This window comes from Schistocerca serialis, chromosome 9 (assembly GCF_023864345.2).
Source record: "Schistocerca serialis cubense isolate TAMUIC-IGC-003099 chromosome 9, iqSchSeri2.2, whole genome shotgun sequence".
NCBI lineage: Eukaryota > Metazoa > Arthropoda > Insecta > Orthoptera > Acrididae > Schistocerca > Schistocerca serialis.
The window spans coordinates 73,018,535-73,162,713 of record NC_064646.1 but is presented as its reverse complement, the minus strand read 5'-3'; the positions used below and the strand labels follow the sequence as shown (position 1 = coordinate 73,162,713).

The 144,179-nt window shown below is 43.1% G+C and overlaps 1 protein-coding gene across 1 annotated transcript; it reads right to left on the bottom strand.

Annotated features, from left to right (window-relative positions):
- Positions 1 to 65,579: 65,579 nt before the first annotated feature.
- LOC126419377 (uncharacterized) lies at positions 65,580 to 132,089 on the bottom strand. Its single transcript, XM_050086564.1, has 3 exons — positions 132,004 to 132,089; positions 65,991 to 66,231; positions 65,580 to 65,828 (listed from the first exon to the last, which is right to left on the bottom strand). Exons 1-3 carry the CDS (start codon positions 132,087 to 132,089, stop codon positions 65,580 to 65,582), a joined length of 576 nt encoding a protein of 191 aa, XP_049942521.1.
- Between the last annotated feature and the right edge of the window lie 12,090 nt (positions 132,090 to 144,179).

The following is a 144,179-nucleotide window of genomic DNA, read 5'->3' as shown; positions in this document are numbered from 1 at the left end:
GCTGCAAATAATTGTGTAGGCAGTGAAACAATTAGTGAACAGGGAAGCATTATCGATCGATTGGTCAGCAACAGCTTGCCTCAGGAATCCGAAATGACAGGACACAATCTTGCAAATACTGTAGATTCAGGTTTTGCGCCCTCGCCGTATTCTCAAATAAGTCAAGACACATTTTCTGCTTTTCAAAATGCGAATATTGCCGGTTCAAATGCATTGCCGAATAACACTGAGGAACACGTTTCAGACACCAGTGCATTGTTATTACAATTAATGCAACAAATGGGACAAAAGCTTTAAAAGTTAGACACAATGGAACAAAATCTTCAAAAGTTACACATATTGGAACAACACCAGAGACAAACACAGCAACAGTTAGACACAATGGAACAAAATCAGAGACAAACACAGCAACAGTTAGACACAATGGAACAAAATCAGAGACAAACACAGCAAAAGCTTCAAAAGTTAGACAGCACACTTGAACAAACACGTGAAGATTTAACTACTGAGTTACATAACATTGAATCGAAATGTCAAAAAGTCTGTAATGACGTAAAAACACAAATTTGTGAGCATTTTCAACCTATTTTTTCGCGGCATGAAAATGCATTGTAGAATCACGAAGCAGCCATAAAAGAACTGCAAACCATTGTTCATGAAAACCATGAGACCTTGTGGGCTAAAATTGACTCAGTTGCATCTACCAATTCGGTTACACTACTTGCAAAAACTCAGGAAAACTTAAAGGACACAGTAGATACGATTTCAACACAAATGGACACTCTGAAACTTGGTTCAGAAAAACACACTGAGGAAACAAGTACACTATTGGAGAAAGTAGCCGAACTTTCGGATCCGTTCACTAACTTATCTGCAAAGGTAGATGATGATCTGAATGACACAAGACCTGTAGCCATCACTGACACAGAAGAGTATGAACAAGTTAAGAAATTCAAACAAAATCAGAATCAAATTAATACGCAACACAAAAGAGAAATCCGGGAAATACAAGATCAGTTGGCACAAGTAATACAAAAATTACATATTTCAGAGGACACTCGCGCTCCAACACGGGAAGAGGGACTCAGAAATATGGAAAAGCCACAAAATAATAACACAGGGCATTTCGGAAATTATGAAAGAAATTGGCAAGGTGCACCGAATTTTGAGATGGAACCGCCAACACGACGTAACAATGACCGATATGCTACTCACCGACACGATGATTTTGACTATAAGCTGTTCATTACTACACGTAAATTCAAAAGATTTAAGAATTCTGGCAACGACATTCATCCACAAGCGTGGCTCCATCAATTCTCCCATTGTTTTCCTCCCAACTGGCCATTAGAGCACAGATTAGAATTTATGTGTGGCTACTTAGAGAATGAACCAGCTGAAAGAATGCAATCGGTCATTCACGATTTTCACAGTGAAGGAGAATTATATCATGCCTTCCTATCGGCATATTGGTCTCAAGCTACACAAGACCGAGTAAAACATAGCATCATAATGATGAAACATTTCGAACAATCTGAATTTTCCAGTCTTGTGAAATATTTTGAAGATATTTTGCACAAGAATCAGTACCTGTCAAACCCATACAGCCCCTCAGAACTCATCCGCATTTGCTTAATCAAACTGCCTGAACATTTACGACATATTATTTTGGCAGGACGTTGCAAAGATGACATTGAAGCTTTTCAGGAACTGTTACAAGAATTGGAAATTGACACTGACAATCGCGGAACGCGAAAACAGGAACACAGCAATTACAGGTCACATCCGTCACAATTCTGCGATGAAAGAAATAATAACTGGACACGACAAGGCTATTCTCACAACACAAATCGTGACCAAAACAGACACCACCCGTATGACAACCGTTGGCAGAGTAGTAATAATTACAGGGAAAGATCTTCCTCTCCGTGGTAGTGACTATCACAGAGACAATCAGAGAAACAGACTGAATGGAACCAAAATAATTATTATCAAGGGAGACAGAATAACTTTAGACGCAATGGTCCAGTGCGCAGTTACGATTCAGGGAGAAATTCTCCACCACGTGACGGACAAGAAAGAAACTATGGAATCTACCGACATGACGACAGACGATATGATCGTAACGACAGACCTGAAATGCATCAGAACTTGCGGGATTCAAACAGGGTGGGGCCCTCTCGACAAGGTGAATTTGTAGAAGTTAGGTCTCCAAATCCCAATAACGACGCACGCCAACAAAGAGACAATAGGAAATGACTCATACCGCTGGCAGCCACAAAACGTACTTCTGAAACTGACGACGCAGCTGCCGTAGCTAGTAATTACGTAAAAATGGAAGACATTAGGGACATCTTACTGCAGGAACACGACGTAAAACATAACAACATTGCATATCCTGTGATTCACATTACAGTAAATGACGTAAAATTTACGGCAGTACTTGACTCTGACAGTCCCATTTCAGTAATTAGTGAAACAGCTTTTAGCAAATGCAACAAATCGAACGATTGCCCCACACTTCCGTTACGTAAGATTAAATTACAAGGTTCAACCGTTGGAAAAAGTGTAGATGTACGCCAACAAACCAACTTAGAATTCTTTTGTAAAAGCCACAGCTTCTCTATGAACTTTCTTATTGTTCCATTATTGTCGACGGAAATTATATTGTGAGTAGACAATTTGAATGAATACAAAGCAATCTTAAACTTTCACGATGCTGAAATAAGTTTAGAGAAAGAAGGTAAGTCAATAGCTTTGAAATTTGAAGATTGGCTCTCAAACCATGACGAAGAAATTAATCGGCTTTACCTCCTATTAGACAACAGTTCGGAATTTTCGACGGAAGTTGACACTAACAATCACTCTGCAAGTACTGACAGGGATGATATCGACGGCGCATTTGATACTAATGAGTTAATTCAGAATAAAATTCAAACGATTGAGAATTGTAATGACACTGATAGGCAAGACCTTTTTGAGATTTTACAAGCACATTCCACAGTTTTTACTCACAAAACAGGAACAATCAAGGGATTTCAATACCAATTTCGTGTTCGTGAGCATACTAAATTTTGTGTTAGACCATACGTAATTCCGGAGCATTATAGGGACCGTGTTAGAACAGAAATACAATCTATGCTTGACGAGGGCATTATTGAGCTTGCAGTAAGCTCATACAACAATTCATTACATGTTGTTGAGAAGAAAAATGGATCGATCAGGCTTGTCTTAGCTTCGAGACAAATCAATACTATCATCATTCCTGAAACAGACAGGCCGCAAACGTTAGAAGAACTTCTTAAAAATTTTAGTGGTGTAAAAGTGTTTTCTTCCATTGATCTCAGATCCAGCTTTTATCAGATCGAACTTCATCCAGAATGTAGAAAATACACGTATTTCCTTTGTTTCGGCCTTTGTTATCAGTTTCGGAAACTTCCTTTTGGTTTGAACATTTCTTCGGCAGCATTCATTCGCGGGATAAATTCTATATTACCTGAGTTCTTAAAACGTCACATCACCTTATATGTGGACGGTATTCTGATAGCAGAAACCTCATGGGAACAACACAATCGCATCCTCAACAGCGTGTTACATATTTTTGCAGAATCTGGAATTACAGTCAACTTGGAAAAGTCTGAATTCGATAGGACACAGGTGAAGTTTTTGGGACATATTATTTCTTCTGAAGGCATTCAGCCGGATCCTGAAAAGTTAGAAGCAATCAGAGCCATTCCAGTTCCATCCACAAAAAAACAAGTCCGCAGTTTTCTAGGAATCGTAAATTTTTACTGTCGTTTTCTGAATATGCAAATTCTAGTTACACCAAAACTTTGTTCTCTCACTAGAAAAAACATTATTTGGAACTGGGACGAACAAGCACAGTTGGAATTCAATTCTTTGAAAGAATCGCTACTTGACACGCCAATACTAGCTCATCCAGATCTGTCACAAGATTTCTGCCTTAGCACGGATTCTTCTAAAGTCGGTCTTGGTGCCCATTTATTTCAAGAAGCCACAGAAAATGACACTACTGTTCAGAAAACCATTGCTTGTGCTAGCCGAGTGCTAACAAAATCTGAAAAAAATTATTCCGTTACTGAATTAGAAGCTTTAGCTATCGTTTGGGTATTTAACAAATTCTGTTTCTTTCTTTCTGGTAAGCACGCAAAAGTATACAGCGATCATCGTGCATTACAATTTCTTATGTCTTCAAAATTAAATCATGACAGGTTAAAACGTTGGGCATTGTTTCTGCAAGAATTCCACTTCACAATAGTCCACATTCCCGACAAGGAGAACATTGTTGCGGACGCACTGTCACGCGCACCGGCTGGGCTTGAGAAAGGTAACACAGAAGGCAACCTCGAGAAAAATTTCAGTATTCATTACATTCAGAAAGTCGCCTTTGAAAACTTCATCTCCACATCTTTAAAGGACATTGCTCATGAGCAAGATAAAGATCCGATTTGGAAAGGCATCAAAGGCAAATGGCATGAAAAGTCACACACACAGATTCGGCATTATTATCTGCTTAGAAACAACATACTGTTCAAACGCTGCACTGTTGATGACAAGCTATGGGTACTTTGCATTCCTGACGATTTTGTTAATAAGCTCATTTGGTACATTCATTTCAGCTACGCACATTTTGGTCCACGAAAATGTTATCATATTCTTCGAACGACTTGTTATTTTAACAATATGGAAAAAGGAATTCGAAGAGTCTTGTCTATTTGTAAACTTTGTCAAAAGGCGAAACCATCTACTGTCTCACATCGTGCTCCGTTGTTTCCTATTATTCCTTCTAAATTAAAAGAATTTGCTGCTGTTGATCTCTTGGGACCCCTCGTCAGAACATCCAATGGATTTTCGTACGTTCTAGTCGCTGTTGAACTTACTTCAAAATTTGTTTCTTTCACTCCGTTACGTAAAGCCACTGGACGATCTGTATCCAACGCCTTTGTTAAAAATTTCTTGCGTAAGTTGGCCACGTTGCTAAAGTCATTTCAGATAACGGACCGCAATTTAGATCTGCTGTTTGGTCACGCACGCTTCGGAATCATAAAATCAAACCTGTTTTTATTTCATTGCACTCACCACATTGTAACCCCTCCAAACGGATTATGAAATAAATCAATAAGCTTTGCAGACTTTATTGTCACAGAAAGCATCAGCATTAGGACAGATATTTACACTTATTTCTAAACGTGCTGAATGAAATGCCTCATGACTCCACTGCTTTACCACCTACTCTTTTACTGAAGAGTGAAGAACCACCGAATAGAATCAGAGAGCTTGTACCTTTTCCGAATACACGTAAACTTCGACACAAAGATATAACTGATTTGGCTATTAAAAATATGAAATCTGCTGCAGACAAAAGGAGAAAACTGCACGGTAAAGCAAATGCAAAGAAATTATATATTGGTCAGAAAGTTCTCATTAAAGCTCATTCATTGCACATAAGAAGAAACACTTGAGTCACAAATTCTTTCTAGTTTACAATGGACCTTACAGAATCCGACGTATACCACATGATAATTGCGTTGAAGTTGAAACTCTGCGTACTAGGAAGAGTAAATGTTTACACCACATTTCACATGTCAAACCGTTTATTGAAAGATAATCTCCTTTTTAACTTTGTCTTTGCCATGTAACTTTTAACTTTACATTACTAGTATGCTTTGTCAGACTTAGAATCTGTTAACATGCAACAATGTTTGAAGTTAAATATCCAGTCAGGAACCAAGAGAACTTACTTAAACAGAAATTACGAATGCATTATTATTGTGAACAAACGACACAGTGTTATTGTGTGTGTACATTCTTGCTTGTTAGTTGCACGATTACATAACGACTGTAAGGCTGACATACTTAGAACATGTACCAGTACTGCTAATGAGATTTTAAGGCAACATTTTGGTTTACTTGAAAATACATTCTGGATTTAAAGTACTTTCTGTGAGATACCAGATGACACAGTGGTTAGTTCATGTGACAGCTACACGATTTTATCACGACGCTACTAATGAGTGACAATTTACAATGTTGCTTTTGCGGTGTTTCTGTTTTATATCTGCACAGTTTTTCTGAATTATTCTGGAAAGTAAGACATGTTTTAGTAGTAACTTTTGTGGTATAGCTACCGTGAGACAGCCTTTTCCGCAGCACAACAATACGTTACAGCACAGTACTTTCTTCATCACGGCAGTAAGCGTAACAACTAAGATATCTATACGCAAAGCATTTCACTTTTGTTTATTATGAGGTAAGTACATTGACTTCTGCAGAACTTAGCTTTCGGAGGACGATAACTATGACAATTCCACAGAGATTATCTTACAACAAGACGCACAGTTTGGCGCTACAGTACATGTATTTGAGTGATTAATTTTGTACTTAAAACATTTATTTTTAAAGATATTTGAAGTACAATGATACAAAGGTCTTCCGTGATACATTTCATTCCATTGCTGTAATCTGTACGCCTGAGGATATAATTACATTAATCCTCAGGGGGTACACGCATACTTTGTGTACCATGTGTTTGGCAAGCACAAGGAGCCCTAGCTAATGTGGTATTTGCTTATACAACTTTACACGTCGGTACCATATTTCCCTAACACAGAATTACACAGCTATCTGATTATTTAACAGAGAAACAAAATTTTTTTTACTATGTCAGTGACACATGTTTACGCAATTACACAGTTGGATAATTTCACACTTATGAAATTGTATGTTGTCTGTCCTTTGTGAAATGTTCATATTTTTTCAGAACCATTGTGATACTATGAGAGCTTTGAATGATGTATTTGGTATGTGATCATGATTTTTAAAATACGTTTGAGGTAGATGACACTATTTAAATGAGCAGAGAATTTTTTTAGGTTTGGAAATTATTGCAGAAAGCTACGACGTTTTTGAGATTTGGCTGAGTTTTTATGATGTTATTATTATGTTGACAATGTGTATTGTGCCCTTGAGGTATGTTTATGATCAATAAGCTGATGCTATATGAGGAATTTGATTATGCTATGTATTTATTATGATGAAATATTGAAGAAGTGTCGATGAATAAGTATATGTATAATAAGGTAAGGAATAAGGAGTAGTGGTTAGGGACTCTGGCTTGTGAAAAAGGATGTTGGAAACCAAGAATTGTACTTTAAGAGTTATGAAATGTGTGTAAATGCATGAATGTATCACAATGCCGGCGAAAATTTTTTGGACACTGTTATACTTATAGGATTTTGATTCTACACATTTGTAACGCAAATTCTCGACCTGTGAAATTTTTTATATGAGACTGCCACTGTAGCACAAACTGCTGTCGTAAATATTTCGGTAGGAAAGTTAAGTGACCTTCACGTAATGCGTGGTGGGCACCCAGCTGCACGATAGTCGCCTGGGGGAAAGCCATTAGTGTGCGCCTTTCAGACGCACAGGTGGAGAAAAAAAGAGACCATTAACCTCGCTATTGACATTCCTTTCTAGAAAGCATCGCAAATATGACACGCTCATTACGTGAAAACATAAGATTACTCGTACTTTGTGCTACTTTCTGAAATGCTTCTGAATTGATGGGAAATCTGTACACCTGATTATGACAAGTGTCTTTCTACGAGAATTGAGAGAATTTCTACTAACTTATGAAATGCCTCATGACTACTGAATGATTATTTTATGCTTTACTTTGTACATGGCTGCTTATTTTATTTGATATATGTTTTACAGGTGTGTTGCATCATTGCTTTTATAAAATAAAATAAAATGCAATTGCTGATGTGAACACTTTCTGTCAAACAGATCTGTTAGATAATAGTTTTATGATCCACATTCTTCAAAAAAAAAGAAAAGAAAAGAAAAGAAAAGGGAGCACTTGGAAAGGAAATAACAGTAAGAATGGACTAATAACAGTAACTGCATACGTAATTTACTTTTGAAGTACTTGGTAATTTTTATGGTAGAATAAGTTGTGGTGCACCACTTTGATTACATAGACATTAAGATGTGAATAGACATTTCCCTTATCTGCATTGTTGTTTCAGTGTACTATTTTTTCTGCTTGAGCTTTGTCATGTTTAGGTATAAGTTATTGCATTTACTGCTGCTGTGTACCAGGCATAGTGCTACTGAATTTCACTTTGTATTACTCTGTTAAGCCAGTTTTACTACTGATTTATTTTTCTTGTTGCTGCACATTGGCTCATATTAGTTGTAACGTTGTATTTTCTCTGTTAATTTAGATTTACTGCTGCTTACTTTGGCAATTTGCATTTTTTGTCATTGCTGTTTGTGTTAATTGTTTTGTGCTGCTGAATTGCCTCGTCCCTTAGTTTAGCATCTGAGCTCAGTAGATTTAAGTTAGCTCAAGATGGGGTAGGTCGTATAAGAGAACAAGTTGTGATGAATTGGAAGAAATGCATTGAGAAGCTATAAGAAAATGGTTTGGCCAAAAAAGTATTTTGAAAGAGGATATGAACAAAAAAAAGTAGGGTTTGGGGACAACAGGCTTAGGTAGGATTTTCATGGAAATAAATGATGAGGTAAGATAATGGAAAATAAATAATGGGGTAAGAAATGTGTGAACATATAAATACAGAAAGCATACTTGGATAGAATTTTTTTGGTGGAAACAAATGTTGAAATAAGAGGAAAGATATATGGAATGAAGTTTTGGGGTGGACTGCAGTACCAAATGTCACACTGAAAACAAACCCTGTCCTGTATTTTTGTGTTATTACACTATGTGAATTTGTGTTTTTCCTGTCTGTATGTGTTTAGCTAATAAGATTTATGTTGTCGAATTTTTCTGATAATATGTTATTTACCTTGTAAAGATGCTTAGACATTATTTATTCTGTTTTGTTTTAATGCTCATGCGTGAAGTTGATGTTTCAAAAGTTATTCTGATCTTTTATGTATTTACTTATGTCATAATTCCTGTAACACTGATGTATATGTTTATTTCTATTGTTTTGTAAAGCCTGTATTACTACAAATGTTATCTGTGTTATTATGTTTTTAATGATGTATTTTGTACCTTTGTTATTGTATTCTTATGTTATAAAATTGTAATTGACACCAGTTCAGCAAATTAAGTAACTTGTAAGTTACATTTCACTGCACACGTTTCTGTTGGTCATAGTATATGGACAATACGTGAGAAGTAGGGACTGTTAGTGTTTGGACGTGTGTTCATAAGTCAGCAAGGGACTGATTAACAGCATTGCTGGTTCTAAGGACATTTCAAAAAAAAGTGCACAAGTGGTGGTTCATGGACTTGCTATATTGTCCGCAAGACTCTTCGATGGTGATTGTGCACCTGCACAGTCGCAACAGATGGCTGCTGGACGTCTCTACAAACACTACAGTGGGTCTGAATCTTTGATGGCCCACCAGTACCATTATCTCTACAAGGACTGCAGTGGGTCTGCACCTCTGGTGGCCCACCAATACCGTAATCTCTACCAGGACTACAGTGGGTCTATTCTGTGATGACCTACCTACCAATATTCTTCAAAACTTCGACTGACTCTGCAGTGGGTTTGCTCTGTTGTGGCCCATTACCTGTCTGCATGTCGAGAGTCATCACTGCCTTTCCGTTGGAAGGACAACACTACTTCTTCAACACTGCATGGAAATCCACTACTTCTGTGTGCATTTTCTTTTACTGCTAAGATTTTGAGAAAAACACTGCTATTTTACTGTGATGAACGATCAGGACTGTCTTTATGGACTGTGAGGAAATTTTATCTTTTGACTAACATTGTATCAATACGTGTGTGCATTTGATTTCTTTGTTATTGTAATTGTAAAAAAATTTTAACAAATATGTATTGGCCAATGCCCAAACCAATTTGTAAAATTTTTTGCAAGGAGCGTGGGGGCTATGTAAGTAGGTTGTTTAGGTTTTTATATTGGTAACGCCACGTAGCGGTCTGTATGAAAATCACTGGCTGTGCTGCGTGCAGTCTGTGGCTGGTTTGCATTGTTTTTGGCTATTGTAGTGTCGGGCAGTTGGCTGTTAACAGCGCGTAGCGTTTCGCAGTTGGAGGTGAGCCGCCAGCAGTGGTGGATGTGGGGAGAGAGATGGCGGAATTTTGAGAGCGGACGATCTGGACATGTGTCCATCAGAAGGAGTAAATTTGTAATATTGGATATCATGGACTGATATATATATATATATATATATATATATATATATATATATATATATATATATATATATATATATAAAGGTAAATACATTGTTTGTTCTCTATCAAAATCTTTCATTTGCTGACTATGCCTATCAGTAGTTAGTGCCTTCAGTAGTTTGAATCTTTTATTTGGCTGGCAGTAGTGGCGCTCGCTGTATTGCAGTAGCCCGCATCTCGTGGTCGTGCGGTGGCGTTCTCGCTTCCCACGCCCGGGTTCCCGGGTTCGATTCCCGGCGGGGTCAGGGATTTTCTCTGCCTCGTGATGGCTGGGTGTTGTGTGCTGTCCTTAGGTTAGTTAGGTTTAAGTAGTTCTAAGTTCTAGGGGACTGATGACCATAGTGCTCAGAGCCATTTGGACCATTTGTATTGCAGTAGTTCGAGTAACGAAGATTTTTGTGAGGTAAGTGTTTTTTGAAAGGCGTAGGTTAATGTTAGTCAGGGTCATTCTTTTGTAGGGATTTGTGAAAGTCAGATTGGGTTGCGCTAAAAATATTGTGTGTCAGTTTAGTGTTGATCAGAATAAGTAAAGAGAGTATTGTCTGAATACATTCAGTTTCGCTCAGCTGTTTGAAAATCAAATAATGTAAGAGGTTTAGCAACACAGTAATTGATTAATTTTTCGAAGGGGACGTTTCATAACCTCTGCGTTTGTGGACTGCTGCCAGCGCCACCGTGCGACGACCGCAGGTCAAATACACTGCGTGGTCATGCCCCGAGGTGATTTAAACCCGCAAACCGGCCACCACAGGTTTGTTTCACCATGTATCAGCATTATCCTTAATTTATGAGCATGAGTGTAAGTTGCAGGAGCATTGGACTAGTAGCACAGGTAGCTGCAGCTTGATGTTGGCGCTGTCGACAAAATCGTGTAGTAGCTTATAAGTTTCTACATCGTTGGATGCTAACAAGGTTTCGAGGCTGCTTTGAAACATATGACTGAAAGCCAGAGGATTACTGCCAAGGAAATGTATGTGATACGTGTTCCGAGAACATTATAGAAGTAGTGGTTTGGATATTCTTCGTCTCAGCAAACACATGCAGGGGTGGCCTTTAGGATGAGGCGATAGAGGTGTTGGTCGAACTTTCAACTATTACATTTCAGCCGTGGTATAATTTTCGTGAAACTCCTTGACGTTTGTTTCTCTTTATACCATCATGTGCTTGGAATCGTAGGATGAGCCAGAGCGCCTGACGTTGCAGTCGTTATGTTTCCGTAGTATCATTGACCCCGCTCAGTATCAAACGTTCTCTGTGGCCTTTAAGACATGAACATTTCATTCCAAGTGAAATCAAAACCGGACTGGATAGCGCAGTGGTTAGCATACTGCCCTCACATTCGGCAGAACGACGATTCAAACCCGCCTACGGCCATACTCAGTTAGGTTTTCCACGATTACCCTAAACCACTTAAGGAAAATGCCGGGATAGTTCCACCGAAAGGGCAAGGCCACTGTCCTTCTCCATCATTTAATAATCCGAGCTTGTGTTCTGTCTATAATGACCTCGTTGTTGACGGGACGTTAAACACTAAGTTCCGCATGTCCATCGTTTTGGAAATACTTGCGGGATTCGGCTGTTCGGTAGAGGACGTAAAGGCAAACACAGTCCAGCCTCGTAATTTCTAAACTTATTTTATTTGGCTACCAGTTTCTGCGATTTACTACGCCATCTTCAGGCCCGGTTCCGCTCAAAATAGGGGCCAGCATTCAATTACTGGTATCAGTAGATATCTGATTGATACAGCGATCACTTAAACCGTCATCTGCTGCCAGATGATGGTTGAAGTGCTCTTAATAAAATTAATAAAACTGGGGGGTAGCGTCTTTGATTCATAATCAAAACGTCTTCGGTGCTGGGTTCGATCCCCGCCACTGCCTAATTTTTGATAAATAATAAGAATTGGCGGCCAAAGACTTCCGGCGTAAGAAGTCAGCCTCATTCTGCCAACGGCCTTGTCAAAGAGGGCGGAGGAGCGGATAGAGGTTCAGGGCACTCTCTTGTCCTAGGGGTGGGAAATTGCCCCTAAAGGCGGAAGAATCAGCAATGATCAACGACATGAGGATGCAGAAGGCAATGGAAACCACTGCATTAAAGACACGTAACGTGTATCCACAGGACATGTGGCCTGCATTTGAAGAAGTGTCATGATGATCTCTCCATTGGCAAATGATTCCGGAATAGTCCCCCATTCGGATCTCCGGGACTGCGAAGGGAGAGGTTACCATGAGAAAAAGATTGAATAATCAACGAAAGAATAACGTTCTACGAGTCGGGGCGTGGAATGTCAGAAGCTTGAACGTGGTAGGGAAACTAGAAAATCTGAAAAGGGAAATGCAAAGGCTCAATCTAGATGTAGTAGGGGTCAGTGAAGTGAAGTGGAAGCAAGACAAGGATTTCTGGTCAGATGAGTATTGGGTAATATCAACAGCAGCAGAAAATGGTATAACAGGTGTAGGATTCGTTATGAATAGGAAGGTAGGGCAGAGGGTGTGTTACTGTAAACAGTTCAGTGACCGGGTTGTTCTAATCAGAATCGACAGCAGACCAACACCGACAACGATAGTTCAGGTATACATGCCGACGTCGCAAGCTGAAGATGAACAGATAGAGAAAACGTATGAGAATATTGAAAGGGTAATGCAGTATGTAAATGGGGACGAAAATCTAATAGTCATGGGCGACTGGAATGCAGTTGTAGGGGAAGGAGTAGAAGAAAAGGTTACAGGAGAATATGGGCTTGGGACAAGGAATGAAAGAGGAGAAAGACTAATTGAGTTCTATAAAAGTTTCAGCTAGTAATAGCGAATACCCTGTTCAAGAATCACAAGAGGAGGAGGTATACTTGGAAAAGGCCGGGAGATACGGGAAGATTTCAATTAGATACATCAAGTTCAGACAGAGATTCCGAAATCAGATACTGGATTGTAAGGCGTACCCAGGAGCAGATATAGACTCAGATCACAATATAGTAGTGACGAAGAGTAGGCTGAAGTTCGAGGCATTAGTCAAGAAGAATCAATATGCAAAGAAGTGGGATACGGAAGTACTAAGGAATGACGAGAAACGTTTGAACTTCTCTAACGCTATAGATACAGAAATAAGGAATAGCGCAGTAGGCAGTACAGTTGAAGAGGAATGGACATCTCTAAAAAGGGCCATCACAGAAGTTGGGAAGGAAAACATAGCTACAAAGAAGGTAGCTGCAAAGAAATCATGGGTAACAGAAGAAATACTTCAGTTGATTGATCAAAGGTGGAAGTACAAACATGTTCCGGGAAAATCAGGAATACAGAAATACAAGTCGCTGAGGAACGACATAAATAGGAAGTGCAGGGAAGCTAAGACGAAATGGCTGCAGGAAAAATGTGAAGACATCGAAAAAGATATGATTGTCGGAAGGACAGACTCAGCATACAGGAAAGTCAAAACAACATTTGGTGACATTAAAAGCAACGATGGTAACATTACAAGTGCAACGGGAATTCCACTGTTAAATGCAGAGGAGAGAGCAGATAGGTGGAAAGAATACATTGAAAACTTCTATGAGAGTGAAGATTTGTCTGATGTGATAGAAGAAGAAACAGGAGTCGATTTAGAAGAGATAGGGGATCCAGTATTAGAATTGGAATTTAAAAGAGCTTTGGAAGACTTACGGTCGAATAAGGCAGAAGGGATAGATAACATTCCATCAGAATTTCTAAAATCATTGGGGGAAGTGGCAACAAAACGACTATTCACGTTGGTGTGTAGAATATATGAGTCTGGCGATATACCATCTGACTTTCGGAAAAGCATCATCCACATAGTTCCGAAGACGGCGAGAGCTGATAAGTGCGAGAATTATCGCACAATCAGCTTAACAGCTCATGCATCGAAGCTGCTTACAAGAATAATATACAGAAGAATGTAAAAGAAAATTGAGAATGCGCTAGGTGACGATCAGTTTGGCTTTAGGAAAGCTTTAGGGAGAGACAGGTCATATACAATATGTACAACAACCAAGAGGGAATAATAAGAGTGGACGATCAAGAACGAAGTGCTCGTATTAAGAAGGGTGTAAGACAAGGCTGTAGCCTTTCGCCCCTACTCTTCAATCTGTACATCGAGGAAGCGATGATGGAAATAAAATAAAGGTTCAGGAGTGGAATTAAAATACAAGTTGAAAGGATATCAATGATACAATTCGCTGATGACATTGCTATCCTGAGTGAAAGTGAAGAAGAATTAAATGATCTGCTGAACGGAATGAACAGTCTAATGAGTACACAGTATGGTTTGAGAGTAAATCGGAGAAAGACGAAGGTAATGAGAAGTAGTAGAAAGGAGAACAGCGAGAAACTTAACATCAGGATTGATGGTCACGAAGTCAATGAAGTTAAGGAATTCTGCTACCTAGGCAGTAAAATAACCAATGACGGACGGAGCAAGGAGGACATCAAAAGCAGACTCGCTATGGCAGAAAAGGCATTTCTGGCCAAGAGAAGTCTACTAATATCAAATACCGGCCTTAATTTGAGGAAGAAATTTCTGAGGATGTACGTCAGGTGTACAGCATTGTATGGTAGTGAAACGTGGACTGTGGGAAAACCGGAACAGAAGAGAATCGAACCATTTGAGATGTGGTGCTATAGACGAATGTTGAAAATTAGGTGGACTGATAAGGTAAGGAATGAGGAGGTTCTACGCAGAATCGGAGAGGAAAGGAATATGTGGAAAACACTGATAAGGAGAAGGGACAGGATGATAGGACATCTGCTAAGACATGAGGGAATGACTTCCATGGTACTAGAGGGAGCTGTAGAGGGCAAAAACTGTAGAGGAAGACAGAGATTGTAATATGTCAAGCAAATAATTGACGACGTAGGTTGCAAGTGCTACTCTGAGATGAAGATGTTAGCACAGGAAAGGAATTCGTGGCGGGCCGCATCAAACCAGTCAGTAGACTGATGACCAAAAAAAACTTAATTAAATCCCGATATGTTCCGGAAAGGCTAACGGCTACCCTCTCAAGGGTTGAGTGCAGCCTGCTTGCCAACAGTGCTCGGCACACTCGGACGGCCACTCATCCAGGTGCTAGCCAAGCCCGACGGTGCTTAACTTCAAGGGTCTGACGGGAACCGTGTTACCACAGTGGCAAGGCCACTGCCTTGATAAAAATAGTCAGCTAAATTAAAGCTGCAATAACAACTTTAATAACAAATTATAAAACATAACTTAGCTGGTAACAGTAATATAATTTATAAAATACCCAAAGCAGACTTGGCCACTGTTAACAAATATTAAAAGCAATGCAAAGAAAACTCATCGAACGCTCTTCAAGTAAAATAATGATTAGTCAGAATGGTATGCTGATGAGTGGGGTAATTAATGATGGAATGGATTCATTTAGAGTGTGCGATTATTGAAACTGCACCAAAAAAATTGTCATAAGAACCCAAATGGTAATACAAAGCCTCCAACGTGTGCTGAGGCACGAAAGATCACATGACAGTAGTTAAGAAAGGGATAAACTCATGTGTAGAGACTTGCATGGTCAGCAGTCTTGAGCAGTTCCAAGATTGCTGGTTATCGTTGTAACGGAATGGGGATGGAAGATACTGTGCTGACGGGTTTTTCTTTCACTTACCTTCACCATTCTTACTTTCTTCCACTTCTAGTTCATAAAGCTGTAAATATCACCGTATGATGTTTAAATCTTTATAGAGTGTTTGCCACTAATCTCAGAGAGTGAGATATCCCATCATGGGAAATAACTTTTGTTAGAGACTAAATATTTACTGATGCTCCCCAGCGAAATTGTGCGCCGCCTACCACTTGTTACGCCCCTGCGAGCTGGCAGGATGAAGACACTGTACACCGCTCATACGCAGTGTGTGTTGCTAATCATCCAGTCATCTGCTCTGTGTGAAAGTTTGGAGCTGGGCGCAATTTAAGTACCTGATTGGCTTCTAAAATATTTTTCTGCTCTTAGAGACACACATTGTTATGGTTTTCTTTTTAGAAAATCGCTCTAGCAATTTTTTAGGGTAGGTAGTAACCTGCGCAACTGGTTAATGGGCAATGTTGCTCCAGTGAAATCTCACTTTCCCGGGGCTGGTGGATACCAAAGGACACATAGTATCCCTGGATAGGTTCAGTGAACATGTCTGTATCAAGAGTTCTTCCCTGTGACGTGATCTATCACCCTTGACCTAGGTCACAAAGAGCTTAAAACTGCTGAAATTTGGTGTTATCCTGATAGAAACATAGGCTATATAGAGTGTAAGAACTCGATTTAGAATCAAAAGACGGCGGAGTCAGCTTAACAGCAAACTACTAGTAAATTAAAAAATAAATAAAAAATTGTGAATGTTTCTGCGTTTAAAATCTTGAATCTCCAAAAGTTCTTCCCCCATTGCTTTTATGTATTAATATAAGAGTGCTTTCAAATATACGTGTGTTTTTATATTCCGACAGGAGCGTCACATATAATATATAAATAATTACACTATGTGATAAAAAGTATCCGGACACCTCCAACAATATACGTTTTTCATATTATGTGCATTGTGCTGCCACGTACTGCCAGGTACTCCATATCAGCGACTTCAGTAGTCATTATACATCGTGAGAGAGCAGAATGGGGCGCTCCGCGGAACTCACGGACTTACAACGTGATCAGGTGATTGGATGTCACTTGTGTCATACGTCTGTACGCGAGATTTTCACACTCCTAAACGTCCCTAGGTCCATTGTTTCCGATGTGATAGTGAAGTGGAAACGTGAAACAGCACAAAAGCGTACAGGCCGACCTCGTATGCTGACTGACTCAGGCCGCCAGTAGTTGAAGAGGGTCGTAATGTGTAATAGGCGAACATCTATCCAGACCATCACATAGAAATTCCAAACTGCATCAGGATCTACTGCAAGTACTATGACAGTTAGGCGGGAGTTGACAAAACTTGTATTTCATGGTCGAGCGGCCACACCTGACGCCTGTACATGCCAAACGACGTCTCGCTTGGTGTAAGGAGCGTAAACATTGGACGCCTGAACAGTGGAAAAACGATGTGTGGAGTAACGAATCACGGTACACAATGTGGCGATCCGATGGCAGGATGTGGGTATGGCGAATGCCCGGTCAACGTCATCTGCCAGCTTGTGTAGTGCTAACAGTAAAATTCGAAGGCGGTGGCGTTATGGTGTGGCCGTGTCTTTGATGGAGGGGGCTTGCACCCCTTGTTGTTTTGCCTGACACTATCACAGCACAGCCATACATTGATGTTTTAAGCACCTTCTTGCTTCCCACTGCTGAAGAGCAATTCGGGGATGGCGATTGCATCTTTCAACACGATCGAGCACCTGTTAATAATTGACGGCCTGTGGTGGAGTGGTTACACGACAATAACATCTCTGTAACGGACTGCCCTGCACAGCGTCCTGACCTGAATTCCATAGAACACCTTTGGCATGTTTGGAACGCCGATTTCGTGCCATGCCTCGCCGACCGATATCGATACCTCTCCTCAGTGCAGCGCTCCGTGGAGAATGGGCTGCCATTCCCCAAGAAACCTTCCAGCACCTGACTGAACGTATGCCTGCGAGAGTGGAAGCTGTCATTAAGGCTAAGGGTGGGCCAATGCCATATTGAATCCCTGCGTTACCGATGGAAGACAGGACGAACTTGTAAGTCATTTTCAGCCAGGTGCCTGGATGCTTTTGATCACATAGTATGTGTAAGAATTATAGGCAAAATCTATACAAAAAATTGAAATGTTCGTTTGTTGCAAACCTTAAATCTTCGAAAGTTCTTACAGAACAGTTGTATTTATCGCTTATCGGATTGTGATTAGAATTCTAGTATGGGAACTGAATTTGCAATAACAACAAACAATGTTAAAGATCAAACAGATGCGGTAGTGAAGATGGACAGATGTTGTTGTGGTCTTCAGTCCAGAGACTGGTTTGATGCAACTCTCCATGCTACTCTATCCTGTGCAAGCTTCTTCATCTCCCAATACCTACTGCAACCTACATCCTTCTGAATATGTTTAGTATATTCATCTCTTGGTTTCCCTCTACGATTTTTACCATCCTCGCTGCCCTCCAGTACTAAATTGGTGATCCCTTGATGCCTCAGAATGTGTCCTACCAATCATTCCCTTCTTCTAGTCAAGTTTTGCCCTAAATTTCTTTTCTCTCCAATTCTATTCATTACTTCATCATTAGTTATGTGCTCTACCCATCTAATCTTCAGCATCCTTCTGTAGCACCCCATTTCGAAAGCTTTTATTCTCTTTTTGTCTAAACTATTTATCGTCCACGTTTCACTTCCGTACATGGCTACACTCCATACAAATACCTTCAGAAACGGCACTTAAATCTATACTCGATATTAACAAATTTCTCTTCTTCAGAAACGCTTTCCTTGCCATTGCTAGTCTACATTTTATATCCTCTCTACTTCGACCATCATCAGTTATTTTGCTCCCCAAATAGCAAAACTCCTTTACTGCTTTAAGTGTCTCATTTCGTAATCTAATTCCCTCAGCATTACCCGACTTAATTCGACTACATTCCATTATCCTCGTTTTGCTTTTGTTGATGTTCATATTATATCCTACTTTCAAGACATTGTACATTCCGTTCAGCTGCTCTTCCAAAACAGATGGGTGGGCGAAAATGGACAAAAAAATGGATAGGAGGAGAAGGAGAGAATGGAGAAGATGGACATGGAAAGTGATAGAGAGAGGGGGAAAGAGAGAAGACAGGAGGCGATGGGGAGAGAGAAGTGGGTGGAAGAGATTGATAGAGAAATGGGTAGGAGGTGATTGACAGAAGGAGGGGTAGGTAGAGGGCTCAGATTTGGATAGAGAAAGAAGGGGAGGAGAAGATGGACAGAGGGAGGGAGGAAAGGAGGTTACAGAAGGAAGAGGAAATGGAAGAATAGAGGGAAGGAGGAGATGGAGAGAGACAGGGAGAGAAGAAGATTAGGACGTATATTCAATTTCCGAACGTATTAAAAATTATTAGAGACGTGTTCTTTCTCTTTTCTTTCTTTTTCATTTAACCAGACTGTCACAGTGTGATCGGGAGCAGCTTGTAAATAAACGAATAAAAATGCGTGAAGAAGCTGGTGGACTACGTTGCTCGCCGAACTGAAGGCAATATCAAGCCTACAGACAGCGACACTGTTGTAACGCCTTGTCCCACGTTGTTTACTAATTACAGGGTGGCGCGCGAAATGTGTTACCATTTTGTTTTTGAATATAAACTTTATTGTCAATACAGTCTGAAAGAAACATGTACTACAATGAAGAGCCGTCCATGGAGATTTGTTCTAACTCAGCACATGCTCAATATGTCCACCATTTCGTTTCCTAACTTCCTTCGAACGAACACTGAAGTTAGTGAAACTTCCTGGCAGATTAAAACTGTGTGCCCGACCGAGACTCGAACTCGGGACCTTTGCCTTTCGCGGGCAAGTGCTCTACCAACTGAGCTACCGAAGCACGACTCTCGCCCGGTACTCACAGCTTTACTTCTGCCAGTACCTCGTCTCCTACCTTAGAGCACTTGCCCGCGAAAGGCAAAGGTCCCGAGTTCGAGTCTCGGTCGGGCACACAGTTTTAATCTGCCAGGAAGTTTCATATCAGCGCACACTCCGCTGCAGAGTGAAAATCTCATACTGAAGTTAGTGTTAACCCTACGGCACATGTCTTCCGTAGTTTCACTGCAAGCTTGAAGAATAAGTCTTCTGAGCTCCATTAAATCACGTGGACGTTTCGGGAAAATTTTTTCCTTTATGTACCCCCAAAGAAAAAAGTCACATGGATTGAGGTCTGGACTACTGGGGAGCCAATTTTGTCCGTCATTGAAGCGACCTGGAAACCTGAGTGAAATGATCCGCATGTCTAAATGCTCGTGTAAAGACTCCAACACAGTGCTGTAATGTGGCCTTGCTTCATCTTTCATGAACCACTGTGTGTTGAAGGGCAAGGCAGCAGCAAGAAGCTGTGGAATGAAGCTATTGCGAAGCATGCTCAAATAACGCTCGCTGTTCACAGTTTCTTCAAAGAAAAAGGGTCCAATAAGTCCGTGACTGGAACTTCCTGCCCACGCTGTAATCCTCGCAGCATAATGTTGTCGTTCATGAAGCACTTGTGGGTTTTCAGTGGCCCAAAAGCGTACATTTTGTTTGTTAACCACACCGACTAAATGAAAATGCGCCTCGTCTGAAAACCAAACGTTGTTGAGAGTTTCTTCCCTATCCTCCGCCCACTGAGCAAACAGTAGTTTTTGCTGCTTGTGTTCTTCAGTGAGCTTTTGTGCACAGGTCATCTTGTATGGGTACATATGGAGGTCACTTTTAAGAATGCGTTGAACGGAGCGTCTGGATATTCCCAGTTGCACTGCTGCCTTTCTACACGATTTCCCGGGACTGCTCTGTACAGCAACTCGTACCGCTTCAATATTCTCCGGCGAACAAACGGTATTAGGCCGAGGTCGCTTCGCTTCCAATACTGTTTCTTTCTGTACAAATTTATCGTACAAGCTGTGGATGGTCTTCTTGCAAGGGACCCATCGTGTGTTAAACTGTTGTCGGAAACGCCTCTGAGTCACAACAAGGCTTTTCGTTTCATGATAAAGTAACACAATTGCCGATCGTTGCTGTGTCGTCAGTCTTCCATTGTCAGCCATTGCTGCTTACTAGTCTCCTAGCGGCAGTATCGTGAATTACACGTCATTTCGTAACTCATTTGTTATTCCAAGCTCTGCTGGTACTGCTGTAGAGATCGCAGCGGGATATCTGACGTGCGTCGTAAATTGTGAAAGAAACAATTGGTAACACATTTCGTGCGCCACCCTGTATTTGGTCTATGTGTTTATTATCCGTCTCAGTGCTTCGGAGTACAACTTTCCAGAAGAAAAAGAAACATTACAGTGGAAATTGTGTTGTGAAATTCAAGATGAATAGCAGTGGCTGCGGTTTCCACAAAACAGCTGTAAGAAAAGGACAGGAAAAACAACTGACAGGGCAAATTTCCTTCCTTTGAAAGGCAGAAAAAAAAGAAATGTGAATGGATAAAGCAGAGAGCGGGTCGCGTAGGAATGCCGATTCGGTGGGGATCAGAAGACGGGACAGCACAGGACGGGGCGGGACGAGATAAGCCCTGCAGTCTCGGCTGCTCTCCGCCTCCTCCACTGGGAGGGAGAGGAGGGAGGAGGGGGTGGTTCGGTGTTCCACACAGCGCGGTCCGACGCGACCCACAGCGGCTCATCTCGCTCCTTTCCCTACCAAACCACCCCCCACGTCCCCCAACCCCGGCCACCCACCACCACAGCCCACGGCTCCACTCAGTCCGTACCGGCCGTTCTCTTTCTCCTGTCCCTTTCATTCTCTTTCTCTCTCTCTCTCTACCGGCCCTGTCAAAATGTCAGCCGGGCTAACGTATAAATAATGTCAGTCGCATCGCCCGGCTGCCGCGAAAGCCGTGGTTGCTCCTCCCAGCGAACTCAGTCGAGTCGCGTCGGCCTGGCCTCGGGAAAACCTCTGATCCGATAGAGGAACGTGACTCGTTGCGAATAAATAAATAAAGGAAAATATACGCGACGGCAACGCGGCCTCTAACGTGGCTGCCGCCGTACTGCCGCCCCGGGATAAACCTTGGGCGACAGACGCCACCCCCTCTTCCCCGCCCCCCCCCAAACCCTCCAATCTGCCGGCGGCTTCCAGAACACCGCAGGAGGCCTGATACAGGTTGCCCTTTCCTTCCCACCCCCTACGCAGCTCTGTCGCTCATATATTCGGACAGAAATAAAACACATCTTCGTACAGTGACGTCCTGTCTCATAAGGGAATGGCTAAAAGCTACCAAATGCGCCTTCACCGTTCGCCACGAGACACAGAAAGCAGAAGACACCAGAGTCTAGATGGATGCTGTTTTCCTTAACTTCGAGAAGGCGTTTTACATAGTTCCGCATTGCTGTCAAATGAACTAAACACGAAAACGCGAGTTTACGGAATATCGGACCAACTGTGTGAATGGACTAAAGAGATCCTAGCGAAAAGAACACAACACACAGCACGCCATTCTTAACGGGGAACATTCTTCAGTTGGTTTGTTAGTTACATGTTCCATAGTAAATTTGAAAGATTTTGTATTGGAGTGATGTGGGATGTGAACACTAACGAATATATTTTTTTAGCCCTATGCAACTCTTATATATATATATATATATATATATATATATATATATATATATATATATATATATATATATATAGGGTGATTATAATTAAACTTAAACATTCGAAATTGTGCAGAAATAACACCACTGGTCAGAATGGCGTCAAATTGAAACGGAATATTATCGGAGAAGGGAGAAAACGTATGGCAGAAGAAAAAAAGTAGTGTGGAAATTGGTCAATAGATGGTGCTGTATGTGTCAGAATACGTAAATGAGGCGGCCGGAGTGACCGAGCGGTTCTAGGCGCTACAGTCTGCAAACCTACGACCGCTACGGTCGCAGGTTCGAATAATGCCTCGGGCATGGATGTGTGTGATGTCCTTAGATTAGTTAGGTTTAAGTACTTCTGCGTTCTAGGGGACTGATGACCTCAGAAGTTAAATCCCATAGTGCTCACAGCCATTTGAACCATACGTAAATGGAAACACCTGTCATGCGCACAACCCATTGAAGATGGTATAAACACGCCGGGTACACAGCTTTTCCTCCTTTCGCGTCTGCGACGTTCGCCATGATTGTCTCGATGCAGGATCGCGCTTTGCGTGTAAAGCTGTATTACAAGAGTGATGGCTGTGCACGAGTCGCTCTGCAGAAGTTCCGGACACTGAAGGGTTTAAAAAAAAACGCGTTGGTCCGATGACTGGGGTGTGTCTGGAGGAAATGATTCGGAAATTCGAAAAGATGGCTTCTTTTGGTGTGAAATCAGATAGAGGGGTGAAACGAATTGATTCGACGTCAATGAAAGCAGTGGCCACAACAATGCAGGAGGAGACGTGTGGTGGTGTGCAAACGTGTAGTGCACAGGGATTGCCCGAACACTGGACATAGCCGTGAGCACGGTGAGTAAAATCCTACGAAACATCCTTCTTTGCTATCCATTCAAAATTGCCCATGTGCACGGGTTGCTTCCTGTTGCCCTGCCAGCAAGAGAGACCTTTGCTTTAGAATTTCTTGCTGACATGGAAGTGGACAATGATTGGCCGCGGAAGATTTTGTGGACAGACGAAGCCCACTTCCATCTGACACGATACGTCAATACACAGAATCGTCGCAACGGAAAATTCACACGCAAATCAAGCAGTACCACTTCACCCTGAAAAGGTTACTGTATGGTGCGGGTTTACAGCATCATTTATCATAGGGCCATATTTTTTCGAAGAGATAGGTGCTTCTGGCCCTGTTATCTGTACCGTCACTGGTAAGCGCTATGAGCAATTATGTCATTCCAGCTCTCCAACAGCGTAGATGTGCGGATGGGATCATTTTTATGCAAGATGGCGCACCTCCTCACATTTCAAATCCAGTTAAGTAGCTGCTGAAGCGCCATTTCGGAAATGCTAGAATTATCGGCCGCCATTTCCCTACAATCTGGCAGTACCAATCTCCTGATCTTAATGCGTGTAACTTCTGAAAAGGCTCTGAGCACTATGGGACTTTACATCTATGGTCATCAGTCCCCTAGAACTTAGAACTACTTAAACCTAACTAACCTAAGGACATCACACAACACCCAGCCATCACGAGGCAGAGAAAATCCCTGACCTCGCCGGGAATCGAACCCGGGAACCCGGGCGTGGGAAGCGAGAACGCTACCGCACGACCACGAGATGCGGGCGTGTAACTTCTGACTGTGGGGCTATCTGAAAGATGTTGTGTTCAGTGTTCCAATTGCAAACTTAGCTGCATTGAAGGCACACATTGCGCAACACATTCTGAACGCGATCCCGGAAACAATTCGATGAGTTGTGGAACATGCTGTTTCTCGATTCCAGCTGTTTTCAGAAAACGGTGGACAGTATATTGAATATGTTTTGCGCCAGTCACACGGAAATTAATAATGCCATCTGATTTTGATTGATGCTATGCGGTTTTTGGCCTCAGATCGATTAAAAACCGATCTGCTTGTTGCTTTTTATGCTGTTTTCGGCCTCAGGACAGTTAAAAATCGATGTAACTGGTGATTTTTGTGTTTTTTGGTCTCAGGACAATTAAAAACCGATTTGTTACATCCGATGTGATATGATATTGCCGTGGTGCATGGGCTTACGTAACTAATAGTATCACACCTATATCCCCACGCATATTGAGTTTGCTTAACGTGAAACGTACACCTTAGGCATTGTTGTATGATTCCTTCGTCATGTGTAATGGACCACTATTAAATTATGATTCTTACGGCGCCATCTATTGCTACATTTTATAACTAATTTTCTTCTGCCATATGTTTTCCCACTTCTCCGATAGTATTCCGTTACAATTTGACGTCATTCTGACCAGTGGTGTTATTTCTACAGCGGTTTGAAAGTTTAACTTTAATTATAATCACCCTGTATATCGGGTCAGTAACGTAATTCGTAACACTCCTTTTACTTTCACATATCGAAACGAGGTTTTCGCCAAATGCTAGGGCGTCGAAGAGTATGTATATTTTTGTTTGGTTAATGTTTTTAATGCTGGTATTGAAGCAAATAGGTCTTTTTTGTTTTTTCAAATGGAAAGACATATTTTTTTAATATAATTGCATTCGATAGGGCTTGAGAAGACAATTATAGTGATATACGTTTGTTAATGTTGACGTTGAAACCAGACGTAAAAAAAATTAGAAGAATGTCCTACAACGTGAGAGCACAGTGGCCGCAAACGGCATTTGCGGTGCAATCACTGCCCAGTAGGCGTCTCGGACTATGCTGCGTAGTTGTACACTGTAAGGAGCCCTACCCTAAGAGAATAAAGCTTTATTTTCCCTTGATTCAACTTACGATCTAGATAAAGGTTTTACTTCGAATGCTGTGTATAAAAATATGATATAGGCTAGAATTAGCGTATCACAGAGAGCCTATGAAAACTCAGACTGATGTATCCGCCCAGATTTAGTGTTGTAGAGTGTATAGGATCGACTGCAGTAACTGTGGCAAATATTATATAGGTCAAACAGGTCGCTCTTCTAAATTAAGGTTCAAAGAACACTCACAGCCACGAAACAAAACGGCTTTGGGACAACATTTGTCTGATACCGGTCAATCCATAGGGAGCCTTGTGAACTGTATGCGTATTCTTCACAGGGTGGAAAAGGGCCATGCTCTTAATTTGCTAGAGAAGCTTGAAATTTATAAAGCAAAAAATAGAGAGCCAAATAAACTGCTTAACTGGCAGAACCATTTTGTGCCCAATGCCAACGTTGCTTTATTTGACAGTGTTTTAACTTAGTCACTCCACGCCTCTATTATTTACAGTGTGCTCGCAAGTTCTCCTAGTATTGAGTATATTACATATTTACTTCGTTTTCATCCGTTTTACGCATGACTCTAGTAGGTTCTTGTTCCTTCTTTATTCATTTCATAGACTGCATTAATCAGATAATGTAGATCATCCACTGTTATGGAATTTTGTCATTCTTTGCTTGCAACAAAGTACCGCAGGGTAGGAGGGGCCCTCTACCGGTCACGTTCCTCCAACCACTTCCCGCCTGTGCGGAACTCTAGAGTCAGCGCTAACAGAGGGCGCTGATTATGTGCAGCACTATATTTCCTTTTTATTTGTGGCTCCTTTAGCGATTTGTTTTATGTTGTTTATATCACCCGGTGCAATATCAACGGTGTTCAATATTTATGTTACTGCCTAGAATATTGGCACTAGAGCACATATCAACCACTGTTTTTTAACTCTTCGTCTTTTCAACAATATTACTTTTGTCGTGTTCTTCTTTTTATTGCTTTTTACTACTGCAACACTTTTTATACTTTATAAGCTTATTACAGACTTTAACTATTGTATCCCCCCTTTTATTTTCACTGTTTCAATTAATTATTGAAAATTAGTGATGCTGACATTAGCGACATCTGGTCAACTTACTACACAAACATCTTGTGGCCACTGTACAGCAGCTTGTTTTAAACAGTAGTTTTACTGTCAACATGACTCGTTCATGTGATGTGATTTTTATGTGTTTGACAATGCTGGTGCTGATTCCACATTTAACAGTTGACTATGCCACTATGGCTGCAGTGCATTAGGACTTTGATTTTATGAGACAGGTATGCCTCTTCACATTTAAAGCGCACAAATATAAGTTTTATCAGTACTACTTCTCAATATGCTCTATGTATTGTTCTTAAGCTGTATACAGTTTGCGAGTGTATTTATATTTTTCCCATTTTTGCTGCAGATCTGATGATGGTCATTAAAGACCGAAACCGGTAATCTGTTAAACAGAAAATATTGTGACCATAGACGTAAATTAAAGGAAACTTATGAAACAGTGAAATCAACTGTTCATTCTGCAAAAATAAATAGGTATTATACGCTGCAAAAATTAACAATGTATTAAATATATAAATGCTAAAAGGAAGATTTGACCTATCTATACCTGTACGTGGCTGTGAACTTCTTAAAGACGAAAACGTGTCGTAGGATAACTGTCTCTACCTACACTGCACATGGGATTCATTCGTTGAATATTTTATTGCAAATACTTTGGTGACCACCTGTACACCACAAAATAAATCTTTTTCTTAAGAAAACATCGATTCATGCGAAACATAATCCGTTATGACAGTGTTACCAGCGCTGTTGATTTATTTGACATTGCAATGCAATTTCATACAGACGTAAATGAAATAAACAATTTACTAGCAATGATTTGGCAATCACCCAAATCACATAACATGAATTTTGTCTTCCAAAAAAAAAAAAAAATTATCGTTTAATTAAGTATGTGGCTAACCGTTGACCACGGACTGAAAGGGAACAAGGGTGAGTGAGCTGGACAACCGTAGTGTTGTAGCCACATACGCTGTCCAATATTCGGTGGTACTTTTTCTAGAAGAACCAGCACAATGTTGAGCCGGAAGAATGCACGTCAGTAAGTGTGCGTACAAATGTCTATTTAGAACGCCTGAGATGAAGTAAGGTCCCAAACTACAATTTCCTATGATGCCCCACCACATGTTTACGCTCCACGGCCGTTGATGTTGCACCTGACAAAGCCAGAGTGGATTTTCGGCTGCCCAATAACGCATATTATACAAATTTACATTAGCTTGGTTAGTAAACGTCGATTCATCGGTAAAGAGCACACGATGGAAAAACGTAGGATTGTCTCTCAATTGCTGAAGGGCAAAGCGACAAAATTCAGTACGATGTTAGAAATCACGGTCATCGAGTGCTTGATGCAGTGGCAGATGATAGGAAGGAGATATCCGGGATGTGAATGACACTTGTCTCGCTGATTCCACGTTCCATGGCAACACGTCTCGTCTCGTACCAATGTGCAGGGACCGAGCGAGGTGTCGCAGTGGTTAGCAAACTGGACTCGCACTCGGGACGACGACGGTTCAATCCCGCATCCGTGATTTCCGCATTCCGTGATTACCCTAAATCACATACGGCAAATGCCGGTATGGTTCCTTTGACAGGGCACGGCCGACTTCATTCCCCATCCTTACCGGCCGGCCGAGGTTGGCCGAGCGGTTCTGGGCGCTACAGTCTGGAGCCGCGCGACCCCTACGGTCGCAGGTTCGAATCCTGCCTCGGGCATGGATGTGTGTGATGTCCTTAGGTTAGTTAGGTTTAAGTAGTTCTAAGTCCTAGGGGACTGATGACCTCAGAAGTTAAGTCCCAAAGTGCTCAGAGCAATTTGAACCCATTCTTCCTAAATGCGATGACACCGATGACCTCACTGTTTGGTTTCTTTCCCCCAAATCAACCCAACCCACTGAGCGGATTCATCAGCGTCGCAGTCAGAACAGCTTCTTCGTGTTTTCTATCTGTTGCAGTCTTCTTTCTTGTCCTCTTTTTGACTTTCAAGCAGCCTGTCGGTACTAGCGTCTTAATACTTCGTGTAACTGCCTGTTGCGTCGGACGTCGGCAATCCATATATATAACCCTATCGTGCTGTGTTGTTTTTAAGGCAGTTCTTTTACATTCACGATACAAAAGTAGTATATCCTACTTCTCCTCATTAGTGTACATGTCCGCACGCAACGAACGTTGAAGCAGAAATGAGCGGCCTACAGTGCAGACAAGAAAACAAGCACATGTGTTGACATCCTGATAAAACGTAGCACGACAGCTCTGCTGGGCGGTGTTTGCACCGATAATGCCGATTACGGACATCGTGCTCTCACTTTCTTCGACATTTCTCGAATTTTCTTAAGACAGGTTGCAACGACAACATTAACAACGGTATATCACTGTTCCGAATGTTCCTCGTTTGTATATTATATATACAATCTCCAAGTAAAGGTGGCAAGAGCAAGCCATTAGTGCTGTTTTCCCCTGGGCAGCGGGCAATGTGTTGAAGTGTAGACACATGGACGCAAAATGGTTAGTCTCTACTGAGAGGAGTAATGCACTTAGTGGTCCAGTTACTTTTATGCAGGAAACCCGGGCAGTACATTGTTTGATGTGCTTGTTGTAGTAAGGATGGCCAGTTTTTTGAATAGCTCTGTACAGTGCCCCCGACTGCTGCTCCTAATTACTGTTCTTATGACACATTTCTGCAGTTTAAAAATCTGTGTCCATGATTTGCGCCTTCGATCGCCAGAAAAGGATCCCATAGCTAAGGACAGAGTGTATGCAGGAACAATGTGTCACCACAACACATGGTCTGTCGGAAACTAATCATATTGAAACATCCCCTTTGAACAATTATACATGACTGTCCTTAAACTGACACACAATATTTTTAGCGCAACGCAGTCTGACTTTCTAAAATCCCTATAAAAGAATGTCCATGACTAACATTAACCTATACGTTTCACAAATCACTTACCTCACAAAAATCTTTGTTACTCGAATTACCGCAATACAGCGAGCGCCACTGTTGTTATTGTTGTTGTGGTCTTCAGTCCTGAGACTGGTTTGATGCACCTCTCCATGCTACTCTATCCTGTGCAAACTTCTTCATCTCCCAGTACTTACTGCAACCTACATCCTGCTGAATCTGCTTAGTGTATTCATCTCTTGGCCTCCCTCTACGATTTTTACCCTCCAAGCTGCCCTCCAATGCTAAATTTGTGATCCCTTGATTCCTCAAAACATGTCCTATCAACCGATCCCTTCTTGTAGTCAAGTTGTGCCACAAATTTCTCTTCTCCCCAATCCTATTCAATACCTCCTCATTAGTTATGTGATCTACCCATCTAATCTTCAGCATTCTTCTCTAGCACCACGTTTCGAAAGCTTCTATTCTCTTCTTGTCCAAACTAGTTATCGTCCATGTTTCACTTCCATACATGGCTACGCTCCATACAAATACTTTCAGAAACGACTTCCTGACACTTAAATCTATACTCGATGTTAACAAATTTCTCTTCTTCAGAAACGATTTCCTTGCCATTGCCAGTCTACATTTTATATCCTCTCTACTTCGACCATCATCAGTTATTTTACTCCCTAAATAGCAAAACTCCTTTACTACTTTTAGTGTCTCATTTCCTAATCTAATTCCCTCAGCATCACCCGATTTGATTTGACAACATTCCATTATCCTCATTTTGCATTTGTTGATGTTCATCTTATATCCTCCTTTCAAGACACTGTCCATTCCGTTCAACTGCTCTTCCAAGTCCTTTGCTGTCTCTGACAGAATTACAATGTCATCGGCGAACCTCAAAATTTTTACTTCTTGTCCATGAATTTTAATACCTACTCCGAAATTTTCTTTTGTTTCCTTTACTGCTTGCTCAATATACAGATCGAATAACATCAGGGAGAGGCTACAACCCTGTCTCACTCCTTTCCCAACCACTGCTTCCCTTTCATGCCCCTCGACTCTTATAACTACCATCTAGTTTCTGTACAAATTGTAAATAGCCTTTCGCTCCCTGTATTTTACCCCTGCCACCTTCAGAATTTGAAAGAGAGTATTCCAGTTAACATTGTCAAAAGCTTTCTCTAAGACTACAAACCGAGTGAGGTGGCGCAGTCGTTAGACACTGGACTCGCATTCGGAAGGACGACGGTTCAATCCCGCGTCCGGCCATCCTGATTTAGGTTTTCCGTGATTTCCCTAAATCACTCCAGGTAAATGCCGGGATGGTTCCTCTGAAAGGGCACGGCCGACTTCCTTCCCCATCCTTCCCTATTCCGATAAGACCGATGACCACGCTATCTGGTCTCCTTCCCCAAACCAACCAACCAATCTAAGTCTACAAATGCTAGAAACGTAGGTTTGCCTTTTCTAAATCTAGCTTCTAAGATAAGTCGTAGGGTCAGTATTGCCTCACGTGTTCCAACATTTCTACGGAATCCAAACTGATCTTCCCCGAGGTCGGCTTCTATCAGTTTTTCCATTCGTCTGTAAAGAATTCGCGTTAGTATTTTGCAGCTGTGACTTATTAATCTGATATTTCGTTAATTTTCACATCTCTCAACACCTGCTTTCTTTGGGATTGGAATTATTATATTCTTCTTGAAGTCTGAGGGTATTTCGCCTGTCTCATACATCTTGCTCACCAGATGGTAGAGTTTTGTCAAGACTGGCTCTCCAAGGCCATCAGTAGTTCTAATGGAATGTTGTCTACTCCCGGGGCCTTGTTTCGACTCAGGTCTTTCAGTGCTCTGTCAAACTCTTCACGCAGTATCTTATCTCCCATTTCGTCTTCATCTACATCCTCTTCCATTTCCATAATATTGTCCTCAAGTACATTGCCCTTGTATAAACGCTCTATATACTCCTTCCACCTTTCTGCCTTCCCTTCTTTGCTTAGAACTGGGTTGCCATTTTAGCTCTTGATATTCATACAAGTGGTTCTCTTCTCTCCAAAGGTCTCTTTAATTTTCCTGTAGGCAGTATCTATCTTACCCCTAGTGAGACAAGCCTCTACTTCCTTACATTTGTCCTCTAGCCATCCCTGCTTAGCCATTTTGCACTTCCTGTCGATCTCATTTTTGAGACGTTTGTATTTCTTTTTGCCTGTTTCATTTACTGCATTTTTATATTTTCTCCTTTCATCAATTAAATTCAATATTTCTTCTGTTACCCAAGGATTTCTATTAGCCCTCGTCTTTTTACCTACTTGATCGTCTGCTGCCTTCACTACTTCATCCCTCAGAGCTACCCATTCTACTTCTACTGTATTTCCTTCCCCGATTCCTGTCAATTGTTCCCTTACGCTCTCCCTGAAACTCTCTACAACCTCTGGTTCTTTCAGTTTATCCAGGTCCCATCTCCTTAAATTCCCACCTTTTTGCAGTTTCTTCAGTTTCAATCTGCAGTTCATAACCAATAGATTGTGGTCAGAATCCACATCTGCCCCTGGAAATGTCTTACAATTTAAAACCTGATTCCTAAATCTCTGTCTTACCATTATACAATCTATCTGATACCTTTTAGTATCTCCACGATTCTTCCAGGTATACAACCTTCTTTTATGATTCTTGGACCAAGTGTTAGCTATGATTAAGTTATGCTCTGTGCAAAATTCTACTAGGCGGTTTCCTCTTTCATTTCTTCCCCCCCAATCCATATTCACCTACTATGTTTCCTTCTTTCCCTTTTCCTACTGACGAATTCCAGTCACCCATGACTATTAAATTTTCGTCTCCCTTCACTACCTGAATAATTTCTTTTATCTCGTCATACATTGCATCTATTTCTTCATTATCTGCAGAGCTTGTTGGCATATAAACTTTTACTACTGTAGTAGGCATGGGCTTTGTGTCTATCTTGGCCACAATAATGCGTTCATTATGCTGATTGTAGCGCCACTACTGCCAGCTAACTAAAAGATTCAAACTACTGAAGGCACTAAATACTGATAGGCATAGTTAGGAAATGAAAGATTTTAATAGAGAACAAACAATGTATTTACCTTAATAGTGTTGAAAAATCATAATATACATAGCAGTTCATGACATCCAGTCTTACAAATTTCAAAACTCCGCCATTTCTCTCCCCACATCCACCACTGCTGGTGGCTCACCTCCAACTGCGCAACGCTACGCGCTGTGCGCATCCAGCTGCCCAACACTACAATGGCGGACAACAATGCAAACTAGCCACAGACTGCACACAGCACAGCCAGTGATTTTCATACAGAGCGCTACGTAACGTTGCCAATATAGAAACCTAAACAGCTTACTTACAATATAATCCGAACAGTACAACTTTATGATGATATTATTTTTGTGGGTATCTGTGTGTGTTCGTTTTATGTTAGTTGACAATCAACATTCATCACTAAAACTTTCTGGGTGTTCTATCTTTGTTGCGACGAAAGTCATAGGATTCCTCCTAATATCGTGTCGGACTATCCTTGTCGCGAGGCAGTGCAACAACTCGACGTCTCCACGCGGTATGGACTGAGCAAGCCGTTGGAAGTCCCCTGCTGAAGCACTGAGTAATGCTGCCTCTATAGCCGTCATTATTTCCGAAAGTTTTGCCAGTGCAGCATTTTGTGTTCGAACTGGCCTCTCGAATATGTCCCATGAATGTTCGTTGGGACTGATGTCTGGCTGTCTGGGTGATCAAATCATTGTTTCGACTTGTCCAGAATGTTCTTCAAACTAATCGTAAAGAATTGTGGCCTGGTGACATGTTCGGCGACGTCAAGTCCACGAATGGATGCAAATAGTATCCAGGTAGCCGAACATGACTATTTTCAGTTAGTGATCGACTTAGGTGGACCACAAAACCCTGATACATTATATGTAAACACATTCCACACCGTTTGGGGCCACAAGGAGCTTGCATATTGGCTTGTTGACAACTTGGGTTCGTGGCTTCGTAGAGTCTCCTCCGCACTCAAACCATACCATCAGCTTTCACCAGCTGAAATTTGGACTCATCTGACCAGGCCACGGTTTTCCTGTCGTGTAGGGTCCAAATGATACTGTGACGAGCCCAGGAGAAGCCTTGCAGACGATGTCGTGCAAAGGCACTCGCGTCGGTCGTCTGCTGCCATAGCCCATTAACTACAAGTTTCGCCGCACTATCCTAACGGATACATTAGTCGTACGTCCGACATCGATTTCTGATGTTATTTCACACAGTGTTGCTTGCCTGCTAGCACTGACAATTCTTCGCAACGGCTGTCAGCTGTTAAGTGAAGGGAGACGGTCACTAAACTGTCCATGGTGAGAGGTAATGTCTGAAATTTGCCATTGTCGGTACACACTTAACGATTTCCGAGATGGGATGTTCTACGCTTCTAGCTCCAACTACCATTCCGCGTTCAAGTACAGGGCTATTACAAATGATTGAAGCGATTTCATAAATTCACTGTAGCTCCATTCATTGACATATGGTCACGACACACTACAGATGCGTAGAAAAACTCATAAAGTTTTGTTCGGCTGAAGCCGCACTTCAGGTTTCTGCCGCCAGAGCGCTCGAGAGCGCAGTGAGACAAAATGGCGACAGGAGCCGAGAAAGCGTATGTCGTGGTTGAAATGCACTCACATCAGTCAGTCATAACAGTGCTACGACACTTCAGGACGAAGTTCAATAAAGATCCACCAACTGCTAACTCCATTCGGCGATGGTATGCGCAGTTTCAAGCTTCTGGATGCCTCTGTAAGGGGAAATCAACGGGTCGGCCTGCAGTGAGCGAAGAAACGGTTGAACGCGTGCGGGCAAGTTTCACGCGTAGCCCGCGGAAGTCGACGAATAAAGCAAGCAGGGAGCTAAACGTACCACAGCCGACGGTTTGGAAAATCTTACGCAAAAGGCTAAAGCAGAAGCCTTACCGTTTACAATTGCTACAAGCGCTGACACCCAATGACAAAGTCAAACGCTTTGAATTTTCGGCACGGTTGCAACAGCTCATGGAAGAGGATTCGTTCAGGGCGAAACTTGTTTTCAGTGATGAAGCAACATTTTTTCTTAAAGATGAAGTGAACAGACACAGTGTGCGAATCTGGGCGGTAGAGAAGTTAACGTGTTTTGTGCAATCTCACGGTTTAAAGTTTACGGCCCCTTTTTCTTCTGCGAAAAAAACGTTACAGGACACGTCATCTGGACATACTGGAAAATTGGCTCATGCCACAACTGGAGACCGACAGCGCCGACTTCATCTTTCAACAGGATGGTGCTTCACCGCACTTCCATCATGATGTTCGGCATTTCTTAAACAGGTGATTGGAAAACCGTTGGATCGGTCGTGGTGGAGATCATGATCAGCAACTCATGTCATGGCCTCCACGCTCTCCCGAGATAACCCCATGCGATTTCTTTCTGTGGGATTATGTGAAAGATTCAGTGTCTAAACCTCCTCTACCAAGAAACGTGCCAGAACTGCGAGCTCGCATCAACGATGCTTTCGAACTCATTGATGGGGACATGCTGCGCCGAGTGTGGGAGGAACTTGATTATCGGCTTGATGTCTGCCGAATCACTAAAGGGGCACATATCGAATATTTGTGAATGCCTAAAAAAACTTTTTGAGTTTTTGTATGTGTGTGCAAAGCATTGTGAAAACATCTCAAATAACAAAGTTATTGTAGAGCTGTGAAATCGCTTCAATCATTTGTAATAACCCTGTATACTAATTGCCAAAGTGCGGCTAAAATCACGTCGGGAACCTTTTCATATGAATCACGGGAAACATTTTCACATGAATTACCCGTATAAAAATTACAGCTCCGCCAATACACTGCCCTTTGATACCTTGTGCACAGGATACTACCGCCATCTCTTTACGTGCATATCGCTGTCCCATGACGTTTGTCACCTCATTTTACATTTACAGTCTATAGGTTTATCATTTATGCTTAATTCTGTTGTCCATACTGATTGTTTTCCTTATGTTCATTGTTAATTTATTACGTAGTAACGAATCGTAAACTTCCTTGTGAATTTCATTTGCTTTCCCCAATACGAGCTCTGGTATTTTAACAGTGACTGTGATTTTGTCGTCACTAGCTAACAGAAAGTTTTGTACATCTCATATACTGTCCAGAAAGCCGTTCTTCAGCTGCCGGCAGCAGTAAACTTTTGCTTGATTCCTCTCACAGGATCGCTCTCTGACTACACACAACGAATGCAGAAGGAGCAGATTGTCAGCAGTCACGTTCCACAGGAAAGAAAAATCAATGCAGAAACAACGTAGTCTACAATAAACTATGCTTCCATTACTAGGAAAATAGATGTTAAGGAAAAATTGCAGCTAAGAATTAGACTTTCTAGGCGCCTATAAAACTTCGCGTTCTGCCTTACGGCACTTCCTGTCATGGGGAAGCCTCGTAAGAGAGGTCCACCGCATCACCGTCTAGGGAAGTGATTCCAGTGGTGGTTTCCCGTTGCCTTCCACTGGTGATGATGAAATGATAATGAGAACAACAGAGCACTCAGTCCCTGAGCAGAGAAAATCTCCGACCCATCCTGGAATCGAAACCGGGCCTCTTGGCGTGACAGACCGCAGCGCTGATCACTCCGCTATCGGGGCGGACAGACGACTATAGGGCACCTATAAATTCCTGACGCATTGATCTTGAGAGAGTCCACTAAGATCCTCCTTCATGAAATTTGACAGCAACTTGCGCTTTAAGTTATTGAAAACGAATACATTGTGTCAATTTTTTCTAATGCCTACTGATTCACTGCAACTTCAATTACATAACCCCTAGTGAAGAAGAGTGTGCGCGTTTATTTACTTTTTTCGCTTTACGCAGTCAGTTTGTGTGTGTGTGTGTGTGTGTGTGTGTGTGTGTGTGTGTGTGTGTGTAACTGGGAAGATAAGAATGATTTGAAGTATTTTCTAAAGTATTCAGACGTTTTTATACATTCGTAGGCTCATAGTGTCAACCAAACGTTTCGATCGCTTGAGGCAGCACCATGAACACTGATCAATCACAGGGAGCGGATGAATCGTGCTGATGAATACAGGTGCTGAGTTTGCTATATATCGGTTTCCTCCCTCCACTTCACCGGGTTCAGGATACGTAGTGGAACAAGGGAATTAGCACTGTTCGCTCGAGTCCGGTAAGTTACGGGCGCACTTTACTAGTTTTGCTTTTATATTATGTACAAAAGAAATCTGTTAAATTGAGTCGGTTTGTGTTTTTCAGTTAAAACGGCTTCTTCACTTGATAATGCATAGCTTTTGGAAGTTTTGGTTATTCCGAATTTTTTTGGGTTTAATTTCTGCATTTTACGGAGTTTGATGATCTGTCTTGAGAGAGTGTCCGTCTAACGTGGAGTCTAGTGGTAATCTTTGTAGTGCAAAGATGAGGGATATTTCTTCCAAGGCCTTATTAACCACGAGTTAAATTCTACCTATTCGTTTTCTTCAATTTTCGATGGTGTCTGTTTCTTTTGTGTCAACTTATTGAGTTTTTGGTTATCAACCCACCACGGCTCTCTTAGGTAAAAGTATTGGTCTTAAGCTTATTTTCAATTTTATATAGAGGCGGTTTCAGGATTTATGTAAAATGACTGATTTTTGGACATCAGCCAACCATACGTGTCCTATTTCGCAGATACCTCCTCATGATCATGTTTGATGAATAGATCTCTTTCCCCTGATCTTAACGAATACCATCATGTCCATTTTTCATTAATTAGTTTGTGGCTACTGAATTTATCTACAGTGATGGATTTTTCGCCAGCTATCCACTAAGTCCTAGTCATGAGAGCTGAGAATTAACGGCCATGTTTTTCAGTCTCATTATTCAAAAGCGACCGGTTTTGGTGACACGCCGTACCGTCATCACGCCCTTCTATTGACAAAAATTGGACCCGTAAGCAACTTTCCGTTCTCGCTTAAGGGGCTACGGAAAGGCTCAAAATCATGAAAAGTTCAATTTTTACTTTTTTGCGTTTTCTGAATCTGCAGACTATTACCTTTTAATATATATATAATTTATTCAATTCCGAAGACTACAACTATTTTTAAATTTTTTTTGAAATGTGTTCTACATGGGCGTGACCCATCGTGGCGCTGTTAAACTGCTGTCAATTGGTGTTATTATTAACGTCCGTGTTCATCAGGTACATTTTAGTGATGTGAGATAAAGTATGTGTTGTGGCTAACCTGTGATGGTTCAATATATATCGCTGGTGTGATTGTCGATTGTTTCATGTTTATTTACTCTGTCGTTATCTCGAAAATATTCGTAATTAATTCTGTTTCTTGAGTCTCTGTTTTGTTGAAGTATAATAATGAGTAAAAGTAAAGTTATTAGAAATCCTCTGAAGGCTTTTAAGAAAAGGAGAAATGTTGGAAAGCCAAAGGTATGTGTTATTACTGTAAACAATAAAGACGATAACCAAGTGAGTGAACCTAACCTCTCAAGTACACCTGCCCATAGCAGTCAAAGTGGGAAAGAAAATACTTCACAGAAGAAGCTTGGTTCAATGCGTGAAAACTATGAATGTTTTATGGGCGAATCGGATGTGAATGAAATATTTGATACGTCGGTTCTCAAAGGAATTTTTTCAAACTGTGTAAGATGTATTCACTGTAGTGAAGTTGGTCTGGAACTCTCCATAATAAAGCACGTAGGACTTGCTAGTGAAATACAGCTGAAATGTGATAAGTGTTCATACATGACCACCTTTTGGAACAGTGTTGCAGTAACTGCAACTGAAGAAAATGGTAGCAAAATCTACGAACACAACAACGAGCGATGCTTGCTTTAGACAAGGAACGCCTTCGGGCTGCAGACAGGGCTGTAAAGAGTCTAGAAATACAAGCAAGAGTAAACAGGAGGAGGAACAAGAGGAAGCTGGAGGAGGAGTTTGCAGAGGATGAAGATAATCCATCCTATGGACCTGGAATGCACTAAAAAGTTAATCCAATCTTTGTCGCTCGATTCCCAAAACTTTTATTTTCTCATACTAATTACATGTTTTCTAAGGATCTTCCAAACATATTTGTTTCAAACTTTCAGTAAATGTTACACAGTACCTTCTGCATAATTTAACACAGCCTTTTTCCAAAAAACTGTATATTTTTGAATATATAAATAAAAAATTGCAAAAAAATGTTGTGAATTTTCATTACAATTGAAAAAAAATCATCTTTAACAACTGAACAAAAATTTTGTAAAATCCCTGTGTTAAGTTGTAGCCCATATTCCAATAAATAATATGTAAAAAGATCAACTTCCTACCTCAAATACTTTGTGAGGAAAGATGTAATTTATAAGCGTTATTTTAACATTGCAAGTATAGGGCGTTCCGGAGCCCCTTGAAAGGGGATCAATATCCAACTCTGAGTCTGCAGACCCACTTATGCATGAAATGGCTGGTACACACATCGAAAAGCTAGTTTATTTATTCATCGTATGGAAATGCATAGACAAAGATTGCAGAGTTGCCAACACTTGAACACAGCTCTCCAGCGTTAACTAACAACATGACAACAGCTATGTACAGATCTCAAGGTGTTTTACGAATTTTATGATCCACACTTCACTGTCAGGATATCTTCAAAAGCGCGGGGTAGCCGTTCGGTCTTGAGCGTCTTGTCACGGTTCGCGCGGCTCCCCCCGTCGGAGGGTCGAGTCCTCCCTCTGCCATGGGTGTGTGTGTTGTCCTTAGCGTAAGCTAGTTTAAGTTAGATTCAGAAGTGCGTACGCCTAGGGACCGATGACCTCAGCGGTTTGGTCCCATAGTCCTTAGCACAAATTTCCAAATTTTCCAAATCTTGAAAAGGACCATGCAGACACGTGTGGGACATGTTTCTACCACATGAGTAACTGTCTGTCGTTCCGCATGACAGTCTCACGATGGTGATGAAAATTTTCCCCGCTTGTGGAGAGCGTCTGCACATCTTCCACGGCCCGTCTGGATGAGGTTCAGAGTAATCCAAACTGCCTGAGGCAGGTAGAATCCAGGGTGTTTCTTCTGGATGCATGACAGTTTTAGGTATTGCGGAGGAGCGTTTTGTTGCCAGGAGCGTTTCTATTAATCGATGGCACTGAATTCAACTTCCAGAAGAGTCCTGGCTGCGATTGGAATGGGATGTCTTGATCTCAGTCTTTTTCTCTCTGCAGGGAATATATCGTTCAATATTAGAAGCTCAGTGTTATCAGCAATCTTCTGGTATTTACGCAGTAGCGCACTCTACCGTCTCTTCTGGAGAGGTAACCAGTGCGTGTAAATAGATCGTATTGACCCACTAACAGCGCAAACAGCTTCATTAAGCTGTTTGTTTATATTTTATGCGCGTCAAATGGTTCAAATGGCTCTGAGCACTATGGGACTTAACTTCTGAGGTCATCAGTCCCCTAGAACTTAGAACTACATAAACCTAACGAGCCTAAGGATATCACACACATTCATGCCCAAGGCAGGATTCGAAACTGCGACCGCAGAAGTCGCGCGGTTCCAGACTATAGCACTTAGAACCGCTCGGCCACCCCGGCCGGCTCTGCGTGTCAGACGGGCACTCTACTGTTGAGTATACCAACCCGAGCGCTGATACTCGAAGAGCGTCAACTGACGATCCAAACTAGTGCCACAGAGTTTATAGGGAATATCGCTCGTGCTTTTGAGCTTAACAGACGTTCGCGTCAACCTTTCCTTAAAGGAATGTGTCCTATCTAACGTGGATCCCAAGGTATTTTGAAGGCATTTTATGGTTAAGCTTGTCTCCCTCAAGATAGACATCAAGAGCTCTATGTTCCAGTCTATTGGACAGATGGAAGCGTGAAACTTCTGTTTTATTTCAGTTTATAGTTGGACAGTACTGAGAAAAACCATGTGAGTTCACGTTTTCTGACATCTTCATTTGAGCCAAAAGATCTTCGAGAGTATCTGGCTGACCATGGTTTTCTGGCTTCAGTTAGTAGCAGGAAGTCCTACCAGTAACACCCATCACTTAAGAGTTACCTTCTTCAGATACTATTGGGAGGCAGCTGACCAGTTTGTCCCTCCTCTTGACATTTTAATTCAAAAAGAAAATTGGACTTACGTGATTACATTTTTTCTTGAGTAACAAGTTTTTCTTTTATGAATCAATAACTGGGCTAAGATGTAATGATTTCTTTAGTTAAGGTGATTTAATTAGTTTCTCTAGTTTTCAGAACTGTAGAGGAAGACAGAGATTGGAATACGTCAAGCAAATAATTGAGGACGTAGGTTGCAAGTGCTACTCTGAGATGAAGAGGTTAGCACAGGAAAGGAATTCGTGGCGGGCCGCATCAAACCAGTCAGTAGACTGATGACCAAAAAAAAAAAAAGTTTTCAGAAACACAGTAGTGCATGTAATATTCTGGACTGTAGGTTCTTGACAAAGGTTCAACTCCCTCACTATGGGTATGCAAGGGGAATTTATAACTGAATTCTTGTGTAAACTCTCGTCTGGACGGCGGCATGGGATACATAGGCAGGTAGGCAGCGAGAGAGTGGCTTCAGGGAAGCGTGTTTGGCCAAAAGTACCTGCAAACCACGGAGGTGCTTTCTGGCCGTGTCTGGCCAAGATGATGGAGCCGTTCACGGGTGTGTCCGTCTGGCGAGATCTGGCCAAGATGGAGTCACTTACGGGGGTGTCTCTCCGGAGGTATCTGGCTGAGATGATGGAAGCTCTTACGGGGGTTTATCTCTGGCCATGTCTGGCCGAGATGATACGACCAGTACTGAGAGAGACGGCAGACAGTAAAACTGAGCCATCAGTTATGGAGTGCCGGACGAGTGGACACAACGCTGTTTGTGAGTAAGGCATGAGACTGAGGAATGTCGATGGCAGAATTTTCAGGACTGACTGCTACTTCTTTACGCTCTTAAAATCAAAGAAGCCCTCAAACAAATGTCTTTGATAGAAGTATGGGAGTAGCTATTACGGATTTGATAATAGTAAAATAACTACAGTCCGTAATAGCTATTTCCATACTCCTGCCTAGGATCAACGTAGACGCGCTCCTCATTCGAGATTTTATATTGCAATTGTACGAGGAATATTATATCACAGTGTGGAGCTGGGGGAAGGGGGGGGGGGGCTGGTTTTGGGCAGATATGCTGCTGCAGTTGGGTGCGAGTGCTCTCTAGGTTCTACCAAGCGTGTAGCCAGTTAATTTAGCACGTTCATGTATCCGATATGAATGATTTATCCAAGATTTCCCCTTTAATATCTATTCCGATCCTCAGATACTCATAAAGTGAACTGCACTTAAATAAGTCTTAGTCACCTAATTTCATTGTGCTGTAAGAGAGTTCGCTAGTTAAGGTTCATGTTTTGTATGAAATATCAGATTATTCTTGAATCTTGCGTCAGGCGACTGTATACACATGAAAGAGTTTATTTTGCAATGTGAAGTCATCAATCAGTCTTGCAATCAACAGACTTTGTTATGAATAATTGCACCAAGAATCTCATCCCCATTTTCCAGTCATTCTGAGGATCCCCAAAAGAGGATAATACTGTCATCTCTGAGTACATTGACTATTAAAAGGAAGTCTAGCCTTTTTGGAATACAAGTGACGAACTGCACTTCTCACCACAATATTTTCCGCACTTCCTGTATGCCCACCAAGCACTCAGTTGATTGCTATTGTCGTTACCCATTGCTCGTCAGAAATACATATTTTGATAACCAATGTGTTGGGCTCTGACCATAATACTCCAAACTTACTCCTTGCTGGCCGGAGTAGGGTTTAGCAAGCATGAAGACAAGCAGAAGAAACTCTCGCCGTCGGCGGGCGGGAGTTATCATGCTGGAATGTAGGCCCAGGATGGCTTGCTAGGAACAGCACCAAAACGGGGCTTAGAATGTCATTGACGTATCGCTGTGCTACAAGAGTGCCGTAGATGACACCCAAAGGGGTCCTACCATAAAAAGAGATGGCAATCCATGCCATCACTACCAATTCTCGTGCCGTTTGGCAGGCGACAATCAAGTTGGTATCCCAACACTGTCTGGGACGTCTCCAGGCACACCCTCGACCTATAATCTTATTGGCTGGGGTAGAATTGTCTTCTCTCGCTTCTTCTCGAACTGAGCCCCGACGACCAGCAAAGACCGATCTAGACATGGCCCAGACAGTGGTGGGATACCAATCTGGCCGTCGCCCTCCATACGCCCCATCAGCCAGAGCTGATGGTCTGAGGTGTCATTTCTTTTTACAGCAGGACCGCTTTGGTTAACATCCGCGGTACCCTTACAGCGCTGCGGTACGTCGACGATATTCTACGACCCGTTTTGTTGCCGTTCACGGTAATCCACCCTGGGCTTACATTTCAGCAAGATAATGCCGTCCGCACACGGCTGGAGTGTCTACTGCTTGTCTTTGTGCTTGCCAATCCCTACTTTGACCAACAAGACTGCCGGATCTTTCCCCAATTGCGAATGTTTGTAACATCATGCGCAGGGCCCTCCAACCAGCTGATTGCCGGATATTTCCCCAATTGAGAATGTTTGTAACATCATGCGCAGGGCCCTCCAACCAGCTCGGGATTTTGACGATCCAAAGTGTCAATAGGACAAAATTTAGGTTGATATCGATCAGGAGGACATCTAATAACTCTATCAATCAATGCCGGGCCGAACAACTCCTTGTGTAAGAGCCGAAAATGGACCAACGCGCTATTGACTTCCTCAGTTTTTGAGTCTCTTTTTCTTGAATAAATCATCCAGTTTTTCTGAAATTATCATTTGTTAGCCTATACATGTACATCATATTTACTGATTTCCGTCCCATTCGGGCAATTCGTTGGTGATGAAAATTTTTTATTTATATTTTCTTAAAGTGTACGAACGTGTCTCAATGAACTATGTGGACTTTATTGCTGCATGAATACACATGTATCGCGATGTATGTGATAACGATAAATAAAATAGAATGCTTTCTTATATGCAAGTATTCTTTCTCAGTTAATTTTGTAAATACTTAATTGAGTTACTATATTTTTAAGACACGAACCTATTCCAGTTTGAGAATGACCTTCTCCTACTACTGCGGATCAACGGTGAGCACGTGCCTTACTGCCCAAAATCATGAATTCTGACCCCTCTCTCTCAAGATAATTGAGGAGGAAAATTAGAAGAACGAAAGTCATTGCCCTCTTTCTATTTGTCCGGAAATGACAGACAGTTCATGGACTCTTATTGCTAATTAACCCACGAGATTTACATTCATCTGCAGGTGTAAGCTCAGCATGCCGACGCTCATGTTATGCAACAGGACATTTGTGTTAATTTTAGCTTCATTACGTTAGTTAGGTTTAAGTAGTTCGAAGTTCTTGGGGACTGATGACCACAGATGTTAAGTCCCATAGTGCTCAGAGCCATTTGAACCGCTTGAACGTTTCTGATATTGCCTTACTTGTCTACGAGTTTTCATGTTTTGACTACTGGTTTAGGAAGAGAGACATATCTGATGAAGGTCACTTTAGATCTAAAGCGGACACATAGTATAAAACAAAAACATTTGTTACCAAAAACTGGCTAAAACTCTACAAATATCAAACACTCGGCCGCCGCCTGCTTAATTGTGATTATCAATCGCTCACATTCTTTACAATCAGACGCTCCATTCTTAGTCGGTATTATCTGATTTTGCTGTTGTTTTCGTAATGAGATATGAAAGAAATATTTGCCTTCATAGGTTGGATTACACAAATGTTGCCAGGGTCGAAAGTCATTCCATAATTCCTTTTACCTCATATATCTGCATACTCTGCTTTCAGACAGTAGGTCTCATCACAGAACAGAGCTGAGAATCTGCAACACACATTCACACGAGGGGATATCAGAACACAAAAAACAATATAAGGCCTTCCAAGCCAACTTCCTCAGAATACTTAAACGTCATTTTCTAACAATACCAGCACTTGCAAAATAGGTTAGAAATCAGATTAATAATGTTGCTCACGCAGCATATGTTCGCTTTATCGGACAACAAAAAAGTTGTTGACTGTAGATAGTATCATCAGAATGGAAATAATGAAGTCACTGTAAAAAAGTCATGAATTTTGGCACTTATCTTGAATGGAGTCCCACGTAGATTTCGTCGAAGTTGTTATGGCTCATCTTTTTGATTCTATGGTGATTCTACTTTGACTGCTAGAAAGTCCAGATCTGTATTTTAGCAATATTGGAAGACCTAACAAATGCGTTTTTCAGGAAATTCTTAATGATCAAACAATCCCAGATCAGAGCAATGGTATGGCAGAAATAATTTTTGACTTGGTGTTCACGATGCACATTTTTATTAAACTTCTTGTAAATACACATATACTTATTCTTAATTGTCGCAACATCAAGAAAACAGTTTTGTATCAATCTTCATATATTTAATTTCCTCTTTACCCAAACACAAGGCTTGACTGTTCTTTTACAAGGCAAAATAACAACTTAACTTCTGCAAAGTGAAACAAAGACTGATCTGTGCGCATTCGCGTCAAAAACGGTTACAAGTAAGTCAAAGATTATGACAGTCTCACAGAAATGAATACACATAAGAACCATATCACTGTAATATATCGATACATCTGAGTACCTATACATTAATAAAACCAAAAGTGAATATTGTCACAAAAATATGTCTGTTACTACGCAGAAAAGTAGTACGATATTACTGGTATCGAGAATTGGGATTGGAGTGCCTTAATGGTCACGTAAATAGAGAACCATTACAATTTCGAGCAACAGATCAATGGAAAGCAATGATACGTTGTTATCTCAGTGATGGCAGTGTTGAAGTGGTTTACTTGTAGTGGAGGATGTTGAATAGAAAGTTGAGACGACTGTGTTTCCCAGATTCGCAAAAAAGTCCAATTCTACAATATGCAAGGCAACAGCTTATTGGGGATTAAGAGCCACTTATCTAATACAACCGAAAGTACATTACGTGTCGACAAATTGGTTATTACGACACTGGTAAACATAGCGCAGTTTATTTTGTAACGCTGATTACCCAGTGTATAAGAGGTCGCTGTAATAGGATAGTGTATTCGCCCTTTCTCATTTATGTCACCACAAACATTCATATATTCATACGATACACAGTATACACATTCCTTAAATAAATAAAAGCTGTCTGGCCACCTTCGTAATTGTCCCTAACACTGTTACTACCAACCATAAGATACAAAGTGATGACATTTAGATAATTTAATGAAGTATCTGTCGCTGGCAAATTATAAGAAAAATGGGCCCATTATAGCAATATCTTTGTTAGCAGGCTGATTTATTGTTAACGAACAAGATTCAACTCTTATTGTTTCCATTACAAACTGATATATGGTTAAATAAAGCTACACATTCGGCAAATATTTAGAAATAGGATAACAAACTAGGTCGATGCGTTTTCGAAAGAAATGCTTTGAACGTAACGTATTAATGAGCTAATATTTCTTCAACTATAGTTCTAACTTGATCAGGCTCACAAATAGCACAGCCATGCAACGCCTGCAACCATGGCGGTGTACGTCGGAGCTGCCTAGGCTCCGTGTGTTAACGAAGACCAGCCCGTTGAAGGAACAGCAGCGGACTTGTCAACTAATCAGAGGGAATCACGCAGAGTGCTCATTACTCACACAAAGGTTGCAGACTATTTGAATAAATATCCCTGAAATAGCCTCATTAAAAGTAAATTGCGCACGCTCCTTACGCATTCGTACTACTAGTGACCTCTCTTTCCAGAAGCTTTGCTTGTCGCAAGGGTTTCGTGCGTAAAGGTAGTGCACTAGCTGTACATTGGTGAGGAAACAGCAAATGACAGAAACCATGTTGTGCATGTTTTAATCATTATGGAGGTCAGTTTTATATTTCACTGACGCCTTTCGGATATATCTTAACGCAGGGCTTCCCAACGTGTGGTCCGCGGACCCCTCAGGGATCCGCCGGCTCTTTCTAGGGGTCCGCAGCCATCTTTCACCAAATCGTGTAAAATAATGAGCAAAATTATTGAATAAAAATGTGAAAATCAAATTCATCGCTATTTTTTGCGTGTGAAAAACATGTGTACTTTTACTTCAGGTCGTATTCCCAAGCAGCCTTTGCGGTTCCTAAGTGAGAACACATACACAGTTTAGTGCCGGAGAACGCGGCTTCTCTGATCAACTGCTTCGCAACAATACGGTTGTTGTTTGCGCACCGGCTCACGCCGGCGCTGAAACCTTTACGCATGCGCGGAGTGAGCTTTGTCGACCAATCACAGCGCTCGCTGGCACGTATGCGGCCCCAGGCATCATTAAATGTTAAACTTCCTTTGTCAGTGCACTACCTGTTTCATAAGTCGATTTTTGACCAGTTTTTTACTTCTAAGTCATCCTGAAGTCAGGATCATTGAAGAAGGAAAACGACGTTTTTATAAACGTTGAAACCACGGTAAACGGGTTTTAATAGACCTTCCATTTTGCAACAGATTTGTTGTTTACTATTTCTGCAAGAAAGTAATCAATAGATGAAATCAAATTAAGAAGAAGTATTATCGACAACCAGTTAAAAGTTAAAAACAATGGTTAATAACAGCATGCGTAAACTAACACAAACACTGATTTTCAAAAAGTAGAAGTTGTTGACACATTAAACAAACGGAGCTCATTTCCAAATATCAAATGTTCCATGGAAAAAAGACCTTCCGGTTCAAGGTACAGGATGGTGCACGACTTACGAAGTGTGGCTTAAACGTCCACAAGTTATATAACTAGTCTTCAAAAATAGTGGATTTCACTCACCATAAAACCTTGAACTGACGAATTACCAGTGTCTTCAAAAATACTTTATTATATTAAATGGCACTCAAATATGTAGAACTCTGCACAAAGCATAGCCTTATTTCTCACAACAGAAACAGTAGAAATGCTGGAAACTGCATATGGCGGAAAAGAACATTTAACAGTTGCACGCAAATATAGCTCGCAGGAGGGCTCGTGCAAAAGGTCATAGCGTTTTTCCGTAGGTTTTAATAAACACAACAGGTACACGCAACAAAGACTTAAGTCATCAGCAATATATTCTCCTTCACTATTTACAACAGTCTGTCAACGCTGGGGTAACTTTTCCATTCCGGGACTGTTGAAATCACGTGGCTTTGAGGCGAAGTAGTCGACGAACCACGTTCGGAACGCATTTACATCCGTAAAGGAAGTTCCTTGAAGGTTGTTCGATAGAGAGCGGAAAACGTGAAAATCGGAAGGTGCGTAAGGTGGGTGCGCCATGACTTCCCACCTCAACTGCTGTAAAGAGTTTTCTCGTGAAGTAGCAACAATTGACGGAGCCTTCTTGGTGTTTTGATCTGTGGCTGCGTCGCAAGACGTCTCTGTTGTCGACAACAAATCCCACCAGAGATGTTTACATTTCGAGTAATCAATTCATAGCACACCACACCGCAACCGTTCCACCTGATGTATTGAGAGGTACCCGCACGCCTTGCTCATACTGTGGCATCAAGCAGTCAGGCCTGCAAGATGAGTGGTCTGCCAAGCGAGTGGATTCACTTATTTATCGTGTAACACGAGCTCTAGTACTCACAATTAAGTTACAAATTATTCTCCTGTTTGAATATTACGCAACGGAAACGGATAACGCACGTCTGACTATTAGTAATTTACACAACTCTAACTTTTCACTACGCACTGGCAATACCACATTTTCTTTCTTACCCAACGGCTTTGATCAACACGTAACCATCGCACTGAATATGAATGACGCACGTATTATAAATTCTGGATATCATTACAACATACTATTCGAAGGAAAAGGCCACCAATCTTTTTCTTTTCACTATATTTTTAATTCCGATAAATTCTATAACCTAAACACACCATTATATTTTCTACAACAATTACACATGAGAAACTCCGCCCAGCGGGCATGGCATTACATTGGTGATTCTCTATCTTATGGTCTCGTAATTATCTATCACTACAGTGCACTTTCTGGATAGGATGGTGGATCTTTTGCTATATCTCACACTTCGACTCTCACACCCATCACCACGAAAATTTCCTCCAGACCGAGCGGTACAAAAAGGAACATGCATAATCCACTGCCTCTGAACCTATCTTGCTACTCAAAAATGGTTCAAATGGCTCTGAGCACTATGGGACTTAACATCTATGGTCATCAGTCCCCTAGAACTTAGAACTACTTAAACCTAACTAACCTAAGGACAGCACACAACACCCAGTCATCACGAGGCAGAGGAAATTTCTGACCCCGCCGGGAATCTAACCCGGGAACCCGTGCGTGGGAAGCGAGAACGCTACCGCACGACCACGAGCTGCGGACTATCTTGCTACTGTCCCATGCAAAACAACACATACTTAAATTACATGAAATACACAAGACTGGCAACATGGAATACAACACAAGGAATAGTCACAACGTTATAATCACATCACTTTCAGCTTTCCCACATCAATTACTATTCATCCCAGTTTCACACGACACTGCCCCACTTCGTAACTTTTCTTTCCTACTATGAACTCTGGAGGATATATGCACGTCTTCCTGTGCAATGCAAGCCGAGTGGCGTTGCTGGATAGACGGCTGACTCACCTTGCTTCACTCTCAGAGTATTATAGTTTGAATCAAGTGTCACACGGAAACACAACACGCAAAGTATTATTAGGAACATATTCGTCACACACGCGAGTCCTCAACTGATTCCATGGATGAGAACTTCTCTTTATCCTTTGTCTCATACACAGATTGAGACTCACACAGTACTCACCACGTGGAAGTACTCGTCTCTAATTTCAAGTTGTGCACACCCCATTTCTTAAATATTTCCAACTTATAGTACACACGCCAGTAATTCAGCTTAACTTAAGCACTCGGTAGTATTTCAACTTATTGCTACATGTGGTTTCATTGTAACCGTTGGTCACTTCCGAAGATTACTGCGATCCCCTTAATATTACCTGCCTGACATTTAATTCTCCCCACAAAAGTTCCTAAAATAGAGAAATTATTATTCCAAACTACCCTTAAGTATTCCACATGCATACCATTCTCTCCACTCTTTTGTCTTTACGGAGCACACCTAAGACAGGTCTTACCAACACAAGATCCAGCAGCAGAGTGCCGAAAACATGGCCGTTCTTCAGGTCAGCTCGCACCTCTGCCAAGGTGGGGGCGCACCATGTTATCGTATTTGTAGCCACATTTCAGGCACACAAAGCTCAGGTAAATTTCATCTCTTTGGTTCCACCAAAGGTGACCAAAGGACCGTCTCAAAGACGATCATATATTGCGCATTCACTATCTGCGGTTAGCAGACGACCATACATTCATTCGTTTCGCAGATCTCACCAAATTGGATATAGGGATTTATTTTGTGGGTGTGCACATGTGATCAATTAAATAAATAAATTATCCTTCTTTCCTACACTGGTATCCGGCTTCGGTGTGTTAAGTGAAATTGAGTTATTATTACAAAAAATATGTTGTTCTGATAAGAATAACGAAGAATGTTGTACGTATTTTCAATGTCGGGTGGTACTGTACCCTTTCAGCATAATACTATCGTTTGTCGATCCGTGCAGGTCTTTGAACTGAGAGATGCTGCTTAGTTTGGGCTCAACCATTCCTTCCCTTTTGTTAGGATAAAAAACCATTTCTCGTCTCCAATAACGATACAGGATAGTGATGATAGATGTTGTTCGCTGATTTTCTTGATTTTGACTTGAACATGTGATATCCACACACCCGATTTTTTAGCGTTCCGCATCGCATGAAAACGTCGCACGATGATGGAATATTCACAGGTCATCACATTTGCCAGTTCTCGAGTACAATGACGTGGACCATTGTGGATTAATGCGTTTAAACGATCTTCATCAAACCCCGAAGTTCTTCGTGTGCGTGGAGATCCACTAATGTCAAAACGATCCTTCTAAAAACGAGAAAGATATTTTCTCACCATACTCTGTTCAGCGGCATTATCCTCATACAATTTTCTGCTCGTCTCCACTGCTGTCGCCCCTCTTTTGAACTCAAACAGAAGAATAAGTAGGAAATGTTCCTATATCTCCACTGGGCACTCCGTTTTCTTGGGTCCACAGCTCCACTAACAATAACAGAATGACAAAATGACAATATGTAAACTCAAATAGTAACAGTTATTTACAAATTAAAAAATGACATTCGATAAATAAACCCATAGCAATCGGAATAACAACATGCAAAACAAAAACGCTATGGAATTATGCACCAACCTAACAGTATAAAGAACAGTGCGTGTCTAAATCGAAATGTGTAAAACATTACATCACATACTCGCATTATCTGCTTCAGATGGGTTATTCTTCTTCGTGGTCTAGGCAAAATAGCTGTTATCGCGTAACTTTTTCTTTCTTTCTTTTTTTTTCTTTTTTGAATGAAAAAGAATATTCTGATAACTGAATAAAATGTTTTGTTAAAAATACTCTTTTATATATGTTGAAAGCCAGGGCTAAATTTTCTCAGGGCGCTATCGCCAGGAATATCATAAGTATCCCAAAGTGAAGACATCCGTTTTACTCACGATGGATTATAAAAATCTTTCTTTAATATTACGCGATAAGCCAATTAAACACAATGCTTAGTTATTTTTTCTGTGAGGCTTGATGCTCCAGGATAGCTGCATAGGTGCTGAATCTGCTTAGTGTATTCATCTCTTGGTCTCCCTCTACGATTTTTACCCTCCACGCTGCCCTCCAATACTAAATTGGTGATCCCTCCATGTCTCAGAACATGTCGTACGAACCGATCCCTTCTTCTAGTCAAGTTGTGCCACAAGCTCCTCTCTCCCCACTTCTATTCAATGCCTCCTCATTAGTTATGTGTTCTACCCATCAAATCTTCAGCATTCTTCTGTAGCACCGCATTTCGAAAGCTTCTATTCTCTTCTTGTCCAAACTATTTATCGTGCACGTTTCACTTCTATACATGGCTACACTCCATACAAATACTTTCAGAAACGATTTCCAGACATTTAAATCTATACTCGATGTTAACAAATTTTCCTTCTTCAGAAACAATTTCCTTGCCATTGCCAGTCTACATTTTATATCCTCTCAACTTCCACCATCATCAGTTATTTTGCTCCCCAAATAGCAAATCTCCTTTACTACTTCAAGTGTCTCATTTCCTAATCTAATACCCTCAACATCACCCGACTTAATTCGACTACGTTCCATTATCCTCGTTTTGCTTCTGTTGATGTTCATCTTATACCCTCCTTTCAAGACACTGTCCATTCCGTTCAACTGCTCTTGCAAGTCCTTTGCTGTCTCTGACAGAATTACAATGTCATCGGCGAACCTCAAAGTTTTTATTTATTCTCCATGGATTTTAATACCTACTCCGAACTTTTCTTTTGTTTCCTTTACTGCTTGCTCAATATACAGATTGAATAACATCGGGGAGAGCCTACAACCCTGTCTCACTCCCTTCCCAACCACTGCTTCCCTTTCATACCCCTTGACTCTTATGACTGCCATCTGCTTTCTGTACAAATTGTAAATAGCCCTTCGCTCTCTGTATTTTACCCCTGCCACCTTCAGAATTTGAAAGAGAGTATTCCAAACAACATTGTCAAAGCATTCTCCAAGTCTACGAATGCTAGAAATGTAGGTTTGCCTTTCCTTAATCTTTCTTCTAAGATAAGTCGTAGGGTCAGTATTGCCTCACGTGTTCCAACATTCCTAAGGAATCCAAACTGATCTTCCCCGAGGTCCGCTTCTACCAGTTTTTCCATTCGTCTGTAAAGAATTCCCTTTAGTATTTTGCAGCTGTGAGTTATTAAACTGTTAGTTCGGTAATTTTCACATCTGTCAACACCTGCTTTCTTTGGGATTGGAATTATTATATTCTTCTTGAAGTCTGAGGGTATTTCGTCTGTCTCATGCATCTTGCTCACCAGATGGTAGAGTTTTGTCAAGACTGGCTCTCCCAAGGCTGTCAGTACTTCTAATGGAATGTTGTCTACTCCGGGGGCCTTGTTTCGACTCAGGTCTTTCAGTGCTCTGTCAAACTCTTCACGCAGTATCGTATCTCCCATTTCATCTTCATCTACACCCTCATCCATTTCCATAATATTGTCCTCAAGTACATCGCCCTTGTATAGACCCACTATATACTCCTTCCACCATTCTGCTTTCCCTTCTTTGCTTAGAACTGGGTTTCCATCAATGCTCTTGATATTCATGCAAGTGGTTCTCCTTTCTCCAAAGGTCTCTTTAATTTTCCTGTAGGCATTCACCATCTTACCCCTAGTGAGATAAGCCTCTACATCCTTACATTTGTCCTCTAGCCATCCCTGCTTAGCCATTTTGCACTTCCTGTCGATATTATTTTTGAGACGTTTGTATTCCTTTTTGCCTTCTTCATTTACTGCATTTTTATATTTTCTCCTTTCATCAATTAAATTCAATATTTCTTCTGTTACCCAAGGGTTGCTAGTAGCCATCGTCTTTTTACCTATTTGATCCTCTGCTGCCTTCACTATTTCATCCCTCAAAGCTACCCATTCTTCTTCTACTGTATTTCTTTCCCCCATTCCTATCAATTGTTCCCTTATGCTCTCTCTGAAACTCAGTACAACCTCTGGTTCTTTCAGTTTATCCAGGTCCAATCTCCTTAAATTCTTACCTTTTTGCAGTTTCTTCAGTTTTAATCTACAGTTCATAACCAATTGATTGTGGTCAGAGTCCACATCTGCCCCTGGAAATGTCTTACAATTTAAAACCTGGTTCCTAAATCGCTGTCTTACCATTATATAATCCATCTGATACCTTTTAGTGTCTCCAGAGTTCATCCATGTATACAACCTTCTTTCATGATTCTTAAACCAAGTGTTAGCTATGATTAAGTCATGCTCTGTGCAAATTTCTACCAGGCGGCTCCTTCTTTTATTTCTTAGCCCCAATCCATATTCACCTACTATGTTTCCTTCTCTCCCTTTTCCTACTCTCGAATTCCAGTCACCCATGACTATTAAATTTTCGTCTCCCTTCACTACCTGAATAATTTCTTTTATCTCATCATACATTTCATCAATTGCTTCATCATCTGCAGAGCTAGTTGGCATATAAACGTGTACTACTGCAGTAGGCATGGGCTTCGTGTATATCTTGGCCACAACAATGCGTTTACTGTGCTTTTTCTTGTAGCTAACCCGCACTCCTCTTTTTTTATTCATTATTAAACTTACTCCTGCATTACCCCATTTGATTTTGTATTTATAATCCTGTATTCACCTGACCAAAAGTGTTGTTCCTCCTGCCACCGAATTTCACTAATTCCCACTATATCTAAATTTTACTTATCCTTTTCCCTTTTTAAATTTTCTAATCTACCTGCCCGATTAAGGGATCTGACATTCCACACTCCGATCCGTAGAACGCCAGTTTTCTTTCTCCTGATAATGACGTCCTCCTGAGTAGTTCCCACCCGGAGATCCGAATGGGGGAGTATTTTACCTCCGGAATATTTTACCCAAGAGGACGCCATCATCATTTAATCACACAGTAAAGCTGCATGCCCTCGGGAAAGATTACGGCTGTAGTTTCCCCTTGCTTTCAGCCGTTCGCAGCACCAGACCAGCAAGGCCATTTTGGTCAGTGTTACAAGACCAGATCAGTCAATCATCCAGACTGTTGCCCCTGCGACTTCTGAAAAGGCTGCTGCCCCTCTTCAGGAACGACACGTTTGTTTGGCCTCTCAACAGATACCCCTCCGTTGTGGTTGCACCTACGGTACGGCTATCTGTATTGTTGAGGCACGCAAGCCTCCCCACCAACGGCAAGTACCATGGTTCATGATGAAACTGTACCTCTGGCCAAAACTGAATTGGAAAATATTACAAGACGCCGTTCTGTATTTATTGAGACTATTTTTTAAAATACTTTTAGCATTAAATGACTATTAAAATAGGGTATATTTTTTTATTATTAAAGGCGTCGCTGCAACAATGAGCCTATACAAAATGGCCAGGGCAACATTTAATTATTACGTAACTAAATCGAGGGCAGGAAAGGTACTTGCTGCTGAGAAAAACTCAATTTTGAATGACTATTTTTACATACATTCAAAACATTACTAGTATTACTACAGAAAATTGTATTAGTTACTGACCATGAACAGTAAGCGTCAGTCCGGTAGAACATCGGAACCAAGAAGACAATGAAACAGAAAACGTTCATCCCTTTTGTACCAAATGACAAAGATACTACACATTACTATTCTGAGAGCTCATATAGTCCTCCCATTGTGGTATATACTCTTTTTTTTTTCTCTGGAGGCTAGGCTGTACTGTTCTGCTTTGACATTCAGAGCTGTTGCCATCATTTCCTAAGTCTTCCAGGGTCATTTCTTCCCTGCGACTTCTACAGCCTTATCTGTTTCGGCAAACTATCTTCATTCATTTGGTTAGTAAGTTCTTTCCATTTTCTTCTGTAATCATTCATTTTTTCTCAATATTATATACCAGGTCTGTTCATTATTTATTCTGCAAAATCTCAAGCATTCTTGAACCCTTCTCTAAAATTTTGAATCTTACTCATGTTCTTCTGTGTGAGCACTCAAATCACATTCCCATACGTTGCAATTGGTGTTGTCATTAATGTTTAAATTTTGTTTCTGGAGCATTTCTTGCCTTTTTATTAAACGTTCTGTTTGCAGTATCACATACGTGTTCATAACGTTAAACCTCGGTTTCCATACCTTGATTTTTACTTCATCTGCATCTAGATAGCGCAAATGACGGATATATCAGATGGGTTTTTGCTGTTGATAACTATCTTTCAGTGGGTTGGGTATCTTCCCTGAAACACTATTGCTCTAATTTAGTATTCCTGTTTCATTTGACGTGTAATTCTAAAGATACGTCACGTATGTCCGACGATCTTTTCTCCCATTATGCTCATCTCCCCCCGCCCCCTTTTCCCCCTTTCTCCTTCTCTCTCTGCTACTTTTTGTGTGTTCGTCGTTATCTCACTCCTGCAGTCCTTTTCGCTGCTCTTTCCCCCTTCCTACCTCATTTTCATTTTCACACTGCCTCTCTACGAAGCAGAGCTAGACACGGAGCTCCGGTACCCGGCAGCTTTTCGTTGCTCTTCGCAGCTGCCAACGCGTGCGGAAACACAAGAATTACCTGTGGGTCATTTCTGCTGTACAGTCGTAGAAGCCTTCGAGTCTGTCGTCGACAAAACTCCCAACGTCCGTAGCAAACGCTGCAACCTGAATTTAAATAAAAATGGCGCAAAGCGACTTGTCTCTCTCTCTCTCTCTCTTGCGGCTTGCTGCCTCGGTGGTTGCGGCTACGGGGATGTCATAAGAGAAGAATTGTTACGTCGGGAAGGAGGTGGGGTGTCGGAAGGCAGGAGACGCCTCAGAGATGTCGACGGCGGGACACGTTCCTTTTGTGGCGGCCAGCTTCAAAGACTAAATGCGACGCGCAACCGCGGTTGCGCGCACACATACGTAAGTATAAACAAACACGCGCGTGCGACCGCGCGAGCTCACAGGACACAAATATATGCGGCGAGGGGAGCGCCTCCATGTTAGAGCAGCAGGCCGCACAGGCACTGCGAAAAGGGAGCGAAATTAGGGTGTTTAATTAAATTGTGTCTCGAGAAATTATAGAAATACGTCTCCGTCGCGCATTCTCCAACCGTCGTCGCCGCAGACATAGCGCGCGCGCACACACACACACACACACACACACACACACACACACACACACACACGCGCGCGCGCGCGCACACACGTCTTGCTAAGCTGGGGGCCAACGGCGAAAGCCAGGACACACAAGAACGAGAAAGCGGCCACAGATTACCATTCTTTTGAGGCCCTCGTAATTCTCGCAGAGAAATTAGCTTCTACCTCGTTTTGCGCAGCGCGGAACGCGGATTTTCTGAAGTCTGATTGTTATTAAACAGGTTAGGCAAGAAAAATTAATTATGTAGCAAGAAAGTCTGTGCCGACAAGACGCGTAATTAGGTTTGAGTAAATTTGTTTCATTAGTATGTAATATGTAAAGCGCTGTTCTCGAAATTCCTATTGTTTCTCCTCTAACGGCTGCTCGGGGTAGAGGGTGAGGTGTGTTCCCGTCAGATCGCAACAGGCGTTGAACGTTGCGGTCGTCGTTCGCGATAAATGTTGCGAGTCCCATCGGTATACGTGCACTGCAGTCCCAACAAAGTGTCGCAAACCTTTTTATAGCGTCACGACAGCCAACAGTAGAGACGACGTTTGAAATAAATGGTAGCTCTACTTTGAATAGTGTGCAACGCATTACCTGTGAACCTAATTCATACAAACAGCTTTGCAAGTAGTAAAATATGAAAATACGCAACGTCATAATACTACTTTAATTAAACTTATTGGTTAATCCTACTTCACTATAAGATGCAGCTGTGTGAACTTTTCTTTGATGTATCAAGTCTTCGGACACGTATCAACTGGAAGCTATTCATGTCTCTGTGCCCTTCGCCTCCTACTTATCCTTACTTGGTCCATGTATTATGTCATCCACACTTTCAACTCTTCTCTGAACTTCTTTTCCCCTTTCTTCCCTGCAATCACTCCTTTGAAAACTATTGGCTGCTGCCAAGTTTTTCTCAACATGTGTCCTCATTCTTATCATTTTAATTACAGTTTTTTCCCTCGTCTATTCTTCGTTCTGTGTATGTGTGTGTGTGTGTGTGTGTGCCGCTAATGAAATAAGTGAACACAAAATGTTAATTCCAAGGAGCAAACAACTGTTGCAGTTTCTCGCAGCGATTTAAAAACTGCACGGCACGCAAAATTAGTGAAAATACATCGAGGACACTCACGTATCAGTTCAGTTTCTAAAACAGACCATTGAGCAGTGATTTAAAACTCTGTACAGGATGTGAAGGATTTATATTTTACAGCGTGCCACAGTCATTTCGATAAAGTCGAGATGAACAATCTCATGCAGGACGCTTGCAGTCCATCAGGTCTGGAAACTATCACAGACTAGCGTACGAAACCCATTTAAGCTATAGCGCATGCGCAGTGGTTATCTTGCATCGGACCTACTCCCTGCAGTGGGGTCCGAATCCCCAGCAGGTTAGTATCCGAGATCTTGTGTGTTTTCACCGGTGCTCAACACTGGGATCCTGTGGCTACAAGGTGATGAGCCTCCAGACTTACGCACCTCCTATTTGTTCCAACCTACTTGTTCTACACAAGTACCACACATTATAGCTCCTGCGTTTCGTTTTGGCAGTTTTGACTCCTGAATTCCTTTGTTGTAACATAGTACACACCGGTTTCAATGTTGTTTTCATTTCTGTTGTTATTTTACGCTGCATGGCGCCTCCTGTCACTATTCTTCACATTCAGTTGAGGCGGTAATACATTCTAACCGCATAACTCATAATCTACAACCAGTGTATAGCGTGAAAGTTGTTAGGACTATAGAAGGAGAACAGACACGTCAATGACCGGACGAACAATTCTCAGTTCTGTGAATAAAAAAAGAAAAAGAAACACAAACTCGTTGCTTTTCCAATACGCTCGATGTTACACAAGTGGAGGTTGGAGGGTTCATTGTTTCTTTGTTGCTTCCTTTTTCACATTTCTTCTTGTTTCCATGCTTGATCTGTGCTGTGAAGGGCTGTACACTTGGCCATATTACCACTAAATCTGTGAGCGCTGCGATGGTGAGCTGACCTTGTCAGTGGAATGACTTCCAGTGACTCATAATAGACGCTTGGGGCTATTTAAAGTTCCATCAATAAATCTGAGACCAGTGATGCGATTCTTGAGAGAGTCCTGTGGTGTCACCACCAGACACCACACTTGCTAGGTGGTAGCTTTAAATCGGCTGCGGTCCATTAGTACATGTCGGACCCGCGTGTCGCCACTGTCAGGGATCGCAGACCGAGCGCCACCACACGGCAGGTCTCGAGAGACTTACTAGACTCGCCCCAGACTACGGCCTAACAAGGCGCCATAGCAATTGATAGTTATCGTATTAAGCATGTCTCATCAAGAACGATGTATACAAATGATGGATTAAAGTTAAGTATTCCAGCAGCTACGTACTTTTCTTTATAGCATTCATTACGTATCCTGTTTCAGACCTCACGCCATCCTGCGTGAGCTTATAGCGTGCATTTCGGCTTCCTCTCATTGTGTCTAGGCTGTCTTGTCTAGACACAACAAGTCCACTCTACATGTCGACAGACAAAGGTCGTTGTTTATCCACTTCTTTCCGGAAGGGTGGATTTTGAGCTAACCAGTAGAATACATTGCGAAGACTGATTTGGCATTGTTTTGTAAACTACGCTTCATCCGTGAACAAAATCTTGCACGAAAACACCTCACCACGCTGCAGTTTCGGTAGACACAGTTCAGAGAACTATAGCCGACTGTGAAATTCGTTGGTGTGAAACTGTTGATGGAGTGAGACGTGGAAAGAATGAAACGCATTTTATAGCGGTTTTTGCAGACAGCTGTTTTGTCTGATCCCACTCCTTCATTCAAGATGCCTTGTAGTGACCTGTGGAGTGCGTGTTACAGATGCTAAAACGCTAGTCACGTTTCTGTTATCTGTTGCTCTTCTTTTGCGTTGCGTATTTTATTCATAACACTTCCTGCAACTGTTTTTTAATAAAGTTGTCAAAGAGAGATCGTTAGGGTTTGCCACTTTACCAATAGCTTTTAGCATAGAACTGCATTGCTGTCGTAACTGCTTGGTGACATTCGCCATAAACAAAAGCCACACCCACTTTTTAGATTGTCATTAAACGCTGTGAAAGATACGTTAGCAGAACATAGACCTATAGGCATCAAGAGCTACGTGTTTACTTTCATTTGGTACGGCACACCAGATGTTTGTGTGACTGTCTCTCTCGAGGGGAGAACAGTCGTCTGGGATATAGTTATGCTGTAACTAAAGTTGCATTCTTTTTATGTCACGGAAGTCACCTTGGAAGGCCTTTTATGACGCTGCAGAGAAAATATGTAATTGCATTAAAATTACAGTATCATGATTCGTCAGTCATAGAAGTAAGAAATTACTTGTGTACGTCAGGATATTAACCAGATCGTCCAGTCTAAACTATGAACCACGCCTCTAGGTACACTGCCTGGCGTAAAAGGTGCAGCACGCTGAGGCCGTGGTTGAAGATCAGTGTAACTTTACACACGTACACAGTATCGGCGGGGTGGCAAACGATCAAACGATAGTAGCTGCTTTTATCTGTGGCAGGTGGAACGGAAAACTGGATGCATTAGTGGTTTTCGTGTTTAGTGTTGTCATCATGCGCGGTAGGGCACCCTAATAGCGCAGACGTTGAGCGACCGCTGTGAAGGGCACGGATATGCCGCACACTCTGTGACACAGTGTTATCAGCACCTCACAGGGCTTGGAAGGGACCTCACTACGAGTCTCCTCTGGCTGTCTAATCGAATGGTGTAGATTTGTGGGGCATTTGGATGTCACAGTGGACCGATGCTGGACTGCCTGGGAACGTGACGGCAGGCATACTCTTCGTCAAATTCCGGTCGACCACGTCTGACCACTACAGTGGAGTGAAATGATATTTAACTCAAGACCATAAACTGTCGACAGGCGTTGATATACATTATCGGGGACAGTTGAAAATGTGTGCCCCGACAGGGACTCGAACCCGAGATCTCCTGCTTACATCGCAGACGCTCTGTCCATCTGAGCCACCGAGGGCACAGAGCATAATGCGACTGCAGGGATTTAACCCTTTCACGCTCCCCGGGAGGCCCACATTTCCAGCTTCATGTCCACACTCTACATTCGTAGTGCCCCTGCCCATCACACTCGTTACTCGCGGCAGACAATCTTACCGAGTCCCGTAAGAGTTCGGGCAATGCGTGTGCATCCAGCATAGAAGAAGGCCAATGGACGGCTAGCGTTAACTATATGAAGATGGTATCTGTTCTTACGGACATACCCAAAAGAACATACCATCTTCATATACTACAATGGAGGGTCGCTGTACTGTGTACGAATCACACCGTAAGCCCTTCAAATCTGCGCCTGCCCTGTGGAACAACTAATACACTTCCCGCAACATACTGTGTCATCCCGCGTTATTGCTCTGAACCTAGCCGAAGGGAATCAGGGAATTAGCGACCCGTGCGTAGGTGGCCGTTAACGTCACAACAGTTTAGATACGTTTAGAGTGCTGTCGTGTCCAGGAAGCAGTGACTGCTGGTCAGTGGCGTCGCATTGTTTTCAGTGGTGAAAAGCGGTTCTGCACTACCCCCTATTAGTATTGTCGACGAATATTGCGGCAACGTGTGGACAGGTCCAGTTACCGCGAAGTTTTAGAGAGACACAGCGGTGTTACACCTTGCGCCATGGTATGGGAAGCGATCAGGTATCAGTTCAGATTACAGCTAACAGTAACTGATAGACCTCTGGCAGCACAACACTACATCACGGACATCGTGCGTTCTCATGGGTTGCCTACCATGTAATGTACCGTAGTGCCATTTTTCAAGAGGACAATGCTCGTCCGCACATGACACGAGTCCCTTCGAATTGTCTGTGTCTTGTTGAGATACTACCGTAGTCAGCAAGTTCCGCAGATCTTTCGCTGATAGAACATGTGTGGGACCAGTCCAGATGTAGTCACTGATGAGTATCAAAAAGGTGGTATATTTTGGCCTATTTCAGTCACACATTTCCTGCAGCATATTGTTATGAGGACATTCTTGCTTTGTCAGTGAAATTCTGAAAATTAAAAAAAAAAAAGGAATCAGAATAATGAGCAAAGTTAAGCCCAAGGAACACTGCCGCCCCCTCTTTATCAAGCACATGATATTAACTGTTATGAATCTACAGGGTGTTACAAAAAGGTACGGCCAAACTTTCAGGAAACATTCCTCACACACAAATAAATAAAAGATGTTATGTGGACATGTGTCCTGAAATGCTTAATTTCCATGTTAGAGCTCATTTTAGTTTCGTCAGTATGTACTGTACTTCCTCGATTCACCGCCAGTTAGCGCAATTGAAGGAAGGTAATGTTGACTTCGGTGCTTGTGTTGACATGCGACTCATTGCTAGCATCAAGCACATAAGTACGTAGCATCAACAGGTTAGTGTTCATCACGAACGTGGTTTTGCAGTCAGTGCAATGTTTACAATTGCGGAGTTGGCAGATGCCCATTTGATGTATGGATTAGCACGGGGCAATAGCCGTGCCGCGGTACGTTTGTATCGAGACAGATTTTTAGAACGAAGGTGTCCCGTCAGGAAGACGTTCGAAGCAATTGATCGGCGTCTTAGGGAGCACGGAACATTCCAGCCTATGACTGGCGACGGGGGAAGACCTAGAATGACGAGGACGCCTGCAATGGACGAGGCAATTCTTCGTGCAGTTGACGATAACCCTAACGTCAGCGTCAGTGAAGTTGCTGCTGTACAAGGTAACGTTGACCACGTTACTGTATGGAGAGTGCTACGGGAGAACCAGTTGTTTCCGTACCATGTACAGCGTGTGCAGGCACTATCAGCAGCTGATTGGCCTCCACGGGTACACTTCTGCGAATGGTTCATCCAACAATGTGTCAATCCTCATTTCAGTGCAAATGTTCTCTTTACGGATGAGGCTTCATTGCAACGTGATCAAATTGTAAATTTTCACAATCAACATGTGTAGGCTGACGAGAATCCGCACGCAATTGTGCAATCACGTCATCAACACAGATTTTCTGTGAAAGATTGGGCAGGCATTGTTGGTGATGTCTTGATTGGGCCCCATGTTCTTCCACCTACGTTCAATGGAGCACGTTATCATGATTTCATACGGTATACTCTACCTGTGCTGCTAGAACATGTGCCTTTACAAGTACGACACAACATGTGGTTCATGCACGATGGAGCTCCTGCACATTTCAGTCGAAGTGTTCGTACGCTTCTCATCAACAGATTCGGTGAGCGATGGATTGGTAGAGGCGGACCAATTCCATGGCCTCCACGCTCTCCTGACCTCAACCCTCTTGACATTCATTTATGGGGGCATTTGAAAGCTCTTATCTACGCAACCCCGGTACCAAATGTAGAGACTCTTCGTGCTCGTATTGTGGACGGCTGTGATACAATACGCCATTCTCCAGGGCTGCATCAGCGCATCAGGGATTCCGTGCGACGGAGGGTGGATGCATGTATCCTCGCTAACGGAGGACATTTTGAACATTTCCTGTAACAAAGTGTTTGAAGTCACGCTGGTACGTTCTGTTGCTGTGTGTTTCCATTCCATGATTAATGTGATTTGAAGAGAAGTAATAAAATGAGCTCTAACATGGAAAGTAAGCGTTTCAAAAATGGTTCAAATGGCTCTGAGCACTATGGGACTCAACTGCTGAGGTCATTAGTCCCCTAGAACTTAGAACCAGTTAAACCTAACTAACCTAAGGACATCACAAACATCCATGCCCGAGGCAGGATTCGAACCTGCGACCGTAGCGGTCTTGCGGTTCCAGACTGCGGCGCCTTTAACCGCACGGCCACTTCGGCCGGCCAAAGTAAGCGTTTACGGACACATGTCCACATAACATATTTTCTTTCTTTGTGTGTGAGGAATGTTTCCTGAAGGTTTGGCCGTACCTTTTTGTAACACTCTGTTTACATTTACACAGCACTGCTTTATGACAAAAGCAACTTAAATGAGTTCGAGACCAGAGAGAACATACATCCCCACAACTCCAGAGGCAAACTGGACTTCGACATACCAAGACACAGACTCACAAAGGCTTGCAAACTCACACACAATAATGAGTTTAAATCTCTTCGATTAACTTCTAGCATCTGCTCGGTCACTGACCAGTGATATTTTCAAACGTAAGATTTATGACTGGTTACTCAAACACCCATTTTATAAGATAACAGAATATGTTGAAATATGCATTGCAGTAGTATATAAGAATATTCCTAAAAGAAGTGGAATTAAATCGTAAAAACTTTACTGTAAAGTTATTGTTAATTGTATATTTAATGTTCAGACCTATTCTGCTGTAAGTGGTCAATGGTGAATAAACTGAATAAACTGAAACTGAATATGTCACCTCCGTTCCAGTGCAGGCGTCTTAAGGAATAAAGATCGTCTTGTTCCAAAGTATAAAACAAAGGCTTTATGACACTCTTCTCAACCGCATCAGTACATGCATGAATGGATGCAACGTCGTAGGAGGAACAAATTGACAAGTTCGTTTTAAATTTTACTTCATTTTTGATTACTGAATTAACATAAGGTTCACATTCTAACAACACTACCACAACAAAGGTCAAAAATTAATTATGGTTGTAGTGTTGCTCACGCTGCTAAATATTGCATTTTCGGGTAACAACGAAGTTATATTATGTGGCATGTGTCATTAGAGCACAGTTATTAGTCATTTCTTGAAATAATGAATAAACTAGGCACTCAACTTTTCGTGTTTCCCACGCTGGTCTCGTTGTGAACTCATGGCTCAATCGTCGAAAATCTAGGTAGTGATGATTCCAAGATCGGATGCAAAGAGGCCTAGGTGTTATTCTGCGATATTAAAAAGTTTTATAGATGCGCTTCACAAACCATTCTTGAAGATTAAACTTTTGCAAGTTAGGACAATGGTGATGTAAAAAAGTAATCAGCACTCCGAATTAAAGTTACACTTCTTGTTTATTACTTTTGTTGCAACATCACTTCACAATATCAAACATACTTGAAAATGTCTTCCTCACTGTTAAAGTTCACATTTCATAAACCGACTACAATTTGCGTCTTTTCAACATGACGACCAAGACTTGACTCTCTAATAACTGCTTACGCACCCAAAAATCAGAGTTACAAGTACGTCAAAGATCATAGTGACAAAAGAAAGAATACACATAAGAATAATATCACTGCAATATAAACATATTGTGGTGTGGGTACTGTAAGACCTTCAGCACACACCATCAGATTATTTGACTTGTCGCTCTAACGAAGAAGGCGAGTGTCAGCAATATGTCTCGTGGTCTTATTGTGGCGTGTTTATCTTCTGCCGTTAGGTCAGACGATAGAAATGCCACTTGCACACTTAGAGTAGCAGATTGACGGTGACCAACTTTAAACAGAACTTGATTAATTTTCACACACATTTATTAAAATAATAACAAGCATAAACCTTACGGAACTTGATTCTGGGTGCTATTTACAATTGACAATCTGAAGTTCCTTTGGTCTTGGTACGTTAATCTTATTCTCACATATCTCCGATACTTGACAAAGTGTCTATACATTAATCTTCATGGCTATGTACAGGAATATGGTAATCTTCTTAGGTGCAGACTGAAACTTGACTATAGACTGGTGCAGACTAATGCAGACTGGTACATATTGGTGCAGACAAATGCAGACTACTAATCAGAGGTCTGTACACTCGTTACAATACCTCGCGCGTTCAGGTATCACTACGCGAGTGTGATCCATGAGGAGATAAGGTTCTACATTAGCAGCAATCTCATTGGCTGCATTACATATTAATATGCGGATCGGCGGAAGCAGAATTTGGTCCGTCTCTAAGGCAGCGCCATCTCGTAGTGCGGAGATGGACGAGCGCTGCGCCTGCGCTGTTGTGCTTAGCGGGGCACGCTCTAGTGGGAAAGTTGTGTATGTGCTGACTACATGGAACTGTGTACACAACACATATCGATGTATCAAAAGTACCTCTACATTGGCGGCCGAAGTGGCCGAGTGGTTCTAGGCGCTACAGTTTGGTACCGCGCGACCGCTACGGTCGCAGGTTCGAATCCTGCCTCGGGCATGGATGTCCTTAGGTTAGTTAGGTTTAAGTAGTTCTAAGTTTAGGGGACTGATGACCTCAGAAGTTGAGTCCCATAGTGCTCAGAGCCATTTCAACCATTTTGAACCTCTACATTAATGAAATCAAATCTGAATGTTGTCACAGAAATATGTTAACTATTTGCAGAAACACAGTAGAATATTGCTGGTATCGAGAGGTTGAGGAGAGGTGCCGTAATAGTTACGTAATTCAGGTACCATTACAACTTTCAACCTGCTCAGTTTCATTTCTTTTCCTCCTCCACCTCAGCGCCTTTTACTTGTTTCCGTCAGGCAATATGTTTTCGGTGGCTTAGCTGCCTTTTCCTGGGAAGTATTTCAATGTTACGCTCTAAATGTAACTGCGTTGCTGCTGATGATGCTAGGTTTATATGTGGTAGCTTGAACCAGCTGCGTGACAACCGTTTGCCCCCGTCTACAACACGCCGCCCACAGCTGCTCTCTTCGCGGTCGCGGCTGGTGGAGCATCTTTCTGCTACTAATAGGACCCATCAGTCGAGGCGCAGCGCCTCCTCCGCGAGACATCAGTAGCAGCGAGGACGACGGCGGCGGCGGCGGCGGCGGCAACGACTGAACAAGAGCTGCCCTGGGAGGCGGAGCATTTCTGGCCCCGGGCCACCTCCCACCTAGCAGCATCCGCCCCCGCCGTGACGTAGGCGGCCGTCTGCCCGCGCGGCACCGAATTATAATTTCTGTCTGGCTGCTCCCTGCGCTTCCCTCCCGTCTGCTGTCAAGCAGGCCGTGCTTACGTGCGCGCGCTTTTCGCGCTCGCGCGCGCGTGCGTGTGTATGTGCGTGACTGCGTACGGGACAGCGCGACGGCGCCCTGCTGATGACAAACACATTTAATTATTTAAGTTGCCGCGCGCGGAGTGGGTAATGAGCGCGACCCGCTGTTGTTTCAAGTTGCCTCCCGCGCCTCCCCGGTGCGCCCATCTCGAGGTGCTGCTGACAGCCTCCACTGTGCGCATACGACTGCTGCTGCTGCTGCCGCTGCTGCTACCGCTGCTCGCTGTCCGGCCCGCAGGCTGTGTCGTCCGGTAAGACAGCTCTGTCTGTCCCCGGCTGGACTTGTGTGGGACAAGCAGTAGCCCAACGGACCCAACTCGTCGCGAAGGTGCTTTCGCAGCCCTTGGCAGAAGAGCAAGCCCTTACGCACCGCGTAATTGTATACTAGAAGTGAGCAACCTTCATATGTGATCTCCATCTATCCACAGACAACATTTCCTACAGTACGTACACTGACAAGGCAAAACATGATGGCCACTCTCCGCCGTGTCATAAAATGTGTGTGAATTCCTAAGGGACCAAACTTCTGAGGTCATCGGTCCCTAGACTTACACATTACTTAAACTGACTTACGCTATCAACAACACACACCTTCATGCCTGAGGAAGGAATCGAAACTCTGGCGTGACATGGCGCCTCAAACCGAGCGACCACTCTGCGCGGTGCACTCTGTCATCGATTACCGCCTAGCTGTGTGGCCGGTATCAATACGCAGTACGGAAAATATACTCTATCTAATCAAAAGTATCCGAGCAGTTTTTAGTGGACAGTAACATGACGGCTTGGTCCCTGCTGGGGACTCTTTTTAAGACGTATCTGATTGAAATGGACACTCTAGCTGCAAACAGGCGATGATATACTTAATTGGGGACATGTTGAAAATGTATGCCCCGACCGGGACTCGAACCCGGGATCTCCTGCTTACATGGCAGACGCTCTAGCCATCCTTTTTTTTTTTTTGTCTCATTTTGTTCCACATTGTTCGTTCAGTTTGTTCTTGGCGGACGTCCGATGACACTTGTTCAGGTTGTTCGTTGATCCGTTCACTCAGTTTTTTTATTACAGAGGGTAGCTAAACCCTCTGACCGAACACGCTGAGATACCATGCCGGCGCCATCTGAGCCACCGAGGGCACAGTGGATAGTGCGCCTGCAGGGACGTATCCCTTGCACGCTCCCCGTGAGACCCATATTCCCGACATGTCCACACCACTACATTGGTAGTGCGTCTAATAGATGTTTGCCCATCGTACTCATTACTCGAGGCAGATTAATCTACCAAGTCCCGTAAGAGTTTGGGCACAGCGTGTGCGTTGGTATCTAATTGCCTGTGGAGGAATGGCAGCTTATTCTGCCCCACGAGCAGAAATCACAGAAGCTACTGATATTGGACGCTGCGTCTCTAGTTATGTCGATGTTATAACTCATCCAGAAAGTAATTGTCAATACGAGTGAATTTCGCCAACAGGGTGTAACTAAGAAGTTATTTTATTTTCTCTTGACGGCAACCAGTTTCGGCATTCCACTACGCCATCTTCAGGCCCCGTATGCATCTCTGAAAATAAACGATAATGCCATACAGTGCCATACGTCCCTAGATCTCGTGAATTCAAACCAGTTCACAAGTGATTCATTCGAAGACTTGGTTGTGAACTCAGTACACACTGCTGTACCATGTGTTTCGTATCCTTTCACATTAAGCGTTTCCCTAACCGTAATATGGGCACCTCACCCTAACCACCAAATACATCTCCGTATCTGCTCTGTACTTCAGTATTGTCACTACATTTGACGGCAGAAATCGTTATTCTGGCGTTCACCGTACCCAAATCGTTCCGTCTGATTTCCATGACTAACCACTCCGAATCACTTGTTGCCAGTCATCCACTGTCCAGCGCCATTTCTCTTTACACCACCTCAAGCATCCTTAGCACTAAAATGTGTATCTTATGAGGAGGCGCTAGGCCATTTCAACCCATTATTTTTAAGTCCCTACGCAGAGTGATTGTTCTTTCTTGTCCGTTGGTAGCAATTTGAAACTCACGACTGACAACCACACTCCTCGACGGTTCCTGTTGATTAGTACATCAGGTCTGCCTGGTGCCAGTTCAGTTACTGTTCATCCTTCTCATTTCCACTTCATACTCAAATGTTCTTTCTGACAAATCAATACTCCCAGCCTCGTTTCATACTGGTGGATCTGCTTCTCCTGACAGCTGGTAGTCAGTTCCGTAATACGTAGGGCTCTCCGGATACTTTTGATCAGGTTGTCCACAAGAGGAGTAGAAACAAATGGAGAATCACGCTAGTGACAATACAGGCCGCAAAATTGAGGTATCCTGATATCTATGGTCTGGCGCCTGGGAACAATCATATCGGAAACGGCAAGCTGGTCGGCTGTTCGTGTACTACTTTCGCAAGAACCTATGGGAAGTGGTTGCCGAATAATGGGAGAGTGTTGGACGTCCACGCCCTACTTCAGAAGATGAAGGATGGATGCTTGCCCAATCTGTACAGCAGGATAGGCAGCTTGCTGTGGCAGATCTGAGGACAGAGTACAACGCTTGGGCCGACACAAGGTTTTCAGAGTGCACCGTTCGTCACACATTTCTGAAAACAAGACTCCGCAGTGGATGATCCTTATATCTGAATACCGTTACTCCTACAACCATCAAAAAGAAACCCAAAGTATATCTATTTTAAAAAGCTGATAAAAATGCTTTTAGCGCCTTTTTAAGTGACAGTCTGCACTCATTCCGATCTGATTGTGTAAGCGTTGAAAAGTCGTGGAATGATTTCAAAGAGATTGTGTCGACAGCAATTGATGGATACATACAACATAAATTAATAAGTGATGGTACTGATCCCCCATGGTACACAAAACGGGTCAGATCGCTGTTGCAGAAGCAGAGAAAAAAGCATGACAAATTTAAAAGAACGCAAAATCCTCAAGACTGGAAAAGTTTTGCAGAAGTTAGAAATATAGTGCGTTCTTCAATGCGAGATGCTTTCATTAATTTCCACAACAAAACTCTGTCTCGAAATCTGGCAGAAAACCCAAAGAGATTCTTGTCATACATAAAGCAAACTGTGCGATAACAACGGTGAAGTCACTGATGACAGTGCCACTAAAGCAGAGTTATTAAACAAAATTTTCTGAAACTCCTTCACCAAAGAAGACGAAGTAAATATATCTGAATTCCTATCAAGATCAACTGTCAAGATGAGAAACATACAAATCTACAGGGTGTTTCAAAAATGACCGGTATATTTGAAACGGCAATAAAAACTAAACGAGCAGCGATAGAAATACACCGTTTGTTGCAATATGCTTGGGACAACATTACATTTTCAGGCAGACAAACTTTCGAAATTACAGTAGTTACAATTTTCAACAACAGATGGCGCTGCGGTCTGGGAAACTCTATAGTACGATATTTTCCACATATCCACCATGCGTAGCAATAATATGGCGTAGTCTCTGAATGAAATTACCCGAAACCTTTGACAACGTTTCTGGCGGAATGGCTTCAAATGCAGATGAGATGTACTGCTTCAGCTGTTCAATTGTTTCTGGATTCTGGCGGTACACCTGGTCTTTCAAGTGTCCCCACAGAAAGAAGTCACAGGGGTTCATGTCTGGCGAATAGGGAGGCCAATCCACGCCGCCTCCTGTATGTTTCGGATAGCCCAAAGCAGTCACACGATCATCGAAATATTCATTCAGGAAATTAAAGACGTCGGCCGTGGGATGTGGCCGGGCACCATCTTGCATAAACCACGAGGTGTTTGCAGTGTCGTCTAAGGCAGTTTGTACCGCCACAAATTCACGAAGAATGTCCAGATAGCGTGATGCAGTAATCGTTTCGGATCTGAAAAATGGGCCAATGATTCCTTTGGAAGAAATGGCGGCCCAGACCAGTACTTTTTGAGGATGCAGGGACGATGGGACTGCAACATGGGGCTTTTCGGTTCCCCATATGCGCCAGTTCTGTTTATTGACGAAGCCGTCCAGGTAAAAATAAGCTTCGTCAGTAAACCAAATGCTGCCCACATGCATATCGCCGTCATCAATCCTGTGCACTATATCGTTAGCGAATGTCTCTCGTGCAGTGGCGCTGAGGGGTTGCCGCGTCTGAATTTTGTATGGATAGAGGTGTAAACTCTGGCGCATGAGACGATACGTGGACGTTGGCGTCATTTGGACCGCAGCTGCAACACGGCGAACGGAAACCCGAGGCCGCTGTTGGATCACCTGCTGCACTAGCTGCGCATTGCCCTCTGTGGTTGCCATATGCGGTCGCCCTACCTTTCCAGCATGTTCATCCGTCACGTTCCCAGTCCGTTGAAATTTTTCAAACAGATCCTTTATTGTATCGCTTTTCGGTCCTTTGGTTACATTAAACCTCCGTTGAAAACTTCGTCTTGTTGCAACAACACTGTGTTCTAGGCGGTGGAATTCCAACACCAGAAAAATCCTCTGTTCTAAGGAATAAACCATGTTGTCTACAGCACACTTGCACGTTGTGAACAGCACACGCTTACAGCAGAAAGACGACGTACAGAATGGCGCACCCACAGACTGCGTTGTCTTCTATATCTTTCACATCACTTGCAGCGCCATCTGTTGTTGAAAATTGTAACCACTGTAATTTCGAAAGTTTGGCTCTGAGCACTATGGGACTCAACTGCTGAGGTCATTAGTCCCCTAGAACTTAGAACTAGTTAAACCTAACTAACCTAAGGACATCACAAACATCCATGCCCGAGGCAGGATTCGAACCTGCGACCGTAGAGGTCTTACGGTTCCAGACTGCAGCGCCTTTAACCGCACGGCCACTTTGGTCGGCTTTCGAAAGTTTGTCTGCCTGAAAATGTGCTGTTGTCCCAAGCATATTGCAACAAATGGTGTATTTCTATCGCTGCTCGTTTAGTTTTTATTGCCGTTTCAAATATACCGGTCATTTTTTAAACACCTTGTATATCCTCGGTATCGCAAACCACCTTAAGTCACTTAATTAAAGCAAGGCTTCCGGTCCAGACTGCATACCAGTCAGATTCCTGTCAGGGTGTGCTGATACAACAGCTACATATTTAGCAATTATATACAACCGCTCGCTCACAGAAAGATCCGTACCTAAAGACTGGAAAATTGCTGAAGTCACACCAATACCTCACAAGGGAAGTAGGAGTAATCCGTTGAATTGGAGGCCCATATCACTAACGTTGATTTGCAGTACAGTTTAGGAACATATACTGTATTCGAACATTACGAATCGTTCTTGTGAAGCACAAGTAGCCCTTTATACTCATAAAATAATAAGTGCTATCGACAGGGCATGTCAAATTAATTCCATATTTATAGATTTCCAGATGGCTTTCGACACCGTTCCTCACAGGCGTCTTCTAACCAAAGTGCGTGCCTATGAAATATCGCCTCAGTTGTGCGATTGGATTCGTGATTTCCTGTCAGAAAGACCACAGTTCGTCGTAATAAACGTAAAGTCATCGAGTAAAACAGAAATAATATCCGGCGTTCCCTAAGGAAGTGTTATAGACCCTCTATTGTTCCTGATCTATGTTATGAACATAGGAGACAATCTCAGAAGCCGTCTTAGATTGTTTGTAGATGATGCTGTCATTTACGTCTTGTAAAGTCATCAGATGACCAAAACGAATTGCGTAAGATTTAGATAAGATATCTGTATGGTGCGAAAAGTGGCAATTGACCCTGAATAAAGAAATGTGTGAAGTTATTCACATGAGTACAAAAAGAAATCCGCTAAATTTCGATTACTCGATAAGTCACACAAATCTGAAGACTGTAAATTCAACTTAATACTTAGGGATTACAATTTCAAATACCCTAAATTGGAACGATCACATAGATAATGTTGTGGGTAGAGCCAACCAAAGACTGTGATTCATTGCCAGAACACTTAGAAGTTGCAACAGGTCTACTAAAGAGACTGCTTAAAGTAAGCTTGTCCGCGCTATTCTGGAGTATTGCTGTGCGGTGTGGGATCAGCATCAGGTGGGACTAACGGATGACATCGAAAAAGTACAAAGAAGGGCAGTTCGTTTTGTATTATCGCGAAATAGGGGAGTTAGTGCCACAGACATGGTATGGGAATTGGAGTGGTGATAATTAAAACAAAGGCGTTTTTCGTTACGACGGGATCTTCTCATGAAATTTCAATCACCAGTTTTCTCCTCCGGTTGCGAAAACATTCTGTTTGCACCCACCTACATAGGGAGAAATGATTATCACCATAAAATAAGAGATATCAGGTCTCGCAAAGAAAAATGTAAGTGCTCGGTTTCTCGCGCGCCGTTCGAGAGTGGAACGGTAGAGAGACAGCTTGAAGGTGGTTCATTGAACCCTCTTCCAGGCACTTTATTGTGAATAGCAGAGTAATCACGTAGATGTAGATCTTCTCATGTTGATACATCAATATCGTCAGTTGGAACGGCACTGGTCACGGGATCACCGTGATTGGACCAAGGGTCAACGAAAATGTGGGAAATGGTCGGGTGAACCACATTTGTTGTAACAGCAGTTCAACAGTCGTGTCCGGACACGCCATCATCCAGGTGAACAGCTGTTCAAACATGTACAGGCCATGGACGCAGCCGGTGAGCGCGGTATTATGCTACTGGGGGCAATCACCTGGCCGTCTACGTGACACAATGACAGCTGTGGACGACGTGAAAATACTGTGCATCATCTATATCCCTTCATGCTTGCTGTGTTTCCGAATTGCGACGGCACCTTCCAGCAAGATAACTGCCCATGTCACAAGAGCCGAATCGTGCTACGGTGGTTCAAGGCGCATGACAGTAAACTCTCGTGGATCTCTTCGCTCCAGACTCAATTGGTCTCAGTCCACAAACCACCAGCCCGTAATTTATGAGAATTGCCTGACCTGTGCGTAGACATCTGGCGCCGCACATATCCTGGAACGTACCAACAACTTGTTGAATCCATGCCACCCATGGTTGCCGCCGTGTTGCATTCCAGAGGTTGACCAACATGCTATCAGGATGGTGGTCACAATCTTCTGACTCATCAATGAGTGCATTTTCGAATCCACCGTACAAAGTATAGTGGAGAGTAATCCGTACCAATGCTGACTAGTTTTTGCACTGTATCAGTAAAAAGAAAACTGCTACCACGATCACGTCGGGACGGAGGTTATATTTTACCACAAGCAAGTTCTAGACTTCAGACAGCAGCAACGTCATCCGGTAATGGAGTAGGCCCGAAATTAATTTCCGTTAACTAACTTATTCATTCAGAAAGTGTGACTCGGCAGAAATATTTTTTTCAGAGATATTTCCATAAACTCCAACTGTGTCCTCGCATTAACATGGATAAAGTAATTTCTACATTATTCCATTTCTGTAATGAGCGAACGGAAAATTATTTCTATCATCCTTGGCTGGGCATTTGTTGCTTACTATCTTGCTCATAAGATTTTACCACGTCATAAACGATGGACGCTACAGAATTTTCGTGCAGCTTTTCGATACGTGTTGTCTAATTGTACCCAGTAAGGGTTTAGCGAGAACAGCTACAACTTTGTTGTAAATAAATCCGCTCGTATTTTCTGAGCTCCTCTATTTTTGAGTTTTCGTGTACACTCACTTTACTGCCACAGCAACTCGTCTCTGAATTCGTTAGATGTCTAATGTCCGTTCTATAAAGAATAAAAGTGCTGGAGCAGTAGTCTAGAATTGGTAGTTTCAGATTCTTCTATACAGGTTTTTTATCAGTACCTAGCATTGTACAAGGCCTCGGGAGTAGACAACATTCCATTAGAATTACTAACGGCCTTCGGAGAGCCAGTCCTGACAAAACTCTACCATCTGGTGAGCAAGATGTATGAGACAGGCGAAATACCCTCAGACTTCAAGAAGAATATAATAATTCAAATCCCAAAGGAAGCAGGTGTTGACAGATGTGAAAATCACCGAACTATCAGTTTAATAAGTCACAGCTGCAAAATACTAACGCGAATTCTTTACAGACGAATGGAAAAACTGATAGAAGCCGACCTCGAGGAAGATCAGTTTGGATTCCGCAGAAATGTTGGAACACGTGAGGCAATACTGACCCTACGACTTCTCTTAGAAAATAGATTAAGGAAAGGCAAACCTACGTTTCTAGCATTTGTAGACTTAGTGAAAGCTTATGACAATGTTGACTTGAATACTTTCTTTCAAATTCTGAAGGTGGCAGGGGTAAAATACAGGGAGCGAAAGGCTGTTTACAATTTGTACAGATACCAGATGGCAATTATAAGAGTCGAGGGGCCTGAAAGGGAAGCAGAGGTTGGGAAGGGAGTGAGACAGGGTTGTAGCCTCTCCCCGAAAAGTTCGGAGTAGGTATTAAAATCCATGGAGAAGAAATAAAAACATTGAGGTTCGCCGATGACATTGTAATTCTCTCAGAGACAGCAAAGGACTTGGAAGAGCAGTTGAACGGAATGGACAGTGTCTTGAAAGGAGGATATAAGATGAACATCAACAAAAGCAAAACGAGGATAAGGGAATGTAGTCGAATTAAGTCGGGTGATGCTGAGGGAATTACATTAGGAAAGGAGCCACTTAAAGTGGTAAAGGAGTTTTGCTATTTGGGGAGCAAAATAACTGATGATGTTCGAAGTAGACAGGATATAAAATGTAGACTGGCAATGGCAAGGAAAGCGTTTCTGAAGAAGAGAAATTTGTTAACATCGAGTATAGATTTAAGTGTCAGGAAGTCGTTTCTGAAAGTATTTGTATGGAGTGTAGCCATGTATGGAAGTGAAACATGGACGATAAATAGTTTGGTGAAGAAGAGAATAGAAGCTTTCGAAATGTGGTGCTACAGAAGAATGCTGAAGATTAGATGGGTAGATCACATAACTAATGAGGAGGTATTGAATAGAATTGGGGAGAAGAGGAGTTTGTGGCTCAACTTGACAAGAAGAAGGGACCGGTTGGTAGAACATGTTCTGAGGCATCAAGGGATCACAAATTTAGTATTGGAGGGCAGCGTGGAGGGTAAAAATCGTAGAGGGAGACCACGAGATGAATACACTAAGCAGATTCAGAAGGATGTCGGTTGCAGTACGTACTGGGAGATGAAGAAGCTTGCACAGGATAGAGTAACATGGAGAGCTGCATCAAACCAGTCTCAGGACTGAAGACAACAACAACAACAGCATCGTACCAAAAAGGCATTCATTTACATTCGCCTCTACTATTTGTACGTGTCTTATTTTAGCCAACTCTGATTTGAATGAACGTTAATCTCAGCAACAGCGTAAAGAGATTGTCCTTTACAGTTCTCCAAGTATAGAACAGCACTGTAATGGTTGAAATCCTCAGGGTATATGGAAGAAAAGACCTATAAGACTATGCACCATTCGGTTTCTTACCTGCAAGATATCCACAGAAATTATGACCAAGAATATATAACGAAATTAATGAAGAAAGGAAATGAGTACGCCTTAGAATCTCCCACTGCTAACAGCCTTTGAGAAAGAAAGCTACTGGTACTACCTATGTTAACATACTGCAAAACGTATATGTGAATTCTGTACAAACAATATTCTCAGCTGTTCCAGAGGAATTTTTCAGAATCAAAATTTGGAAACAGAATAATGGAATTCATGCTTGCAGATGGCTTTTACCGTTTGGCTGTTGTGAAAATAATCTTCAACAGCGAATAGAAGAACTTAATAAAGGACTGAAAATTACTTATCGTAAGACTAGAATAATGAACATTTAACAAAGCATAAAGTAACTAGCTGAGCTTACCAATCATGATATAGTACCACTTTAGTAAAATTATTTATTGATCTTGAAGACCGCAAATGGATTGATAGAAGAGTAAAAATGATAATTAAAGCCTAAGAACAGTTTTCAAAACAAGCTTCCTATTACCTAAGACGGGGAGCGTACATTTGATACGTTATACCAGCTTTGGCTTGTAATGAGACATGGACTTTCAATCCAGAAAGCACTGATAAACTGATAAAGGGATGTATGATGAAAATTATATTCAGAGACAAAGAGACAAATAAAACCAGCACACGACAGACTGAAGTGGATGACGTAATGATGACTGAAGCCGGAACTTGAAACCAGGTGATAATATTTTATGCATACCAAGGAAGTTTCTTAATTTCAAGAGATAATGAGGCGCCGAGAGGGCGACTTATAGGAAGATGACTACATGTGAATGTAAAACAAGGAAGAGTTCCCATACGGATGATGATCATTTTTCTTATTTCGATGTGTTCATTAGTTTGTGATTGATTCTCCGACGGTGTTCAAGAACACGTCCTTAGTAAACTATCACTGGACGTGCCGATTTTTGTGTAGTTTGTTACAGCGTAAGGGTACAGTTCAATGTAGGATAACAGTTACGCACCAATATTCTGCGGTAAATATTTACTTATTAATGCGAGTAGTCTTTTTTGATGTTAGTTTCATCGTCATCCGATGTAACTCACAGTATACACTAAAGTTCTGTTTGGAAAACACCGGTGACAGCATGTGAATTAGCTAAACTGTTATGCAGGTAAACAGATTATGGGCAAATCAATTTTTCTTTTCTGTGTTCGGACGAATTTCCCTTAAACCAATTGTTCACTAATGAACAGAGCCAATGGATTTATTTGATTAAGATAAATATTTCTTACAACAACAGTTTACTTTGTATGCCACATTACTCGCTCTGTGTACAGTTATTAAAAGCAGTAGTTCATTTTGCATCGGGAAAGTAGGAATCAGAATGTTGTTTGTCTTCAACTGTCAACAAACATGGAAGAGATTAGAATTTGTCTGAGGTCATATAATGCAGAGGTTCTCACGAACTTTTGTTCTACCACTAATCACACCAGATGACTAAAAAATGTTTTTTCTTCGCAAGTTACATAACTCTTTTTTGGAAAGACGTAAAACGTAATGATAACCATGTAGCTAACAGTGTCGTCCGCAAAATCAGGACGTGGCTCTCAGAGAACAGATCAACGGTTAAGACCAACAAAACGTGATGCATACAGTTTCTGACACGGATTCCGTCTGAAAAGGAAATTTCACTGTATCAGGTTTGTCAAGCAGTCAGAGATTGTGAACCATTTTCAGTTGTTAGAACAGAGTGTAGGTGGAACGCTTTCTTGGAAGTATCACGTTCAAGAACTTATGCAGAAACTGAATGCTGCTACCTTCACTAGCCCTCACGCTGAAATAAGAAGACTTGCTTACTTTTTTTACTTTTTCTCTATTAGCTGGTATAGCGTTATATTTTGGGACGAAGCTGTGCACTCAGCAAGAATGTTCTCAGACCACAAGAGTTGGTCGCACTTATCTACGGTGTCAGTTAGTGAACTTCGTGTGGGCCGTTATCTCCGAATTATAGCTCTGTCATCCCTGTACGTATGACCTATCACTGAATTTGTTGCTGACAATATTTGCTCATTTAGAAGAAACTGAAATATTTATTCAGTGAATACGATAAACAGTTGAGTAACACTCCCTTCAGAATAGTACAGGAAGGTGCACACTACTCGGATGGTTTCATTTGAATAGTCTTCCAGCTGAACAGAAAACGACGAGTGTTAAACTTCAACTGCTCAAATTCAAGTGGAATCGTCTCCATGTGATACAGTCCTAATCTGTGCCGGAGTTCCTTGCAATAATTAAAATCTTTCTCCTGTAAAGTGGTATTCACTGATATTCTCTCACAATTTCTTTTCTTGTTTTACTAATAGCCAACGGCCTTGTCGCAGTGGTAACACCGGTTTCGGTCAGATCACCGAAGTTAAGCGCTGTCGTGCTGGTAGCACTTGGCTGGGTGACCATTCGCTCTTCCGAGCGCTGTTGGCCAGCAGGGTGCACTCAGCGCTCGTGAGCCAAACTAAGGGGCTACTTGATTCAGAAGGAGAGTGACATTCGGCCGGAAGAGCTCCGTGATGACCACATGGCCCTCCACGTCCGTATCCAGTAATGACTGTGGGCTTAGTATGACACGGCGACCGGTCAGTACCCTATGGGCCTCCAAGGTCTTTTCGGGGGGAGTTTTTTGAGTTTTACTGGCTATTAATTTTTTGTTTATAAACTTTCTAATCGTCATTCTGTAAATGATGTTCTTACCCGTTCCATGAGAAACGGCTTTGGCTCACATGGTCCCACAAACTAATATATAAAAATATGAAAATGAAAATGAAATACAGAGAAAATGGCGATGTTCTCGAGAAACACACTATGATTGCGTATATTTTTACAGTAACAGAAGATGGTGGAAGAGAAAATATACATGGACTAGGGACTGCCACCATTACTAACTGGTATCGTTTTCTGTATCTCATCCGTACAGCTTTTCTCAATATTAATCGTCTGCATATCTCTGCTTTCAGGGCGAACACAATTTTAGTCCCTCCTAGCTGACATTGCAGACATCTGAACTGTCGTCACCACTTTGAAGCAAGCCATGATACTCTATCACTGCTAATTCTTATGTTAGATAAGACACGCATCTTATCATCGTTGATTTCCTGTTTTTATTATCTTATTTATTTTTATAATTAATTTTGTATAATTATAATGGCAAGTCGCACTACGATGAAACTGTCTCTCGATATGGAAACGATTTTGTGCTGAGTCAACTTTGTGTATGTTGTGCATGGATAACTACAGTGAATAACTGGTGTCTTAGTAATGTCTCATATCTTGTTATGCCCAGTCTTATTTGCATACATAACGATGCTTTCAGGCCATTTTCTTCGCTCATATGTACAGTTCCTCGCTCCTCCAGATCCTCTTCAGCAGGGAGGTGTGTACCTGATTGAGCTAACTATACACTCACACACACACACACACACACACACGCAAAGAAAGCAACAACATAAATATGATTCATAGGAAAGAGATTTCAGTATATGTTGAATACAATGAAACTTGAATCAGTGTGAATTATTGTAAAATTCCACAGTGCTACATAAACCTTTTGATACTGTCATCTTTAATCATACTTTTAACTAAACATAGTTTTGTATTTCTTTATTCCTTAAAGGAAAATGCTGTATTTGATTTTTTTTTTTTTTTTTTTTTTTTTTGTAGCACAATTATCGAGTGTAGGATATTGCTGCGGATTTTCTATGGTAGTCGTTGCTATTTCCTATGCTATGAATACAGCTTGGCTTTTAATGCCAAAAATTTTGAGTGTTATTTGGGAACGAACACATGCACATTTAAACACACATATTCCAAGAAGAGTAATTGGCGTTAATGATTTTAAACTTTTCTGCTATGGTGCTCTACTATGAATATCTTTAATTTTCCTAACTGCTCGTCTCTGACGTTTACATTATAGTTTTGCTACAACTGTTTTTCCCCCAAAACAGATCACCTCTCTGAAATAGGTTGTTGACGTATGAATAGCAACCATGTAGTATTATGTCAAAGTTACGACAGTCTCTTCGTGTTCATAAAATATAACATTACGTTTTCATCGTTGTGATCAATGTAAATACGAAGACTTGTCATTAAACGGAGCGAAATAGCGCAGTGATAAGACATTGCACTCGCATTCAGCAGAAAAGGGTTCAAACCGTTGTCTGGCTATCCACATTTAGGTTTCTGCAGTTTCCCTGTGTACCTCAAGGCAAATGGTGGTATGGTTTCTCTGAAAGGGCACGGCCGATTCCATTTCCTTCCACCAAACATCCGCTCCACCACTAATGATTAGTCTTTGACGGGACATAAAGCCTAATTTTTCCTCTTCGTACTCTAATCTCATTAAAATTGTTCTGACTGTGCAACCGCGTTATCTTATGAAATACATAAAATACTAAAATAACCGAAATTTCGGTCGTGTTGCGAGATGTAGACTAATTACTCCACGCCCTGAGGAAGAACGCAGAAACACGGCCGAGACGTCGAATATTTTAATATTTCACGTATTTTATAAGACAATGCGCCAGGCTTTTAATGAGGCAGTGTTCAGTGGCAGCCGAGAGTTTACGAAATAAATTAATTTAAATTATTAAGTCTTACCTAGAACTTACTCTATACTTTCACATTCAAAGTAGTCTCCTTGGGAGCAGTTACACCGGTCTCAACATTTCTTTTGCTTACGAAATTCTCACTGGAAGTTTTCCTTACTGTGTGCAGCCCTAAAGCATCGACTGTACACCGACTAGCGCAGCACTGCGAAACGGCATCAAGAAGGTGCTGACCCGTGCGCCAGTGGAAAGATCGGGCAGCACCACACCTCCAGGAATACAAGAGTTCAGCGTCCCCTGTCAGCGCTGACTTAAGCAGCCGCCCATAGCTGGTCGGGCTCCAGTTCGGTCGCAGACTTCGAGAGCATTAGCAGTGAGTAATAGGAAGCCGTTAGTCAGCCTGCTTCCTGTGAGCAGTAATAGATAGTAAAAATAATTGCATGCAGGAGGCACAGAAAGCCACCTCACAACGAAAAATTAAGCCGTGTTCCTTTCCTTTTGAGAAATAAAATGTTCTATTAATTTGAAAGTGTTATGCAACGATCATTTTGGATTCCTACCACCGGCCACCGCAATTTCTCATCTTCCTTGCTTGTGTTGGCGCTGACCCCCACAGTATCCGCCCGGGGTAGCCGCGTGGTCCGAGTCGCCTTCTCATGGTCCTTGCGGCTCCCCACGTCGGAGGTTCGAGTCCTCCCTCGGGTACGGGTGTGTGTGTCGTTCGTAGGGTAAGTTAGCTTAAAATAGATTAAGTAGTCTGTAGTCTTAGGGACCGATGAACTCAGTAGTTTGGTCCCATAAGACCTTACCACAAATTTCCAAATTTTTTTTCCCCACAGTAGCCGACACATCATAATGTTATTAATGTAATTAATCGGTGTTATTATTGTAATCCTGGAGTTCTCGTAGTTCTGCCTAAATATGTGCCCTGTTCCTCTCTGGTCTTATGTCGTCTTCTTAGCAAAGCCATTAGGGTTTTTTTTTGACTCAAATAGAATACTTGCGAGTTTGTCGCTTTAAATGATGTCGCATTTTACACATTTCAATGTAGCTATAAAAAAAAGGGGGGCGGGAGAGTTTACCCGCATAACGTCCGTCTTCCACGTTGGTGTGTGGTTTTTTAAGCCTAATAATTTTACTTGTATTTTATAATAAAAAAAGTTTTCTTGCTAGACGTTCTAGTTCCGAACGACGCAGTATTGAGTGTTAAATGGGCGGCCTCTTTATTTGAAATTACGGTCCTGTGTTTTTAATGTATCGGTCTAGTGGTATATGATACGAAAAAATCTGTTTATGTACTGCATCTGTGTGTTGTATTATACACCTTGTTTCCTAATTTTAAATTTACCGCCTTCATTTACATTCAACTTCGTCAAAATTTTAGGATAAGTTATGCACAGGTGTTGCCCCTAGTAATTCCATCTTTTCAATGTTTTATGTGCATTACATTTATAAAGTTTTAGTGGGTATGTATATCCAGTTTACGATCTCTCATTTTTAATCACTGCTGCGTCGCAGCGCCACCTCTTGAGGTGATTCTGTATTATGCTTCAGTACTGGCACACGACGCTGTGGCGCATTATGCTTACTACCTGAGCCCCCCATCTTACTGTTGCTCGCTCCTGTGAACGGGAACGCGTTATGCAGATCTTGGTAATGATTTTACTATTTTATATTTCTAGTTTCTACTGAGTTTAACGAAGGCGATATTGGCGTGATATATTCGACGATGCCCTATGGATACACTGACTAAACGATTCTTAAGAAATACCAAATTAAGGTATTTGCTCTTTCAATGGGTGATCTGTTCATATTTTCAATAGGTGATCTGTTTATACATGCTTATAGGTTATCCAAGTCTGCACAACGCGATCGCGATTCCTAAATAGATGTATTTGTTCTCTGTTTTCTATTTAGATAACCTGAAGATGCCTAAATAAGGCGAAACGCGTCGCTGAAAAATAAAAAAAAAATTGCAACCAAGACTGTATTTAACCAATACATCATAGTGTGTTTAGTATCCTCCTCGGTATCGTTTGAGACTCCTCCTCCACTGTGTCAAATCTTCCACCCAAAAACTTGATTTTCATCTCGTGGAAGAGAAAGAAGTCACACTGTGAAGATTCCATGTTGTCCCAGGTCGATACTGGTCGTAAATGTATCGATTTGTTTCGTCGTAGATCATGTTATGTTACTGCAGCTACCGCTGGTTTAGCCGAGGCATTTGCCCGCTGTCAATGCGTTCTCATGTACTGGTAGTTGTAGCTTGAGGCTCGCGCTTCGCGTTGGAGGCCACTGACTAGTCCTACTGAGTTTGAGCCTACATTTGTCGGACGTACTCAAGTCACACGTGCGTTTTGCGAGTAGTAGTATGATTGCCAGCCCTGCTTTCCGGCGGCTGTGAAGTTTCTCGGCGAAATGATTAATGTCGTACGGTGGTATAACTACTTCGGTAGGAAATCGTACAGTCGCTGATCCGCTAATATCTGTTCTCAGTCGAACCCGTCATTGTCCGCTTCCCAAAAAGTAACAGACAAAGGAAATATACACTACTGGCCATTAAAATTGCTACACCACGAAGATGACGTGCTACAGACGCGAAATTTAACCGACAGGAAGAAGATGCTGTGATATGCAAATGATTGACTTTTCAGAGCATTCACACAAGGTTGGCACCGGTGGCGACACCTACAACGTGCTGACATGAGGAAAGTTTCCGACCGATTTCTCATACACAAACAGCAGTTGACCGGCGTTGCCTGGCGCAACGTTGTTGTGATGCCACGTGTAACGAGGAGAAATGCGTACCATCACGTTTCCGTCCTTGATAAAGGTCGGATTGTAGCCTATAGCGATTGCGGTTTATCGTATCGCGACATTGCTGCTCGCGTTGGTCGAGATCCAATGAATGTTAGCAGAATATGGAATCGGTGGGTTCAGGAGGGTAATACGGAACGGTAAGACAACAACCATCTACACGAACAGTTCGACGACGTTTGCAGCAGCATGGACTATCAGCTCGGAGACCATGGCTGTGTTTACCCTTGACGCTGCATCATAGACAGGAGCGCCTGCGATGGTGTACTCAACGACGAACGTGGGTGCACGAATGGCAAAACGTCATTCTTTCAGATGAGTCCAGGTTTTGTTTACAGCATCATGATGGTCGCATCCGTGTTTGGCGACATCGCGGTGAACGCACATTGAAAGCGTGTATTCGTCATCGCCATACTGGCGTATCACCAGGCTTGATGGTATGGGGTGCAATTGGTTACACGTCTCGGTCACCTCTTGTTCGCACTGACGGCACTTTCAACAGTGGACGTTACATTTAAAATGTGTTACGACCCGTGGCTCTACCCTTCATTCAATCCCTGCGAAACCCTACATTTCAGCAGGATAATGGACGGGCGCATGTTGCACGTCCTGTACGGGCCTTTCTGGATACAGAAAATGTTCGACTGCTGCCCTGGCCAGCACATTCTCCAGATCTCTCACCAACTGACGTCTGGTCAATGGCGGGCAAGCAACGGCTTGTCGTAACACGCCAGTCACTACTCTTGATGAACTGTAGTATCGTGTTGAAACTGTATGGGCAGCTGTACCTGTACACGCCATCCAAGCTCTTTTTGACTCAATGTCCAGGCGTATCAACGCCGTTATTACGGCCGGAGGTGGTTGTTCTAGGCACTGATTTCTCATTATCTATGCACCCAAATTGCGTGAAAATGTAATCACATGTCAGTTCTAGTATAATATATTTGTCCAATGAATACCCATTTATCATCTGCATTTCCTCTTGGTGTAGCAATTTTAATGGCCAGTAGTGTATCAGCAGCTTCTTGGAGTGGAGAAATGGGAAGCATCATTTTTTAATGTAGCCCGCCAGCCTGGTGAGCACGGTGGATGGGAAGCAATAGTAGTCTTGTTTTAGTCAAAATGTTCGCATGCCATTGTCCTCATGTTCCCCTAAGTGTATTAGAACACTTTTAGAACATAGCGATAAAACTATTTATTCTCCCTCTGGCCAGGTAGGGCAAACTCCAAATGGACTGTTCTGTCAACGTAAAACAAGGGTCATCAGGGAGTTAATGCTACCGTTGAAGTGATGAACGAGCTGTTTTCTGTCCGAGGTAAACGACTTTTCCACTGCGACTGTTGTCACTTAGTTCGAATGCCTTAGCAGTAAATCCAACATTCGGCATCGCAGACAACGTTTGAAAGAAAGTCTGGAACGCCTTGAAGCAGATGTATTAGTGCCCTGCAGACTTACACCCTATTTTGCTTCTGATCGTTAGGAGCAGTGGTGGGGCAAACTTTATCGCAACCGGTCTGATTTTCAATTCTTCGGACAGAACAGAATTTCACGTCAACGTATAAAACCTTTATTGGCTCGACGGCCGTCCAGTGCAAGATACAGCCCGACGCGATGCCAAACCTCCCGAAGCGATTACCTATATAAAAAGAAATGTAGATGTCCGTTTGTTCAAAATCTTCACTCTCCGAAACTTCTTCACCGATTACTTCGAAATTTTGACACCACGTTGCATTCGATTCCAAGCGTGTTGTAGGTCTTTATAAATAAAAATTTAAATTTGAAAAAAAAACATACTTGTGCAATCTGCTGTACAGCTGTACGTTTATTCTCTACCAGTTTCGATTTTTACAATCACCTACACAGGAGAGAAACAGTGTACGTCAATGGACCAAACATACATTTTCGCCATATGTGTGCCAATCATATGCGGAACATACATCGTTGTCATAACAGTCTGTCTTAACACAGATCGAGTGAGGTGGCGCAGGGCCTTAGCCACTGCACTCGCATTCGGGAGGACGACGGTTCAATCCCGCGTCCGGCCATCATGATTTAGGTTTTCATTGATTTCCCTAAATCGCTACTGGAAAATACAGGGATGGTTCCTTTGAAAGGGTTTGGCCGACTTCCTTCCCCGTCCTCCCCTAATCCGATGAGACCGATGACCTCGCTGTCTGGTCTCCTCTCTCAAAACAACCCAACTCATAACACAGTTGTGTGCCTTGGCACAATTACAGTAGTACAGCCTTGGCAATAGTTTCACAGCATGTTTATGTGAACTGCGTTAAGACAGACCGTTATGACAATGATATATGTTCTGTATTTTGTTGGCTCATATGTGACGAAAGGGTATGTTTGATCTATTGATGTACGCAGTTTTTCTCCTATGAAGAGTATTGTAATAATCCAAACCATTAGAGAATAAGTATACAATTGTACATCTGCCAAATTATCTAACAGCTGTAGAGAGCCACCTACGAAAATATCTAAAAATATAAGTGTTCAAAATCTTAAGTTTCCAAAGTTCTTCAACAACTGCTTCGAAATTATGACACAACGTTACAGTCTAACATGCACATGTGCTTATATATGTATTCTTAATATATATAATGTGTTTAGAGGAAACGTTATTACCTTAATGCCATGAATATCGAAAAGTTCTTGACCGATTTACTTCCAATTTTTGCTTTGTGTAACGTTGTTAGCACACAGGAAAGCTGTATATGGTTTATCTGCTTATGTTTAGAATTATTACAGAATCTGCATTTGCAACAACAATAAGCGAGGCTCAAGGTGAGAGAGAGGGAAGGGGAATAGGAGATGGACAGATAGTTATGAGGAAATGGATACAGAAATCGGAAAGAAGGAGATAGGCAGTGGGAGCGGGAGGAGATGATGGAGACAGAGACAGAGAGAGAGAGAGAGAGAGAGAGGAGGAAGAAGATGGATATAGCCAAAGACAGAGGGAAGAGGAGATGCACTATGTTAGGAGGCAGACGGAGATTAGAACGTATATCCAATTCCCATTCATATTATGAACGTTGCTTTCTATATTCTTTGATTTCCATTTGACCAGACTGTGTTACAGCAACGCGCGGTTTGGAGCAGCTAGTAAGTAAATAATGAAGCAAAAAATGAATTTGAAAAATTTTACTGTTGCTGTTAATGTTATTCTCAGTTACGTTAAGGACACGTTATAGTCCACATCGCTTAATTTTTTTAACATGGCATTATTTTTTGATCTGTGGTGGTAATCTAACTAAACTGAAGTGTTTGTGAAGATACAGAAATCTTTGAGCTGTGAATATTTATGGGTGCATATTAGAGAAGTTATTTTAAATTGCGTTTTTCTGAATGGTGACTAAGTAAGTAATAACTTGCCCGCCCGGCTAGCCGCGCGGTCTAACGCGGTGCTTCCCGAGTGGGAATGTGTTCCGGTCCCTGGTACGAATCCGCCCGGCGGATTAGTGTCGAGGTCCGGTGTGGCGGCCAGCCTGTGGATAGTTGATAGTTTTTAAGGCGGTTTTCCATTTGCCTTATTCCATCTCAGTTCCACTATGTCAGCGATTGCTGTGCAAACACTGTCTCCAGGTGCGCGTACACCACGTTCCCGGGTGGTAGGGGGGGGGGGGGGGGGGGAGGCGTCCACTGGGGGCCGCACCGCACAATGACACTGAGTCCAGTGTGGGGCGGCGGTGGGGTGGGTGGACTGCTGTGGCCTGTTGTGGGGCTGTGAACCTCTGAGGATTACGGCGGGACGAAGCGTCTCCGTCATTTCAATGTCCCCAGTTCAGTACACAATACACAAGTAATGACTTTAAAATCAGATTTACCAAAAGAATATTAACCCTTTCGTGAGCGATGGGAAACATGCTTTCCACTACAATGAACTCGCTCCTAGTCCCGTGGGATTCACATTTCCCACCTCTGTACGGTGCTACCACCCAGTGAACAGTATAGGGTAATACTTCTAATCGGAAGTTCCCGCCGTTTTTGCTGTACCTTCGAGCAGAGGCGTTGTATAGCTGAGTGTTGCTCTGTAGAGGACCCATTCAGTGCTGTTTGCGTGACATTTTTGATTTTTCCCTCAGAGCTATAGTATAAGGTAAATACTTTTGATTTACCCAAATTTATGAAGGAAAACGTAAAATAGGAACAAGGAGGATTCTAGTTTGAAACAAAAGGAGCCATTTTTGCAGTAAAATGTATGGATAACCGTCCAGTCATTTTCCTGTCCTCAATTCGTGACCCATGAGAAACAGCCACAGTGAGAAGGAAAAACAAGGATGGTCCTAGTACAGAGACTTCTTGTCCTGAAGTTGTGGCAGAATACAACAAAATAATGGGTGGTATCGATAAGCTTGATCAATTACGAGAAAGGTATGCTATTGGCAGACCTTCTGTAAAATGGTGGCACAGAATATTTTATTTCCTGGTGGACGTTGCTGCAGTGACAAGTTTTATCCTGTGGACGATAAGTAAAAGAGAAAGTGGACAGCATGATCATCTCACACACGGGATCCATCTAGCGAGACAATTGATCGCTGCCTTCTCATTCCAAAAAAGACGTGGACAGAAACCTGTCTTTCTGGCAAAAAGGGGTAAAGTACCTGAAGATTTTCGTCATGTGGCTGTAGGGGAGCATAAACCCATTTTAGGAGAAACCTACTGGACGTGCCGTCATTTTAGTGCCAAAGCTGCGGAATAAAGCACTCGCTGTGTTTGTACATATTGTCAAATACCACTTTGCATAGATCCATGTTTCAGAAAATTTCATGGCAAGTAATTGTGAACAATCATTGTAACAAGAGAAGTAAATTCATCAAATAAATATGACATATATTGAAAAAGTTGTTTTTGTCATTTAACTCCTAGGAAGGGCAATGGGAAGAATACTTCCCACCTTGTTGTGTGACCTCACTTTCACAGTTGGAGCAAATTTGATATTCTGTATGATAAATATACCTATCTGTTATCTACTATCTGCTCTCCATTCTTTAAAAAAAGTGCTCAATAATTTTGCCCACGAAAGGGTTAAGAAAGTGAGCTGAGCAACGGTAACTTTGGTTCTGAAACGGACAGGTGAAATATGCCACCAAATGGATAGGTTTGATGCACATGTACAGCCAAACAAATGATTATAATTTCATAAGACTTGGCGCGTGACAGTTAGGTTGGTATTTCATCGCTGTGTCGGTAGTTCAAAAAATGTTCAAATGTGTGTGAAATCTTATGGGACTTAACTGCTAAGGTCATCAGTCCCTAAGCTTACACACTACTTAACCTAAATTGTCCTAAGGACAAACACATACGCACAACCATGCCCGAGGGAGGACTCGAACCTCCGCCGGGACCAGGCCGCAGAGTCCATGACTGCAGCGCCTTAGGCCGCTCGGCTAATCCCGCGCGGCTGCTGTTTGGGTAGTCTCCAGACGCATCTTCGACATGGAATGTTATTGACGGAAGCTCAGTTGCATTCAGTATTGCGTCCCACTTAGAACTGAGTCCCGATGACCAACGAAGATGTGTTCTGGACGGCCCCGACAACCATGTCATGTCAGGCTGCCTGTCACCAGCCACACGGCGCGACAACCAGGACTGATGGGGGTGGGGTGCCGTTTGTTTTCGCAGCAGGACACCTTCGGTTGTCACCTGCGGCACCCTTACACAGTGCTATGTCGACGAAATTCTACGCCGCGTTTTGTTGCCCTTCAAGGCAAGCAAACCTGCGCTTACATGTCAGCACATAAAGCCCGCCCTCCCGTCATTTTCACGATCTTTACGCGCCAGTTGACACAATTTGGCTCGGCATCCCTCAGGAGGACGTCCAACAACTCTATCAGTCAGTGCCAAACCGTAGAACTGCTTACGTAACGGCCAGAGGTTGACTAACGCGTTATTGACTTGCTCAGTTTGTCTTGAACAAATCATCCAATTTTTCTGGAATTGTAATAATTTCTTTGTCAGTAAATGCCCTCCCCCACTTTAGAGTGTATGCAGACTAAAAAGTTCCTCACAGAAAAGAGTAATCTACTGTTTTAATGCAAATGAAAAGTTTTTAACTTCATTCATCTGCAAGTAACTTCAGAGTGCGTTCAAGTGGGAATATTACTGTTTAAATTGGAGAAACGATAAAAATCGAGAGATCCTTATTTAGGAGAGTTCTATATTAAACACAGTCGCTGGTTGTGTAAGCAACGCAGCAATCAACCAAAGTACAACGACAACGTTCATCTGAATTTTCTTTAACAAAAAGTTATCATTCTTGGTCCGCCTATTCCATCTAAAGAGAGACGAACCTGCAAACTAAAAAACATAAAGGAGTGTTGGTGTGTATATAGCAGTCCGACGTCAAAGCTAACGTACAAAATACTAGCTTAGAACCCCGGCATTGTCCGGGTATTTATTTATTCCAGTCTCCTGTTCGTCCATCTCATCCCACATCTTCCTTCCGTCCATTTCTATCTCCCTTCTCTCTCTCTCTCTCTGTCCACATCCCGCTCACCTCCTTCTCCTCCACTCCTTCTGTGTCCAACCCCGTTATGATCCCAGCCTTCATCCCAATAGGAGGTTGGCGGTTTTTATTCTCACAGAATTTCTTTTCACATATGAGGCAACGTAAGTTTGGTTGATATCGATAGTGGCTTAGTAGAAAATGTTGAACATATGCGTATGTGACATACAGGGTGGTCAGAAACAGTCTGAATAGCTTGCAAGGATGTTACAGAGGAGGTTGTGCAGAGAAATAATTGTTGTGAAAACAGAAATAGATACGTTAGGCCGTCTCCGAGTTACTGAGTATCGATGTTAACCGATCAGGTCGCCACTCGCGCAAATTCAAGCAGCCTGACAGGAGCTGTGTCCCCAAATTTGTTCTTCGTTTGCATTCCTAAAACTGAACAAACTTAGCTTTTGCTAACCTAGCTTATATTTATCACATTATTACTGGTAATGAGCGTCTGAACAAGAGGTAACTCACGGACTCACATATTTCTGCGAAATCCCGCTCTTTTGCGCATGCAAGTGTTTGAATTAGCGCTCTCAACGAACAGATTGGATAACTTCATTGCTAATTAACTCGGAAACGGCGCAAGGAATCGAGTTTTGCTCTTAACAATTACTTCTCAGCACAGCCTACACTGCAATAACCTACAAACATTTCAGACTGTTCCTTACCATCGTGTATATTGCTAAATATGTGTCTTATTCTCTGCTGTCTTAAGCAATACGACTTCAGAGAGTAAGTTAAATTTATCTGTTGTATCCAGTCAGGTGGCTTGATATTAGGTGACGAAACACGTAGAACTGATTCTCGGGCCCAGATTGACACGTTGACCATTGAAAAGAGAGACAAAGTACACTTCACACTTTTCCATGTCAGCTAAATACAGTAAACAAATGTCAGCAGTCGTTTTCTAACATTTTACGTTGCTCCTTCTTAGCCAGACTCCCACCCTTAGTGGAATCCTACTCTCACGGTATTTTATACCAATAGTAAATCATATACCCGACAGGTTTGGTAGAAACTGCTACAGAGGTTCGTGTGTTATGCTTCGATGTTCCTTCCTACAGCATGTAGGTAGGTCTTAGCCGCATAGTACTTCCTTCCTTACCGCAACCAGTAAACCTAGATTCTGTAAAAATGTAAATGTATAAAAGTTTTAAGCTTCTCATTACTTTAAAAATGAGTTAATGTATTAGATATTTGACGGTAAGAATTAAATATATTTTTGATAATCTGTGTTCCATTTTAGGAGAACCTAGTTTTTGATGAAACGCCCTCAGACTTCAAAAAGAATGTAATAATTAGGGTTCCAAAGAAAGCACTTGCTGACAGTTCTGAAAATTAGCGAGTTATAAGTTTAATAGGTCTTGGTTGTAAAATACTATCACGAATTACTTACAGAAAAATCGAAAAATTGATAGAAGCCGACCTCGGGAAAGATCAATTTGGATTTAGGAGAAATGTGGGAACACGCGAGGCAATACTGACCCTTAAACATGTCTTCGGAGATAGTTTTAGGAAAGGCAAAGCTACGTGTGTGGCATCTGTATCCTTGGGGAAGGATTTTGACACTATTGACTGGAATACTCGAAGCAAAGGCTATTTATAACTTGTACAGAAACCAGACGCAGTGACATGAAAGGGCAGCAGTGATTGAAGAGGGAGTGACACAGAGTTGTAATCTATCTCCGATGTTGCTAAATCTGTACATTAAAGAAGCAGTAAAGGAAATTAAAGGAAAACCTGGAGTACGAATTGAAGTTCAGGGGAAATGCACAGAAACTTTGACGTTTGCCGATAATGTTTTAAATCTGTCAGACACAGTAAAAAAATTAGGAGAACAGTTAAACGGAATGGACTGTGTCTTGAAAGGAAGACGTAAGATGAACATCAACAATGGCAAAACAAAATTAAAAAGAATGTAGTAGAATTAAATCAGGTTATAACGCCCCCTGCTTCCCGGGATTTGCGAAGTTACAAGTTGACAATGACCGTGAATTATGAATTTTGACCCGCGTCGGGATAAGGCATCCGAATCCGAAGTAAATAATGATTATTGTGCGGGAAACAGGAGACGTTATAACTTGATCGTTATTGAATGAGTAATTTCCTTCAATAACGATCAGTAAATGAAATAATGGAAATAATTTGGAAATAAATTTTGCCAGTGGAAATTTTGCCGAAAGAAATGATTAAGTTGTAAAGGTAACTAAAAAATCGGTCGCCAGCTCAACTGATGAGTGACAGTACTGTTAAGTACGTGAATAATTGTGTCAAAAATAAAGTTTACCAGTTTGTAGCGCAGCAGGTGGAACGGGGACTTTTACGTAAGTGCTGTGTCAGGCTCAGTAGTCATATAAAACAATGTCATAACAATCTAACTACACTTATTTTGTTCATAATTTGTCAGCTAAGTGCAATGCTGGCAACACAGATAATTATCTATCGAGATTTTGAATAATGGACTGTCATTCTCTCTTTAAAATTAGGTTTTTGTACAGTTTAATCTACTGTTAATGAAATATATTGCCAATAATTGATTAGCTATGTTTTGACTGATAATAATTCATTAATTGGGGGATTGTCAGGTGGAATAAGGTTTATAGTTTCATGAAATATCCTTGAATTAACTTCTTCTGAATATGCATTGAAATAAATCTAAATAATTTCTTCAGTCTATTATTATGTTACTACGGTTGGCGTCAGCTTATTAAGTGCAACAATTAACTACGAAAACCAGTATGAAATTTACTCTTCAACGTCTATGGAAATAATTTGATAATTAACATATTTTCTCTTGATAATGGAGTGACACACTCGGTTCAATAAGGTAAGGATTGGAAGGAACCTACTTGGTGTTATTGTCGGCTGGAATGTAACTGCAACACTTCGATTATAAAGTGCTTGTTATTAATTTTTCAACTTGAGAGAAAAGCACAGTCACTGGCAAGCCTTCTACAATTTTATCCTACGAAAATTATGTAGATCGTTGTCGGTGGGTCGACGGAAGTCCACGGCAGCGACACAATGTGGCAGCGGACTTTTACTGTTGCGACTTGGGCCCACAATGCGCTTCACATTTAAGTTCAAAAAAATGGTTCAAATGGCTCTGAGCACTATGGGACTCAACTGCTGTGGTCATTAGTCCCCTAGAACTTAGAACTACTTAAACCTAACTAACCTAAGGACATCACACACATCCATGCCCGAGGCAGGATTCGAACCTGCGACCGTAGCAGTCGCACGGCTCCTGACTGCGCGCCTAGACACATTTAAGTCCTCGTTTCTTCAGCACTATCCCCATTAATCCATAATAACTTGCCCGGCTATGCTTCCAGATACGCCCACCATTACTTTCCCGTCGTACTTAGATCCACACACTAGCCGTTAGATGTAACACAGCTAGCACTAGCAGCACGCGACTGTACTTCTTACTCCGAGCACGGCGTCACTGCTACTACTACCCGCTGGCGCGCTCCCGCGCCCTGAGCCGCGACAAAACAATCTCTCTGACTTCAACGTTAATAAAATATGCCCTGACTTGCCAGTGTTAAATATTACATAATTTAAACATGGTATTTACAATACATATTTACACTAGACAATACATCGTATACAAACAGTTTCATGTGTAGGCGAAAAAAATTCATAGCAAGGACTGTGTTGTAGCGTCACAAGGTGCTGCTGGCGGAATTAGATTAGCAAACGAGACAGTTAAAGTAGTAGATGTGTTTTCCTAATTGGGAAGCAGTAGAGAGGATATAAAATGTAGACGGGCAATGGCTAGAAAAGGTTTTGTGAAGAAGAGGAATCGATTAACATCGAATATACATTTGAGTGTTAAGAAGTCTTTTCCGAAAGTATTTGACTGGAGTGTATCCACGTATGGAAGTGAAACAGGGACGCTAAACAGTTTAGAGAAGAAGAGAATAGAAGCTTATGAAATGAGGTGCTACAGAAAAATGTTGATGGGTAGATCACGTAACTATTAAAGAGGTACTGAACAGAATTAGGGAGACAAGAAAATTGTGGCGTAACTTGACCGAAAGGAGGGTCTGGTAGATGAGACACATTGAGACATCAAAGGATCACCAAATTAGTATTGGAGAGAACTATGGGCCGGGGGGGGGGGGGGGCTGAAAATGGTAGAGACATCTCAAATGCTTCTGCTCTCCCCTGCTCCGGTTTCCCACAGCCCATGTCACATTGTCGTACAATGCTGTGCTGCAAATGCACGTTCTCAGAAATTTCTTCCTCAGAATAAGGCCTATGTTTGATACTAGGAGACTTCGCTTGGCCAGGAATGACCATTCTGCCAGTGCTAGTCTACTTTTTCTTCCTCCTCGCTACGTCTGTTATGAGTTATTTTGCCGCTTAGGTAGCAGAATTCGTTAACTTCATTTAGTTTGTGATCATCAGCTATGATAAGTTTCTCGCTGTTCTTATTTCTGCTCCATCTCATTGCTTTCGTCTCACTTCGATTTACTCTTAGTCCATATTCTGCAATCATTTACACTGTTCATTCTATTCAACAGATTTTGTAATTTTTGCTCCACTTCCACTGAGGATAACAATCTCATTAGCGTATCTTTTCACTGATATCCTTAATTCCACTCTTGGACTTCTCTTTTATTACTGTCATGGAACCATTCTTTCATTTCTGGCATTACTTCTTCGATGTATAGACTGTACAGTAGGGCGAAAGACTACATCCCTGTCTCACATCCTTTTTAATCCGTGCACTTGGTTCTTGATATTCCACTCTTATTGTTCCCTCTTGGTAACTGTACATGACCTGTCTTTCCCCATAGCTTACTCCTATTTTTCTTAGGATTTCGAACATCTTGCTCCATTTTATTCTCGAATGCTTTTTCTGAGTCGACAGATACAGTGACCGTGTCTTGATTTTTATTCGGTCTTGCTTCCATTATCAACCGCAACGACAGAACTGCCACTCTTGTTCTTAACCTTTGCTAAAGCCAAACTAATCCTCATGTAACAGATCATCTATTTTATTTTCCTTTCTTCTTTATATTACCTCTGTCAGCAAGTTGGATTCTTGAGCAGTTAAGCTGATTTTGCGACTGTTCTTGCATCCGTCGGCTCTTGCAGTCTTGGGAACTGTGTTGGTGATGTTTTTCCGTAAGTCTGATGGTATATCGCAAGTCTCACACATTCTGAAAACCAACGTAAGGGGTCGTTTTGTTGCCTCTTCCCCCAAAAGAGTGTAGAAATTGTGATGCAATGTTATCGATTCCTTCCACCTTATTCGATTTTAAATCTTGCAAAGCTATTCCAAATTCTAATACTGGATCCCCTAAATCTTCCCCATCGACTCCTGTTTCTTCTTTCATAAGTCATCAGATAAGTTATCACCCTCGTAAAGGCCTACAGTGGCCCTCAATGGACTGTTCTCAGAATACAAGAAAATTACAGAAAGCATGATCGTTACAGAAAACGAGCTCAAGGGCGGTTTCTCAGAGGTGTGCCTTCACTATCTGCAGATGGAGGACCTGGGAGGACTGACAGTGTAGACGTTACACGGACCACTCCTTTCCCGAACGCCTAAGTTCGTTCTCTTCTCTTTGTCTGTGTGGGTTACATGCCCTCAGGGGCTACTTCTTATGATGGCACTATTTTCTGTGTCTTTTAAATTCTTTTTAACGTTTAATATCGAGTCTCAAGTCTTATAATGAAGGGGGCGATCCTCTCCAGGTGTAACCCAACGAATTGGAGCTCCAAAGCTCCAAAATGCTCAGTTCGTCATGTTGATCCGCTGTTTCTGCCGTCCCCGCCAGATGATACTAAACATAAGCATACTTAGAGGGGGACACAGCACATCCATGCACCAGACGAGGGTATAACTGGACGCAAGGCTTCACTTACTATATGAACAATTATTTCGAGGGATCGATATCAACAATGTGACTCAAGAAATCATCAGGACGTATTTTCAGTTGCCGCTCAGAAGTGTTTACTGGATTCAGGACTAGGCAAGCGTTCACAGATGGATCAGTTCGAGTGAACATTTAGTGGCACTTTGCGCCAGCCTTCTGAAAATATCATGATCTAATCAGGTGTTCTGTATTTTAAAATTTGGAAAAAAAATTTTTATTTTCTTAATGAAGTTTTGTACCAGATGCCATAAACTTTTAAAATTTTCGGTCATACTTAACTCGTAAATTGAAGTCTCATTAGGAGATACAACGTTAGGCAATGAATGTCATATTCAGTATTTCCAGGTTTACACATTAAAATCCGTTTAAATATTATGTTACGCGTAAAGGTCAATAATTATTTGTGTGGTCGCAAAAGACTCCCCCACTTCCCTTGGTAGAAAGCGTTTTCGGTAGTATCTTGGTATTTCTAAGAGTGTACTAAAAGATGTTTTCGAGTTCTGGACCCAGCTTACACATCAGTACCTCTTCAAAATGGCTGTTGTTAATATAAGACAGTAACAATTAATTTTCTTTTTTACATTTTTTGGGTAGCCACCGAGTGTCCCCCTTGGTAATACACGCTACTGGATATACGTTGGTATTGGGAGGGTTAATGCATCATTGTTAATTGTTACTAATTTTAGTTACCTCTGTAGTTTTGCCGTATTGTCACTAAACCTATTGGACCCAATAACGACACAGTAGAATTCCTACGTGCAAGCAAGAACCCTCAAGAACAGAAACTGCTTTCGGTGGTCGAGGTTCTCTTCCCGCCTCATCTATACGCCAAGTGTATTTAGTGAAGCGGTCTGCCTGGACAAAGAAAACTGGTCACTCAACAGATGCCTGAAAAACTGTGCATTACTCACTAAAACATTTTTCCTTCGGAGAGTATCGGTTTAAATTAGAATGTTTTGACGTCTATTCTCCTTTGAACTTCCATTCCGCTTCCGATTCTTCTTTCCGTTTCTTATTAGCTTTTTCGACATGCAAAGAATTGTAGTAAGTTGTGCCCCTGCTTCGTGCCTATCACAGAAGCACGTCCACAATCATTGCTCACCCTTAGGTGTTGTTAGGCGGTAAGCAGCCCACGCGGTTGCGATTCCCGCGTGTCTTACCCCTCCAAACCCATCCTCTTCCCGCCTGCCCCCTAAAAGCTACCACAAGAGTCCGGAGGTTGTCGTGTCCCGCTTCCTCGTTCGACCCCGTGGCTCGCCTTTTAAAGTTACAACCGCAATAAAATAAATAATTGGAGATAAGGAAACGGGGGTTTGCGAAGCGAAGCGACGGCCGTAATCCGGGATTCTCTTTCGGACTGCCGCATCCGTCTCTGGGCACCCACCCCTCGCAGTCGCTGCCTTCCTGGTCATTGTGTCGGGCGCGTCTTAGCGCCCGCGATATATAGCACCTATACATCGTCCTTTGTATGACACGGGATCCTTATTACCACTTCATTCCCTTTCTCTTACTTCCTTGCATTATAACTTTGCACATATATTTAACTACATTTTAGCTCTCCTACCTCTGAGCAGCGCCAGTTGGCTTCCCTTCTAGAGCCAGTTCTCCCTCCCTCCGTCTACCTCCCCCTCTACCCTCTGCATCTTCCGTGTACTCCCCTTTCCCCACCCTACCCCTCCTCCTATTTCCCCTATTCACTGACTGCGGCGAGAACGCCACGGCAGTACCGCACAACACAGCCGCGCGCGCACACACACACACACACACACACACACACACACACAAACACGGAGAGCGAAGCCGGAACCTATAATACAAGGAGCGCGGCGACTCCATTCCATTGTTCACAATATCCAGATACATAACAACGGAGGAACAATCTTACATCACAATAATAAACTTGGGAGAGGAAGCGAGAGACTTGAAGGCGAGGGGAGGAATTTAGGGGAGGGGAGGAGGGCGAAGATTGAGGGCGGGAGTTGAGGGCGACAGTGGGAGGCACGGACGCGTATCCTGCCCCAGAAGCGGCGGAAGCAGCGCGCTAAGAACAGAGATCCAGAAGTGCTTGTTTGAATGATATATATTTGTGAGACTTTTTATTCACTGCTCGACGAAGCGATGTCGTCGTGGCATTTTTTTTTGTGTGTGTTTAGAGAGCTGCGACTACAGGAGAAGAGGTATGGGGTCCGGTGATGACAACGGGTTGCCCCGCTGCGAAGGATGGAGGCGGCGCTACCGGGACACCCCTTGCTCCGACTCTGCAGATACGGAACCGGAAGTTGTAAAACGGTGCCCAACTGCGTCTGAGATAATGCGGAGCAACTCGGCCGGCGTCTTGGCGGATCAGCGCTAAGAAAATTCACCCCCATCCCCGTCTCCTTCCCCACCTAACTCGCCCCCTCTCCTTCCGCCCCTACCTCGCTGTCACCACCCCCGGCCCCACCCCTCTGCCAGACAGCCAGCCCTGGCAGGAGGACTTTCCGTTGCCACTCGGCCACCTACTGCGCCTCTACAGTTTAACCCTACCGCAAAACCACTCCAGGCTTGACGGTGTGGGAGCTGTTTATGAATATTCGCGTCTCCGGAGACCGTAGGAGTGTCCGACACACGCTTACGAACACACACACACTCACTCGCTCTGCCGTTTACTTTTTTTTCACCTACCTCTGTTTCTCTGTCTCCAACGTACATACCACTCCACCCCACATTATGTTTATTTTTCATTTTTTTTAGAAAAAAAATGGGGGAGCAAAAGTAAGTGGCATGTTAATTACCCTTAGAGCTGTGAGAAGCGAAGCAGCAACAAAACATTTTGTATAATTCAGCAATTATGACCTGTGGCGGCGAGGAAAGGGCGAAAGCACAGGGCGGAAGCTGGCGACAACTGTGGCGGCAAATGGCTGGAGGGAGGCCGCCCCCTGGAAAAGTCTCACAGCTCCTGCGTCCGGTTACTGCTGCTTGTTTCATTCGGTTATGACTTTTGAGAATCAGACCGGAGTGGCAGACAGGCGTACTGTCTGGATGATTTATCAGGGGAATATTGTTACAAGACGATTAGTACACATCTACATACATAATCCGCAAGCCACTGTGTTGTCTATGGCGTCTGGCACCTTAGCATTAAACTTCCTGGCAGATTAAAACTGTGTGCCCGACCGAGACTCGAACTCGGGACCTTTGCCTTTCGCTGGCAAGTGCTCTACCATCTGAGCTACCGAAGCACGACACACGCCCGGTACTCACAGCTTTACTTCTGCCAGTACCTCGTCTCCTACCTTCCAAACATTACAGAAGCTCTTCTGCGAACCTTGCAGAACTAGCACTCCTGAAAGAAAGGATATTGCGGAGACATGGCTTAGCCACAGCCTGGGGGATGTTTCCAGAATGAGATTTTCACTCTGCAGCGGAGTGTGCGCTGATATGAAACTTTCTGGCAGATTAAAACTGTGTGCCCGACCGAGACTCGAAGTCGGGACCTTTGCCTTTCGCGGGCAAGTGCTCTACCATCTGAGCTACCGAAGCACGACTCACGCCCGGTACTCACAGCTTTACTTCTGCCAGTACCTCGTCTCCTACCTTCCAAACTTCGGTAGCTCAGATGGTAGAGCACTTGCCCGCGAAAGGCAAAGGTCCCGAGTTCGAGTCTCGGTGGGGCACACAGTTTTAATCTGCCAGGAAGTTTCATATCAGCGCACACTCCGCTGCAGAGTGATAATCTTATTCTGGAAACCTTAGCATTAGATCGATATTTGTGAAACTTTACACAGATATTTAACGTAATTCTCATTTCTTGTTCCATTCGAGCTGAACATTTATAGGTAGATTACATGCTTCGATCACTGGATCATCTTCAGGTCTTTGTAGTTCTGGTACTACACTGTCTTGTCTATTGAAAACCACCTACAGTATCAGAGTACTCAGTCATCGAAACATGTAATCCAATTAAAAATGTTTAAATTGTGACGTCCCTTCCCTCCTTCACTCGCCGGGAGGAGACGCGATATCTTAACGATGTTCGTCCCCGTCGGTATGACGTGGAACACCACCTGTAACTCTCGTAAGAACAAAACTTCTCGCGTGGTTTAGAAATATTCTGTTATCTGACCGCAACAATCTTCTCAGCTTGTGCGAACTGGTAAACTGCAATCGTTTATTTTTATTTTTATGCCCAGTTAGTTCCGTGATGAAACGAGATCTTGATTCTTGATTTCACCATTACGGTCGTTTTCCACTTCATACATATCGAGGATGAAATTTTGCTATCTACTATTCCTTTGCTATGCCGTTGCTAACTCCAGAGATAAGTTATGTTGAAGTAATTTTTTTTACACGCCGTAATACTGGTTTAAACTAATCACTTTTCACTGTCCATTATTCAGGTACTCAATTAGTCACTTAAAATGTTTATAGAGTCAATCAACTTGCATTAATACACATTCTATTGTCCGTTTAATGAGTTAGGCGACACGTAAGATTTGTCTTTTGACTCAGATTTTATTGTTCTTTCTATAATTAATTGCTTGTCCCTACAACAGACGCACACCGATATGTCATTAAAGATTAACTTCTGTTCAGTTCAGTAATCGTGACGCTGACGACAACTTTTGACTACTCGGCGTACTTATCTTTCTTCGTGTCTTCGTTTTATTGTGTCCTACCCAACACTACGAATTGCTTTCTGTCGTTGATCCACTGCTCTCAAGGTTTGTAACTGTTCGTCAGTACTAGGGCTAAGTCAGATAAACCAATATCACTCAATTGAAGTCTAACACTCGTCTTACTATACCGTCGCGTTGTGGTCGGTAAAGATTAACTTTCATCAGTCGAATGACTGAGCAATACTTCAGTCTCTACCTCACGAATTATCAAACTTCCAAAACTGAAACAATCTAATAGCGTTTGCGTCCAGACAATTATCGCAAAAGTACTCTAGAGCGACTCAAGAGCAACTAACCAACTAACTAACTGAACATTTCCATATCCGAGTTGCATTGTAGTCGCATTGAATTTCCTTTTCGATGCGGCTACAACTCTCTTCCATGGTAAATGTTATCTTTGACTGAATTACTTTCTTGGATTTAACCTTCGTTCATATGATTTTGAATTTATTCCTTAGATGTTTGATAAAGAATCTATGATAATCTTTTCCTTTTATCTCCCCTTTTTCTATTCTGTTCTCAGTAATTGAATGATATAGGTGTTAATCAAAATATTACCAGTGTAGATTTTATCGTGAATAGTTTCCGTCACTGTCAAGATGACTTACTTCCCTATTTTAAGTTTCCACGAAGTCTGTTAATTGGGGTTTTCTGTCCTTGTGGAGTTACAAAATGAGATGGAACATTAAATGAGAATCCCATGTCGGCTATAAGAAATTTCCATAAGTGTTCATCCTTATGTTGTTGTAGTGGCCTTCAGTCCGGAAACTATTCTGATGCTAGATTATCTTTGTTTTTGAATAATTATTGCAACATACCTCAATTTGAAGCTTAATACTGCATTTACGCTTCGCCCTCCCTTAAAAATTGTAGCCCCCCACTCCACACACACAATTCAGAATTTTTTCCCCTCAGTCCGGATGCGGCCCCCCACGAAATTCTCTCCTTTGGACAACCTTTTCACCTCTGAGTAGGAATTGCAATTCATATCCTCAGTTATTTGGTATATGTAGTCCAGTCTCTGTCTTCCTCTACACGTTTTACCCTGTATAGTTCCCTCCAGCACCATGGAAATTATTCCCTCATCTCTTACACATGTATCATCCTGTCTCATCTTCTTGTCAGCCTTTACTTATATTCCTTTGCCTCGCCGATTACGTGGAAAACATCCTCATTGCTTATATTATCACTCTATCTACTTTTCAATAGTCTTCTGTAGTGGCACCTCTCAAATGCTTTCCTGTACCATTTTCCCCATAGTCCAAGTTTCACTACCATACACTGCTACAAACGCACATTCTCAGAAATTTCTTCCTCAAATTGAGGCATATGTTTGATACTAGCAGATTTCTCTTCAGCAGGAATGCTCTCTTTGCCAGTACCAGTCGGCCTTTTATGTTCTTCTTGCTTGGTCCATCCCTCTAACACTGAAGATAGTTCTTTGATGTCTTGGAATGTGTTGTATCAACCGATATCTTCTTTTAGTCAGATTTTGCCATAAATTTCCCCATCTTCAGCACCTCCTCATTAATAGTTTGAACTACCCACCTTATCTTCATAACTTTTCTCTAACAGCATTTTTGAAAAATTTCTACTCCTTTCTAGTCCAAACAGCTTGTTGTTCACGTATCACTTCTGTACATATACCTTCAGAACAAAGCCTATCACTTAAATTTGTGTTTGATGCAGACAAATTACTCCTTCTTCAGAAACGCTTCTCTTGCCATTACTAGCCTGCATTTTAGTGTCTTATTTCCTAATATAATTTCCTTAGCTTTGTCTGATTTGCTTCGACTACATTACATTAACCTTTTTTTTTTTACTTTTTTCGATCTTTGTCTTATAATTTCTTTTCTAAACGCTGTCCATTCCTTTTAACTGTTCTTCCAACTTCTTCTGCGTGCCTGTCAAAATTCCAATGTCATCAGCAAACCTCAGTGTTTTTATTTCTTTTCCCTGAACTTTAATTTCATTTCTAGATTTCACTTTGGTTTCCTTTGCTGCTCGCTGCATTTACAGACTGAACAGACAGGCTATAGGCCATAACTATGTCTCCCTTTGCATTGTGTGATCACAATGAACCGTTGTTGGAGAGTGATATACATACACAGATGGTGGTAGTATTGCGTACACGAGGTACGAAAGGGCAGTGCGTTGGCGGGCCTGTCATTTGTACTCAGTTGATCATGGCCCCACGATGTGAATTAACAGACTTTGAACGCGGAATAGTAGTCGTATCTCGACGCGTGGGACATTCCATTTCGGAAATCATTAGGGAATTCAATATTCTGAGATCAAGAGTGTCAGGAGTGTGTCGAGAACGACAGATTTCGGACATTACCCTTCACCACAGAAAACGCAGTGGCCGATGACTTCCGCTAAATGACAGAGAGCAACGGCGTTTGCGTAGAGTTTTCAGTGCTAACAGACATGCAACACTGCCTGAACTAAGGGCAGAAGTCAAAGTGAGACGCATGAGTGACGCATACGTTAGGACAGTGCTGCGATATGTGACTTTAATTGACTAAGCTAACAGCTCGAGACCATATCGTTTGGACATTAGACGATTGGAAAACTTGGTAAGAGCTGATGGTAGGGCTGGATTGTGGTGCGGACCTGTCAAGGCCATCGACCCAAGGCACTGTGCGAGCTAATGTTGGCTCCATAATGGTGTGGGCTGTGCTTATACAGAATGGACTAGGTCTTATCGTCAAAATGTGTAACACCCCAACCGTCACTTATCTGGTTTTGGCGTGTGTTCACCCCAGCTAATTGACTAACAGATGAACAGAGAGTGCAAAACTGCCGCAATGCCGGATAACACAAAGAAAGTAATAAGGCCCTGTGACTCCTGATTGAACTGCGGTGGCATTGTTGACATTAATTGATTCAGAATTGATCCCTTTTAATTAAAAAGGGTTGCACATTGATGTTATATTCAGCTTTTGAAAACCAGACGCAAATGTTGAACATAAAATTAATTATGAAAATGACTTGGCATTTCAACTATTTGATTGAAAACAGATGCAGTCGATTAGCACAAACTTATTTTAACTCACGACCTTCAATCATCACATTACATGACTCTCCTAACAGGCAGTGGTAATAAATTGCGTTTGCGTTGAGTAAAGCGGGATAAATCAAAAGTAATTCCTATCGACTAGCCCAGGCGTAATGCGAAGTGCGAGAATAATTCTACAATACACGGCCCATGAAACCCTCACGGAAACTTTACCGACGTGATCCAACAAATTAATCAGTGGCCTAACTCAAGCCGAAGCGGGCGCAATATCACCGAATTCAGAGTGGCGGGGCAGCGTCGTTGTGCGGACGTCGGCCGACCTCGTGGTGCTGCAAGGCTGTGCTCGTCTATTCAGTCCTAGCTATCTTGCTCAGTACATATCTGAACGAAAACTTTCTATCTCTGAGCTCAATCGTTCCGTTTGCTAAGTCCTAAACTGCAGAGATGCTCACTCACTCTCAGGCAAGCTGAGTAAAGAACGCCACGTCCTCACTCTAGGCAAGCTGGGAACAGAAGACTTCTACGGAGACTTCTGCCAGTCTGCTCTTCGCCTCGGTTTGCACTCCAGCAAAATCACTTACGCCAATTGCAGCGCAAGACGCGTTAATTATGCGTCGCTTCCCAGCACTGACCAATGCTTGATCTGGGAAGTGATCAAATTCTCACAAAATTTCCCTTCCCTTCTTCTGCTATTTAGCTCCTCCCAGGCTACCCATCAAGGTTAGCGTCTGCACAAACACCAATTTTTCCGGAATTCTGACTCCCAGGAGAGTACTTCAAATTCCATGGTCCTATGTTCCCATCAGAGGCCGGCGTATTTCATTCTGTCGCTCTTCACCTGATTTACTTCAGACTCTGCAGACCGTGAATTCAGTGTGAAGTTGCTATAGTCACGAACATGCATATTTCGGCCTCTGTTGACCGCTCCACCGTAACTTTGCGCGGCTTTCTCGCATGGTTCACTGAAAACTGGACGACGGACATTTATCAACAGGCATACAAGTTCTCTGTCTGCTTCCCAGTACACCAGCGTGGGGTCAACCACCCTGCCCCCCCCCCCCCTCACTGCCACTCATTTTAAGGCAGCTGGAGGCTGTGCCCCGTTACAGCTTTCTCAGAGTTTGAGCCATCCTAAGCTGCCTAATGCCGCTTCCCTTCGCCACTCCCCAGCCCGGCCAGAGTCAACTCTGAATACTTCCTTGGCATAAACTAGCCTCCAGTAAATCGACGCGCTTCCACAATGTTTTCATGTCGCGTGAATTACTTTAAAACCATCACTCAACATTAATTATTCCAGTACGTCCATACTATACCCTCTACAAGATGCATTGTGCCTTGTCAGTCACTTTTGTTCAGCCTTACTGTTCACTCAACGTGAGTTCGGTGATCTTTAATGACTTCATGTAAGGGGCATAGTTCTCGCCATCTTACAAATGAACCAATCATTGACAGGAAACGGCTATTTTCGTTTTAAGCAAAAACTGTGGAATTTTTAGGGTGGCAAAGCGTCGTATCAGAAGTCCTGGACAGCTAGAACGTATGGTTTAGCTGTCCAGGTTACCCGAAATGAGTTCCATCGAATATTTATGGGACATAATCAAGAGATCAGTTAAAGCACAAAATCTTGCACCTTTAACCCTTTCGCAATTATGGCTACTGTAGAGGTAGCATTGCTCAGTATTTCTGCAGGGGACTTCCAACTACGTGTTGAGTCCACACCACGTCGAGCTGCCGCACAACGCAGGGTGAAAGGAAGACCGACAAAACAGTAGGAGGTATCCCAGTGAGTGATGTCCATCATCTACATTAGCATGAAGTGTTCCCATGCCCTCCATGCAAATGATTCCACTTCTCTGAAAGTTGGACGGTACAGTGACATTAGTGTGGCCTCTTGCCAGAAGCCTGAGCAAACATATTTTCTGCACGGACAGCCGTGAGATGTGCAAGGACGAGAGTCATTGATATTCTGGAAGTTACTGATGGGGTAGTGGAGCCATGTCGGCTAGAGTGCAGTGGCTTTTCAGCTGACGTTTCATCGCACAGATAGCCCGACTGAACTGGCTCCACTGGTGGCCAGGGGGTAGGGTAAACTCATTCTGGTGCTCTTCGAACCTCGCACTTACAATGCGAGCTACGAGCTGGTGACATGTTGCAATGCTTGTGAAACTGTGTTTAGAGGTGGACATGGTCACCAAGGGTAGATGTATACTTGTGTTCATCCATTGTGTCTTCCAGAATGCGCATATCACCGAGAGAATGCTACGAAAACATTTCCCAGGTCATAAATTCCCTCCCCCGGCCTGGACCTCTCCGACGATTGATGCAGGGCTGTACATGGCAATGGCCAATGGCCATGGGGCATAAAACGTGATTCTTCTGGAAATACTGCCTGTCGCCATTCGTTGGACGTCCAGTTGCCATATTTATGTGCAAATTTCATTATTCGTCGCCCAGGTGATAGCCCCTCGATTCATCTGGGAGGTCAGTTGCTCAACAGCTGCGCGTCTTTTCGGCCGTACACGTATCCGCAGTTGCCGTTCACACCTGTCTTCTGTGGCCACTGGGACACCACAGTTGCAACGGCGCAAATTTGCCATGCACGGTACACTTTAACTACGGCAACTCGCAAATAGTTTAAAAAGTTAGGCATTTCCAAAATGTTCCCACCCTGGGCCCCGAAAGCCAATGGTTACGCCCTTTTGGACGTCAAATAAATCGCGCCGGCTGCTGTGGCCTAGCGGTTCTAGGCGCTTCAGTCCGGAACGGCGCTGCTGCTACGGTCGCAGGTTCGAATCCTGCCTCGGGCATGGATGTGTGTGATGTCCTTAGGTTGGTTAGGTTTAAGCAGTTCGAAGTCTAGGGGACTGATGACCTCAGATGTCAAGTCCCATAGTGCTCAGAGCCATTTGAACCATTTTCATAAATCGCTCCGTTTCCTCATTCGACAACGAATCCAGTGTTCTCCTCGTCCGCGCGACACACTTTAGATACTCTCTACTGATAGTGCTGGCGCCTGCCATCCGTGAGTGACCATTAGATCATTGCACGTTGACGTCAAAGATAGGCGGTGGTTAATGTACGCCTTGCCAAACATCCACTGTGCTTTTGGTCACTGTCAGTTCTCCGTAGACATTCTGCAAGCATCTATGAACAGCTACGATGCTCTGATTTTGCGTCAGAAGATACTCAACGATAGCTCTCTGCTTGGAACGCACGTCCATTGCAGACGCCATTTTGAAGGGTACATATAGTGCCATCACTTACTGGGCCTTCATGAAACTATAGGGGCAGAAGCAGGAATATAGCGCGATGTCCCACAATAAATTCCGCATTTTTTTCAACCGATCTGGGCCGAGAAAAAAAGTGTTGCATTGTTTACTGAATGCCTATCGTATTTCAAGGGCACAACAGCAGAAAATGAAAAATAACGATTTCATAGATGGCAGTAACAGAAGAAATGTCGAAAAAAATCCCACAGAACCTGAAGTATTGCAATTTTCCTTGAGAAAAATGAAAAAGCAAAGAAAAAAGTGCTATTGGTCTGTGGTATTTTCCCATCATGTATACACCACTGGCAGATTTTAGATGTAAACAGATTTTCTTCTGCAGGATTACCTCCTTTCACTTAGATCTGAATGTAATAGAACTGATTACGAAAACAGCGAAAGTATATCAGTAATTATCAACTATGAATCTTCCACTGAAAGCTTAGGAGCAACTGACATAAAGCTAACCGCATAAAGTAGGATTTCAAAGAAACGTCGCCGTCACGATGCTATTAGCAAATAAATTCAGAATAAGTGAATATAGCGAGTTTAATTTTCGTCTTCTTAATATTGTTCTTTGCCTGTACTTCAAGGGTGCATTTATGCTGCCACATCGATGCTCGCCGGCAAGACACGAGGACGAGGAAACAAGTCCATCGCGTTTTACCAGCCACTGTAAACTGCATCACCGATGTCGTCCCACTGACCGGTACGACCCTCGCCAGGCGATGATACCAATCTAAGGATAATGTTGATGCATGGTGAGACAACGTTCTGGTGAGTGGTTTGCAGGTTTAAATCACCTCGCGGTATGACCATGCGGTGCATTCGAACTGCGGCCGCCGCACGGTGGCGCTGGCAGCAGTCCACATACGTAGAGGTGTGTTGCATGTCAGAGTACGGTGCAGCGATAAGTGTGCAGACGTTTTAAGACGTGCTAATGGTGACTGTGTGCTGAAAGCGGCTCAAAGAACGCACATTGATGACGTTATGAGGGGTAGAATAGTAGGGCGACTGAAGGCTGGTCAAACACAGCAGGTCATAGCACGGGCCCTCCTTGTGCCATAAAGTGTGATCTCAAGATTATGGCAACGGTTCCAGCAGACAGGAAACGCGTCCAACGCTACAGTGCGGGACGTGCACAGTGTACAACACCACAAGAAGACCGATATCTCACCATCAGTTCCCGCAGACGGCCACGGAGTACTGCAGGTAGCCTTGCTCGGGATCTTATAGCAGCCACTGAAACAGTTGTCTCCAGACACACAGTCTACAGACGACTAAACAGATATGGTTTATTCGCCCGGAGGCCTGCCAGGTGCATTCCACTGACCACTGGTCACAGGAGCGCCCGTAAAGCCTGGTTTAAAAAACACAGTACATGGTCACTGGAACAGTTTTCCCCTCTTATGTTCACGGACGAGTCCAGGTATAGTCTGAACAGTGATTATCACCGGGTTTTCATCTGGTGTGAACCAGGAACCAGATACCAATGTCCTTGAAAGTGACCTGTATGGAGGTCGTGGTTTGATGGGGTGGAGTGATATTATGATTGGTGCACGTACACCCCTGCATGTCTTTGACAGAGGATCTGTAACAGGTCAGGTGTATCGGGACGTCATTTTGCACGAGTATGTCAGCCTTTTCAGGGGTGCAGTGGGTCCCTCCTTCCTCCTGATGGATGATAACGCACGGCCCCACCGAGCTACCATCGTGGAGGAGTACCTTGAAACAGAAGATATCAGGCGAATGGAGTGTCCTGCCTGTTCTCCAGACCTAAACCCCATCGAGCACGTCTGGGATGCTCTCGGTCGACGTATCGCTGCACGTCTTCAAACCCCTACGGCACTTCAGGAGCTCCGACAGGCACTGATGCAAGAATTGACGGCGATACCCGAGCAGCTGCTCGATCACCTGATCCAGAGTATGCTAACCCGTTGTGCGGCCTGTATACGTGTGCATGGTGATCATATCCCGTACTGTGGTCGGGGTACTGATCAGGAAACAGTGGCGTTTTGTAGCACATGTGTTTCGGGACGATTTTCTCAACTTGTCACCAATACCGTGGACTTAAAGATCCGTATCGTGTGTGTTCCCTATGTGCCTATGCTATTAGCGCCGGTTTTGTGTAGTTCCACGTTTTGTGGCTCCACATTCTGCAATTATCCTTAATTTATGAGCTGAGTGTAGTTTATGTTTCACGCTGCGACCAGTCCTGAAACTTGAGCTGTGACTGGCTGCATCAGTGTCACTCTAGAAGCTTCTGTAGCCATGCGAACAGCTGCAGGGTAATTACTCTAAGTGAGTAGTGAGGCTATAGTGTAAATGAACAAGGCTTCGGATGAACAGCGATGTGCGGTATGCCAGCAGCGAGATGCTAGCAGCGTACCCTAAGCATTAGGAATGCCCTGTTTCGTTACAAATACTTTCCTTGACCATCCTAGACATCTTTCCCTTCAGGTTTTATGTTCATGTGTCATCCACAGCTCGGTAGAAGACTTCTCCAGATTTGTATCTTGTGATTCTCAGAGGTTTCGTCTGACTCCTGTCTACTAACATTTTCATTCAGTTCTGATATGTCTACATGCCTTCTGTATCCAATTTTAAAAATGATCAAGCCATTACTAATGTAATTATTCATAATTCTCTGAATTCATATTTTGTTCACCTACCTGTACGTTACGAGGTTCTTCATTAAAAAAAAGTTTGTCTTACATTAGATCATCTTTAGTTAAATATTGAGGACGTACACGAGCTAAGCCGCTATATTAAGTGTATGTCATGAGTACTTAAATAAAGATTGTTGTTATTAACTAGGTTTCACAATTTTATGAAGCTTCCCAAATGTCGTATATGTGGACCTTAATTATTGAAGGAGAGCACAGAATACATGAAGATTTCCATAAAATATTAGCAATCTGTAAGAGAAGTGCCTAACAAAATTGTGTAACATCAGTCATCTTAGACATTATTGTCGACTTTAGGGGCTGTTATTTTTTTCAAACAGTTAATCTGGTACCTGGTCATGAATATATATGAAATTCTAAAATTCCCTTAATTATGTGAATCTTTTCATAAGCACTTTTTTTCATCAGTCTTCTGACTAGTTTGATGCGACCTTGCGTGAAGTCCTCTCCCGTAACAACCTTTTCATTTCAGAAACTCTCTTCTACTCAACATCATTTTCTTCTAGTATATATTGCAATGATTGATTTCCCCCCATGTTTTTACCACTTATTGCTCTCGCAAGTACCATGGGAGTCATTTCTTGATGTTTTAACAAATGTCTAATCGTCCTGTATCTTCTTCTAGTGAATGTTGTACACATGTTGCTGTGTTCACCAGTACTGTGGAGAAACACATGTGAAAGGTTTCGTGTCTGTTTTGATCAGTTTTCTCATAGTCCTTGACTCCACAATCTCGGAACTACCTTCCTCAAATTAAAACTGATTTGTAATACCAGTAGACATTTCTTCACGAGAATGCCCTATTCCCCTGTGCCAGTTTGCGTTTACGTCCTTCTTACTTCATACAGTTTTTATTTTGCTTCTGTGGTAGCAGAATTCCTTCAATTGTCTATTCGTGTCACCTATGTGTTACCTATTTTGCTCTGCACTTTATCACTAATCACATTTCTACTCCTCCTCCTTACTTACGTATTTTTTCATTTTACTCTCGATACATAGTGTGCTCATTGGACTGTTCATTCCATTCAATAGCCTCCAGCAATTCTTCCTCATTTTCCCAGAGCAAAGGAATGTCATAGAATCTCATTATTGATATCGTTTCACTCTGCATTTAAATCCTACTCCTAAATATTTCTTTCCTTTCCGTCATTGTTTCTTTGACATACAGTTCGAACATAGGCGTGACAGACTACTTTTTCTTACACCCCGTCCATTCTGAGCTCTCTGTTCTAGATCTTCCAGTCTTGTTTTTCCCTCTCGGATCTAACACAAACTATATTGTGTATTACCAGTCTATCTATTTAGCTTACTTCTGTTTTTCTGAGTATTTCGAACATCTCGCACCATTTTACTTCATCAAACGCTTTTTATATATCGACAAATCTCATTAAAGTATGTTGATTTTTCTTAAGTCTTGCTTGCATTACCAGGCGTAACGTCAGAACGACATCTCTGGCGCCTTACCTTTCCTGAAATCAAACTGATCGTAATCTAATAGATACTGAGTTTGCTTTTCCATTCAACTGCATATTATTCTTGCCAGCAATTTGCGTAAATGAGGCGTTAAGCAGATAGTGCGTAATTTGTCGCACTTACCTGTCCCCGCTATCTTCGTGATTGTATGGATGAAACCTTTATACCGAAAGTCTAGCAGTACGTCTTCAGATTCATGGAGTACACAAACCAACTTAAATTCTTAGGTGTCACTTTCCACAACGGTTTTAAAATTTCTGGAGGTATGTTCTACATCTACATCTACATGGTTACACTGCAATTCACACTTAAGTGCCTGGCAGAGGGTTCATCGAGCCATTTTCATACAACTTCTCTACAATTCCACTCTCGAATGGCTCGTGGTACAGAGAAACATCTAAATCTTTCCGTTCGAGCTCTGATTTCTCTTATTTTATTGTGATGATCATTTCTCCCTCCGTAGGTGGATCTCAAAAAAAAAATTCGCTTTCGTTCTTATTTGTTCGTAAATCTTCAGAAGTTCAGTAAAAGTCTGACTCTAGCACTGGATTTCACAGTGGGTCTCATATGTCATCCATATCGACTTCCATTTTTTCTGATCACACGTCATCAGGCCAGTCCTCCCCCCGCAGAGGCCTTCAGTGTACTCTATCCATCTATCTGCTCTTCACTCTGCGTGTAACAGTGGAGATTGTCTAGCATTCTTGAACTGACGCCTTCGCTTATCATTTCACCGAATGTCGTTCTGACTTTTCTACGTGCTGAATCAGTCCTTATTATGACTATTTCTTTTTCAATTCCTTCATTTTTCCTTCAGCCATAGCACGTTGGATTCTCTGTATTTCGTATTTATTTCGTTTATAAGCGACACAGTTGTGTATTCCTTAGTTTTCCTAAACATTTTTGTACTTCATTCTTTTGTCGGTCACTTGTAGTATATCTTCTGTTTCACGTGGTTTCTGTGCAGCTACCTTCTTCATATGTTTGTCTGTCCATATTTCGGTGATTGACCTTCCTAGAGACTGTCATTCCCCTTCAAATGATCCGGCTACTATGCTAGTCATTATCGAGCTACAGCCTCAGAGAATTTTAAATATCTCATTGTCTTCAGAGCTCAGTACTTCAGCATCCCGCTTCTTTGCCGACTGATTCTTTCGGACGGATCTCTCGAACTTCAGCCTAATCTTCATCATTACTAAATTCTGATTTGAGCGTATATACATAAGACCTGCAGATACAGGAAGATTTCTGCTGTATTACATGAATGTATAAATGTAAGACACTCGTTTCGGAATTTCTTCCTGACATTCATGTTATCCAGCAGTAATCTTCCTGTACCTGCAGGTCTTTTACAAATATTGCTCTTCCTCTTGCGATTTTTGAACTGTGCATTTGCTGTTATTTTCTGGAATTCATGGCAGTACTCAGGCTTCCTCCTCTCTAATTACTACTATCGAATCTATATTCTCCCATAGCTCTGTCTTCTATTATTTCCCCTACTACAGTGCCCCAAACACCAATGGTTAGGTTATCATCTTATTTCCTCTGTTTCTTCGTCTTCTGACTGTGATGTCGACATGTATAGCTAAACTGTTGTTGTTGACGTTGGTTTGCTGTCGATTCTGAGGAGGATAGTGTTATCACTGAACTCTGGACAATAATTCAGTCTGTACACTAACTTTTTACTAGTAATGAATTCTATTCTCGTTCAGCGTTTTCTGTTGCTGTTGAAACTGCTGATGATATTACTCTGTATTTGCCTGACCAGAGATCCTAGTCTTCTTTTCATTTTACTTGTCTGACACCAGACTGGGTCTTCCCATTTCCTCTTTTAGATTTTCTAGCTTCTCTTCTGTATTCAGACTTCTGACATTTCACGCTCCAACTAGTAGAAGGTTAGCCTTTCGTTCGTTATTCATTGTTTTTGCTTACCTCCTCCTTGGCAATTCCCTCCCGGAGATCCGAATGACGTCGTCCGCCACCGGAGATATCACCAAGACATCTTTTCAATTGCAGGCCTCAGCTTTCGACACCCCCCGGTAGCTGAGAGGTCAACGAGACAGTATGTCAATCCTAAGGGCCCGGTTTCGATTCCCGGATGCGCTGGAGATTTTCTCCGCTCAGGGATTGGGTGACGTGTTGTCATAATCATCATCATTTCATCACCATCGACGCGCAAGTCACCGAAGTGGCGTCAAATCGAAAGACTTGCACCCGGCGATCGATGCACCCGGCGGGAGGCCTTAGTCACACGACGACCTTTGGACACACATTATGTGCTTTTTATGTAGTGTTTTAGATTCTTCTCCGTTGATTATTATTGCTTCTTCTGCCTTTTAGGGGCACTTACCCACGCAGAGGGCAAGGAGGTGCCCCAAACAAAGTCCACTCCTCTGCCTTTTTTGACAACACCATCGGCAGACCAAAAGTGACCCCTTATACCAAAAGTCCTCGGCTGCCATTACTGATACTTTTTATTCAAAATATACACTGTGGCCGTCATTGAATTCCAGACCCAGGATGTTTGATTACTAATCAAAGATGGTATTCCTAGAAAATTATTCCTCTTACCTGAATTCTAAAACTTTTTCTTGCTAAGCTATGACTTAGTTTCGTAAAATAATGTAAGAATAGTTATAAAGTCAATGTCTTAGAAAATGACAAATTTTTAAGTTTATGTCCCATTCCAAATTTTGTTTCCGAAAGAAGTATTTACTATCTCATACATATTTATAAATACTGCTAGTTTCTTTGCTATAATTGTAGTATGTTCATACACTGAAGAGAATATTAACTATTAAGAATATGATATTAAAATCACGACAACCTTTTCAGATTGAAGATCCTGTCGATGAAGTAAAGGAATCGAGGGACGTTAATGCTTTGCAGTCATTAGTAGATGAATTCCCATACAGTAATTTTAAAATCAACTCCGTATTTGAATAATTTAGGCTAGCGGTGTTACGCCGCAGTTTTGAGAGAAGATCTAGATTACTTTGTCAGAATCTAATGTTCCCATTTGCGCGGTTGCTGTGGAAATTGAGTGGTGCAAAATGCCTCGCCACAGACTGCTGACTGCTTATTATGGCGTAACATTCGCTGTCACCCGTCCTGAGGTTCATTCAATTCTCCAGGCTATCCAAATGCACGAACACACACCACTACCTTGTAAACAATACAACTGTGAAAGTAATTACATTTATGGGACAGGTGTTTTTTATATACACTTCTGTACTCTCTATCCAGAGAGGATAATAAAAATGTTGATTGAATTGGTAGTGCGTGTACAGAGATTAATAACCGTGGTTACATTCAGTGAGGCTAGGGGAAATAACGTAACAAAGGCCGTGGAAAACAGGAACATTTACCTTTTTAATTGGTTGAAAACATATGCCTTGTTTGCATATGATATTGACACTCCCGAGGTGACAATTATTTTCATCATTTAGAGAAACTTTATTTTAGCGATCAAGTGAATAAGTGCTCTGCGAAACGGGAGAAAAACAGACGATGGCTGCGCGCGTTAAATGGGCTATTGTTGCAATGAACGCAATGTTTAATGTGCATGACACAATCATTTCTGCGGAATATGATTAATGATAAAGAAATACGTTTTTGATTGTGATAATTACTTAAACCTCTGTTGTTTACTTAACTGAAATATAAAGTGCATGAAGGAAGGAAGATTAGGGTTTAACGTTCCGTCGACAATGCGGTCGTTACAAACACAACACAAGCACGAAACATTCCAAGAACGGGAACGAAATAAGGCTTGCCATTTAAAATGAACAATCCCAGCAAGTGCCTGGAGTTATTTAGAGAAATCACAGAATGTCTCAAGGTGGATGGCCGGATGCGGAATTGAATCGTCGACCTTCCGAATGTGAGTCTTGTGCGCTATCCACAGCGCCACATCGCTCGTTGAGCATGATAATGCGTCGTCTGTGCTGAAACACTAGTCTTACTATATTGCATGGTTTGCACGTTGGAAAACATGTTCTGCTACGGTAGCTTTCTCAGTATATCCAAGGAGGCGGTTACTGTTGTGTTACTTAAATAACCATTTTCCTTGAAAGAGGAGAGTAAAATTTGAGTATCTCACAAATTTTTTGATCCTTGTCCACCATGGTATTAATGGGATCTTTTTCTTGTTTGGGGGACTGTTGGATTTCTTATGGAGGTAGCGATCAGTGTTTGTGGCTTTCCTATACACATTACGGACAAAGATGGATTCGTTGGATTGCTGACGCACCCAGAAAGATGCACTCGTTTGATTTCTGACGCACCCAGAAACTTAAGTTAACCATTGTTTCCTTTCCTCACCACAGATTGAATTTTTGGGCTGAAACTGATGAGATGTAGTGCCTTTTGTTGAAAAATTTCCATAAACAAGTTGGCAACAGCTGAACTAAGAGGACTGCCAAATTGTCATTCTGTCAGTTTGTTCATAAAAGTTCATTGCGTACTGGAAATAGGTTATACTGAGATAATGTTTAAATGAAGATAAGATATAGATTAGAAAACTGTCGGCTGAATAGAATTGTTCACAGAAATAATCGCAAATAAGGACGCAATGTCAAAACTGACAAGAATATCACTTTGAGTCAAACTCATGCCTTCTAGTTTTTCTATAAAATGTGTTGAAATTTTCACGTAACTGTCAGTTCTACCAATGCATGGTTGCAGCAATGAGGCAAATATTTGGATGGGAGAGCACATGGAACTCACAGTAGGTCTCAAAGGAACCTCTGATGTATGCACTTTTTTTAATCCATGTAGCGTAGGTGGATAAGCTTCTTTTCTGAAGAATTTTTCTTATCAAATTTAGAAGCGTTACAGGCAACTGAAAAGACCATCTTACTTGTCCCTGGGTGATAAGAAACTCTTCTGGAGCAACTGTAAGTGGAACAACTACATAAATAAGTTGAAGACAAAACGGTAACCAAGCTAAGAAATTTTGGGTCAAGCTAGAGGGCGTGAAATTAATCATCGAAAGAATAAGTCTACAAAACACTTGTCCGATCGATCTTGAGAACTGCTCATCAGTGTGGATCGATAACCAAGTTGGATTAATAAAGGCGATCGAGAATATCCAACATATATGAAATTTTTAAATTTGACATGTGGAAAGCACAATACATTTCCCTGTGTTCCATTTCAAAGTGGCTCAAGGCCGAAATGTCAATAGTGTTTACTCAAAAACAACAGCAACAAAAAATAACATGAATAGTCGAAGGTGAAGGCGACCATCATCATCGGTTTCGCACTCCAACTGCCCAGGTGTGGTTCACGACTTCTCTCCATTTACGTCTGCCAGTGTACTGTTCTTCTCTAATGACTGCAACCCAGGTGACTTCTCATGTTCCTTCATCTTACTTCCCTTAGTCTAGTCATTTCTTACTTCGTCTTCCTAATGGTCTTCTACCACATCGGAAAAAGAGACTGCCTTGTTGAGCTCCTTCAGTTGTTTCAATCAGAAGTACGACACTCTATGAGTTGGCAACTGTAGTAACCTTTGTATAGCATTTTAACTTTCCAAGTTAGTCTCATGTCCGGTCACGAAAGCTGACAACGGTTAAGAGAGCTGTGTGCTCACCACATCCCCCTTATATGCGCATCTGCTGATGCCAACGGGTTGAGGATAACAGCTGTCAGTAGGTGCCGTTGGGCCCCCTGAGGCCAGTTCCAACTGGGTACAATTATCCTGTGGGCATTTTTCTTTCTGATGCTCTCCTTTATAGCCTTCCTTGGGCCAGTATCAATCGCTCTGTCAAGATCTAAAAACACAAGTGATAACTCTCTACCTTTCTCTCAGTAGTTTTCTAGTAATAGCCTGAGTGCAATAATTAGATTTGTAGTTGCGCGGTTATATCTGAATCCGTACTGCTCTTCCTCTAGCTGTGTTTCTATTATTTTCCTTAACCTTTTTCAAGTGTTTTCTTCAAATACTTTCAGACCATGAGACAGTATAGTGACTCCTTTAAAACTGAACATTTTTTTGTGCTTCCTTTCTTGAGAAGAGGTATTAGTATTTTCTTTTCGACCTTTTGGAATTTTCCCAACCATCCATATTGTCCCTATTATTTCCTAGTAGACTTCCAGCTTTGAGCATTCTGCACTGACTACATCAGATCCTGTCAATTTTTCTTTGAACATACTACAAAGGTCACTTTCTGGTTCCTTCCATGTTAGTGGACTTGTAATGCCGAAAATGGACATAAAATATCTTCTCCACCATCCAAAATTTTTCGATGTTTAATATCCGTTTATAAACTGTACTGTACTTCAGATTCAGAATATGTAAGCTTTATTGCAGAAACTATGGTTAATACGTAATGGATGTAATTGTGAATTTATTCCTGAATGTACATAACTGATTGTAACTGTTGTTATTGTGGTCTTCAATCCTGAGACTGGTTTGATGCAGTTCTCCATGCTACTGTATCCTGTGCAAGCTTTTTCACGTCTCAGTACTTACTGGAACCTACATCCTTCTGAATCTGCTTAATGTACACTCCTGGAAATTGAAATAAGAACACCGTGAATTCATTGTCCCAGGAAGGGGAAACTTTATTGACACATTCCTGGGGTCAGATACATCACATGATCACACTGACAGAACCACAGGCACATAGACACAGGCAACAGAGCATGCACAATGTCGGCACTAGTACAGTGTATATCCACCTTTCGCAGCAATGCAGGCTGCTATTCTCCCATGCAGACGATCGTAGAGATGCTGGATGTAGTCCTGTGGAACGGCTTGCCATGCCATTTCCACCTGGCGCCTCAGTTGGACCAGCGTTCGTGCTGGACGTGCAGACCGCGTGAGACGACGCTTCATCCAGTCCCAAACATGCTCAATGGGGGACAGGTCCGGAGATCTTGCTGGCCAGGGTAGTTGACTTACACCTTCTAGAGCACGTTGGGTGGCACGGGATACATGCGGACGTGCAGTGTCCTGTTGGAACAGCAAGTTCCCTTGCCGGTCTAGGAATGGTAGAACGATGGGTTCGATGACGGTTTGGATGTACCGTGCACTATTCAGTGTCCCCTCGACGATCACCAGTGGTGTACGGCCAGTGTAGGAGATCGCTCCCCACACCATGATGCCGGGTGTTGGCCCTGTGTGCCTCGGTCGTATGCAGTCCTGATTGTGGCGCTCAGCTGCACGGCGCCAAACACGCATACGACCATCATTGGCACCAAGGCAGAAGCGACTCTCATCGCTGAAGACGACACGTCTCCATTCGTCCCTCCATTCACGCCTGTCGCGACACCACTGGAGGCGGGCTGCACGATGTTGGGGCGTGAGCGGAAGACGGCCTAACGGTGTGCGGGACCGTAGCCCAGCTTCATGGAGACGGTTGCGAATGGTCCTCGCCGATACCCCAGGAGCAACAGTGTCCCTAATTTGCTGGGAAGTGGCGGTGCGGTCCCCTACGGCACTGCGTAGGATCCTACGGTCTTGGCGTGCAACCGTGCGTCGCTGCGGTCCGGTCCCAGGTCGACGGGCACGTGCACCTTCCGCCGACCACTGGCGACAACATCGATGTACTGTGGAGACCTCACGCCCCACGTGTTGAGCAATTCGGCGGTACGTCCACCCGGCCTCCCGCATGCCCACTATACGCCCTCGCTCAAAGTCCGTCAACTGCACATACGGTTCACGTCCACGCTGTCGCGGCATGCTACCAGTGTTAAAGACTGCGATGGAGCTCCGTATGCCACGGCAAACTGGCTGACACTGACGGTGGCGGTGCACAAATGCTGCGCAGCTAGCGCCATTCGACGGCCAACACCGCGGTTCCTGGTGTGTCCGCTGTACCATGCGTGTGATCATTGCTTGTACAGCCCTCTCGCAGTGTCCGGAGCAAGTATGGTGGGTCTGACACACCGGTGTCAATGTGTTCTTTTTTCCATTTCCAGGAGTGTATTCATCTCTTGGTCTCCCTATACGATTTTTACCCTCCACGCTGCCCTCCAATGCTAAATTTGTGATCCCTTGACGCCTCAGAACATGCCCTACCATCCGGTCCCTTCTTCTTGTCAAATTGTGCCACGAACTCCTCTTCTCCCCTACTCTATTCAATACCTCCTCATTAGTTACGTGATCTACCCATCTAATCTTCAGCATTCTTCTGTAGCACCACTTTTCAAAAGCTTCTATTCCCTTCCTGTCCAAACTATTTATCGTCCATGTTTCACTTCCATACATGACTACACTCCATACAAATACTTTCAGAAACGACTTCCTGACACTTAAATCTATACTCGATTTGGTATTTTGAGTATTAACTTCATTCAACTAAGGTAACGTAAAAATTCACTGACAATACTAATAACCAAAGGTACAGTGCAGATTAAGAAGTGGCAATTTCATTAGTTCTATATTTAGGTTATCGAGTGACTTCTGCTGGTTTGGTATGTGTTTTATTGTTCTTATGTTAAAAGTAAAATCAGTTGCTTATTCGCTTAAAGTAAATTTAATTCAGTCTTTCAATAATCTAAATTTCCACCTTTTCCTAAATTTTGCGTTACGTTACACTGAGGTTACTAAAAGCCATTTTTCACATAAAAAAGTTTAAGTTAGAGCCAGTCATTTATTTAACCAGCAGCTTAATTTAACTTTACTTACAACATTTAGTATTTCAGAATAAGTAACTGCAATTTAGTGCCTTATGATTCATTTATTTTCTTGTGAACTGTTATGTTGGGGAAATGCGTGACAACCTTCTGTTAGCACGCCAATGATTATTGCTTTATTTTCTTTGCCATTATCTTTCTTAAGATTTTGGATAATCATTGCCCTAGTTGGCTGGCGACTGTTTAATTATCCCATTTTCAGCTAATCAGTATCTTTTGTATTATCAATAATTTTTATTAAATATTACCTGGTACCCTTTTCCGCTGAGGCGCCTTGCCGCTGTTCACCCGACTCCGCCTTCGGAGGTTCGATTCCTCCCTCGGGCATGGGCGTGTGTGTTGTACTTGGCGTAAGATAGTTTAAGTTAGATTAAGTAATGTGTAAGCATAGGGACCGATGACCTCAGCAGTTTGGTCCCGTAGGAAATTACCACCACCACCACCACCAAAACCAACATTTCCTCCCTGTGTGTTTCGTAAGCGATTGCTCTATATTCCACCCATTACAAAATTATCATCAGAAGTTAGATTAGGTTTTGAACAGATTCTTCCTTCACAAGGGTCTGTTGTACACTTTCCTCCTACTAACACGTATTATGTGCCTTCGACAAAGAACGCCTTACTTGCTATAAAATTTCATTAGGCATATGCGATCACGGTCAATTATATCGCTATCCAGTAGGCCGAATGGGAAGGGGAGGTTACAGACTCTCTTGATCAGGGCTATCATTACCGCTGCAGCTAACCTCTGTGGTTACAACAATGCGGTAGCCTTAGTACTTTTAATTTAATTTCGTTTATTGCCTATTTAAAGACCTGCTGATTAATATTTTGAAAGCACATTATACTTTTAGTTTCACATGAAATACTACGTTGTTCCATATTACTAGCAAAAATTGCTTTGAGCAGTGAAAGCAAGTGTAATTAAACTGAAAAAAAGTATTTAAATTAGGTGAAGAAAACGTAGGGTTTGTGTAAAATAATAAGTGTTAGTAATTTAGAAGAAAATAGAAAGACAGGAAAGGGACTATCTGCACATTTTCTTTTACTCGTTTTTCTTTCCGCTGTGCTGCTATATAGGTGTTCAAATAGAATTTCATGATCGTTATTTCTGTCTCTTCCTTGACTATGTTGCCATCTGGTTTTTCTATTGCTGTTACGTGTTCATTATCTGTTCTTATGTATCGTATTGTTCGGTGCAGTAGTTTAGAATGAACTTCGCTGTTCTTATCAAGGGTACGTGGGTATGTATCCAAGTCTTCTGTTATTTTGCTAGACCACAATTCTTTTCGGTCTTAACAATCTATTGTAATTCATTTACTCTAGATTTATTTCATTTACTACCCTTTCGCAATTCCGTATCTTTGATTTTCTTGTCTTCATTTTTCTCTTTTGCATCAATCTTCACCCTATCGTTCCACAACAAAGCTTATTTGACCTTTATTTTACTGTTATTTTTTCCACGAACTCCTACTACACCTCTAACGACACATTCTTTCAATCTACTCCGTTCAGTATTTCTTCCTTGTAACATATGTGATGGTAACTTATTGTTCACATTATTTGCTTATGTAACTCATCAAGCGACCATAGAGGTCATTTAAAAAAGAGCAAAAGATCTTGCTGAAAACCCACGGAAATTCTGGTCTTACGTAAAATCGGTAAGCGGGTAAAAGTCTTCCATCCAGTCACTCACTGATCAGTCTGGCCTGGCAGCGGAAGAGAGAAAAAGGAAAGGTGAAATTTTAAATTTAGCATTTCAGAAAGCTTTCACGCAGGAGGATCGTACAAACATACCGCCGTTTGAGTCTCGTACAGATTCCCGTATGGAGGACATAGTGATAGACATCCCTGGGGTTATGAAGCAGCTGAATGGGCTGAAAATAAATAAATCGCCAGGTCCTGATGGGATTCCAACTCGGTTTTACAGAGAGTACTCTACTGCATTGGCTCCTTACTTAGCTTGCATTTATCGCGAATCTCTTGCCCAACGTAAAGTCCCGAGCGACTGGAGAAAAGCGCAGGTGACGCCTATATATAAGAAGGGTAGAAGGACGGATCCTCAAAATTACATACCAATATCCCTAACATCGGTTTGTTGCAGGATTCTCGAACATATTCTCAGTTCGAATATAATGAATTTCCTTGAGACAGAGAAGTTGCTGTCCATGCATCAGCACAGCTTTAGAAAGCATCGCTCCTGCGAAACGCAACTCGCCCTTTTTTTCACGTGATATCTTGCGAACCATGGATGAAGGGTATCAGAGAGCTGCCATATTCCTTGACTTCCGGAAAGCTTTTAACTCGGTGCCCCACTGCAAACTCCTAACTAAGGTACGAGCATATGGGATTGGTTCCCAAGTATGTGAGTAGCTCGAAGACTTATTAAGTAATAGAACCCAGTACGTTGTCCTCGATGGTGAGTGTTCATCGGAGGTGAGGGTATCATCTGGAGTGCCCCAGGGAAGTGTGGTAGGTCCGCTGTTGTTTTTTATCTACATAAATTATCTTTTGGATAGAGTGGATAACAATGTGCGGCTGTTCGTTTAAATAAAACAGTAAACTAGTGAAAACCTGTGACTTCTACGGGGTACGGGAAGGTGTGGTCGCTGGGTGACTGTAGGAGGATACAAGATGACTTGGACAGGATTTGTGATTAGTGTAAAGAATGACAGCTAACTCTAAATATAGATAAATGTAAATTAATGCAGATGAATAGGAAAAAAGAATCCTGTAATGTTTGACTACTCCATTAGTAGTGTAGCGCTTGACACAGTCACGTCGAGCAACGCCCATGTCCCTTAACGAGTTGACAAATTTCCTCTCCATAAGTTTCGGCGGGATGACATTGCAGGCAGTCTTTGTGACAGTTACTTGAACTTGCTCTTCGGAGTCAAATCGGTTCAAGCCGAGCAACTTTTTCCCACGTACATCAAGAGGGGGAGATCACTTGAGTCAATTATGAGCAGTCAGGCGGACGTTTAAAACCGTCCTATTGGAATTGACACAACAATCCTTGTGTTTTCCGAACATCTTTGTACAGAAAACACGATACATATAGTCAAGAGACCTCATCGCTCTTTTTAAAAGGCTCTTCCAAGTTTCCTTAATATTGGTTTGGTCATAAAAAATGGCCCTTAACTGCCCCACAGCCAAAAATGTAAAGTATTCAAGTTGGGTGAACTGGTAGGTCATATTAGATCACAGCTTCAACCATCCCAGCGGCCACGAAACGTTGTGCTTAGGTACTATCAAACGATTCTAGAAAATGGCGTGGCGCACCATTGAGAATAGACCACTTTGCCGTTGCCTTTTTGCAAGAGTAACAATCTCCAGTAGCGCTGGTAATTCCTCACAGAGAAACGTGATACACAGCACTTGTTAAACTGTTTGTTAAAGGCTACGGGCCAACGTATATGTCGCCGATAATTCCTGCACATACATAGTTACTGAAGCCATCCTAATGCCGCATCTCCATAACTGGTCGAGGATTTCCATCCACCAAAACATGGGTACCGCGGTAATCTAGTCTAGACTATCTCCTTGTGAATCCTGCCGATTCTGTAAATACACACATCAAAAAAAGTTTTGCATCACCCCGGTACCTAGAACTCTTGAAGACACACGCCGTTAGGTGGCTTGCGGAGTATGGATGTAGATGTAGATGTTGACTATGAATATTGTATCATAGACATAGTCTCATTGGCTGTTCAGAGATGTCTCTAAACCCACCCAAAGATTTAAACAACCATGCATGAGCAGCCCCTATTAGACGGTGGGGGTACGACAGCCAATCAGTTCCAGTCATTCCACCGGGAAGGAGGTATAAGGTTCGTACTGTCTGCAGTTCAACCATGCCTAGACGGTCAATATCGCGCTTCGATCTTTGTGCAAGGAAGGGCTCTCAAGAAGGGATATGTCCAGGCGTCTCTGAGTGAACCAAAGCGATATTGTTCGGAAATGGAGGAAATACAGAGGGGCAGGAACTATCGATGACATGGTTCGGTCAGGCCGCCCAAGGGCTGCTACTGCAGTGGATGATACCTACGAATTATGGGTCGGAGGAACCCTGACAGCAACGCCGCCATGTTAAATAATGTTTAATAATGTTTCTCGTGCAGCCACAGGACGTCGTGTTACGACTCAAACTGTGCGCAACAGGCTGCATGATGCGCAACTTCACTCCCGACGTCCATGGCGATGTCCATCTTTGCAACCACGACACCATGCACCGCTCAGGATTGGCATCACGTTCTCTTCACCGACGAGTGTCGCATATGCCTTCAACCAGACAACCTTCGGAGACGTGTTTCGCTGTACCCAGTCGGACTGAACGCCTTTGACACACCGTCCAGCAAGCGCAGAAAGTGGAGATTCTCTGCTGTTTTGGGGTGGCAATATGTGGGGCCGACGTACGCTGCTGGTGGGCATGGAAGGTGCCGTAATGGCTGTACGATACGTGAATGCCATCCTCCGTCCGATAGTGCAACGATATCGGCAGCATACTGACGCGGCAATCGTCTCATGGACGGCAATTCGCGCCCCCTTCGTGCACATCTTGTGAATGACTTCCTTCAGGATAACGACATCGCTCGACTAGAGCGGCCAGTGTGTTGTCCAGAAATGAGCCCTATCGAAGATGCCTGGGATAGATTGAAAAGGGCTGTTTATGGACGACGTGACCCACCAACCACTCTGAGGGATGTACACCGAATCGGCGATGAGGAGTGAGACAATCTGGACCAACAGTTCCTTTATGAACTTGTGGATAGTATGCCACGATGAATACAGGCATGCATCAATGCAAGAGGATGTGCTACTGGGTATTAGAGGTACCAGTGTGTACAGCAGTCTGGATCACCACCTCTGAAGGTTTTGTATCGTGGTACAACATGCAATGTGTGGTTTTCATGAGCAATGAAAAGGGCAGAAATGAAGTTTATGTTGATCTCTAGTGCCATTTTCTGTACAGGTTCCGGAACTCTCGGAACCGAGGTATGTATTTCAAGACATCGAACAACAAAATTCGGTTGTAAAATTTAAAATTTTCCCGGTGAATTGACTGTTCAAACAAATTTCGGGCTTGCAGCCGGTCGTCGTTCAATACTTCGCACGATATTTCAACTGGGCACCCGCCAGCCATCTTCAGGTGAGCCGTCACAGACCGCATTTTTTTCAACCGAAATTGGCCGAGAAAATATGAGTTGCTTCGCTATCTGAACGCCCCTCATGTTTTTGTGTGTTCAGTTAAGGGATAAAAGGGACTTTCCTCTAGATTTCTCCAACAGTACTTCCTGCAGGAATACGTGGCACTTTCTTTTTAACAGCCTGCCTATACTATCGCAGCGATCCCGCCCCTCGGCCACGGTCGTAGCACTGCAGAGCCGCACTGCTCCGTAACGCACTCCTCTGGCGGCATCCGCTGCCGCCGTCTTGAAGTCGTAAGCCGGAATCACCCCGCGTAGCGCAGTGTTGCAGCAGCGGCAGGCGCTCGTAGCGTTCACCCGCTCCTGGAATCGAGCCCCGGAAGCGCGCAGTCCCGGAAGGGCGGGCCGTGAGGGCGCGCAGTCCAGATAGCGGGCCGCCGAGATATCGCCGCGGCTTTCCTGTCGCAGGGGCGGGCGGACGCGTCTTCGGTAGATAAGCCTCTCCGGAGACGCCCCTCCCCCCCCCCCCCCCACACCCCTCCAAACCACTGGGCAACGGCGGTGTCAATCACTTGCCGCCTCCACTAGCTCCTTCGTCCGGAATAATAGTATCCGCAGTTTCCAGCCCACATCATCTTTAGTCCTGCATTTGCGCTAGAACTACTGTTCGTGCAATATTGTTCCATAATGTCTTTGCAGTAGTTCACCATCTACATCTATACTCCGCAATCCACCATACGGTGCAATGCGGAGGGTACCTCGTACCACAACTAGCATCTTCTCTCCCTGTTCCACGCCCAGACAGAAAATGGTTCAAATGGCTCTGAGCACTGTGGGACTTAACATCTATGGTCATCAATCCGCTAGAACTTAGAACTACTTAAACCTAACTAACCTAAGGACATCACACAACACCCAGTCATCACGAGGCTCCCAAACAGAACGAGGGAAAAATGACTGCCTATATGCCTCTGTACGAGCCCTAGTCTCTCTTATCTTTGTGGTCTTTCCGCGAAATGTAAGTTGGCGGCAGTAAAATTGTACGGCAGTCAGCCTCAAATGCTGGTTCTCTAAATTTCCTCAGTAGTGATTCACGAAAAGAACGCCTCCTTTCCTCTAGAGACTCCCACCCGAGTTCCTGAAGCATTTCCGTAACACACGCGTGATGATCAAACCTACCAGTAACAAACCTAGCAGGCCGCCTCTGAATTGCTTCTATTTCCTCCCTCAATACGACCTGATAGGGATCCCAAACGCTCGATCAAATATTTGGGCGTAACATTGCAGAGCGATGTGAAGTGCGACAATCATGTAATGGCAGTTGTGGGGAAGGCGGATAGTCGTCTTCGGTTCATTGGTAGAATTTTGGGAAGATGTGGTTCATCTATAAAGGAGACCGCTTATAAAACACTAATACGACCTATTCTTGAGTACTGCCCCCCATCTGCCCCTGGCTGGGTACGCCATTTAATAAGTAATGCTGCATGTTTTCTCGGATTGTACAAGTGCATTCTTGTATTTAAAATGTTTATTAAAAGCAGTTTTTCACTGGTTTAGTGTTTTATTTAATAAGATGTGCTGTATGATGTCTCGAGTCCTTGTTTACTGAGACTGGTATGACCTGCCCCCCCCCCCCCCCCCCTAGTTCAGATCCTGGGTACACCCTTGCTAAGGGATATGATAAACGTCTATACCTGAATGGTAACTATGCAAAGAAATAATACTAATTTGCTTTAACTCTACTTAATAGTATTTATCTCGTCGTAAGGTGTGCACTGTTAGTCATGACTTCACAATTTCATTTTAGAGCCTTTTGTTTTAGGGGTGTTACGCCGTCGGACAAGCACATTTGTCTGCCTAAGATTTCGTTTTCCAGTGCTGGGTTCCCCATAAATGGCTACAACGACTCAGAAGGCGGTTACAATCTCAAACAAGCTTTATGAGTATTTTTGAGAATGTAACAGCTCTTCTAGGATTGCTGAATCGTTATAACCTCTGACTATGTCTCCAGCTTTAGGAAACAAAACCTTAGTGACAGAATTATAACTTCGACCACTTTTCAATGTCCATAAAATAAAAATGACTGTAAACACAAACATTGGGCCGGCCGAGGTGGCCAGCGGTTCTAGGCGCTACAGTCTGGAGCCGCGCGACCGCTACGGTCACAGGTTCGAATCCTGCCTCGGGTATGGATGTGTGTGATGTCCTTAGGTTAGTTAGGTTTAAGTAGTTCTAAGTTCTAGGGGACTGATGACCTCAGAAGTTAAGTCCCATAGTGCTCAGAGCCATTTGAACAAACATTGGTTGCGAGAGCTTTCACTGTATGACACAATTTATTTTATTTTAATTTTTTGGCCGGATGCACCTCCTGTAGCTGCAGTCGTCAGTTAACCACAGGAAGTGGCACGCGCCATCTGTCTGAACTGTGTCCGCTTTGTTCGGTACATTATGGTATTTTGACTATTTGAGTATCATGTTTTCTGAGGCGGAGACTGAGGAGCAGCTCAGTATTTGCCCAAACGACCGTGGAAAACCGCCCAAAAACCCAAACACTGACATCTGTATCACACCAACGGCCGTTAATCTACCGTTAATGAGATTCAAATCCCTGTCCCGCAAGCTAGCGCGCAGTACGATTAGCTGCACTAAACGGCAAAGAAACCGCTTCCCTGTTGCCTCAAAAATCAGTCGTAGTTACCGCCAACTCTTCTACTAAGTACTGTAGTTTAAAGGGAAGCGTGTGCGGTCTCCAAGATTTATACTGAATACTGAGTACTTATATTGAGCACACCAGTGACAAGACTCAATCAATACCTTCACTGTGCGATAACAGCAGTGAAGTGACTGATGACAGAGCCACTAAAGCATAGTTATTAAACACTGTTTTTCGAAACTCCTTCACCAAAGAAAACGAAGTAAATATTCCTGAATTCCAATCAAGAACAACTGCCAAAATGAGAAACATAGAAGTAGATAACCTCGGTTTAACAATACAGCCTAAATCACTTAATGAATGCAAGGCCTCCGGTCTAGATTGAATGCCAGTCAGGTTCCTGTCAGAGTATGCTGATACAGTAGCTCCATATTTAGCAATTATATACAACCACTCGCTAACAGAATGATCCGTACCTAAAGACTGCAAAATTGCTCAAGTCACAGCAATACCCAAAAACAGAAATAGAAGTAATCTGCTGAATTACAGGACCATATCACTAGAGTCGATCTGCAGTAGGATTTTGGAATATATACTATATTCGAACATTATGAAGTATCTCGAAGAAAACGATGTCTTGACACATAGTCAGCACGGATTCAGAAAATATCGTTCTCGCGAAACACAACTAGCTCATTATACTCATGCAGTAATGAGTGCTATCGACAGGGGATGTCAGACTGATTCCATATTTTTAGATTTCCAGAAGGCTATCGACACCGTTCCTCACAAGCGTCTTGTAACCAAACTGCCTGCGTATGGAATGTCACCTCAGTTGTGCGACTGCATTCGTGATTTCCTGTCCGAAAGGTCACAGTTTTTAGTAATAGACGGAAAGTCATGGAGTAAAACAGAAGTAATATCCAGCTTTCCCCAAGGAAGTGTTATAGGCCCTCTATTGTTCCTGATCTATATTAACGACATAGGAGACAATCTGAGTAGCCATCATAGATTGTTTGCGAATGATACTGTCATTTACCGTCTTGTAAAATCATCAGATGACCAAATCTAATTGTAAAGTAATTTAGATAAGATATCTGTACGGTACGAAAAGTGGCAATTGACCATGAATAAAGAAAAGTGTGAAGTTATTCACATGAGTACTAAAAGAAATCCGCTAAATGTCGATTACGCACACAAATCTAAAGGCTGTAAATAGAACTAAATACTTAGGTATTACAATTAAAATAATCTATATTGAAACGATCACATAGATAATGTTGTGGGTAGAGCAATCCAAAGACTGCGATTAATTGGCAGAACACTTACAAGGTACAGCAAGTCTACTAAATAGACTGCTTACACCACGCTTGTCCGCCCTATTCTGGAGTATTGCTGTGCGGTGTGGGATCCACATCACCTAAGATTGACGGATGACATCGAAAAAGTATAAAGAAGGACAGATCGTTTTTTTATTATAGCGAAGTATAGGAGATAGTGCCACAGACATGATACGTGAATTGGAGTAGAAATCACTAAAACAAAGGCGATTTTCGTTGGGACGGGATCTTCTTATGAAATTTCAATCACCAGTTTTCTCCTCCGATTGCGAAAACATTCTGTTGGCACCCACCTACATAGGGAGAAATGATCATGACGATAAAATAAGAGAAATCGGGGCTCGTTTTTCCCTCGCGCCTTTCGAGAGTGGAACAGTAGAGAGACAGCTTGAAGGTTGTTCATTGAACCCTCTACCAGGCACTTTATTGTGAATAGCAGAGTAATCATGTAGCTGTAGATGTCGATGTAGAGTATAGTTGAAGGAGAAGCATGTCCAGCAAAGTACGTAATTAGCCAAATCACAGTGCATTTAATATATCTCAGTCAATAGTGCAGTTGACTCTAATTATATTATCAGCACATTCTCCTGTAAATCACACAGATGGACTATTGTATTCGCACCGCGCTTATACGCGTTGTTAATCCAAAATACGCGGAACTGTGAGTCCTTCACAGTGTTACTCACAGTTCGTATTTTGTTATAACTGCTATTCTTTCCCGCTGGGAGTAAGCTGTTGCTTTTTCTTTCAGCCCTATCAGAGACTAAGAGAAATTTCTCACGTATTTGGAAGCAGATAAATTATGCTACTTTAAAAATAACGCTTACCTTCATAGAATAACGCAGGTTTACTGAGAGACGTTAGCCGCTCTTGCGCCTTGATGAACTTTCGTAGCTTTCCTGCAGACCTGCGTCCGCAATTAATTTTTCAGTGTATTACAATCTCTGCCTTCACCGTAAGATTTACCCTTTGTAGCTCCCTCTCGTATCATGTAGGCTATTCCCTAATGTCTTGACACATGTTCTATAATGCTGTCCCTTCTTTATATCAATGCTTTTCCACGTGTTCCTTTCTAAACAGATTCTGTTCAGAATGTCCACATTCCTTACCTTAGTAGTCCACCTAATTTTCAACGAGCTTCTGTGGTACCGCATTACAAACGTTCGATCTGCTACGTTTTCAGTTTTCCTACAGACCACGATTAACTATCATGAACGCTGTGCTTCAAATGTATGTTCTCAGAAATTTCTTCCTTAAGAAAATGTTCGATACCATCAGGGGTACCTTGGCAAGGAATCACTACGTCTCTTCGTGTTTGTGTCTTCCTTGCTTCGTCTGAGATGTGTTATTTTGCTTCTAAGGTGGCAGAATTCCTACACTTCGTCGTTAGCTACTTTATATTATTTATAGCCTAATTTTATTTTATTTATAAGCTAATGGAAGGCATCATCCGGAGAGCCCTTGCATTTTAACTACTGTGCTTGTCCGTTGTAAATAAGCGGTTGTGTTCTTCCTTGGTTTTTCATTTTTAACATTCTGCTATGTATGTATGTGTTGTATTCTGCATTACGGAAGGTCTTGTCATGGGGTAAGCCTCTTCCGCTTTTGTCTGTCCATAGCCAATCTTTTCATTTCTGAATATTTGCCTCCTTTGATATTGTCCAGAATTTGATATCTTCTTTTTCCTCTTCCCCTTGTTCCCTCCACCATTCCTCCTTTTCCTTCCTTCAATAAACAGTCCCTCCTCAGACAATGCCCAATCCAGTTGCGTTTTCTCTTTCTGATGACTTTCAGCATGTTTCTTTCTTCTCCAACTCTTCTTAATACTTCTTCATTCCTTACTCGGTCTTCCCACTTCACTTTTTCCATTCTTCTCCATGTCCACATCTCTGGTGTCTCCAATCTTCTTTCATCTTCATTCCTCAATGTCCAGGTCTCCGCACCATACAGTGCAACGCTCCAGATGTAACATTTGGCAAGTCTTTTCCTCAGATCTTTGTTTAGTGGTCCTCAAAGTAATTTCTGTTTCCACTTGAATCCTTCTTTTGCCATTCCAATTCTTTTCCTAATTTCTGTTGAGCAATACATATCATCCATTAGGACATTTCCCAAGTAAACGAAGTATTCACTTGCTCTATTTCCTCTCCCCCTATTTTCACACGGCATTTTCTCCCGTTTCCTTCAGTTACCATGCTTTTCGTTTCTTCTTGTTAATCTTAATTCGATATTCTACTAATTCTGTGTTTAGATCATCTAACATTTGTTCCATCTCTCTTGCACTCTCTGCCATCACAACCACGTCGTCTACAGATCTTATACAGTTCACTCTCCCACCCCCTATAGAAACTCCTATCCTTCTATCAAAACTTTCACAAATAATTTTCTGCCGGCCGCGGTGGTCTCGCGGTTCTAGGCGCGCAGTCCGGAACCGTGCGACTGCTACGGTCGCAGGTTCGAATCCTGCCTCAGGCATGGATGCGTGTGATGTCCTTAGGTTAGTTAGGTTTAAGTAGTTCTAAGTTCTAGGGGACTGATGACCACAGCAGTTGAGTCCCATAGTGCTCAGAGCCATTTGAACCATTTAATAATTTCCTCCAGATATATATTGAACAGTGATGGTGATAAACAACAACCTTGTCTTACACCTCTTCCCAGTTCAATTTCTTCACTCATCACACCTCCCATTCTTACTCTGGCTCTCTGGTTCAAATATAAATTTCTAATTAGCTGTCTATCCCTCCAGTGAACTCCATGTTTCCCTAAGATTTCCATCAGTTTGTCCCATCTGACACAGTCTAAAACTTTCTCAAGAAAAATGAACACAACGTACACCTTCCGTTTCTTCTCCATGTACCTCTCCCGTACCACTCTCAGTAGCCCAATGACATCTCTAGTTCCCACTCCTCGCCTGAAACCAAATTGTTCATCTCCCGTTACGCAATTCAGTTTTCCATATAGTCTTCTGTTGAGCGTCCTCAGAAAGACTTTTTCTGCATGCAATATCAGGCCCACTGTTCTATGTTCCTCACACTTTTTGCTGTTCTTTTTCTTTTCTATAGGTATTAAGATACTTTCTGTAAAGTCCTTTGGCAATTTTCCTCTCATGTATATTTGATTACACAGTTCACTCAACTCCCTTTTCCCTTCATTCTCCAATGTCATCTTAAAAAAAGTAACGTTTCCACTCCAGTGGCTCGGTGTTTAAAGTGCCCCAGAAACTGCGGAACATTGAATTTTGTTTCAGATGCAGGCATTAACAAATTCAGCGATGTCTAATTAAAAACTGCAGTGTCAGATAATTACCTTGCCAAAATGATTTTATTGCTTCAAGACCAGAAACAGCTTCCCCTCCTCCCTGTCTCTCTCTCTCTATTTTTTTTTTTTCCACGCGCACGCTGTGACATAGTCAGAGCAGAAGTTAGTCTTCATCCCGTTTAATTTATTTGTGATCGAAAATATTTTACGATCTCGTACTGGAGTCAGTTGTGCAGATAAAAGCCAACAGACGTACCAGATCGATCGAAACAGCAACGCATAAAAAGTACAAAGACGTTACTGACGCGAAATTAAGTTGACTCCCTTATGCCCCTCCCGTACCCCCTCACATCACGCCACATCCTGTCACCCAGGAATGGTGACGTCACACTGAGATTGTACAAGGCAGACAAATTCTCTACAAATGTTTTCTCAGTTCACACAGACGCAGTTTTTCGGCTGCTGACTACCGCGCCTGCAGTTCGCCGCCATCGCGTCGCCCCAGACCGTGCAGCGCAGTCGGGCGTGGCTATCCGGCAGCTAGGGCGCAGGCGGTGGCTCTGGCGGTAATTGAGTGCAGCACCTGAGCTGTTATCTTTGCCAACAGCGGCTCTGCGGTGACCGGCGGCTGGCCATCGACCAGATCTGATTCCCTGCCCTAGCGCCGACGAGGGGTGGCCGCTTCAAAGGCGACCCGGCCGACCGGATCCGTCCCGGCCTGGGCAGGCCCGCACGTCGCTCCAGAAATCACAAAGCGGCCGTCAGCTGCGCCGCCCCCAGCTCTCCAGCACTCCCAACTGCGGCTGCCGCCTCCGAGCAGTACGGGGGCCGCTCCATCGGCGGCACGCGGCTTCGATACACGACCGCCCGCCCAACGGATCTAATTGTTTGCTCCGACAACACACAGGGCCACGGCCAACAGCCCTTCCCAGCTCGTCGCATACGTTACTGTTCTGTATTGCTCCGAAAGAAACCTACATGTACCGTTACACCGATGTGACGAAACTCATGGGATAGCGATATACCTTGCGAGGTGCCGAGACTAGCAGTGTATTTAGCATTAAATTCTTCTCGAATCTTCATATGGAAATGATGCTCTAAGCCCCCCTTTTCTAACTCCGACTTTTGCTGTTGCACATGGATTCAGAGGAACTGACTGTAATTGACCCTGCAAGTGGAGTAGAAAAGAGTTTGGCACCTGCAATAACTTAATTGCATAGAAATTAATTAGGTAAAGGAAAGTTTCATTAACGTAGTGAGAAATGAAAGGGTTTCTCTACCGATTAACAGAATGAAAGCTCTGTCCAAAATAACAATTTGATTTATTATGACTAAACACAAAATAGTAAACAAAACACATGAAACCTTTACAATACATCAAATTGGATACTCAAATAAATGCTGTGAAGGTGAGGTTGCCCATAAACTAGATTGTGACATTTATGACCAAGTGGTACGTGGAGCCAGTTCCTTGCAACTCAAATGTTAAGAGAAACACTCAGCCATCCCAACATTAATTGCTGCTACAGTAGTGAGAACTCAGGCAATGAACATCCAAGACAGAACCACGTAAGAAAAGACGGGAACAGGTGCGCTCTGCTGAGCTCTGATTATCACAGAGCAAATTCCCTAATCTGCTGGTGCTGCGGACATACATTACCAAGCTGTCTTCTTAACTGCAAGGACACGATCTGGCGTACCGTAAGCGATGGCTGGTTGCTTCGACGTCCCGTCGTGGTGATGATAATGTCGCGAGTATAGCCCGAAACAAATTATCCTGGTCTGGTTGTTCCAGACTAAAGACTTCCTATCAATACAAATGCGCCTCTAAGGGAGACGAAGAAGGCTCACCATACAATCACTGACGGTACAGTGATTGATTTTAACAAGCGAAGTCACACAGTAACTCTGATACAGTCAACTTTAGCCAAAACTTCTCAAGACGGACAAAATAGGCCGCTTGTACGCAGAACGCTCAATTGCCAACTGTACTCGGAAAGTTGCGTTGAAGTCGAAACTTCAGCAACTTCGTCAAACAGTTACAATTAAATGAAAGTATATTAGACAGCCAACGGAAGGCAGGGTGTCCAGAGCAGCGAGAGCTCAGTCTTGTAACCTACCCCGACCGAAAGGCGAGAGCCGACACACTCAAGAGCACCCGTACAAGCCGAGCACAGAACATTCCCGCCCCCACGACAGTGGCTGTGGTTAAACGTTCCAATCAGCAACTCGAAAACAGGCGGAAAATTCCACTCTATTGCCGACGCACTACTATTCCATCAATGAAGATACTTGGCGCCAATTTCTGCGCCGATTGCGCTACGCCACGGAGCTATCCCGTGAGCAAGCCAATCACAGTTATGATTTTCCAGAAAATGCTGGAATTTGCCAGCCAAGACTGCCTGGGAACACGATTCATTCCCACGCCTCGCTGGTAGCCCGACAGAAAGTGTTTTCACTAAGTTTCTGCAAAGTAACGGACTCTCTAGCCCAGCCGCTCCGTCAGCACCGGTGGGGCGAGTCGCCCCCGCTCTTATGACAATGTCGGCGTCTGGAAAGCATCCACTAGAGTCCCTCACACCCGTTGGCTTAACCCTTTCAAGATCAGCAGAGCCCACCTGTCACCGGACCACCTAGGTGACGAGAGATGCTGCGTGGGAAATCTGCTTGTGAAGGAACAGCAAATTTTCACCGCATGCAAATAGAGAGGAAAATCTAATTACTCAGAGTAAGACAGAAATATGGGAGGGGTCTCATGCCACCTCTCAACGTACACTCCTGGAAATTGAAATAAGAACACCGTGAATTCATTGTCCCAGAAAGGGGAAACTTTATTGACACATTCCTGGGGTCAGATACATCACATGATCACACTGACAGAACCACAGGCACATAGACACAGGCAACAGAGCATGCACAATGTCGGCACTAGTACAGTGTATATCCACCTTTCGCAGCAATGCAGGCTGCTATTCTCCCTTGGAGACAATCGTAGAGATGCTGGATGTAGTCCTGTGGAACGGCTTGCCATGCCATTTCCACCTGGCGCCTCAGTTGGACCAGCGTTCGTGCTAGGAATGGTAGAACGATGGGTTCGATGACGGTTTGGATGTACCGTGCACTATTCAGTGTCCCCTCGACGATCACCAGTGGTGTACGGCCAGTGTAGGAGATCGCTCCCCACACCATGATGCCGGGTGTTGGCCCTGTGTGCCTCGGTCGTATGCAGTCCTGATTGTGGCGCTCACCTGCACGGCGCCAAACACGCATACGACCATCATTGGCACCAAGGCAGAAGCGACTCTCATCGCTGAAGACGACACGTCTCCTTTCGTCCCTCCATTCACGCCTGTCGCGACACCACTGGAGGCGGGCTGCACGATGTTGGGGCGTGAGCAGAAGACGGCCTAACGGTGTGCGGGACCGTAGCCCAGCTTCATGGAGACGGTTGCGAATGGTCCTCGCCGATACCCCAGGAGCAACAGTGTCCCTAATTTGCTGGGAAGTGGCGGTGCGGTCCCCTACGGCACTGCGTAGGATCCTACGGTCTTGGCGTGCATCCGTGCGTCGCTGCGGTCCGGTCCCAGGTCGACGGGCACGTGCACCTTCCGCCGACCACTGGCGACAACATCGATGTACTGTGGAGACCTCACGCCCTACGTGTTGAGCAATTCGGCGGTACGTCCACCCGGCCTTCCGCATGGCCACTATACGCCCTCGCTCAAAGTCCGTCAACTGCACATACGGTTCACGTCCACGCTGTCGCGGCATGCTACCAGTGTTAAAGACTGCGATGGAGCTCCGTATGCCACGGCAAACTGGCTGACACTGACGGCGGCGGTGCACAAATGCTGCGCAGCTAGCGCCATTCGACGGCCAACATCGCGGTTCCTGGTGTGTCCGCTGTGCCGTGCGTGTGATCATTGCTTGTACAGCCCTCTCGCAGTGTCCGGAGCAAGTATAGTGGGTCTGACACACCGGTGTCAATGTGTTCTTTTTTCCATTTCCAGGAGTGTATATACAAAAAGCGGTTGTACCATGTACACAAGGTATAAAAGGGTAGTGCATTGGCGAAGCTGTCTTTTGTGCGCAGGTGATTCACGTGAAAAAGGTTCCGAAGTGATTATGGCTGCACGACAGGGATGGCAGTTGGAGCTAGAGGCATGAGACATATCGTTTCGGAAATCCACAGCGTCAAGAATATAGCGATAATACCAAATTTCAGGAATTACAGTTCTCCACATACAACGCAGGAGCCCACGGCCTTCACTTAACGACTGAGAGACACAGAGTTTGCGTAGAGTTGTCAGTACTGACATACAAACAACATTGCATGAAATAACCGCAGGAATAAACAGCGAACGTATCCGTTAAGATAGTGCAGCGAAATTAGGCGTCAAAGGGCTATGGTAGCAGACGAACGACGCGAGTATCTTTGCTAGCAGCACAACATCACCTCTCCTGACCTCGTGACCATTTCTGTTGGACCGTAGATGACTGGAAAACTATGATCTGGTCCGATGAGCCCGATTTCATTTGGTAAGAGCTGATGGTAGGGTTTGAGTGTGGCGTTGACATCACGAAGCCACGATTCCAGGTTGTCAACAAGGCACTGTGCAAGCTGGTGCCGTCGCCGTAATGTTATGGGCTGTGTTTGCATTAAATAGAGTAGGTTTTGTGATCCAAATGAACGCATCACTGACTGGAAATGATTATGTTCTGCTGCTTCGACACCATCAGCACTCATTCGTAGACTTCACGTTCTCGAACAACGATAGAATATTTGCGAACGTCACGGGACCACAACTGTTCGCCATTCATATGAAAATCATTTTGGACAGTTCGGACAAATGATATGGCCGCCCAAATCACCCGTCGTGATTCACATCGAACGTTTACGGGACCTAATCGAGAGGTATAGTACACATTTAAGTGTTAGGAAGTCGTTTCTGAAAGTATTTGTGTGGAGTGTAGCCATGTATGGAAGTGAAACGTGGACGATAAATAGTTTGGACAAGAAGAGAATAGAAGCTTTCGCAGTGTGGTGCTACAGAAGAATGCTGAAGATTAGATGGGTAGATCACTTAACTCATGAGGCGGTATTGACTAGAACATGGGAGAAGAGAAATTTGTGGCACAGTTTGACTAGAAGAAGGGATCGGTTGGTAGGACATGTTCTAAGGCATCAAGGGGTCACCAATTTACACTCCTGGAAATGGAAAAAAGAACACATTGACACCGGTGTGTCAGACCGACCATACTTGCTCCGGACACTACGAGAGGGCTGTACAAGCAATGATCACACGCACGGCACAGCGGACACACCAGGAACCGCGGTGTTGGCCGTCGAATGGCGCTAGCTGCGCAGCATTTGTGCACCGCCGCCGTCAGTGTCAGCCAGTTTGCCGTGCCATACGGAGCTCCATCGCAGTCTTTAACACTGGTAGCATGCCGCGACAGCGTGGACGTGAACCGTATGTGCAGTTGACGGACTTTGAGCGAGGGCGTATAGTGTACATGCGGGAGGCGGGTGGACGTACCGCCGAATTGCTCAACACGTGGGGCGTGAGGTCTCCACAGTACATCGATGTTGTCGCCAGTGGTCGGCGGAAGGTGCACGTGCCCGTCGACCTGGGACCGGACCGCAGCGACGCACGGATGCACGCCAAGACCGTAGGATCCTACGCAGTGCCGTAGGGGAGCGCACCGCCACTTCCCAGCAAATTAGGGACACTGTTGCTCCTGGGGTATCGGCGAGGACCATTCGCAACCGTCTCCATGAAGCTGGGCTACGGTCCCGCACACCGTTAGGCCGTCTTCCACTCACGCCCCAACATCGTGCAGCCCGCCTCCAGTGGTGTCGCGACAGGCGTGAATGGAGGGACGAATGGTGACGTGTCGTCTTCAGCGATGAGAGTCGCTTCTGCCTTGGTGCCAATGATGGTCGTATGCGTGTTTGGCGCCGTGCAGGTGAGCGCCACAATCAGGACTGCATACGACCGAGGCACATAGGGCCAACACCCGGCATCATGGTGTGGGGAGCGATCTCCTGCACTGGCCGTACACCACTGGTGATCGTCGAGGGGACACTGAATAGTGCACGGTACATCCAAACCGTCATCGAACCCATCGTTCTACCATTCCTAGACCGGCAAGGGAACTTGCTGTTCCAACAGGACAATGCACGTCCGCATGTATCCCGTGCCACCCAACGTGCTCTAGAAGGTGTAAGTCAACTACCCTGGCCAGCAAGATCTCCGGATCTGTCCCCCATTGAGCATGTTTGGGACTGGATGAACCGTCGTCTCACGCGGTCTGCACGTCCAGCACGAACGCTGGTCCAACTGAGGCGCCAGGTGGAAATGGCATGGCAAGCCGTTCCACAGGACTACATCCAGAATCTGTACGATCGTCTCCATGTGAGAATAGCAGCCTGCATTGCTGCGAAAGGTGGATATACACTGTACTAGTGCCGACGTTGTGCATGCTCTGTTGCCTGTGTCTATGTGCCTGTGGTTCTGTCAGTGTGATCATGTGATGTATCTGACCCCAGGAATGTGTCAATAAAGTTACCCCTTCCTGGGACAATGAATTCACGGTGTTCTTATTTCAATTTCCAGGAGTGTAGTACTGGAGGGCAGCGTGGAGGGTAAAAATCGTAGAGGGAGACCAAGAGGTGAATACACTAAGCAGATTCAGAAGGATGTAGGTTGCAGTAGGTACTGGGAGAGGAAGAAGCTTGCACAGGATAGAGTAGCATGGAGAGCTACATCAAACCAGTCTCTGGACTGAAGGCCACAACAACAACAACAACAACAACAATCGAGAGTTCAGTTAGTGCACAAAATACTGCACTGGCAACACCAACGCAATTATGCACTGCTATAAAGGCAGCGCGGCTCAATATTGCTGCAGGGGACTTCCAACGACATGTTGAATGCATGCCACGTCGCGCTGCTGCACTACACTGAGCAAAAGGAGGTGACACAGGGGTTTAGGAGATATCCCATGACCTTTGTTACGTTAATGAATATTCGACAAGTCACCGTAGACTGTATGGCGGATGGTACTTGGTACTTCGTATGCTACTGCCAATTATCCCCTTTCCTATCGCGACCGTGTGAGTTGATATCTCTCTGGTTCTACTTTCATTGTCTTTTCGCGAGATATGCCTCAGAGGAATCAATGTATTGAATGACTGTTCTAGAACGTATGCTCTCTGAACTTTAACAGTAAATGACACCACGATGCACTAACCACTTCTTGTAACATCTGCCACTGCCACTTTAGCTTTGTGCTTACCGAACGAGCGATGCTCTTCTTTGAGTCTACTCTGTTTCCTGTATCCGTTCTACCCGGTATGACTACCAGAATTATGAACAATGTTAAGGTACGTGTCGAATTAGTATTTTCCAAACCACCCATATTGTGGGTAGGCCACATTCCCTCAGGATTTTTGTAACGAATCTTACAATGCGTCATTTAGCCTTTCATACGGTTAATTTTATGTCATCGAAAAAATTTAATCACATTGTTCGCATGCTTAGTAACTGTTGGGCGGGCAGGTATTGCTTATAATCAGGATTAACGGCTAGTAAGGCACATTAGATTACTTCTGTTTATACTCAGGATCACCCGTCAATCCTTGTACCATCCACACCTACGTCTGTACGCTGGCACAACTCAGCTTACGGCGCATGGTGGAGGTTACCTTTTATCTCTACTATTCATTACCTTTCCTGTTCCAATCGGAAATGGTGCGAGGAAAAGGGACTGTACACATGCCTCCGTAGGAACCCTAGTTTATTTGCATAAAATGTACCTCGGCGGTTAGCCGCAAATGATAGTTTGATACATTTTCTCAAGATTGTTTGATGAAAACAAGGTCGCCTTCCATCCAGAAATTCCCATTTGAGTTCACGAAACACCACCGCAATACTCGCGTGTTGATCGAACATGCTGGTATCAAGTTTAAGGGTACACCTCTGAACTGTTTCAACGTCCTCCTTCAATCCGACATAATGGGGATCACAAATACTCTTGCAGTACTCATTATTTGCTCGAACTAGTGTTCCATACGGTATCCCCTTTATACACTCCTGGAAATTGAAATAAGAACACCGAGAATTCATTGTCCCAGGAAGGGGAAACTTTATTGACACATTCCTGGGGCCAGATACATCACATGATCACACTGACAGAACCACAGGCACATAGACACAGGCAACAGAGCATGCACAATGTCGGCACTAGTACAGTGTATATCCACCTTTCGCAGCAATGCAGGTTGCTATTCTCCCATGGAGACGATCGTAGAGATGCTGGATGTAGTCCTGTGGAACGGCTTGCCATGTCATTTCCACCTGGCGCCTCAGTTGGACCAGCGTTCGTGCTGGACGTGCAGACCGCGTGAGACGATGCTTCATCCAGTCCCAAACATGCTCAATGGGGGACAGATCCGGAGATCTTGCTGGCCAGGGTAGTTGACTTACACCTTCTAGAGCACGTTGGGTGGCACGGGATACATGCGGACGTGCATTGTCCTGTTGGAACAGCAAGTTCCCTTGCCGGTCTAGGAATGGTAGAACGATGGGTTCGATGACGGTTTGGATGTACCGTGCACTATTCAGTGTCCCCTCGACGATCACCAGTGGTGTACGGCCAGTGTAGGAGATCGCTCCCCACACCATGATGCCGGGTGTTGGCCCTGTGTGCCTCGGTCGTATGCAGTCCTGATTGTGGCGCTCACCTGCACGGCGCCAAACACGCATACGACCATCATTGGCACCAAGGCAGAAGCGACTCTCATCGCTGAAGACGACACGTCTCCATTCGTCCCTCCATTCACGCCTGTCGCGACACCACTGGAGGCGGGCTGCACGATGTTGGGGCGTGAGCGGAAGACGGCCTAACGGTGTGCGGGACCGTAGCCCAGCTTCATGGAGACGGTTGCGAATGGTCCTCGCCGATACCCCAGGAGCAACAGTGTCCCTAATTTGCTGGGAAGTGGCGGTGCGCTCCCCTACGGCACTGCGTAGGATCCTACGGTCTTGGCGTGCATCCGTGCGTCGCTGCGGTCCGGTCCCAGGTCGACGGGCACGTGCACCTTCCGCCGACCACTGGCGACAACATCGATGTACTGTGGAGACCTCACGCCCCACGTGTTGAGCAATTCGGCGGTACGTCCACCCGGCCTCCCGCATGCCCACTATACGCCCTCGCTCAAAGTCCGTCAACTGCACATACGGTTCACGTCCACGCTGTCGCGGCATGCTACCAGTGTTAAAGACTGCGATGGAGCTCCGTATGCCACGGCAAACTGGCTGACACTGACGGCGGCGGTGCACAAATGCTGCGCAGCTAGCGCCATTCGACGGCCAACACCGCGGTTCCTGGTGTGTCCGCTGTGCCGTGCGTGTGATCATTGCTTGTACAGCCCTCTCGCAGTGTCCGGAGCAAGTATGGTGGGTCTGACACACCGGTGTCAATGTGTTCTTTTTTCCATTTCCAGGAGTGTATGTGAGCTACTCATTCTTAAAAATCGATCCTCGCCAGGAAATTCTGCGTTTCACTGTAGTCTTTAATCGTTGTGGCTTTTCTGTATACACCGTTCCCTGTGAACAGACCCGTGCAGCTTCCTGCGTAATCTACTATGTCAGAGGAGTACAGACTTGTTAGTACCTTGTCAGTCAAACCTGTCACTTCAAAAATAACATGTCGTGTTCAAAAAATTTTCAAATGTGTGTGAAATCTTATGGGACTTAACTTCTAAGGTCATCAGTCCCTAAGCTTACTTAACCTAAATAATCCTAAGGACAAACACACCTACAGTCTGGAACCGCGTGACCGCTCCGATCGCAGGTTCGAATCCTACCTCGGGCATGGATGTGTGTGATGTCCTTAGGTTAGTTAGGTTTAAGTAGTTCTAAGATCTAGGGGACTGACGACCTTAGAAGTTAAGTCCCATAGTGCTCAGAGTCATTTGAACCATTTGAACAAACACACACACTCATGCCCGAGAGAGGACTCGAACCTCCGCCGGGACCAGCCGCACAACATGTCGTGAAACAACTTTTTCTTCCGAATCGGGGTGCTCCTGCCGCAAAGGCAGCTAGATTGGGCAAAAAAGTATTCAGTCTACAAGGACCCGCTCTCTCTCCATTTTGAGAGTGAGTGAACGACGGGAAAAAGAAAATACACTGGAGCGCCAAAGAAACTGGTACTGGCATGCGTATTCAAATACGGAGGTAAGTAAACAGGCAGCTGCGGTCAGCAACGTCTATATAAGACAACAAGTGTCTGGCACAGTTGTTAGATCGGTTACTGCTGCTACAGCGTGGTGTTGTAGTCGGCGGCGACCGATGGAACACAGCATATCCGAGGTAGCGATGAAGTTGGGATTCTCCCGTACGACCATTTCACGAGTGAACCGTGAATATCAGCAATCCGTTAATGTTTTATCAAATCTCCGACATCGCTGCTGACGGAAAAATATCCTGCAAGAGCGGGACCAACGACGACTGAAGAGGATCGTTCAACTAGACAGAAATATAACCCTTCCGCATATTGCTGCAGACATCAATGCTGGGCCGTCAACAGGTGTCAGCGTGCGAACCATTCAACGAAACAACAACGATGTAGGCTTTCGGAGCCGGACGACCACTCGTGTACCCTTGATGACTGCACGACAGAAAGCTTTACGCCTAGCCTGGCCCCATCAACTCGGATACTGGACTATTGATGACTGGATGTATGTTGTCTGGTCGGACGAGTCTGGTTTCAGACTGTATCGAGCGGATGAACATGTATGTATATGGAGAAAACCTCATGGATCCATGGATTCTGCATGTTAGTAGGGAACTTTTCGAGCTGATGGAGAATCTGTGATTGTGTGGGGTGAGTGCAATTGAAGTGATACAGCACCCTTGATACGTCTAGATACGAATCTGACAAATGACACGAACGTAAGCATCCTGTCTGATCAGCTGCATCCGTTCATGTCCATTGTGCACTCCAACGGACTTGGGCAATTCCAGCAGGACAATGCGACACACGAAGCGTCCTGAATTGCTACAGAGTGGGTCCGGAAACTCTCTTCTGAGTTTAAACACTTCCGCTGCCCACCAAACTGCCCAGACATGATCATTATTGAGCCTATCTCGGATGCCTTGCAACATGCTGTTCAGAAGAGGTCTCCAGCCCCTCCAACTCTTACGGATTCATTGACAGCCCTTCAGGATTTATGGTGTCAGTTACCCCCCCCCCCCCCGCCCCCACCCCCTCGCACTACTTCAGACATTAGTCGAGTCCATGCCAAGTCATGTTGCAGCACTTCTGCGTGCTCGCTGGGGTCCTACAACATATTAGGCAGGTGTACCAGTTTCTTTGGCTCTTCAGTCTATACATACAGGTTTATTCAGTCGCCTCTACCTACCGGTTGTATGCAACCTGCAATACTTTCAAAAACTGCTCGTGAGATATTCATATTCTCCCGTTCGCTACACGTACGAACTATTAGTCCTACGCAACAAATGAACAGGCCTTTTCTGTAGAAATTGTAACGCAGTTAAATATTTACTGGTATACTTTACCGCTGAAGGCCACAGCTTTCGAGTTATTCATGAAAAATGCTCTTGAAGATAACTTTTCGAAGATTTTCTTCAATAATTAGAAAACTATAGCATCTAGTAAAAACGTGTCCGAGTACAAAATTTAATCACATTAAATTTCGTACAAAAAATTCCTCTGGCGCTAAGGTTGGCCCGCTAGATGGCGCTGCCATACGTCAAACGGATACCAACTGCGTTTTTTTAAAATAGGAACCCCATTTTTATTACATATTCGTGTAGCACGTAAATAAATATAAATGTTTTAGTTGGACCACTTTTTTCGCTTTGTGATAGATGACGCTGTAACAGTCGCAAACATATGGCTCACAATTTTAGACGAACAGTTGGTGACAGGTAGGGCTTTTAAATTAAAATACAGAACGTAGGTACGTTTGAACATTTTATTTCGGTTTTTCCAATGTAATACATGTACCTTTGTCAACTTAACATTTCTGAGAACGCATTCTGTTACAGCGTGATTACCTATAAATACCACAGTAATGCAATAAATGCTCAAAATGATCTCCGTCAACCTCAATGCATTTGGCAATACGTGTAACGACATTCCTCTCAATAGCGAGTAGTTCGCCTTCCGTTATGTTCGTACATGCATTGACAATGCGCTGACGCTTGTTGTCAGGCGTTGTCGGTGGATCACGATGGCAAATATCCTTCAACTTTCCCCACAGAAGGAAATCCGGGGACGTCAGATCCGGTGAACGTGCGGCCATGGTATGGCGCTTCGACGAACCATCCACCTGTCATGAAATATGCTATTCAATACCGCTTCAACCGCACGCGAGCTATGTGCCGGACATCCTTCATGTTGGAAGTACATCGTCATTCGCTCATGCAGTGAAACATCTTGTAGTAACATCGGTAAAACATAACGTAGGAAATCAGCATACGTTGCACTATTTAGATTGCCATCGAAAAAATTGGGGCAAATTATCCTTCCTCCAATAATGCCGCACCATACATTAACCCGCCAAAGTCGCTGATGTTCCACTTGTCGCAGCCATCGTGGATTTTCCGTTGCCCAATTGTGCATATTATGCCGGTTTACGTTACCACTGTTGGTTAATGACGCTTCGTCTCTAAATAGAACTCGTGCAAAAAATCTGTCATCGTCCCATAGTTTCTCTTGTGCCCAGTGGCAGAACTGTACACGACGTTCAAAGTCGTCTCCATGCAAATCCTGGTGCATAGAAATATGGTACGGGTGCAATCGATGTTGATGTAGCATTCTCAGCACCGACGTTTTTGAGATTCCCGATTCTCGTGCAATTTGTCTGCTACTGACGTGTGGATAAGCCAC

Coding starts and splice junctions, on each gene's coding strand:
- LOC126419377 (XM_050086564.1), bottom strand. CDS start 132,089: ATGGAGCGGCCCCCGTACTGCTCGGAGGCGGCAGCCGCAGTTGGGAGT. Junction 66,232..132,003: donor GCGCAGCTGACGGCCGCTTT/GTGATTTCTGGA, acceptor TCTTCTGCCAAG/GGCTGCGAAAGCACCTTCGC. Junction 65,829..65,990: donor GCAACTTGAAACAACAGCGG/GTCGCGCTCATT, acceptor CCTGCTTGACAG/CAGACGGGAGGGAAGCGCAG.